The 108460-nt window shown below is 42.7% G+C and overlaps 1 protein-coding gene across 2 annotated transcripts; it reads left to right on the top strand.

Annotated features, from left to right (window-relative positions):
• The first annotated feature begins 1578 nt into the window (after positions 1 to 1578).
• On the top strand, positions 1579 to 98771 carry VOPP1 (VOPP1 WW domain binding protein). Of its 2 annotated transcripts, none has more exons than XM_054019205.1 (6): positions 1579 to 1641; positions 10679 to 10774; positions 68747 to 68805; positions 84715 to 84792; positions 85844 to 85980; positions 93828 to 98771. In XM_054019205.1, the coding sequence occupies exons 2-6, from the start codon at positions 10724 to 10726 to the stop codon at positions 94007 to 94009; spliced, it is 507 nt and encodes a 168-aa protein (XP_053875180.1). In that variant the 5' UTR covers positions 1579 to 1641; positions 10679 to 10723; the 3' UTR covers positions 94010 to 98771. The 2 variants fall into 2 exon arrangements, with proteins under 2 accessions (XP_053875180.1, XP_053875179.1); XM_054019204.1 differs by lacking the exon at positions 1579 to 1641 and adding an exon at positions 10276 to 10482.
• The last annotated feature ends 9689 nt before the right edge of the window (positions 98772 to 108460 follow it).

Below are 108460 nucleotides of genomic sequence, written 5' to 3'. Positions count from 1 at the left end.
TTTTCATATGACTCTGCCAGGCTGCACTTAACCGCAGATGAAACTGATGTGGAGTCTCATTAGTTTTCTGCTTTAGGTTAGACAGAATGGCCCCCTAGCTTGCCCCGGATGCTGATTATGTTCCAATAGGGCTACAGTTTCATTAAAAGTTTTTTCTCCTATCCTATACTCAGGTGGCAAAGTACTCCACAATGCTCGATTCACTGTGAGCAGGGCCGGCTCCAGGCACCAGGCAACCAAGCACATGCTTGGGGCGGCACCTGGTAAGGGGCGGCCAATCTTGGGATGGCGGGGGGCAGCGCGGCGCGGCGTGGCATTCCACGGGGGGAGTGCTCTGGCGGCGCGGCGCTCGGCGGGGGGGGGGCGATGCGGGGCACGGCGCTCGGGGGGGGGGGTTCCGGCGGCGCGGTGCTCGGCGGGGGGGGCGCTCCGGCGGCTCGGCACTCGGCGGGGGGGGGGGGTGCGGGGCGCGGCGCTCGCCGGGGGGGGTTTCAGCGGTGTGGCGCTCGCCGGGGGGGTGGGCTCCGGTGGCACGGTGCTCGGCAGAGGGGGCGGCGCGGGACGGGGCGCTCGGCAGGGGGTTCCGGCGGTGCGGTGCGGCGCTCGGTGGGGCTCGGCGGGTCGGCGCTTTTTTTTGCTGCTTGGGGCAGCAAAAAAGTTAGAGCCGGCCCTGACTGTGAGTTGTAAGATTTTAACCCAATCTTCCCTTGGTAAGCCAAACACTTTTGCTGTCTCTTGCACATGTTGTGCATGTATTGCAACTGAAGAATCATCCATCATTCCTACTTGCTTACCTACTAGGTCTAAGGTTTTAATATCTGTAACAACTGCTACAGGACAATCAGAATTAGAATCTGAAGCTCCTCCTTCTGGATCAGGATCTGGGCTTCCATCTGAGCTTGAATCTATAATTTCTATTTCTCGACTCCTTTTCCCTAAATTCACATTTTCCTCATCTGAACCATCAGAACTTTCCACTGGAGATAATCCTGGATATGTAGGATAACTTTCCATAAAACCTCTATGTCTTACACTCAGGGCGTCTCCACACTGACGCAGGACATCTCTTAGTCCGCTAAGGTCTGGTGTAGTAGGGCATTCTACCAGTACACCAGGTGATACCAGCATATATCAAAGGGGCATAAGGGGTCCACAAAATTCTTGGGGTCTAGGCAATGTTGATTGTCCAAATGCCAATAAATGTCCATCCAAAGGGACTGGATCTTCTACTCTATATGGTGCTAATGTTGGGTGGAGGAGCAGGAATTCTATTCCTTGGTTGTTGTAGCTCTCTCTGTTGTAACTTAGAGATTACTACATCACATGCACTAGCTACTCGTGTCACTTGTGATACTGCATCTTCTAATTCCTGAACAATGACACTCTCTAAAGGCACTGCCTCTTCACTATCAGGGACTGGCACTAACAGAGGAGAGAATTTTTCCTCCCCCTTTGCTTTGCTCATCTCCTCTTTTGCATCACTAGCCGCTTTTTCTATGACACTCATCTCCGCCTCCTGTGGTGCCACCTTAGGACTTCTTTTTTCTATCTGCAGACTGCCGGTAGCTTCTGCACTGCCAACTTTCTCTTCTGACTCTCCTCGTGGCTCTTCAGACTCAATCTCCAACTCCGCTTCTAAAGGTACTGTATCAGCCTGAGCTAATTCTCTTGCCCTACTTCTAGTTGTTGGCCCTGTAGGTTTTTCTACCTTTGTCGGTTCCACCATGCCAATAGGAATGGGAATCAATTTTTTATCCTCCTCTACCATATCTTCTCCCCTTTCAACTTCTTTAATCTTTTCCAACGTTCGACCACAGTCTACTCTATAGGCCACCAGCATTTGCCGAGCTTCCCTGAGTAACTTTATTTTTGTATTCAATTTCTTTCCCAGCGAACTACAAGCCATGAGCAGGCATTCAACAGCTATTCCCTTTACCAATTTAGCCCTTTTCTTTTTCTGCTCTGTTTCTTCATCAAATATCTCACTTACAAAACCCCATGGTTACTATGCTCAGAAATCATCTCGTTATTCCTCAGCTGTTCTAAACCTCCTTCATGTTCTTGAATATATTTCCTGGCAAAGTTTTCTAAAGCCAGAATGCGGGCAACTCCAACAGACTTCTTGCCCTTGCTTCTCTTTTAACACTCTTAATACGAAATAGAGAACTCATTTAAATTCTACAACTTTACTAGCTTATTTAATAAACAAGAATAAATACTCTGTTGCTTTACTCTGAAACTGAAGGCGTCCCTTCACAGAAACAACAGGAAATAACACCCCTAACCGGTTTGTACACTTCGTTCAATAAGTCCCAAGTAAATAAAATAGAGGGATGGGGGTATGTTCCCTCTCTTCCCTCGATGGCTTATAGCAAATCGAGAGATCTCTTCCCTCTGTCGGGACCTGCCAAATACTGGGGAATACTGAGGCAGACGGATCAGAGGTGCAATCCGGGAGAGTTAAGGGGACTGAGATAAGGTATCTTTGAACTGTTCAAGTTCTGACTTATTGCAGCCTTTTTAGCGGCGATTAATACCTTGCTTTGTCAACTCCCCCGCCACCACTAGTGTGGGTCATCGGATCCAACGCTACTGCTAATATCTTATCGATACCATTCGTTATAACTTCAACCTTTACAAAACCCCTTAAACACGCGTATCACTTTAAATAATATTACTTTAGCCAAAAACTCTATTACTTTATCTTGCAGTATTATATTCAAAAACCTTAAAATTAAACTTCTAAGTTAAACCGGAAATACTGGGACTGGTGCCAAGCCACAGTCACAGGAAATTAGGCTTCTGCTTTTTTTTAAGAGAGAGGAAGTTTGTAAATATCTGTAATTTTAACCATTTACTTATGCCTCAGATGAGATTTCTTAAGGGTCTAAGGATGCCTGGAATTCCTAAAAATTCCCGTCACACACTCCTCGAAACTCCTGGCTGTCTCGCCAGCCTGTAGCCTGTTTTGGGGTGTGTTAGTAATGTTGATTTAATTTATACACTTTATTTTATTTTTAATTAATTAATATTCATAGTATTCATAATTATTTTGGATATTAATTAGTATGGGTTTAGGCTCGCCAATTTGTTTGATCCAAAGATAAAGTTTGTCCTGAATCAGGCTTCACGGAGTTTATAAAAGGACCTTCAGGGGTATGACAGGAAGCTTACACTGAGACAGATATAGTCATAAAGACCTTTTATTAAAATCAATGAAATAGTAAGCAAATGGTAAAACAGTTAGAATTACAGAGTTACACTTGTATTACTGTTATTCAAGAGATACGTATGATAATACAATATTATGTGCTGCAAACTTTGGTTAATACTCACACTTTGTTTTAATAACCCGGTGTTGGAAAATAAGGGACAACACCTTTGGCAGTTCCGTTTTCACACCTCTGGCAGAGGAAGCTAAATGCATAGCTGTTAAAGCTGTTTACTCTTTAACTTAACTCAATAAGCCTTAAACTGAAATAAAGCGTAGGGTAACCAAGCTTAGCCTAGTTCCCTTAAAACTTAAAGTTTGAAAAGAAATAATGTACGGCCTATTAATAGTTAATAGCCGTCATAGATGGGTAGCATCGATACGTTGTTGAAGGTGGAGGCAATGAAGAGTAGGTGGGTGGGTAGAATTGCCTCCCAAATGGCGAGATGAATCGTCTTTTTATAGGGCATTGGTCAGAAATCCTTCCTCTTATGCCAAAATTTCATCCTTCCTCTACAGAAATGTTAGGGTACACTTACCCCATAGGCTAGTATGTATGTGCGTATGGATGACAGGAATGTATGCACTTGTGGTGTACTTGTTAATTCTGTGGGTACAACATTGAAAAATCCCCTATGCCATCTTTCATTGTCTATTGGTTTAGGCAAAAGGTCTCTAGACATCTGCGTGAGTGTTTTGTCTATTTTTACTTTTCTGGGTAAGGGTCCCAAAATGTGCTAACTTTGCCTTAGCTTAACATACAAGGTTTTGGCCTGTAGGTCTCTTGCATTACAGCCAAACTTATTTTTAATATAAATCTATAATCCTATTACATCAAATACTCAAATTTATAAGAAAAGATATATTTATACAAACAAGCAGATTAATCCTTAGGGCTACAATGGTTAGTTATTAGCCAGTTATAGTGATCAAGATAAGAAATTAGTCATCATTATTTTGAGCAGTCTGGTGGTAATTTAGGCCCTGATCCTGCAAATGGGACTAGTGTTGTGTGTGAAGCTGTTCATATCTGCATGTGACTGCAGAATCCAGGCTGTAGGTAAAAAGGGAGTGTGCGGGTGGGGAGGGGAAGAGTTCCACAACCTAGGATTGAACAATGGGACTTTTACCATATCTCTTTAGCCTAATACTCTCCCATCCAAGCTATTTCAGCAAGTGTCTTGTATGTGTTTTAAAGATGAGAAGTTATTTATATTTCTTTTGTTAAAATCAACATTACCCAAAGAAGAGTTACATTTACATCTTTCTGAAACAAAAGCTTTAAAAATGTACTTGTATAGGAATGTTACACACCTTTAACAACAAATCACGAACTAATGACTGGTTTTTCTTCGACAAATATAAAGAAGCAGTTTTACATATATAATTAGGACTATCTTTTTTATTCTGTTCACAGCACCTTGCAAAATGGGATTCTGGTCCAAGACACGGACACCAAGGTGCTATTCTAATACAAATAGTTCAAAATATATAATACAGTACAAATAGGGAAATGAAAGATAATATAGTATTAGCTGTTTTCATAGTATAGTGGTTACCATATTTATTTTACACACAGCCCCAGTGAGACCATATATTTCATAATGGCTTTAGAACTAATTTTCAATAAAAACATTTTTGTGATAAGTGTTAACTTTTATTCTGTGGGTTTTCTAAAGTTGTTTTTATGCCCAGATAGTGGCACAGGGGGGCTATTCTTTGAAGTGCTAAACCATTTAAATGTTGTCTTAAGAGACAGGAAAATCAGAATGTGAAATACGGATTAAATTTTATTTAGAGAAATTGCCCAGAAGAAAAGGCTTGTCCAAGTCAGCTGTTCTATTTGATTGGTGCAACATGTGCCTCCTAGATGCATTGCTGATGCATTGTAGTGTGGTAGAAAGAAAGTGTTCATTTATTTGATAGACAAGTTGCAAATGGTTTTTCTGAAACACATGCTTTCACAGACGACAAAAATGCTACATGCTGGGCTAAGTGAATTTCTAGTGTAATTTTATTAAATGTAGAGGATTTACACCAGGGATGAATGTGGCCCCTGGAGTCCAAACAAAGATGACGGAAGAGCACTAATACCACTTGATGGAGCCTAGGCAGGGCTTATATGAAATCTGAAACTTTTTATTCCTGGGCCCTGAGCTACTTTTGTTCTTTCAGTTTAGCATTTGGTTGGGAGAGAATTTTATGGGTTTGGATATCAATATCCTTCTCTACAAAGATAATTTCCATCAAGAGTAATAGATACACTATGAGTGAAGTGAAGTATATCACTAGGCTCTACTATTTCCTTCCTTTCAAGTCCAGAATTTTCTCCCCCTCAGCAATCATATCTCGTGTTGACAAAATATTGTCCGTCCCTTTTCTTTTCATGAGAACATAAGAACAGCCATACTGGTCAGACCAATGGTCCATCTGCCTTAGTATCCTGTCTTCTGACAGTGGTCAATGCCAGGTGCTTCAGAGGGAATGAACAGAACAGGTAATCAACAAGTGATCCATCCCCTGTCGCCCATTCCCAGCTTCTGGCAAACAGAGGCTAGGGTCACTTCAAAATATGGTTTTGCATCCCTACCCATCCTGGCTAAAAGCCATTGACGGACCTATTTTTCATGAACTTATCTAGTTCTTTTTCGAACCCTGTTACAGTCTTGGCCTTCAAAACATTCTCTGGCAAAGAGTTCCACAGGTTGACTGTGCTTTGTGTAAAGAAATACTTCCTTTTGTTTGTTTTTAAACCTGCTGCCTATTAATTTAATTTGGTGACCCCTAGTTCTTGGGATATGAGGAGTAAATAACACTTCCTTATTTACTTTCTTCACACCAATCATGATTTTATAGACCTCTATCATATCCCGCCCCCCTTAGTTGTCTCTTTTCCAAGCTAAAAGTCCCACTCTTATTAATCTCTCTTCATATGGAAGCTTTCCATACCCCTAATAATTTTTGTTGCCCTTTTCTGTACCCTTTCCAGTTCCAATATATCTTTTTTAGATGGAGTGACCAGACCTGCATGCGGTATTCAACCTGTGGGCATACCACTGATTTATATAGAGGCATTATGATATTTTCTGTCTCATTATCTATCCTTTTCTAATGATTCCCAACATTCTTAGGGGTTTTTTTTTGACTGCCACTGCACATTAAGTGGATGTTTTCAAAGAACAATCTCTTTCTTGAGTGGCAACAGCTAATTTAGACCCCATCATTTTATATGTATAGTTGGGATTATGTTTTCCAGTGTGCATTACTTTGCTTTTATCAATATTGAATTTTATCTGCCATTTTGTTGCCCAGTCACCCAGTGAGATCCCTTTAACTCTTCACAGTCTACTTTGGACTTAACTATCTTGAGTAGTTTTGTATCATCTGCAAATTTTGTCACCTCACTGTTTACCCCTTTTCCAGATAATTTATGAATATGTTTAACAGCACTGGTCCCAGTAAGGACCCCTGGGGGACACACTCCATTCTGAAAACTGACCATTTATTCCTACCCTTTGTTTCCTATCCTTTTACCAGTTACTGATCCATGAGAGCACCTTCCCTTACTTTGCTTAACAGCCTTTGGTGAGGGACCTTGTCAAAGGCTTTCTGAAAATCTAAGTACACTATATCCACTGGATCCCCCTTGTCCACATGCTTGTTGACTCCCTCATTTTACCAAGATAAAACTCCTGACACCTGATTGATCCTCACTCTAACTTTGGTGTCAGTAATGTGTATTGGGTTATTTAGAGAATGAAGAATACCTAACAGCTGGCTGTCAGCCACTCAGGGCACTATACATGGCCAGTGGGCTATCAACTGGAAGTACAGACAGAGCTAGCCTCTGAGGCCAGCAAAAAACCTTAGGTCATAGGACCCTAATTTCCTTCTCCAAGCCTTTCCTCATGCGTGCGCTCTCTCTCTCCTCTGACTTTTCCCAGCCCCTTCTCTTCTTCCCAGTTCCTTCCCAATTGCCAATTCTGCCGCCAGAATTCTCCCTTTATCTCTCTGTTACCACAGAGCTCCCATCAATGTATGCAGGAGCACCAGGCTCAGCTGCTAGTCTGGGCTAGGGGAGGGAGAAGACAAGATTTCCTCTTCCCCTGCACGGAGCAGCTGGGGCCAGGGCTCGGTCAGACACCCCCCCGAAAAAACCTCCCCCAGCTGCAGGAAGCTCTGCACATGCCCCCCACATCCTGTTCCCCATCTGCCCAATTCCCTTGCATCTAACCACCCCATACCTTGCTGTTGAGCCTCCCCCCAGAAACCTCCCACCCTGCTGCGCCTCGCCCCCTGCATCCGGAACCCCCCTGCACTCAGACCTCCCTACACACACTTGAACTCCCACCCTGATGAGCCCCACCCCCCCTGCACCTGGACCACCCCCAACCACAAGCCCCAACCAGCTGCAGCTGGACTCCCATCCCACCAAGCCTTACTCCCCTGGCACCTAGACCCCCTTCTGAGTCCCCCATACCCAGACCCCTCCAGCTGAGCCCCAACCACCTTCACTTAGACCTCCCTGCAGAGTCCCATTACCTCTGCATCCAGATCCCCCTCTCACCAAGCCCCCCACTGATTTGCCCACACCCAGATTGCCCCACCCAGAACCCTCTCATCTCACACCTGGATCCCCACACACTAAAACCCCTCCACACTTGGATCCTGCTGGGCTGAGCCTGCCTGCCCATACCTGGCTCACTCATGGGCTGTGTGTGAGTCTTCCATTTGGGGAGGCTTACCCACAATGCTGGAAGCTCCCTGAAAGGGGGGGGGGTCACAGGCATCCAGACCCTAGCCCTGCCCTCACTCCATCTCTTCCCCTGAAGCCCCACCCTCACTCTGCCTCCTCCCCAAGCCCCCCCCCGCTCTCTGCCTCTTCCCCTGAGGCCCTCCCTGCCCACCCGCTGCTTGTTCCTCTTCCCCTAAGACCACCCTCACCCCTCTCTGCCTCTTCTCCAGATGCCTCCCTCCCTGCTTCTCTCCGCTGCTTCCCCTAAGTCCTGGCTGGCTGCTCCTCTCCGTGGTGGGCGGGAGGCGTCTAGGGGGAAGAGGTGGAGAGAGCACAGGTCCCTGGGGGAAGATGCAGAGCGGGGGTGGAGCCTGGGGTGAAGTGTGGTCAGGGCCACAGTCTGGGCACCGGTTGCTCCCAGTTCTAGGGAGCTTTGCTTCTGGCGCTCCAAAGGTGGCAGGCCAGTGCACCTCCAAAAAGAGGTGACTTGCGCAGCATCCGTGGCATTTGCTCTCCTGCATGGCCAGCATTTTTGGGGGGAAGCTTAGCTTCCGCAAACCTCTTATATGTGTGACCCACGGGTGCGTTTGATGCAAAGGGGCAGAGCCCTGGGGTGTTTCTGGGGCAGGCCTGGTCCTTGCACTGTGTCAGTGTCAAGTGCAGCCTCACCACCGAGTCTATGTCTGGGGGGGGGGAGAGGGCGGCTGGACAATCTTCCACCTCGTTGCAGCCAGTGGCCTGTGCTCCCCACTGCCATGCTGGCACCTCCAAATTAATTTATTGACAAATAAAATGTGCAGAATTTTGCAGAGCTTTAAAATATTGTGTGCAGAAACTAACTTTTTTGTGCAGAATGCCCTTAGGAGTAGAGGGAAAGTGAGTTAAATTCTAATGCAAGTTCAGGACAGAACCCTGTAATTGAAGACTATTAAGCCTACATTTGATTTTAGACAGTTATGTATATGCATTGCTTCTCATTTCACATAAGGATTATGGGCCAAATTTTCAAAAGTAGCCACTGAAATAACTTGGATCTGATTTTCCTAGATGGAGTGTGTAACCCACCAGTCAGTGTGTTAGATGTTCTCTTCTATGTCCAAGTCACAGAGGCTGCAAGTCTGTTACAGCTCTTTCCTACCTTTTTAATTTAAACGGCACAGACTCTTGCTTTTAGGTCCGAGACCCCTGGTTCAGTCCTTGATGTTGGCCAAAATGGGGACCTTCACTTTGCAGCTACTATTGCCTTCCGTGGGTGCAGTGGCTGCTTAGGAATATCTGACCAATCCAGGCCAGGATATCTCACGTTGGCCAATGAGTAAAGCTACGTTTTAATCACAGGTATTTTTAGTAAAAGTTATGAACAGGTCACGGGCAATAAAGAACAATTCATGGCCCCTGACCTGTCCATGACTTGTACTATAAATACCCCTGACTAAATCTCAGATGCCCTGGAGGCCGCCAGGGCGCTGCTGCTGCTCTGGGGAGACGGCCCCCAGGGCGCAGCGACTGGTCCGAGACCGCTGCTGCAGGGCAGCGCCCAGGTCCCCTGCTGCTCTGGCGTCCCCCTGGGTCAAGCTGCTTGGGGCTACCCAAGCAGAGGCAGGGGCAGCGGGCCCTGGGGCTCTCCCAGCTGGACAGCCCTAGGGTCAGCCACAGCGCTGCTGCAGACGCCAGGGAAGTCCTGGAAAGTCACGGAAACCACGACCTCCATGACAGACTGGCAGCTGTACCAGTGGGAAATGGAAGATCCAAACTCACTGGTTACTTTTGAAAATTTGTTCCTAAATCCTTCTACAAGGTACCTTCATCCTCTGAGGGGCCCTAGTAACATACAACACCAACGGGGGCCTCAAGTGTCCTCATGAATCCCACCTACCGAACATGGGCCCTGACCAGAGAGGCTGCCTGATGGACACTTTCTGTTATGGCCGTTTATAACCCTCCCCCCCCCCGCAGCCATCCCAGGCCTGGCGTTAGCCGCTGCCGTTTGGCACAAGGAGCGGGCAGGTTTTCAGCCCTGGCCTCGCGCCTATGAAAATCTGGGCGCGCTTTGGACAGCAGGAAGCTGGGCAGCGGGAGGCCAGGCCCGGGGGCTGGGAACTCTCCAGCCCGCAGCGAGGGGGAGGCTGCAGGGCAGCTCAGCGGGCTCAGGTCTCCTTCCCTTCCGGGCTGCTCTGCCATCCAGGTGCCTAGCAGCTCCCTCCCCCTGCGGCCTGGGCGCGGCCCCATCGCCCTTCCCCTCCCGGGCAGCCCCGGCCCAAGCTGGCGGCGGCTCCCCGGCCAGGAAGCGCCGCGGGGCGGTCCCGGGGGCGGGTCCCCGCCGCTCTTCTCTCCCCGCCCCGCGGCGCCGGGCCTCTTTGTGCCGCTTCAGCCGCTCTCGCCGGGATCCGCTCCCTGCTGCCGCTGCTGCTCCCGCGGCCCCGAGCCAGGCTCCCCGCGCCGGACGGTTCCCCGCAGCTGCTGGCCGGGAGGGCGCAAGGCCGCCTGACTGCGGACTGACCAGCCCTGACCTTCTCCCCCTCGCCAGGGGATCGGGGTGGGCGTGGCTCCCCATCTCTCCTTGTCTCCCCCCAGCCAGGGGATCCCTCTGTGTGTGCACTGCTCCTCCTCCCCCCAAACCCACCCTACCGCCCCACCCAATCAAGGCATCGCCCCCGCCATGCTCACCCCTTGATCCTCTTCTTGCCCCCCTTCCCCCCCAGTGACAGTGATGGGGCTTGCTCTGTTGACAGCTTTCGTGCACCTGAGAAAATAAGGATACAGAAAGAAGAGGCGAAATGAACCATTTCCAGCAGTGGGTCATATTCCTGCTCTCCTTGTTTCTGGAGGTAAGATTGAAGATAGAATATATATATATATATATATTAAATTTAATAACTATTCTTCTGTTGTTTGCAAATAGATTTTCTGGTGATATATTAAAAAATCTTATTATTAATCATGGCATTTATGTATTCAGATTGGTCGGATTACTTTTTAAATGATGGCAAATCACTTAGTGCAGAAAGTGGATCTATGTGGTCATGTCTCCCCAAATCTGGCCTTGTTCCCCCCATCCTGGGAGTCCCTCTATGTGTGTCCCTTTTCCCCTCTGAAGATCAAAACTATAATGTATTTTGTGCTATCAGCCTTGGAGACCTTGAATACATTTTCATTTTTGATTCTTAAATGGGTGGTTTGAGATTCCGGATTCATTTTTCTCACTCTGGATCACCCATCCTACATCTTTCTTTCCCTCCTTTCTTGTGCTGTTGTGTATTTTTTTCCCCCAGTAGAGGGGAACACTAACCTTTTGAGAGAGAAATCTGTATGTAGTCAAATATTAATGATGCTCACAAGCTATAACTGTACAGATGGGGGAAGAAAAAGCTTTTAGTCCCCTAGGAGCCATGGAAAACTCCTATGGGCATCTGAAAAACTTAAAAAGCAGCTTTGTAGTGGGGCTGTTGTAAAAATATTTTCTATGCTGAAATTGACTTGATTTTGTAGGACTGAGTTTGCTAGTTCTCAGGGAGGTGCAGCAGGGTGTTGATGGGAAGGAGAGTATACAGGGAATACTGGTATGGTGATAGTTATGGGCAAATGAAACTATTCTTGGCTATACAAAATTGGCAATTTAGAAGCTCTAAGAACTAACATTTTATAATTAGTATTCAGCTGTATGCTGAATTTAATTTGTACATTATTCTTGTGTTGGAACTGATTCAGTAACAGACACGTATTCTGGAACACTAACTGTTGAACGCTACCTTGTCTTGAAGCACTTTGGGTTGGTTAGCGTCTTAGGTAGGTGTTAAATGCTGCACAGATTCACCCTTGTGGGAATGAGCAGATTTCAGCTAGGATTGGACTGGAAGATGTATCCAGTTTTTGGACTGGTGCCCTTTTGTTGATGAAATGTATTATATAAAATGGATGGTTGCCAATATTGGCATCAGAATGAACAGACTCCGGAGAGAGTGAGGAACACTCTATTTTAGACTTCCTGGATGATTTTGGTAGTTTCATATTTAGCTTTAGCAGTTACAACAAAAGGGGGAAAGTGCAGCTTATGTTAATTTAAAAAAGTTATTTTAAGCCTTGTACTTGTATCACAGAGCTGGAAGGGTGACTTTGTAGGGAGTGAGATCCACATGCTTTTAATAAAAAGATCAGCTGTACTCTCATTTCTTGTTTTGACTTTTGGGGTTGAATTCAGTGCACCTAAAAGCATGGCATTACACTGATGTGAACCAGGCTTGATGCAGGCATGTTGCCATGTGTGAGCTCCCCTTTCACAGCTTTGCCAATGCACTTCAGTCTCTTCCTTATCAAATACTTCCCGGTACGGTGTATTTCATTGATTTCCAGAAGACCTAAGTGGTTTACTTTAATGTGCTTTTTGAACACTTGACCCTTTGGATGCCGTCTGGTAGTTTAAAGCTTTGGAAATTATGTAGTTCTCTGTGCTGGATAGTTTAGAGAAGGAATATGGTTGTTGCAAAAAGAGAAAACTGATTGATTGGAAAACGACTAGTATCTACATAATGATGCAGTGTTTCAGGAAATGGATATTTTTAGAATCCGTGTTCTTTCTTTTTAGGTTTATGCCACCCACTTAGATGAACTATTCCTGGTATATTGGCCATTATGCCATCCATAATTGTCACACTTAAGGGGAAAAAACAGGACGGGGATGGACAAAATCACATTGGTATAAGTAGATTTAATTCTATTCAAATGAACTGGGTTGTGCCTTTTTCACCAGCTGTGAATCTGGTCCAGTGCCTTCCATGGACTCTGCTCTTGGACTCTGCAAAAATTCACTATAAAGAACGAGAGGCAAAGTGTGAATAAGAGGAAACAGACTTGAAGAAAAGCAATAAAATAAACCAGAAAGGGAATTGTTCATCAGAAAATGTGGGAGGTTTTGCACATGCAAGATCTATTTGATTAGCTGTCTTTGGTCTATAATACATGTTATGTTGGGATTTGGTGTGGTTGGAAAAGTAATTTGCATAAATCCTCTTTGGGTATACCTCCATGTTGATTTTATTTAAGGTTTTATACTGATTTTAATCTGGTATGTTTGTTTTGCCATCTGGATTTGTTTTGTAAAGCTCAGGATATTTTTATACATTAGGTGCTGCATAAATAAAATGTATTGTAGATTGTTATCAGTAATAGCATGTAGAAAAAGGCTCACGTTTAAGAACTGTTGAGCATAAACCACTGGATCAAAGAAATGTGACGGGTTTTTTTGAGTGAAACTTCTGAAATCTATGGTAAGGTGTACTGACTGCCTTATGACTGGTGCATGAGATTGACTTGCTACATGATTATTTTATCCAGGTTGCAGCTTCTACATGAACTAATTTAATATTTAAAAGTAGTGTTAGCTGTGTCATGCTTTTTTTCATTCAGACTTTTTTGGGATTCCAAGGCCATTACCGCAATAGAAGTAATTGTAATAATAATAAATACTTAGAATTGATTATTGTCAAAGCACTTTACAACCATTAACTTATAAAGTATTTTATTTATTTGCTTAAATAGCACAAAATACACCCTATAAAACATTTCTACATCTAAATAATAAAACAATATTTATATTTAGGCAATCCGAAAAACACAACATGATTACAAACGAATATATATTAAATTCAACCTCAGATACTAGACCCATATCTTCTTAAATATCTCTAGATGTTCTCCAAAGTTAACGTTGGCTAATTCATTAACCTCACAACACTCCAGTCAGACAGATGTTGTTGTTATTTCCATTTTAGAGGGAGAAATTGAGACAGCAATTAAATGACTCGCCCGAGGCTAATGACGGAGGTCAGTGTCAGAGCAGAGATTAGAACACTTTAAATTCCTGGCTCTCTGTGCTGTTTGCAGGACCATGCTGCTCTGTATAGCAGGGCTTGAAATGTATTTATCATGGAAATTTATTGCAAGCAGATATGGTGGGGATGGACAGTTAATTCAGAGGTTTTCCTATTTAACAAAGGGTTCCCACCATAACTAGAGAGACATTTACAACATCAATCACTGACTCTTTTCTTCTGAAAAAAATAAAACAAACAAGCAACTCTGCCCCAAGCAGAGATTTTTAGAACCCCAAATGGAAGAAGAGCCAGAGATTTCAAGGATCCACAAAGGTATTTAGGCTTCTAACTTCCATTGAAATCAGTGGGTCTGGGCTCGATTGACTTCATTATTGTCTGTCGATTTAACGGGAAAGGCTCTCAAATACTACAGTGGTGGACGGAAGTGCAAAACCATAAGGCAGATAGCTGCACAGGTAATTTAGGATCCCTCAAGAAGTAAATGACCATTGCTAAATGTACATTTGTCTTTCTTTTAAAAATGAACCTGGTTAGTCAAAAATCAGTTTTGTGCCACAATAGCAGTGTGTGCTCTGCAGAGGTTCTTGCGTCTCAAAAATCCTATTTTTCCAAAGAGCCCAGATGCACTCTTGAAATCCATGAGCATTTGGGGCATTTATATAGCCAATCATATTATCTCATATTATCTATTGCTACAGCTGTGACTCCTGTAACAGTCCTGTGCTTAATTTGTTTTAGTTTTATGTGGGCCAGCTTTATAGAGGGTTGGAAAGTGGGTCCAATGGGAATATTTGTTTGCCAGTTCTGGAATGTATCGTGTTACCCTGCCTTTATTTCTTTAGACACCCAGTGGCTTTTGGGCATGGGTGCTCTATATATTTAAAATATTATTTTAATAATGAGTCACTGCCTTTAGGACACTGTTGAAAACCCCCTGGATTAAATTAGGCCTTCTGCCAGCCAGAGCAAGGGTACAAGATCTACTTGCGGGTTATTTCTCGGGATGGGTGTTCATGTCAACCTCTGCAGCAGGCCCAGGCCATTGTATTTATGAAGCTTGAAATCACTGATGGGGAAGACTGAATTGAACATTTTAGGATCTACTTTTGCTAAAGGGTATTATGTTAGTTACAACACTATGCAAATGAGATGTTCTATAGGTGGCTCACAGGATCTAGGTATACTATTCCCAATTCTGCAGGTAGTCTGCTGTGTGGTCTGAATTTTTCAAAAGTGTCCTCTAATTTTAGATGCTTCAGTTGGATGGTCAACAGGAGATCCCCTAGAGCCTTATTTTCAGAGCAGCTGAGCACCTGCAGGTCCCACTGTGGACAGCTGAAAGTGTGAGTGGAAAGCAAGTCATAAGTGTCTTAAGTTGGCCATCCAAAAATGGAGGCCATCAGAATGTGTGAGTGCTTCTGAAAATGTAAGCGCTGGCCTCTGTGTACATTAGGTTCTCCCTCTGTAAAATATGTATGATGAATGATGCATGCTATGTCTACTTGATAGATGTATGGTGAGGTTAAATTAATCAATCTTTGTCAAATACGTAGAGATCGTCAGATGAAAGGTAGACTAAAAGAAGAACAAAGTATTATTTTTTGAGTACAAGGCAACAGACATAATTTGCTGATCAAATTGTTTTAACTGTAAATAAATCCAAAATAAAAAAGCAAAAATTGCAAGCTTCTTTCCATTTGTGTAATTGCTGTCTCATTTTTTGCATAGACTTAAATGAGATTCAAGGTATGGGATGTAAGGTAAACTTAATAGTTCAGGCTGTTCATAAAACTTCTTTACCTCCCTTTATGTGAACAAAAATGTTAGCAAAGGCAAACAAACCAGTCTAAAAAGCCCTTTGGTCCATTTAGATACAGGCAGAGTTCTTAAGATTGGGTTTTTTTTAAACCACAAAGTTCTCATTGTTTGTACTCATTAAATGGTGTGTGTGTGATCTCCATGACAAGTGATTGTCAATAAAAGACCACTGATATTAACCATGCGCTATTAAAATCACATGGATAAGAAACTTTACCTGTGGTTGGCAGCATATGGGGGGAGGAGGGGGAATGCTTCACATGCACAACCCACTAAAAAGGACTGCCAAGAGCATTTTTCTGTCCATTTGTCCTGCATAACATAACACCTTTACCATGTGATGGAGAATGTTACTGCAGATGTGTCCGCTGACCCTTTCCCATCTGTTCGTTTCAAGATGCACAGGGGCTCAGCAGCATGAAAATGATTTTCTGTGTCTCCTTTCTCTCTTGCTGTTGGTTGGAAAGTAGCTGTTGCATCACAGAGTGAAGGAAGAGAGCCGCTTAGTATGACTTATTGTTTTGTGATACAACTAGGGCTGGCAGGAGCCAAGTCTCCCCTGTCTCTGGACAGTACTGCAGTGAATTACAGGCAGGCGGCTTCAGGCTGCACACTGAGCCTCTTTATTATTGTCAGTGAGAACATTTCCATGTTAATTGCAATAGTGGTACCTTAGAAACAGCAAGAGAGAGGTTCTTGAGACCCATTTGCCTGCTGTATAGAGAGGTTGGGGAATTAGTCCCAGGTGGATATGCCTGCTGTGAGTTTTCTTTACTGTGTGGGGTTTTTTGTTTTGTTTTGTTATATCACTGAGTTGTTTTTTTATAGAGAGCTCTCACAAATACTTAGCACTTGTCATCATGCTTTCTATAAAAGGAAGTCGCACTTTCTCTCTCTGACCCCCTTTTGCTCTCCTTACTTCCCACTTAGCTGATGGAGTTTCCCATAGTTTGCATGCACTTATCAGTTTAATATTGTGTTTTGTGTCTATGGCAATACAGCCTGTCTCCTCCATTCTTTCAGCATGCAGGAGCCTTTTTGTGAAGTTGTAGTTTGTTATGGTGACTTCAAAGATCTTTAGCAAAGTTTTCAAAACCTCAGGATTTTTTTTATAATTAACGTACCTCTAAGTTTCAAAATTGTCTTTTTGGGGGGCCAAGTTTTTGATTGGTTTTAAAAAATAGTACTCCAAGGCCAGGGTTTTCCAGGCCCTGAACTTTGAAAGGTGTCCTGCCAAAAAGTGGCAAGGGGAGATAATGAAGGTCTGAATAGTGAGGAGTTTAATATTTTTTTCCTGCCTGTGTTATCTTGGGATTATCAGGAATGTCAAGTTTGGGCTTCCCTAGTTTTATTGGATCTAGTTTTGGATGACTTAATACACACAGGTGGCTTTTTCACACCTTAACTGAAGGGGCAGAGATGCTGAATCTTTAACAAAGATGCCCTTACTACCAATTGTGTATTAAGCATTAACGTTAAATAGCTGTTAACAAAATTTTAAACTGTCTGATTAATAATGTCTTCCTCTTAATGGCCATCTTTCAATCTCTTTAGATTTAATAATTTCCCTACTTCCCAAGTCATCTACCTAGTTATAAAACAGACAAGACCTATGATTGTAATAGAAAAAAATCCTACTTTTTTGCAGTAGGTGGGGAGAGGGCAAATGAGAATCATTGAAGCCTTCTTCATATACCATAAATGAGTGAAAAGGAGCACAAATCTTGTTTTCCACTGCAAGTCACCTTTAAATAAGGTTAACTTTTCCAGAGTGGTGTTTATTTTCCCCACATCGCTTACCCCATGTTCCTCAGTACTTAGACTCTCTGGCCCTCATTTCCTGCAAATTGAGAGAGGGGTCCTGACTAGACCCCAGCTAGATAGGAAGGGGCTCTGATCGTGATTGCAGGATGGAAAGGATTTAGAATCACAATTCTAGACTACAACTAGGGTCTGATTCTGGTCCCAGCATTCCTGTGGCATAGTTCTTCATTTGTCCCATGGGCTTCTGACTGAGACTCAAAAAGAACATGAAGTTTGAATGAGGGAAACTTGCATTGATACTTTTTCTTAAGCAACCTTGTAAGCAGGGCCGGCGCAACCCATTAGGCGACCTAGGCGGTCACCTAGGGCGCTACAATTTGGGAGGTGGCAACCGCGGCGGTATTTCGGGGGCGGGACCTTCCGCTGCCTCTTTGGGGGGCCTGCATTCCGGGGCGGGACCTTCCGCCGCCTAGGGCAGCAGAAAAGCTGGCGGCGCTCCTGCTTGTAAGGCTGCATAAGAAACCAAATGCCCAGTGCTAGTGGTGTAGCATTGTGAAGAGGTCAGGATTAGCAGCCTGTGAGGCTTCAGGGCAGCGTGAGGCATAGGTGCTACCACAATACTGACACACATACTACTTCTACTAATACAATAACCTTATGCCTGTGCTGAAGGTGGTCCAGACTCCGGTGTTTGAGATCTGCAAGGTTTCTTTTGATCATTCTTACAATTTTGCTGATTGCTTTGGTTAATAATCAGAACACTTTTCCATCTATAGATCTCAAAGGCAGGGTAAGAGTTATCCTCTCCATTTTACAGAAGAGGAAACCAATGGTTTGCCTACCTTCATGTACTAGTCAGTGACAGAGTCAGGAATAGAACCCAGGGCCCTATCCACTGAGCCACACTACTGTTTTACAGCCAAGGGGACTGATCGTTTCTTCCCTGTAATCAGGCACTCCATTCCAAGGCTTCAGGATAATGAAAGCAGACATTGTTCATCAGTGCTGAAAAGCAGCAACAAAAACGTACATTTACCAATGCTATATTGTAGCTCTCCCTAAGCATCTCTTTTCTCCATTTAGAAAAATAATGGATGTTATGAATCTCTGTAGAAAATATGCTTGCTTAATTTCATAGAATCATAGAATATAGGGTTGGAAGGGACCTCAGGAGGTCTTCTAGTCCAACCGCCTGCTCAGAGCAGGACCAATCCCCAGACAGATTTTTGCCCCAGATCCCTAAATGGCTCCCTCAAGGATTGAACTCACAACCCTGGGTTTAAGCAGGCCAATGTGCAAACCATTGAGCTATCTCTCCCCCCTTTGAAAGATTAAGTGTTCTCTGGAACAATCCCAGTTGATAACATTTCAATTTTTTATTATTTCCAGAAAGGAAAAACATCTCTGAATCCATGGGAGTGAGTTTTCAAAGTGCTGTGAGATGATTTGCCTGCCCTCCTGCTTCTGGTGTTAATGGACATCTTGCAGCTAAATCGCTGCCCACCACTTTGAAAATGGCTCTCTCTCCCTCAAGTTTCACGTAGGAAGAAACAAAGGTAGAAGCACTGGCTCCGATCCTACATTTCTTGCCCACCCCAAACTCCCACTGAAATAGAATGATTTTACCTGCCTTAAAGTAATATATTTTGTGCCAGCGTGGATGTAGTCATTCCCAGCCTATTAAAATCTTGGGATGATGAGCAGAACCCTCTAGAACAGGGACAGGTCTGCTGTCTCAGGGGAGAGCAAAGCTGCAGAACTCAGTATTTAAGTGATTGGGAGACAAAAAATGAACAAACAGGGATGGGTGTGGAGATCATAATGAAAGGTTCGGCTCTGGAGCCTGAAGACTATCCCCAGCAAAAGGATGGCATGGTTATCCGTACCACAAGCTTCTCCATGTTGCCCTGCCAACGTGCTTCCACTCTGACCTACAAGAACCGCCTCTAGGAAGGGAGGGTATTTTAGTATACTTGGCTCTTTTCCTTCTTAGGTTGTCTCTCTGTGGGAATTGCCAATAGGTGTCAGCTGTGTTTGGGGTTTCTGCAAGCTGCACATTGTCTATGGGTGGTTGGACTGAAACTGCCAAACTCATTTCACAGACAGAAAGTAATATAATTGAAAGTCTTTTTCTTGATAAATTTCCTTTCTCTCTCCCCCGTCCCCGAAGCCTTTCTGCAAATGTAGAAAGTCAGTTCAGATTCTTGTTTCATTGCAGTTTCATTGTGCCTGGTGGCTTTAAGAAAGCATTAGCTGTTGATGCAAGATCAGAGCAGGATGACTCAAGCAAGAGTTTTCTTTCATGCCCCTAGGGGAATCTGACTTTCCCATCACTAAAGATAATCAAACCCATCCCAGTGAAATGAGATCCAGAAACTCACTGTTGGCCTTCCTTGAGCTTGAGTTTCCAGCTAGGGGCTGTACTGCACTCAGGACAGCAAGGACCTGAGGACCAAAACATTGAAGGAGATGGAGTATCGGATTTCAGATTCTGCCTGCAGATGCACCTGTATAACCCCATTGACTTTGATTGGGTTGCATGGAAGTTACTGAGAATAGGTTCTGACCATTCGCATGCTACTCTGATATTTTCAGCCAAGTGTCTACCTTATATTTTTATTAGTAAATCTGGGGTTTAAAATCTATTTTTTTAAAAATCCAGCACAACCTCTAGCTATACTGAGTGTTCAATTAACTATCGATCCCCAAAAGGATATCTGTTAGGGATCACAAATTGCAAAAGGTTGGGTGATAACGGTGCAGAGGGTACCTGTTACTGTTAGTCCCAGGCTTTCAATAGTTGCATTATGATTCATACTCACAGGCAGGCAGCGTGAGCCAGTGAATAGGGCACTGAATTCTAGCCTTGGCTCTGCCACTGACCCACTGGGTGCCTTGGGCAAGTCACATCATCATTTGCTTCAGTTTCCCCATCTGTTAACATGGATGAAGTGATATTTTTTTTTTTGTACAGAGATCTGTACATGAAAAGTACTAAGCATTATTATATACCATGATCCCACAGACCTTCAGCACCCAAAGCTCTTATTGACTACAGTCAAGATCCACGGCAGACAGCATCTTTTATGCCAGGATCTCAATGTGTTGGACAAATGTTAATTTATTAAGCCTAGCAATATTCAGTGAGTAGGCAGTTATTATTCTGCAGATTGTTTACAGATGCACATGCATACACTTTTACCAGAAGACTGTGGAGATTTTGAAATCTCAATAAGGGACATATTATAATGTGTACTGTATGAGGCCTATTGTAAAATGCACTGAACTTTCTGACAGGTAAAATTTACTGATCAAATATGATGCATATATTCCCCTCCATTATGAGCTTTTAACTTTTAACAGAGTCTACAGGAGCCCTCAACCTATTACCTTTACAGTTTTATATGGTGATTCCTAAACATAGATTCCACAAAGGTGCCTGCAGTATCAAGGGCATTTGGATTAAGTTTAATTCCTCAGTAATCTTGACCTCCTGATTTTATTGGTGCCCTAATCCTGGGTCTCATCCAAACTCCATTAAAATCAGTGGAGAGACTCCCATTGACTCTGCTGATCTTGGAACAAGCCACCTGAGAGGTTCTGAGCAGCTGCAAAACCTATTGACTTTGCTAAGAATTGTGGGGCTCAGCAGGGCCTCAGCACGTCTCAGGATTTGACCTGTTGCAAAGTGAACTGTGCACTGTGGGTATTGTACAGAGTCATGTCTGTTTTTCTGTGTGCTGGTGTTTGCCCCAAAATCAAACAAACGACATTAGTTTATTTATAGCACCACTGCTAGAACGCCGAGGCATGAGTGAATCAGTTCTTCTTTTCTGCACCTAATGTCGCCTGCCAAATCTGGAGAGCAGTTAAAACAGTTCGCTTGAGTGAGAGAGGGTTATTTTAAATAGTTGTGTGCTCCCCGGTTGTGATTAAGGTTGCATAAGGAGAATTACATTGTAGTGATTATGTAAAAGAGATTATGTAACAAAGCGATGCTGTAAGCAAGTCCCTGGTAAATGCTAAGAATAATTTGTGAATGTGCATTTCTTTCTTTTATATACACAATGCTTAATTTCTGTAAACTTTGGGTGGTAGGCCAAAGCACAGGACAAAATTCATAGTGTCAGATTATTAGGGCATATTTACTCCAGTGCATTGTAGTGTGGGTAGCATTCTACCAGGCCAAGTTTGTTGTTTGGTAGGGTCCTATCTCGCTCAAATCTTATACAATAAAGTTTAAAGTCATATGGCTCATTAGTTTCTACTGTTTTTCTCAATTAACCCTTAGAATCTTGTCATTTCCCAGGCTGCCAACCACATGAAAGTTTAGGAGGATGTGTAGTTTAAATCCCTGGAAGGACAAGAAAACCTGCTTTGCCTAACAGAGAGTTGGGGAGCTTTCCTCTTTCTCTTGCAAATTTGCCTAGGTATCAGTTCTGTTTTACATGTTGTGACACAGGGACTCTTTGGCAAAGAGTTCTTGTTCTGTTCTTGCAAACAACTCTCATTTCAGACTTGACTAGGTCACTACACCAAACAGGACCGTCTCTAGGCACTAGCAAACCAAGCATGTGCTTGGGGTGGCACAATTTCAGGGGCGGCATTCTGGGCGCTCTCGGGTTTTTTGTTTTGTTTTTGTTTTGTTTTGTTTTGTTTGGGGCGGCAAAAAACCTAGAGCTAGCCCTGACACCAAACACATGCCTTGCAGGGTATTTATCCATGAGGGGTAACATGTATAATCATTGCAAGATGTATGTATGGGTAATATTTAAGGATAATGTGACTATATTGAAAGTATGCTTTAGGAGCTTGATATAAAAGTTAGTCACCAGGGGATAATGTGTCTCATGATGGCCCACACATGCAAGAGGGAGTTGTCACCCCTTCCCTGGTGAGCTGGTGAAGTAATGTGAGGCTTAATTGTCTAGTCTTGCTTCATCCTCAGACTATCAGTGGCAAACCATCAGAGACAACTGCAAACAATCAAAACCATTTGGAGTAAAAAAGGAAAATTACAACAGACTGGTTTACCCTGTCTGTGAATAGAGACAAAAGACTATATCAGTATAACAGAGGAGGAGGAAAGACCCCCTGAATCCTTTCACTGAGGAGAATCCTTGGGGAGCAGGGACTTTCTCACGGAAATTTGGATCCTGGTTCCTATGAAGCCAGCTTGTAACATCCTTAACTTTGTGTTTGTGTGTGGTGGTGGGGGAAACCTATTTTATTAGATAAGAAAGGTAACTATTGGTAAGTGCAGCCCCAGGTTCATGTTTTATTATTTTGTTTTGTATTGTAACCATTTGTTTCCACCAATGTCTTGTTTAGAGTAGAATCTCTATTCTCCCTCTGAAATAAATCTGCTTTTGGTTTATTATAAGTATCCACAAGTGCTATGCATTATACAGGAGTTGTGATTTAAGGTCCGACTCGTAAACTGGAGTGCACTATTCCTTTGGGGGGCAGAGGATCTGGGATTTCTGTAAGTGGTCAGGGGCTGGATATCACGGGGGGGGGGCACTCAAGGATTGGGGTGCACCTATTGTTAACCTGCAAGGCAAAGTCAGGGTTGGCATAGCTTGTAGGGGAGTGCTTGAGTGGCTGACAGGCTAGTGGTGTGAGAGAGCTGGCAAACAGACATCACAGGAAAGACTCCCTCTTACTGGAAGCAGGGAATAACAAGGTGACTCACATTCCTGGCTGCCCCGAGCACCGTCACAGTGGCGTAGTTGGCAGGATCTGTTACCTTGTTTGCTAGCTAACCATACACCACGCACTTGTACCCTGGTTAGTGAGAGATCAAAGAGAGGGAAAGTTAGAAACAGGGAAAGAAAGGCTACAGTTTGTTTTATTTTGGGAAAGGAAACAGAGCAGCAGAAAAGGCAGGATGAGCAGATAACTGTATACTAAGCCCATCAAGAAGCAGCTGGAAGAGTTGTGTGCAGAGCGCTGCTTATTTGCCACAGAAGATATATGCAGGGGTTGAAAACCCTCCTCATGGAATCTGACAAGGATCACGAAGGACAGCCAAACTCGCTGAGTGTGCTTAAAGACTCGGGGAATCTGCCTAATACCACCACCAGTGTGACACCCATGGACCTGGACAAGGCCAGGATAGAGCTTCACAAGCTGGAATTAGCAGAAACAGAGAGAGTGTGAGCACCAGTAGAGGATAGCAGAAATTGAAGCCCAAGAAAAAGAGAGGCACCATGCCCCGAGCATACTGGCCTTACAAAAGCCCATGGGTAATATTCCCCAAGAGTCAGCCTGCTGGGACAAACTTTGCCCTGCATACAGTGAGACAGATTGTATTGAGAAGTATCTCATCACTTTTGAAAGAGTATGTGAGCTGCGCAAGGTTCCAGAGGAAAAGAGAGTACCCAAGCCAATCTCCACCTTGTCTGGTAAAGCGCTGCAGGAGTTTAATGAGATGGATGTGGGGGAGACATTGAAATGAGACAAGCTTAAAACAGCTGTGTTGCAAAGATCATCCCCAAAGTGTACCGTTTAAGATTTAGAAACCTCCAAAAAGCACATGAGAAGTTGAGTCATTGAGACTGTGTAGAGAATGTGTGATTTAATGAAAAGGTAGACAAAGGGGAAAGGGGTAGAGGATTCTGACCAGTTGTTTGATCTCTTTGCACAGGAACATTTCCTTACTATATGTACTGAAGAAGTCAGTGGCAGTCAGGGATAAAATCCTTGCCACTGTACAGGAAGCAGCTGATATTGCTGACTCCTATATCCAGACCAGACCATTCAATGAGCACAAACCCCAGAAGCCTGGTGTATCCCTGGGAAAAGGGGAAGGCAGTGTGATTCTAAGCATGCCCCACCGCAGAACCGATCCCTTCCTGGGAAACATCATTACAGGGCCCTAGCGCAGGCATGTACCCAATAAGGAAAGCAGTGGTGAGTTCTTTGTGCAGGAGAATGAGACCAGGCTCATTGGAGAGCTCTACAGGTGGCTTGTGGTGCCCAAAAGGTGCAAAGCTATTAAGTTTGGCACATGATTGTCCATTTGCTGGTCACTGGGGGAAGGAAAGAACTTCTGAGAGACTTAAGAAAAATGTTTGTTGGCCCCATATTCAGGATTTGGTGAAGGACTATCGTAAGGCACGTGGCTTACGTCAGAAGCAGGAGAAACCTACCAGTATCAGCAAGGCTCTGTTGCAGCCTTTATGTGTGAATAAAGAAGCATTCCACAGGGTCGTCATGGATATCATAGGGCCATTTTCTAGGCTGTCCAGAAATGGGAAAAGATACATATTAGTGGTAGTTGATTTGCCACTAGATATCCAGAGGCAGTCGCCAAGTCAAACGTGGAAACTGGAACAGTTGCAGATGCACAGTTCACTACATTAATCAATGTGTATTTTCCAGAAGAAATCCTGTTGGATAGAGGGTCAGATATCACGTCCCTGATATTAAGAGAATTGTGGAAGAAGTGTGGGGTAAAATGGTTAAAATCTGCCCCTTACTACTCAGAGGCAAATGGTCAAGTTCATGCTAAGAATGTATGTGGACAGAAAAGTGGGAGATTGGAATGTATCATTGCTCTATTTATTATTTGCTTGCAAGTGAGTACCCCAAGAGTCCACAGGATTTACCTCGTTTGACCTGCATGGGAGAAAGATCAGAGGGCCCCTATATCTTATTAGGGATTCCTGGGAGGTGGACCCGGAATGAAAGGGAGAGCCCATAACTGAATATTGAACCTGGTTTAGAGAGGATTTAAAATGCAGGATGGATTCAGTGCAACAAAGTCTCTTAAAGCGCCAGGCTATACAAGAAAAGTGGTCCAACAGGAATAACTGTAAAAGGACATTAGGGGAGAACACATTTGTCCTGAGCTCCAAAGGGTGGAGTCTGTTGTTAACTGGCCTGTACCTCAAACCAAGGGCTGGGTCCAGGCCTTCATAGGCTTGGCAGGTTGTTGTCGTACGTTTGAGGAGGGCTTCAGATAATGTTGTACCCAGTGTCACCTCCCACCTGCCTCTCTCCACTGCCAGGTTTATCCATCTCAGTCCTAGGGCTTGTCTACATTTGAAACACTACAGTGGCAGAGCTGTAGTGCTTCAATGTAGACCCCACCTATGCCTACAGGAGGGGTTCTCCTGTTGGTGTAGCTAATCCACCTCCTTGAGAGGCAGTAGCTATTCTTCTGTTAAGCTAGTGCTCTCTACGCTGGGGGTTAGGTCGGCATAGCTACGTCTCTCAGGGGTGGGGATTTTTCACACCCTCTGATAGATGTTGTTATGCCAATGTAAGTTCCCAGTGTAGACCAGTCCTGAGAAGTAGCTGGGGGGAGATGACACATAGGAACAGAAGCTGGGGTCATGGGCTGGGGAGAGCTGGCAGAATTTTTGAGCAAGGAAATCAGGGATTGTAGACGGGTGATGATACTTGAAGTTTTCTTCAGCCCACTGGGATATGAGAGGGAGTTGGGAAAATTAGGGATGTACAAAGGGCTCCAGTAAAGGGAGGAAAGGGAGAGGAAGGCTCCAGCAGGGAGAGGAAGCAAGTGAAAGGAGCTGAGTTTCCTTAGCTCCTGACTCTCATCCTAGAACCTGAGTTCTAAGAGCTGCAATCCTTGTTACAATTCCTACCTTGACTATTGGAATCTGCTCTTTTCTGACCTCTACTCTTCTCATGGTTTTTTTTTTCTTCTTTTTAAACTATCTTAAACACTGCAGCTAACGGTGTAATTTTCTCCATCACTTCAGCCATGTCCCCTGGCTGCCTTTAATCCCTTTATTGGCTCCTCATCTTACTGCCTCAAATTCAAGTTGTTTATCTTCACCTTCAAGCTACAACAGAATCCTACCTCCGCCTACAGCTCTGATCTCATTTCCTTCTACTCCCCCGCTTGCTCCTGATGCTCCTTCCAGTCCTCTTGTCTTACAGCTGCTTTCTTCTCTCTCTGCATTTGTGACTTCACATATTAAATGAACATGGCTTAGAATAATCTCCTGTTTTCTGGCTGTCAGGCCCCCTCTCTCCTACTTCAAATTTCTCTCGAAACATTTTCCGGGCATCTTTTCTTCTGCCTCTCTCCACTGATTCACTTTTGTGTCTTTCCATGCACCCTTCCCCGCCACACACCAAGACCACTAGTGATGCAGACCTTGACACATCCTCTTTTCCCACAGACCCCTTGGTGCTTCACCTTCAACCCCTGCTTCATAGAATGTTCTCTCTCAGCTGATCCCCAAGACCATACTCATTTTGTAGTCAAATCCCTCCTGAAAGCCCACTTGCTACCTTGACACGTGTAATAAACTAGATGACTGATACCAGGGAGGTTGCGAGGTAAATGGAAATAGTCTGTATATGCAACAGAAAAAATATATATAATAAAACCTACATCATCCTATCATTGTATGATCTTGTCCCTCTCCATGTGACGTCTTTACTTCTGTGTTCTATTTCCCCTGTCCTCCTTCTTTGTGTCATCTCTTATGTATTAGGGCAGAGACTGTGCCTTCTTTTATGTTTCAAAGTGCCAACTTACAGGGGTTCTCAAACTTTTTCATAATGTGGATTACATGTTACTAGGGAGAGACTGTCTTGTAGGCCAACACTGTTTCCTTTTGTGATTACCCTTCCTGTTTGTGATAGCAATTGCTACCATTGGAAAGTAATATTAGAAAAGAATTTTAATGTCCATTTAGCTGTTGGTTAATGCAGTTTAGTAGCTGGAAATAAGGAAGAGGAGCTGGCACCATGTGACCAGCTTTCTGTGCACGACTTCCAAGTACACCATGAACCTTCAGCCTCCTGTGTATTATTTGTTACCAGCATTGTGGCTACCACTGGTAACAAATAATACAATTGCATTTTTTTCTATCTACTTATATGGTCTCCATCACCTTAGTATATGAGTCTCTCATAAATATTAGTGGATTTATCTTCATAGTGTCCCTTGTGAGGTAGGGAAGTGTTGCTATTCCCTTTTCACATATGGGGAACTGAGACACAGAGAGAAGTGACTTGTCCAAGGTAAGGCAGGAAATCTGTGGCAGAGGAAGGAACTAAACCTAGATCTCTAGAGTCCCAGTTGAGTATCTTAAGCACAACATCTTCTTACATGACTGCTTTCAGTATGTCAAATTACACAAATCTTGTAGCTATACATCTAAACAAAATTCACCCTTCTCGGAAGCATTTGCTCAGATGAGGTTTAAGATGAGCAAGGGGAATGGGCGGCGGCACTGGTGTAAATGTGAGATCCCTTCTACTCTTCGTGGACACACAAAATTCTTGTTAACATCAATGGGAGTTATGTGCATATATGCAGATGAGAACAGAGGCAAAGAACCAAATTCATCCATGGTGTAAATCCATTAAAACCAATAGATTTATACCAGGCATAGATTTTGTGTTTGATTCCCATTATTGTTAATATGAGTTATGCCTGTGTATTGAGATGAGAATTATATCTCTAAATTACTTTTGTCTTCTTGTGGAACTGTCTAACATCAAAGCAAAAGAGAGAGAAGAATTACTTACTCTTTGTATTATCTGTTTCTCGGTGGTTTCATAAGGGGCCCAAAGCTATATGAATTCACATATTAGTGCAATGTTAAGACTGAAAATTTAATCTCACATCACAAATGTCAGGAAATTCAGGGAAACCTGCCCTGCTTGTACCTACGTAGTACAATACAGACTTTAACTATATCTCACATAGTTCTTGGTGATGGTAAATATAATATGTACAATTTATAATAAATTATAATGGAACTGCACATTTTTCTACAACATTGGATGTACATATGTAACCTTTTATAATGCAAATGCCAAATAATTAGAGTCTTGTATTCAAACATAAGCCCGATCCTGCTACCACTGTAGTCAGTGGCAGCACTCACATGGACTCAGCAGGAGCATAACTAGATCCATATTCTGAAGTTTAACCCAAGTCCTAATCTGTGATTTACTCTATTTCAAGAAAATGGGGCCCCTTGAAGAATATAAAGCTCCTTAAGGAATATAGTTCAGATGAATAGCTCTCTAAAGGTTAACCACAGAGTAGTGGTGTCTGAGCAAGCCCTACATATGAGAAAATTACATGCTTTTACAAAAATCCCACCATCTGGAAGTGCCTTTTGGAGACAAATTAATAATTTGTAAAAAGTTTCCTTTTGAAATTTTCCCACAGTGAGTTTTAAAAATAACATCTTGAAAGGAGTGGGAACAGTGGCCCTTTGTAACAGTGCTTTCCTTCAAGCTCTAATGTTTACATACAATGTGAAACGAGGTATTGAAGATGCAATTAATATTGGGTTTCATAAGGTTGCTTAGTCAATGCTTGCAAGCCTAGTTCATAGCAGTAAGAATGGCAGTTATAATTATGTTGTCAGCATTTGCAATACCTCTAGCAACAGTAATGAAACTGAGACAAAAGAGCTTGAACCCACTGTGTGTGACCCGATGACTGGTGCCCCGATCCTGCCTTGAGAACTGTGTGGATGTAAGGATGTATCCACATAGTCCTTGAGGCAGGAATGGGGCCTAGGTGTATAAAATTCTCCATAAAAATGAATGACTTTTCTAAGTTCTTTGATCTCTTAGGCACATCCCTAGTAACCTGTTCCCGAGTTGCAGAACCACAAAACGTGTCATATTGATTCCAGAGTTAATTTCCAGATGACCCTCGCAAGGCTCTTATATGCTTTTCCTCGGGACCGAGTCTTTTTAAATAATGTTTTAGGCTCAGGTTCCTTCCTTATTCAGGGCTGCCATTTCTCCTCTGAATTGATTTTCTAAAGTATGTGAAACCACCTTGTAGATCTAGTGTATTTCTTCAGAGTGTATTCAAACCTAGCACTGAAGCAAAGAGCTGATCAGGCCGTTAGGCTGTAGAGCTCTGTGACAGCTAACAGAATTTTTAAATTAATAATAATAATTGTACTTCAATAGTATCTTTCATACCAGGATCTCTTGGCACTTTTAAAACATGAATTAAGCCTCATTGCATGCCTGCCACATAAGTGAGCAGAATTATTGTTCTCAGTGGGCAGATGGAGACATTGCATCACTGCAGTGAAGTGACTTGCACGGTATATCAATGGGCAGAACAAGGGATAGGACTCTTGGGATTCTTCACTCTAGTCCTTTGCTCTAATGATTAGGAATGATTCTGTCTTCTAAGGCTCAGTCCTACAAGGTGCATTACTTTACTGGTCTGGGGCCAGTGTTCTCAGCACTCTGCAGGATGGAGCCTGAAGAGAGAGACCTCTCCATGTAATTCTGGAGGTGGATATTGAAAATCCCAAGCCAGAGTTCTCAGAGGCAGGGGGCATCCATCCAAATAACCTTGAATGTGATCCCAAATTTCTCAGCAGGGGGCTCCTTTCTTTGTCTAATTGTCAAAGTGGCACCACCATAGAGTTGCAAAATGTTTATGCAGTGTATTTTGTCAGTGAGGAGTTTGATATCAATAGAGAGAGAGTGATTGTTACACTGTCTACTTACCCAAATCCTTTAGTTTACTAGCCCTTTCAGATACTTACCCCCCTGAATATCACTGTACAGTAACTCCTCACTTAACGTTGTGCTGGTTAACGTTGTTTCGTTGTTGCCTTGCTGATCTATTAGGGAACATGCTCGTTTAAAGTTGCGCAGTGCTCCCTTATAATGTCGTTTGGCAGCCGCCTGCTTTGTCCACTGCTTGCGGGAAGAGCAGCTCCTCCTCGTGGGGATTAGAACCAGGGGGGGTCGGCAGCCCCTCCCCATCAGCTCCCCTAAATTCCCTGTAACGTATGTGGCTCAGCAGCTGCCCAGCAGCAGTTCAGCTGTCTCTCCCTCACTGCCGTGCTGCTCCTGCTCTGCCCTCTGCCTTGGAGCTGCTCCCAGGGGCTTCCTGCTTGCTGGGGGAGCAGGGGAGAGGGGTGCTGATGTCAGGATGTCCCCCTGTTCCTGCCCCCCCCCCCATACCTCCTCTCCACAAAGCGGAGGAGGGGGACCGGGCTCGGGGATAGAATGGAGGGAGCTTGCTGGAAGCTGTGGCTTCCTGTCTGAACTGGCTGATCTGCATAAAAGGGCAACGTACTTGAAGTGGGGTCAGCGTACTTAAAGGGGCAATGCACGTCTCTCTCTCACTCATGCACGCACTCCTGAGCACTTTGGAAAGTCAGTACCTGTGCAGCCGTGCATGTGCTGTCAGGAGGAGGGAGTGGTGCGCACCAGCTGGATAGCATGGGCTCATCATTGTTATACCAATAGAATAAAAACCAGCAGGATCTTATTAAGAGGGATAAGGCAAAGATGCCACATTTATTGTAAATATACTGATAAAGCAAAAGATAAAAATAAACAACGTTGTTTGACTACTTATTTCTTATACATACACACACACATATATATATATAGAGAGAGAGAGAGAGAGATTCATTCACACAATCATTCATTCAAGTTCTGTATAGGTGTTATAGTTACCAGCCTAGAAGTTGCTCATGCCAAGTTACTGGCCAGGTATCTTGGTCATGAGGATGGAGCCGAGTCTGTGTCAGGTGCACCTGATGCTCCTGGAGGCTGGCAGCAGAACCAGAGACTCAAAGTCATCAGTCTTTAGAGTCCATTCTTATAGGAATTAGTTCCTATGTTAGTCTATGGGAGCTGTTTCATCCTGCTGTTGCTGACTCAATCAGCAGATGGCACATTCCTGTCCAAAAACAACAAAGAGTCTGGTGGCACCTTAAAGACTAACAGATTTATTTGGGCATAAGCTTTCGTGAGTAAAAACCTCACTTCTTCGGATGCATCTGTCTGTATCTGTGCAAGTTTTTTGTTGAGGTTGATGGATTTCCACTCCATACGGCTAAATTTAGTGCCTTGCATGTTGTCAAGTATCAGGGGGTAGCCGTGTTAGTCTGTATCTACAGAAACAACAAAGAGTCTGGTGGCACCTTAAAGACTAACAGATTTATTTGGGCATAAGCTTTCGTGAGTAAAAACCTCACTTCTTCGGATGCACGAAAGCTTATGCCCAAATAAATCTGTTAGTCTTTAAGGTGCCACCAGACTCTTTGTTGTTTCTGTAGATACAGACTAACACGGCTACCCCCTGATTCCTGTCCAAAGTGGCACATTCCTGGTGGCTCCACACTGTCCAAAGTTTGCGTTTCTCATCCTTCCAGGTGATGGGGTGGGTCCCAGTTTACCCTCCGGGGGTTTCTGGTCATCCACTTGACACATTCTTCGGCCGATGGATACTCCTCTTCTAGGCTGGCACCTCCCTAACCATCCATGTATATCAAGCATTCATCAGCATACATTCCATCCCTTAACCATATTTTAATTTATGGTCTCCACCACTTTCAGAGTGTGTGCTAATTCATTTGAGACTCCTGGCCCTTTAATCACAGAGGGTGGGGGTCTGTCCTAGGAGCAGTTGAATGAAGTGAAAGACACTTAACAGCTTATAGTGTTTGTTTACATTGTATAACAAAGTCAGTTAACTTGTTTGTAAGTTTTACATAGTAGTCACAGGATAGATATAATCAATGGTTTCTACAGACAGTAGCTTACAAGTTTTAACAGAAGACCCAAGAGATTTTTGTACTTGGTGAAACTGTTGGATTTTAAAGTGTGAGGGCCAAATTATGAGGGGGTCACTGTCACTTGGGGGAATCACTGTTAGTACCTTCTTTAATATCCCTACATCATCATGTTCAGTTTTTGCAGGGAAGTGTTTGCAGCCTCTGCCCTGCATCTATTGTGGTTCCCCCTCCTGCCTCAGTCCATGCTGCGTTGTAGAGTGTGAGGCTACATTAACAACAGCGTATTAACCACCCCCTTACTCCACCACCTCAACCAAGCTTCACAGTCATTCATTGCTGTGTACAATATTAAACTGTTAGTTTAAAATTGTTTAAAACTTATACTGTATATGTATATAATGTCTTTTGTTTGGCGAAAATTTTTTTCCTGGAACCTAACCCCCCCTATTTACATTAATTCCTCTGGGGAAATTGGATTCGCTTAATATGGTTTTGCATAAAGTCGCATTTTTCAGGAACATAACTGCAACGTTAAGTGAGGAGTTACTGTAGTTCCACAGTGACATGTAGGACTATTATTGTTTGTAATCTAGTCTCTGACTATTAGGGATGAAAAAAATGAGTTCAGATAGAATAAAAACTGACTTAAACCTTCACCTCAAACCTACTTTATTGGAGTTCTGAATAAATGCGGTAAAATGTTGCCTCGGCATATCTGGCTTGTATCCAGTGCTGGAAGCAGACGTTGTGAAATACTGCAAGAACAGCTTTTCCTGTGAGACGTCTAGCCCAATGTGTAAGAAACAAGACGTTCGGGTTAGGTTGGGGATGACCTCTTGAACTTTTAAGTGCTTAGCCAAAGTAGTACCATCTGGAAATCACCTGTCATTATTAACTATGTTGTCACTTCATAGACTCACTGAAATACATATTGAATAACGTATAGCTCACAGAAAACATCCGTTTAAAAAACGCCAAACTGACAAGGTTACATAGTATTGAATGCTGCGTAGTGCTGTCCACTCAACTAACCAGGGGGGGTAGCCTGGAGCATCTTATTTCAGTAATTTCTGCTCCTCCTAATTTACCATTGTGACTTTTGTGTGTGTGCATGTGTGCATGCACAATGAAAACTGCAGAGAGCGCTGTGACACTTCCTGGGGGTACCCAGGGTTGTGAGGCACCTCATTACCACTTACCCTTAGTGTGAGTAATTCTAGTCTGTGCCTGCCGTGGGTCAGCTCCACCAGGCACAGGTAACACAAGCACTCGGCTCTGGGCCTGTCCACAGGCCCTGCTGGCACTCTACAGTTTCATGATTGGCATAATCCTTGAGCCCTCCACACATCTCCTTGGAGTGTACAGCCCCTATTCCACTGGACACTCTCAGTATTCATGGGTTCACTGCTTCCAAAGAAACTGAGGTGTTCTGTTTACCAATTTCACCTCAGATCCCCGCTCCACTTAACTCCTAACATTTGGATTTGTTTTTAGTAAAATCAAGAATGAGTTTATTTAACAAAGCATGGAGATTCAAGAAGTAGCAAGTACAAGTACTGGAAACAAATGCTTACATATAAAATAAAATCATAACAGGTATTCTAGAGCCTAGACTTAATCAGCAAGATACCCAAAATCCATGAAGCACTTTACAGCTAGGCTGGTTGTGAGCTTCCTTTCATGATACATGCACACCGTCAGTTTGCTGCTTAGGTGAAGGACTAGATGTGTCCCCTTGCACTCCAAGATATAGCAGAACAAGCCTTTGTCTTTGTTCATAAACAGAACATCCTCTGTTGCTTGTTTCTGCCTGTAGATTTTCTTCCTTGTAGATTTCACAATCTCTTAATTTGCACCTGGCTCTGTATACAACTAGGCATACAATACATAATACACAAACAGCCAGACAGGGAAACAGGTGTCTGTTACTTCCTGGCTGAAAGGCACATCTCTGATATATGTTACCTCCTTAATCTGCCTTAACTCCAAGACCTTCAAAACATAATTTTCAGTATAGATACTTAAATATTATCCGTATGTACATTTTTGCAATGATTATCATGACCAGCGGGCTATCGGTCTCTACAAAGACACCTCACAAGCCACCCTTTGGTGAACTATTACGAAGATATCTCACCCGGGGATCCTTGTACAACATTATGCACCCCCAGTGATTTCTGCCAGTTGGCACCCAGGGGTTCCTGGGTCACAAAGATAATGTCCAGTAGATGTTTCCCTTTCTTTAACAGAACCTAAATCTGTTTTATAGAACAATTTTGTTCACCTTTTTGGTTAGAGACTATCTCTACTAGGTATTCTCCAATTAGTATGTGCCCCAAGCTGCCATCAGTGATGGGAGATACACCCATTTATTAAGAAATAAATAGAGGGCCTGATACTGAACAGTGACTGTAAAATCACCTATAATCTCTAACATATTGAAAAGAACATAGGATGTAATTATCTAGACTTTCTCCCACATATTTAGAGAGTAGTGATCCCATCATGTTTTCAGGAATTCCTTTCCCTGCGAGTCCCATGCTCCCATATATCATGTAATCTAAAGTAATATATTTGTAACTTTTTCCAAATTTCTCCAACTTTGGGGGTTCATATCGAGACTTTTTCTTTTTTGGCTCTTTCTCACGTCTTAACCAAAATCTTCAAGAATCTTTCGACTCTCTAGATTGTGACTTGATGTAGTATGCTTGTTGGTAGAGCCCTGCAAATCCGTGGATATCTGCATCTGTGGATGCAGCTGTATTGTTTACCATCTTTGCGGCTCAGATGTGAATATAATTATTATTCAGATTCAACTAATACCGGTGAAAGTTCACTTTGGTTTTGTCTTGCGTTGTCAGTTTGTCAGTGCAAATTGAAATTGTCCCTGTGTCATCCCTCGGCACTTCCTTGCTGGTTGACTCCAGAAAAGTTTCCAAACTCTGTATTTGAAGAGCCAATGGAGAAAGAAATTCAAAAGAAATTAAGTGCTGGGGCATACAGTCTGAAGGGAAATGAGAGAGGCAAATCGCCAATTTTCAGATTTCTTGTTGATGAAAACGGAGATACTGTGGCTTGATGTGTCACATGCAAAAAAGTCTGCTTTTACTAGTCATAAAACTGGTACATCAAACTTACATAAACGTAAATGTAGACTGGAATCGAGATCCAGTTTGCTGAAGATATTCACCAAGTAATGGGTCACTATCACACAGGACGTGAAGACAGCTGTGATTCAGGGATTATTGAAATTTGTAGCAACAGACATAAGAACTTTCAAGGTAGTCAGCAGCGAGGGATTCCTTGCAAATTTTCAATATTTGATTAACATGGGTGCCAAATATAGTCAAATAGATGCAGGTGTGCTAATACCACATTCCACAACATTAGCCCAGCATGCCACACTTATGGCAGAAGAAAAAAGAAAACAAATCTGCACAGAGCTGAAAAACATTCTTGGCACAGTGGGTGGAGGAGTTACCCTAGATCTGTGGATGAATGATTATAGAAAGGTTGCCTATTTGGGAGTAATTGCTCACTATATAGAGCCCCAACAGTTCGGAATGGTGGAGCGGGTGCTTTGTGTGACTCAGTTTGACAGCGGGAAACCAAAAACTACAGAGAACATTCGTTTGGCTGTTATTCAGGCCCTCAGAAGATTTGATATACACAGCATTACCAACCAGATGGTTTTCGTTACGGACCAAAGAGCAAACATGGTTGCAGCCATCAAATCCTTTGTGCGAATAAGCTGCTCAGCGCACATTATAAATACCGTACTTGAGCACGCTACCAAACCGGAAAGAGGAAGCAGTAGCCGAACTGATTCACTCAAGCTGAAATCTTATTACTTATTTCAGGAGATCTGGATTTCAAAGCAGACTGCAAAAGTCTCTGAAAGGAGATATAGAAACATGATGGAAACAGCAAACGACTCATATTTAGGACAATCGAGGAACAATGGGACAGAATATATGAAATTTTGACGCAAAAGGGGGATACTTGATAGCTTTGTCCACAACACCCTGAGCATCTTAATAGAGTTCGTGCAGACCTTCAAGGAAGCTTCAGATGCACTAGAGCAGTCATCACAGGCCACTTTCCACTTTGTGCCCATTTGGTACAAACGACCGAAAAAGCATCTCCACTGATGTAGATAGTCTAAGTCAACTCAAATCCAAAACCTTGCAATATCTCATCGAAAAGTTTGACATCAAGCCTATGCACAGTCACGGTTTTCCTGCACCTACAAATGAAGGGGTGAAAGTTTTTTCACTGAAGAGGTGAGACAGGAAGTTTATCATGAGAACAAGAAGCTTGTCTCATTGCAGAAAAAAATATACCTGCAATAAATCTTATGCTTCTTTTGTCAGCTACACAGACACCATCACTAAAGAAGACAAAAATGGTCACATACAGAAGCTGAGGATTCGCATACTGAGTGTGGAAGTGAAGATGATGAAGTGTCAAAGGATGTCACCCTGAAGCTGGCAAAGAATGAAGATGTGCAATTGCTGGGGTGGTGGAGACAACACAAGCACAACTTTTCCCTTCTCATTCGAGTTGCTTGGTTTATGCATTCCATCCCTGCATCCAGTGCATCCTCTGTGAGAGCCTTCTCAGTCTCTGGTTACACAGTTAATGAGAATTGTACTTCACTTAAGCCAGAAACTGTGGATGATTTCGTGATTTTACACAGTAATATTTCAAAGAAAATCAGCTGTCCTGAGGAAGACATCTAAGACAAAGTCCCACAGTTCAGGACTGGTAGAAGTCACAAGCTAACTAGGCAGTTGACTTTTTTATTTTATAGTTCAGTTTGTGATTTTGAGCATTATTGACTTGAGACGTTTGTTATTATTTTTATGTAAAAGGCTATTTGTAGCTTGTTGTATAATAAGATTGATGTTTAAAATAATAATAATAACAATAATAATAGTGTGTGCATTTATTAAGCCATATAGCTTTCTTATACAGTACCCATGCATGCACACGCACACAGATGCTCCTCCTGAGAGGCACAGTGGGATAGGGTGTGGATGCAGATACATATAAAGGTGGAATGTGGATTGCAGGTTGGATACAAGTTAATTATCACGGATGCGGATCCAAATTTTTGTATCTGTGCAGGGCTCTACTTGTTGGAATCACAAGGTGCAAAGTTTTGTCAAGGGGGAAAAATGCTGAATTTCTTCTGGAGGTTGTGAATAAACGAAAGTGATGAGTAAATAAGTCTCCCTTGTCTGCTGTTACCGTGCCTCAGTAGGTTACAGTTGAGAATGCCATATATAGGACAAACTGCTGTGAAATAGGGGAGACTCACTCCAAACTGGTGGTTATTCTATCATTAGATACACCAAGTCAGTAACAAAAATAAACTTCTGTCTCACCACATTGGTTAACAAGAAGTTAAAAATGCAGTCTCCTTCCTATCCCAAACAAAGCTCATATCCCAGTCTGTGAAAAGATACTGGCATAAGATGGAGTCCAGGGTCACATGAGCATATCACATATCCTTACATGACTTGCTGACTCACAGGGGGTAGCTGTTGGTTATATCCCTGCTAAGGCATCCACAGGAAGACTTACTGGGTGGGATGAATTTCTTCAATGGCCCATTGTGAGAGGTAAGTGTTTTTAATGGGTCATCAACACATAGTTGTCTGGCTTCAATGTAGATTTTACCTAGTGGGTGTTATCCCAGGAACAAACACATTTGGGATACAGATATATAGCCAATATTCATAACTGCAGATACAGTGATGATACATGCATATACAGGCCAAGACCGCGGTCGTGCTCGGATGCCAGGCGTGGGTGGCAGTTGGGACCCATTGTGGGGCTGGCAGCCGGGACGCCTGGCGCGCCGGGACCCCTGCCGTGGAGCTGGCAGTGGGGATCCTTGGCCGCGGGGCCGGCAGCAAAGCCCCACATAAAATGTGGGGGTGCTGTAGCACCCCCTGCATCCCTAGTTCCCCGGTCAAATGTTTAACCATTTAACCGATAGAATTTTAATAAGTTACACGGTTACTGTTTTTACACGGTTACCGTTTTTACATGTTATTTACATCCCTAGTCTCCATGCCCTTTCAGCGCTCTGCCCCTCTGCTGAGACTGCCAGCAAGGTTGCTAACTAATGCCCGTAGTGCTGATTATTTTTGTGATGGGGATAAGATCCCAGTGTGGGATTATCACAGCCTTTTCTATTTGGATCCCAATTTGTGGGAGATAGAAAATCTATCAGAGGCAATAATGAGCTGATTCATAGGGTTTTAAATGTTGATTTTTAAGGTATTATTTTCCACATGTTCTTCATCTGCTACTTATTGTGTTTGTGAAGCATGTGGCCCAGTGGCTAGGGCACTGGACTGGGACTCAGGAGACTTGGGATCTATTCACGGGCCAGTGGAGTAAAATTGGGCAAGTCTTTGTGCCTCTGTTTCCCCATCTGTAAAATTGGAGTGATACTTATCTCCCTTGTAAATTGCTTTGAGAGTCCTATGTAAGAGCTAGCTAATAGTGTTATTTATTATTAATAGTTTTAAATGAAACTTTCCCATTGATGGACTATGACTAATTTATTACATAGATTTCCGCCATTACCAGAAACCAAACAACATTATTTTACCCCGTCTTGTAGTTAATACTAATGCTCGATAGGGTAACAGTGATGTCGCCCCTGTGCAGTGCTGGTTCTGACTAAGCTGTACTGTTCAAGTTGTTCGGCGGGCGCCTTTCCCTCATGGAGTCTGTTTCAGAAATAGTTTTCTTAATGCATGGAAGGAGCTTTTATATTCAATCAGATTTGTCTATTTAAAACTCTGGGTATAAATTATCATGATTTTTGGTCACCATTTGAGGGGTCGTTATAATCCCTTTTATATCCGCGAGAATCCTTCAGTGTCCCTCTGTTTTAACCTTCTTCACCCCCACTCTCGCAGCCTCAGGTCACAACAACCATCTTCTCAGCCAGAAATGACCCAGTTAGAGATTGGCTTTGATCCTGTCAATTCTGTGCTTTAATGAGTGAGAGGCATCACATCTGAGCAATCTAGAGTAATTTCCCCCCCCCCCCCCATCAGAGCTGAGTATGCTGCCACTCTGTCACTCCTGAGCCTAGAACTTCGGTGCTTCAACTTGCAGAATTTTCGTGGACCTTTTTCCTGTCCAGATTCATGTAGTTTTGCTTCAGGGTTTAGATTCAAGTGAATCCAGAAGTTCAAAGCAAAGTTCAACCTAAATTGCAACTCAAAAATCATGTCGTCCCAGGTGTGATGGTCACTCACCCAAATTTGTCAAAAGATTTGTGAACCAAAGCACACCTGGCCAAAGGTTCTGATTTGTAATGAGTCCTAAAGGCAAATGAGTTTCAACTGGCTTTGGGTTTTACTGTGAAAGTTTCATGAGAAGCATCATCACTGGGCCACCAAACCGGCCCAAATGTAAGTCATTGGCTCATCATCATTGGGAGTCTCTAAATCCAGATCGAATGTCTTTTTAAAAGTTATGCCCTAGTTGATGCACAAGTTATTAGGCTTGATAACATTCACCTATGAAGTAGGGAAGAACAAGTCCATCCATTATAGGAATAACTGGTGAAATTTTATGGCCTGTGTTTTGCAGGAGGTCAGACCAGCCTTAAAATCAGTGACACGATGTGGGATTTTTTTTTTTTTTTTGTACTCTTCTTTCACCAGATCTAGATGGAGAAACCCCGAATATCTAACACTGTAATATACTCTGCATATCTTTTCAATGTAAAGGCTCCACTCAATAAAAAATACATCTCTGCAGGGTCAGAGATTAGACCAATATGGAACACCTTTTGTAACTGATGTATAAAGCATTATTTAATTAATGCTTCATCCCTGCCACTAAGATACATGGTAGGAGTAAAATTTCATTTAAACAATAATTATGCAGTGATTATACTGAATAATGAATATTTCATTTACTCAGTGCAAAATAGGAAATATACGATTTTACTGTCAAATTGGTTGTTTTCAGTTATTTACTTATGGAAAGGTCAGCAGACTGAAAATGAGACCTGTCTTTTTTTTATTTTCCTTAAATCTGTTAGAAAACTGCAATTTTTAAAAAATTGTTTAGAACAGTTGTTTCAGTGCTCTTTTCCTCCCTTAAACCAAGCCAAATTCTCCTTCCCTCATTACAATATTCATGAATGCAACACCTGGTAATCTTACAACAATCCAGCGAGCATGTGCTTGCAAGATCCTATCTGCCAATATTCGAAAGCTATAAATAGGGACCTTTGAGGAGAAAAAATAAGTCTTTTGGGCTAAGAATGCATTAGGAGGGACAGGTTGGACAAATGGGTCAGTATTTTGCTGAAAAATAGGGTTTGTCCCTTCTATATAGGGAGAACTGGACCATATTGCAAGATGGAGGCATAAAATAATCTTTAAAAGAAAACTGATTTACTTTCAAACTCCCAAGTATGTAGCTGTAATAAACAATGATAAGAAAGTAATTGCTTTGGGCAACTTTCTAACAGCCTCACTCATGGCTTGTCTGCTCTGGGAAAAAGTCCAGAGTAGCTAGTGTGGAATAGCTATTGCTACTGGAAGTGAATTAATCTAACCTGCACAAAGGCACTCTTCGTGAAGAATGTGCCCACGTGGGGAGTTAGTTTGGGATAACTCTTTTTTGCTTTAAATTCATATCCTAGCTATTTTGCACTAACTTCCTGTAAATTTCCCATGTACACCAGCCTTTACTCTTAGCAGCCCCTTACTCCATGTGTGATCCCATTGACCTTAGCAGAGATATTCATGGGGTAATGTGTTGTTCAATGGGAGTAAAGGCTGAAGATTATAAAAGCTATCTTGACAAGTGTGCTTATTTACACCTCAGGTAGTTCCACAGATTTCCAAGGGATTGCACAAAATGTAGACAAATGTAGAATTCTTGCTTTTTTAAACTAGTGGGGACAGTGATGAGAGAGAGAGGGCCAATACACCTGAAAAGCCACTTTTCAAGGATTTCCTTGAGTATGCTTGGGGGAGGAAGTAGGTAAATCATTAAACTGAAGGACTCATTCATGTTCAGCTGGCAAATGCTTGTTGCTCTCATATGGTATAATATGAGTACAGTACTGGTACCTTAAGCAGATTGTGACATTAAGTCGTGACAGTAATTTGTCACAAAAATCTCATTGCATGACATGTGGATGTTTTGTTGTGTGACTTTTAGTGACACTGAACTATTGTCTTTGAGCATATTCTGTTCTATATAGCTTCTTATATTGTGCTTATCACTGTAGTATCTGAGTGCATTGAGCAGTGTGCTAATATCCGTCATGCATTGTTTGTTTTCTTATCCTCTCCTCTGGGGAGAGAAGTGTATGCTTTGTTTATGTTAGAGAAGATAAGGTCAAAGATATGTGCCTTGCACTTGGAGTGGAAGGTAGTGAAGTTTGTAATTGGTCTTACTTCCTGGGGGAGTTTATTCCATGGTCGTGAACTGCCTAACAGAGAAGGATCTGTCTTCTTGTTGGTCATATGTCGTGAAGAATAGGTAGAGCTGTGGGTCATCTGCATATTGCTGGCACTAGACGCCTGTTCACCTAGTGGCTGCATATAGGTGCTGAAAATGACCGGAAAGAGAATTGATCCTTATGAGCATAAGACATGCTTTAGTCAAACATAAGATATTGGGCTCAATACGTAACTGGATGAAATTCTATGGCCTGTGTTATACAGAAGGTCATACTAGATGATCATAATGGTCCATATTAGCCTTAAAATCAAATATGCCTAGCATTTAATATTATAAATCAGGGTTCTAACTGCTGGGGCCAAAATGTCAACCACAAAATATCCTATAATGATATGTCTGGGGCCAAATGTGATGCAATAGAAATGCGGGTGATAACAATACGTTTGCCATGTCAACCCTCAGCGAGATCTGTCAGAATCATATGTCCATGTCTTAAAATCCATGGGGTGAAGACTTGGATCCAGGAGTAACTTGGTTACTGAGATGCCTACTTTTCCTGTTCCCTCAAAAGGAATCCAATACATACACTCCGGGTCACCTAGCCCTTTTGGATTTTGATTTACACAGCATTCTGCTGATGAATTCATGACCATGCTCATTGATATGAGAGACACTGTTTGTTTGAGCATCTCTGTTACGTAAGTGACCAAGAAAACCTCTGATGTGTTATGTGGTGCATAAATGAAATCAGGATTGGAGTCTTAGTTTTAGAAGTGAGATAACTGAGAGAGGAGGTGTGGTCTGGAGGCCTGAGCCCAGGAATTTCTGAGTTCTAATCCCAGTGTTAAATTCTTCTGTGGCCTTAGGCCCCAAGCACTTCATCTTTTTGCCTCCGTTTCCCCAACAATATAAGGGGGATAATAATTATTGTACCTGACTCCAAGGAATGGCGTGAGGATTGTTCAATTAATGTTCATACAGTGTTTTGACTAGTAAAGTGCTAAATAAGTGCTAGGTATCACTCTAGAAGCCTCATATCAGTGGAAGGATAAACAAGAGTTTAACTAGGTTTAAAAAAATCAGATTAATTGAGAGCCAAATGAGAAAATAAGCTCTTGTTTGATTACATGTGGCCTGGAAAATCAAGTAGTGAACGTATCAGAGCAGACAGGATGAAAAGCCACCTCTTCTATTACAGGGCGACAAGTGGTAATGCACTCAGGTTTAAATCCCAAATGAAAATATTTGTAGACTTTCTGGACTAACGCACTCCCGGATTGCTGTTCAATGTTTGTTGGCACTCCATTTCAGGGGAAGGTTGCAGAAGCGTAATGCCATGTCATTCTGGGCTGTGTTAACATTATTTTGTTGTAGGTAAGACATGGGAGTTAAGTGTCACGCTCTGCTTGGCAATAGTGAAGCCTCAGCTGGAAAATTGCATCCAATTTTGGGCACCACACTTAAGAAAGATGTGAACAAATTGGAAACAATCCAGAAAAGAGCAACAAAAATGAGCAGAGGTTTAGAAAATGTGATCTCTGAGGAAAGGTTGAAAGAATTGGGCATATTTAGTCTAGAGAAGAGAAGATTGAGGGGAAGCATAACAGTCTTCAAATATGTGAAAGGTTTGTTATAAACAGGATATTGATCAATTGTTGTCCATGTCACCAAGGGTAGGACAAGAAGTATTGGGCTTAGTTTGCAGCTAGGGAAGTTTAGGTTGGATATTAGGAAAGCCTTTCTAACTACAAGGATAGTTAAGCACTGGAACAGTTTACTTAGGGAGGTTGTGGGAACCCCATCATTGGAGGTTATTGGACAGGTTAGAGCAACAGCCATCAGGATTGGCTCAGGTATACTTAATCCTGCTTCAGCAAAGAGGGCTGGACTAGATGACCTCTTGAGCCCTTCCAGCCCCACATTTTTATAGTGAAGGTTCATTTGGATAAAATATTAGAAAAGGAACCAGGAAAAGGTCCTTTTGATGTTAATGATATTCCATCACTGAATCTCTGCTCCCTCAGTTGGAAAGGTAGACAGGGTAGTAAGGAACTAGGAAGGTTTTGGTTAGAGTCTACCCAACTCCCTGATCTCATGTGATCCTAGTTTTTCCCTCCTAAATCCCCAGCAGTCTTTGAATAAACCCTGAAAACTCTTCAGTAATGAGTCCAGTCTGTTGAAGGGAGTAGCAGTGCCTCATCCCCATTTATATACCTCTACCCTGATATAACGCTGTCCTCGGAAGCCAAAAAATCTTACCGCGTTATAGGTGAAACCGCTTTATATCAAACTTGCTTTGATCCTCTGGAGCATGCAACCCCCCCCCCCCCCCCCGGAGCTCTGCTTTACCGTGTTATATCCGAATTCGTGTTATATTGGGTCGCATTATATCAGGGTAGAGGTGTATTTTCTAACAAACTCTACTTCTAATGAATCCACTTCCATTTTATTTCATTCTGTGTGTGCTATACACCACACACAGCTTCCTCCTCCAGCAAAAGCTCAAGAGAACTGATTTCACATCCTCTGAGCTTCCTGCTGTTCATTTTATCTCACATCAGTCTACGTGAATTTCTTCTTATCAGGGACGGGTGCACAGTGTGTCTGTGTTGTTATATAACACACAATTGCTTACTTTCCCCTCTCAACACCTAAGGAAATAACCTAGATGATTATAAAAGCTTTTGTACCAGTTCATTTTATTTTAATTGATCTATAAAAGCAACTGGTGTATAAACTGCTTGCTTCAGTACCCCTGCCTAAGCCACTGGCCAAACAAAATTACTGGCTCCAGACAAAGAGAAACAGTAGTGACAACAAGAAGAATTGGCTCTGCGAAGGAATCAAATGAGTGCCAGCAAATGCTGTGACCCCTAGTGTCTATTTGCTGGCTGTCCTGAACTCTTTGTTTGACATTTAGAAATGTCAGCATTTTTAAAAAAATTGTTTTACAATGTTTGCTGTTACGCTGAAAACACCTTTGCAACATCTTGGGCAACTCTGGAAACTTGCCAAGAGCATCAAGGGCCACCAGACTTTATTTGCATGCCTATTTACATCAGGGTGTTTGTTTTTCAAATTGACAGTATGTCTATTGTAGCCTCTATGCACATGTACAAAAAAAAACCCCATAAAATCACCTACCTACATTTATCATATATGAACTGTCAACAAATTATGTTAAAAATCCTCTTCTGTGTTTATCTACGTAACAATTTTGCCTTTTTCTGTTTAATGCATCTTTAAATTTTTGCTGGCTATAGAGACAGACAGCCGTTATGTGTTCAGTTCAGTGCAGTCTGCCAGAGGAGTCACACAACGTGCTCTCACATTGAAGGTGAAATTCACCCCTGTGCCTACAACAAAGCCTATACAGCACATATGCTCTAATTTGAAGGCATAAGTGGTCTGTAGGCCTTTCTGGGCCCTCTAAGTAGGGGTGAGTTTCACTTGGGGACTTTACTACTGTTCTCTTTTCCTCTGTTGCTCTCTTAATCTCAAATAAAAGTAATTCTTATTGATGTATTTGTTTGCTCTTTGAGTGTAGAGAAACGGATAACACCAACCACAAAATTAAGATATCACAACCTTCCTTAAACCACTTTAAACTTGAGAACATCTGCATGAATTAATAGGTCTTACAACGTGTCCCCAAAATCAATTAATTTATCCATTGGCTCAACACAGACCAAAGTGAATTCTAGCCTCTTGGGTCTTCTGTTGAAAATTCTATACACCCAGCCCCCAGATGTATAATTCTGCCACCAGCTAATTTCAACTGACAAGTTGGAGTGTGAAGAAATAGCCTCTTAAAAACACAGCAACCAAACCATAAAGGGCTTAAATACGGGGGGCAGGGGGGGGGGGACGAATGGGGATACGGGCACATGACCATAAAACTGGCTTATGCGTCTATCTCTCTAGACAGACACACAGATTTTTTTTAACTCATAGTTCACCAGAATGAAAACCCAGCAATTTGACCATCTATTTTTATTCATAGTTACAGGCCCACCCACACTGAATTTGGCCTCGGGGCTGCCTCCTTAGTAACCATGCCTCCTTAGTAACACCAGGCTGGAGCCTAATTTATGGTTCTAGAGAGTCCCCCCTTCCTTTCCATTTTGGAAATAGTAAAATGAAGAAAGTACCAGCTTTTAAATTTTGCATGTGAAACTAAAAGATATTACGATCACGCTCTTCCAGAGAAAGCTTTCAGCCAGTAAAATATTCCTGAAACACTCTCATAGTATGAGCATTCCGACAAATGGCTAGCCAAATGTAGTGATGTAAAAATTCAGTAGTATTCAGAGCAAGATGGATAGTAGGGGAAAGGACGTAAGCGGTCTTTGAAAAAAATCCAGCTCAGAACAGAGCTTACACTCTATCTATTTATTTATTTATTTATTTATTTATTTATTTTTTTTAATCGCTCATAGGCATGATCCATTTTAGTTTAGTTACTTATGTACTTTATTTAAAAGACAAATAGCTTTCCTTTCTCTTATGTCCTGTTATACCCTTTAATAAATTATTAGCAAATAGGTGAAGGGTTTTCAAAATATGGTCCATGGACTATAGATAAGGCTGCATGTCGGTCACAGAAGTCACGGATTCCGTGACTTTCTGTGACTTTTGCAGTAGCCAGTGTGGCTGGTTGAGTGTGGGCTAGCAGCAGTTTGGGTGTGAGATTGGGCTCAAGGCTGGGGCAGGGGGTTGGGATGCAGGATGGCGCTTACCTGGTGGGGGGAGGCTCCCCGGAAGTGGCTGGGCATGACCTTGCAACTCCTGACCTAGGCGGAGGCCCAAGGGGGCTCTGCGCGCTGTCCCTGCTTGCAGACACTGCCCCCGCAGCTCCCATTGGCTGCTGTTCCCGGAACTGTGGAACTGGAGCGTGGTGGGGGCAGTGCGCGGCGCCCCCCGGCCTTCCCTCCCCCTAAGAGCTACAGGGACACACAGAGCTTGGTAGGGAGCCTACCAGCCCCGCCAACATCCCCCCCCCCGCACAAGCGGGGATCCCGGGGCACGTGGTGCCGCCCACCTCGACCCCACCCAGCACCAGTGGGGATCCCGGGCCCCCAACACCCATGGCGCCCTCAGACCGCACCCCTAGAGCACCGGCCCTAATTTTAGTTATGGGTAAATAGTACAAGTCATGGACTATGAATTTTTGTTTACTGCCTGTGACCTGTCCAGGACGTTTTCTAAAAATACCCGGGACTAAAACATAGCCTTAACTATAGGTGTCATGTTGAGTATTCAGTGTTGCCAACTCTCACAATTTGATTGAGAGTCTGGTGATTTTCTTAAAGACCCAGCTCTTTGAGTCATGTGATTGTGGGAGCTTTCCCTTAAAAACAGAGAGTATGCAAGTCTTTGTGGTTGCAGAGAAAAGTTTGACATTTAAATTCTGTTCGGTGGACAGGACTAAAGTCAAAATGAAAATATACTCTCTAACGACTTCCAATTAAGATACAATCAAGCTGTAAAGTGCTTCTAATTCAGTCACTGTTCCTTGGAAGTATGAAATCTTACCTCCTGTGCTGGGTTGCCTTTTTTTAATGAACAGTGTGCTGTCCCAAGTGGAGGCTTCTGGGAGTGGCTGTGATAATTAGCTAGCTGGACACCTGTCCAAAAATATTCTGACTTTGGTTTCTTTTGTGAAGGACCAAATGAAAACTAGTCTGTGAGTACACAGCCCTCCAAGAAATACATTATTAAAATGAAAACGTAACAGACCATTTCCCTGAGACAAATCTTGCCCTGGGACACACTCTCAAGGCAGCTCTTACCATTTTTAAGGTTGCTAGAGAGAGAAAATTAGGTCAGACTTTCCCACAACCACTGTCACCCAACTGCTGCATGACAGTGTCTGGTGGTGGTTCTTACTGCTAGAGGGGGAAAACGGGGTTGGTCCCTGAGTTGCATAGCGTATGTGGAACTACAGGGCTCTTAACTGCACAGAACCTCAAGAAGATGCTTGCTTTGTTTGTCAGCTTCAAGGCTACCTGAAATCTTATTTATGCATAATCTAAAAGAGGTTTCCCCTGCCTTCAGAGCTTCCATTCTTCTTAGTTACAATGGTTTCCCTCATTTTAGTTAAACCTGCAGTTCAATTATCATCTGCAGCACTTGCCTTATGACCGATTGACAGGTATTTAAATAATTAATATTTGAAATATTAAAAAAGAAAGGGTTAGAGGTGCACAGTTGGCAAGAGTGATTGATTGTTGCTTCTTTTAATTTATCATCATGTCACTCTGTCTTCCTGGTAGCAAAAGCATTACCAGTTATGCTCCTTCATTGAGAGGAAAGTGTTAGGGCTGAAACCAAAACCCAGTGAAGTTAGTGGAAAGACTCCAATAGATTTGAGTGGGTTTGGGATCAGGCTGTTTCTGTACTGAAGCAGTGTCCACAATGGTAGTTTGAAAACATTTCTCATTTCTACCCATGTTGCTTTTTCATTTTCTTACACTGCTTTGAAACTTTCCAATTGCATTAGTAAAAATGTACAGAGCCCTACAAATCCGCGGATCATTTTTGAAGATTGCGGATCGAATGCGGATACAAATTTTGTATCCATGCAGGGCTCTAAAAATCTGTCCTGTGTGGAGGTATGAGGAAGATTGTCTCACCTAAAGCCCTGCCCACCATCTAAGATGAAGTCATGTTTGAAATCATTTTCACACATGGTTTCAGCCTGGGGTGGTTGCACCCCCATCTAGTACAGTCACAAATCATGTTACAACCTCGTTCAAAAACCATGTTACAGACTGCCCCAGGGAGAGTACAGTACTGTTTCAGCTAGTTCTGTTGTTTGGGAAAATAAACAAGCACCAAACAGATCCTGTTCATGCTGGACAGGAAAGCTGTGCTAGGAACAATCAGTTTTGTTGAGTCTTTCACAGTTCAAGCTGTAGTTTAAACAGAGCCTAACCTGTGTCAACACAAGATGTGGGGCCGTGTTTGACAACATGCGTTACATATGATTATCCTGCTGAATCACCAATGCCTTCAACTGTAGTTAAATGTAATTTAACTACTGGTATAGGCAGAGCCAAGCCCCATTCAACACTCGACGGAGAATGCTTGATTGCCCCCTCTTGCATTGGGTAATGAATGTGTCTATAAATGGGTGGCCCATTTGCTAGCAGAGACTGGGCCTAGGTCTGAGAGTAATTTAGGGTCTTCTTTGTGCAGCACAATGTACCATGCTGCAGCACTGTGTTCAAACGTGGTAGTGCCCTGTCTGTGCTATAATGCTGTTTTTGTCTTGGCGGTGGGGATGGAATCAAATTGTGGTTAGAAACATAATGTAAATGGCCCCTCAGAAAGAAGAGGATGGAATTTTTGTACTAAATATTACATAAAGTGTAGTTTGGATCCTGCAAACCCATATTCAGGCGAGTAGTCTTTACACATGTGAGTAGTACCATTGAAGTCCTTGCCTTAGTTAGGGTTTGCAGAGTGGGCCCTACAGTTCCTTATTAAAGTTATTTATTTCTTGACTTCTGTTTAATTTCTGCATCATTTAATTTTCCATGCATAAATGAAGCTAAAAATTTTCACTTAGTTGCTGCCTTTGGATGTATACCTGCTCTGTGTGTGTGTGTGTGTGTGTGTGTGTATCTATAAGCATTGGCTGTCCAGTATTAATTCTGCATTGCCCAATCTGTAATCAGTTAAGTATAAGGCAATCCCTGGCGGTTGGTGATGGTGCTGGAAATGTCAGAAGTACAGGCCCCCAACTAAAGTGGGGGGAGGGAGGAATGTGTACACTTTATCAGGGCCTACCTCTTGCCATGTTGTCCAGCCAGAGGACCACAAGCCCATCACCGTGTGAAAAAAATTTCAGGCTAAATTGTGGATGTTTGAGTTTGACTAAATGTTATTTGTATAATCTCGGTGAGTATGTTTATACCTATGCAACTATGCAGTGTCCAGATCTTTCAAGATTTACCTGAGCCAATCAGAAGCAGTTTTAGAACTGAAGCAACATCAAGAATCTCTCTTGATTTTAGAGTCCGCTCTCAGTGCTGATATTATTGAAGAATTAAAGCAACTTTGACATCAGTGGCCCAAGCTTCTATTCACAGTGTGCCTTGTGGCAGAAGGTGTGGGAATTTTGCCACAATTACTGCAGAAGAGGACATAGGAAAGAATTAATGGTGAGAGACTCTAAGGATTCATATTCTGTCACCTCTGAAGATGAAAGAGAGTATTCAGAAGGAATGTGTTCTATGCAAATTTGGACAATGTTATCTAAGAATTGTAGTGTTTATTCAAAGAACCAATGACATTTGTTTTATGTTCCATTTAGTCCTAAAATATGTCACACTTGAGCCTGAGGAACTGAAGGAATTATTCAAATATCTGGTTCTCAAGGATCTTCAGGCGCTTTCAGAAAACTTTCCATGTGAAATGCTGCATCTGAAAAAAATCTTCAAGACTACTTTTGGAAAAGAACTTGAACTGCCACCACTAGTTAATGAGATTTACAACAAAAAATGCAACTAATTTGCAGTGAAGTGTGCATAGCCCTACAAATTTTTTGCACATTGCCAGTGAGTGTGGCAGAAGCTGAAAGAAATTTCAGCAAGCTGGCACTCATCCAAAAACTACAGATGATCTTTTATGGCACAGGAATGCTTAAGTTATCTTGCTGTTTTGTCTATTGAGTGTGAACTCACAAGAAACATTGACTTTAGTGAGATCATGCATGATTTTTCAATGACAAAGGCCAAACGTAAAGTGATAAGGCCTATCTGTGCCATTTCTGAAATAAGATGTTTTCTTTCTTTAAGTAGGTGGGTGGATTGGGATGGGGGCCCATGTTATGGGTTTGTCCTGGGTCCAGCGAAATGTTACTTGGGGCCTGCACAGGTAAGTACTTTTGGTGTCACATCCTTCTTAGCTAATCCTAATGCATTTTGCCTCTTTGGCTATTATTTACAAAGCTTGACTCGGACACTTTTTGTTAATTAGAAATAGCTACTGGAATTTACAATGACCTTGTTCTGTACTCAGCTAGGAGAACAAAATACACACCAATGACGAATTTGAACCTGAGCTTTATTTGGGGGGTGGGGAAATTGTGTTACACATTTCAGCACTTAAAATAGAAAAATCTGCTCTTCAGCAGTAAAAAAGTTTTCCAGTTTGTGAGCTCTCATTAAACACATTTTTTTTCTGCTTTACTTGCTAAGAAGTCTGCGAGCCTGATATAATCAACCGGTGGTTGACTGTTTTTAAATGAGAATGAAAAGGCAGGCAGAAAAGTTTAAGTAGGCGTTCAGTGGTCTTGATCATGCCAATCTGTCCTCTTGTCCTTCTCCTTGAAACTCAGATTCATTGCTTGCCTTTGGCATTCACTCTGACTGAAATATCTGCCTCCTGGAAGTACAATATCTTGCCAAGACTGAAATCGAATCATATTGTTCTGTCATTAAATGGGCAAGGTTGAGTACTTTGGAAATTAACAACAGCTGTAGGTTCTCTAGCTATTTTTATTTGTACTGTAGCTATAATTTTTCTGGTGTGTGTGTACCAAGGTTACAGGAGGAAAAGAAAATAGGTCCCCTGGGGAGATTTTTTCTTTTGGGGGAAAAAAAATCCATCCTCTCCCCCAACAAAAATCCATGAAAGACATAGCATACAGAGCACTGTAGCAATTTGTTTAGCATTACATGTGCCCCTTGAGCTGGTTGTTAAAATGATTTTCTAGAATGTTTGCCATAGAAGTACTCCATTCAGGCCTGGTACCTCATTACCTTGGTATCTGAGCTGTAACATAACTAGCGTAATCCACAGACATTCCTAGTGACACTTGTATCAGTCTTTCGTAAAGTGCCAGATCTAGTGATCCCTAGGTTAGTGGCAGCAGAACAATTTTCTTTTCATTTGGCTGTTTTATTTAGGTTTAACGTTCCCAGCTATGGGCCTGGGCCAAAATTCATAGAAGCCAATGGAAGCCGGTGACTTCAGCAGACTTTGGATCAGGCCCTAAAATCCAGCAAAGAATGCACAAGAAAATTAGAAATCAGATGCCCTTTGAGAGTCCAACCACAGGAATTTTCTCTTAAGAAAGTATAAAAGCAGGATAGTCATTCACCGAGAATGATAATTCAGAGCCAACATTTTAAAGTTAAAGGTCAGCCCAAAGTGTATGAATTAAGTTATTACATTAGCTGAAGTGATTACTTTTTTTCCATATTCACTTCTGTCACCCCACCCAATGATAGACCTGTGTATTCTGGAGGCAGAGCTTCTTGTCTATAGCTGATGAGAGGAGATGTTGCTGAGGGACTGGAACATGGGGATGGTTAGGATTTCCTGGAGTTCAGTGGAAGCACTTATTGGAGGATCATGAAGAATGAAGATGTTGTCCTGAAGTCTGGGGAATAGCAGGAAGCAACAGTTGGAAGGTATAACTGAGAAGAAAACTTTTCTCCAAACTGAAGCTTTATACGGGTACGTCTACATTACCAAAAAAAATAAAATAAAAAAAGCGCCCCATGGCAGTGAGTCTCAGAGCCTGGGTCAACTGACTCAGGCTTGCGGGCTTGAGGCTGAAAATACCAGTGTAGACGTTCCTGCTTGGGCTGGAGCCCTGGTTCTGAAACCCAGTGAGAGGGGAGGGTCTTGGAGCCTAAGCTCCCGCTCGAACGGAAACATCTACACTTCTGTTTTTAGCCCCACGAGCCAAGTCAGTTGACCCAGATTCTGAGACTCACTGCCGTGTTTTTTTGTTTTTGCAGCGTAGATGTTAGTGACTTTCATTTCCTAATGAAACAACTCAGCAAATGCAGACATGGGTGGCCGGAAGTTGATCTGTCGTGTTACAGAAGAGGGAACCCTCGCTGAAGAGGTTGCATTGTAGGTATCTCTCCCTAGGGAGCCATGAAAACATCTATTTGAAGTCAGTTGGAATTTTGCCATTGAGTTCAATTGGAACAATGTAGGGCCTTATGTGTGTACTGTATGCAGGTGTACTGTGTTTAATTAATTGGAAGCAATTTATTTGGGGAGAAATATTACTTTCATTTCATTTATTTTAAGTTGGTTGCTGTGGCGGGGAAATCAGGTCCAATCCTGCAGCCTTTAGAAAAAACACCTAACATCTTGAGTGGATCTTTTGTAAGGAATTTGTGTGAATTATTACAAATTATTTTACGAATCATGGAATGCATTGGATCTGTTTTACTTTTATGGAAGGTGAACAAGGACAGAGAAGGGCATCAGTTGTTTTTACTCAATAACCTAAAACTTCAAGACCAAACCTATTACAGGTTTAAGCGCTGAGTCTGCCAGCATTTATGCACATGCTCAATTGTACTACTTTATGTAGCCCCATTGAGTTCACTGTAATTTTATATATATATAAATTATATAATAAAGAATAGCAAGTTAAGTGACTTTGGGAGTCAGTGAACTGAGAGGTGAGTTCTCTGATGCTATAATTCTGTTCTTTACTACAGTTTCAACCAGTTTGCCTAATACTGAAGTTAAGCTTACTGGCCTGTAATTGCCAGGATCGCCTCTGGACCCATTTTTTAAAAATTGGTGTTCTGTTAGCTATCTGCCAGTCATCTACAGATGCCGATTTAGTTGATCGGTTACCTATGACAGTTAGTAGTTCTGCAATTTCATATCTGAGTTCCTTCAGAAGTCTTGGGTGAATATCATCTGGTCCTGGTGACTTATTACAGTTTAATTGCTCAATTTGTTTCAAAACTTTCTCTACTAACACTTCGATCTAGGACAGTTCCTAGATTTGTCACCTAAAATGACAAATGTTTGGCACAAGTTTGGGAATCTCCCTCCCATCCCCTGCTGTGAAAACTGATGTAAAGAATTAATTTCACTTCTCCACAACACCCTTGTCTTCCTTGAGTGCTCCTTTTGCATCTCGATCCTCCAGTGGCCCCACTGATTATTTGGCAGGCTTCCTGCTTCTGATGTACTTTAAAAAATTGCTGTTATTTTTTGTGTCTTTTTCTAGATACTCTTCAAATTCTTTTTTAGCCTGCCTGATTGCACTTTTACACTTAACTTGCCAGAGTTTATGCTCCTTTCTATTTTCTTCAATAGGATTTGACTTCCCATTTTTAAAGGCTGTCTTTTTGTCTCTAACCATCTCTTTTACTCTGTTGTTTCGCAATGATGTCATTTTTTGGGGGGTGTTCATGTAGCCTCTGTGATGGTGTATTCAAAAAGTTTCCATGCCATTTGCAGGCATTTTACTCTTGAGACTATTCCTTTTAATTTCCGTTTAACTAGCCTCTTCATTTTTGTGTAGTTCCCCTTTTTTAAGTTAAATGCTACGGTGGTGGGTTTCTCTGGTATTTTCCCCCCTACAAGGATATTAAATTTAATTACATTATGGTTGCTATTACCAAGCAGTTCAGCTGTATTCACCTCTTAGGCTGGATCTTGTACACTCTTAAGACTAAATCAGGAATTGCCTCTCTCCTTGTGGATTCCAAGAAGCCGTCATTAATGGTGTCTAGAAATTTTATGTCTGCATCATATCCTGAGTTGACATGTTTCCAGTCCATTATGAACACAGATGACCCAAATTACTCCTATGGAGTTGCCCTCTGCTTACCCCAGGATTGAATTCTATCCAGGGTCCATAAATTCTACCTAGCTGTCATCCTAATTAGAGCCAGGCAAGTGTGTCATTTTTTTTCTGTTTGTGTTTGTTTCTAAACTATCGCTGCTATTTCCATCTGTTAACGTGTACAGGTGAAATCTTTGATACTTTCATTCCAAATGAATAATTGTCTAGCAGTTATAAGGTTTATAAATTAAACATTGCTGGCTTTATTTCATGCTTTTATCCATCCCTAGCAATCCCTCAAGGCAGGGCTCTCAATCTTTCTCAAGGGTGGACCACATATTAATGGAGAGAGTATCTCATGCACACCTCCCCTTCCCTTCACAGTTGCCTAACATCCCTCTGGGAACTACAGCAATTGCTTGCCCTGGAAAGATAATCTTACAGTGGAGAGCTCTTAGCTGTGTTCATTGCAAAGTCTTTATTCTTTCTGAAAAAAAATTAATCCCACCATCCCATCCGTTTTTCCTCACCACTTCATCTCCCAATCCCTTGCATTCTGTTTCTCAGAAATGGAAACAAGAAGGAGATCTAACACCATGTGACCAGCCATATCTCCACCGACCACAAACAAGGGCTCTGTAGACAACTTGGAAATCTGTGTCCTAAGCTTCCAGTGGCATTCCTTGGTAAAGACGCTTTGTAATTCGTAGGTTAGCTGCGGAGTCCTAACCCTCAGCAGGACTGCTTCCAGCATGCCCATAAAATCCATTTATTGTGGGGGTAGGGAGTAGGGAAGGGGCTTAATTTTCTAATGAAGTGATTAGTTCGCATTTGGATTTGGGGCATTACATAAGTGGAACAACATAGGAGATGTGTAAATGGTTATCTCCATTTAGAATGCCATGTTTCATACTGGACTGAATTTAGAAGAACAAAAAGCAGGTTAGATAAAGGCATGACTTCCATACCAACGGCATGAATGCCATGCTATGACTGGTTCTTTAAATCAGATGGATCTGTTTGCAGTGGCTATGACTCCAGCATCTCTATATTAGTTTTTGGAACCTGCGGTAGATGTTTACTCTTCAGATTATGTTATGAGATGATTTCCAAAAGTATTGATAACCCATGAAAAGGAATGTTGAGATTCTTTTGTAATCATTTGACTCTAGTTGCGAGGGCTTTCACCAATTTGCTAGACTTGTGAAAAATGGCAAGAGTTGGCAACACTGGTTAGTGGGTATTTATATTTGTAGATTACATCACAATTAGTGTTTGTATCACCAGATATTTGAGACATTGAAGACATGTATTGTATTCAAACTGTTGAAAGAAAGACAGTTAAAGTTGTGATCTTGCATAGGAGCCTACTTCCTTGTCGTGAAAAATGTCTCACCATTACCAGGCATTACTACCTGTCAGAACTGATTTTTTGCTATTGAATTGCCTGTATTCGTTGCTTTGGATATCCCGCCACTGAAGGGAAATACTCCAAGGAAGGGCCTTTAGGTCATGCTTCCACTATTTTTGCTATGGTGCTGCTGATGATCATCCAAATATGAGTAGGGTCAGGTTCTCATTTTGAACAAATAGTTCAGACATGTAATATTTTTGTTCAACCTTATGTTGGCACACCTGGTCCCATGGCATGTAAATGCCCAAATGCCATCGTCGCTTCACCTGAGAACTTGAACTGACATGTTAACTAAATACAAATCTCATCAGATCAAACTATTTGCTTCTTTTTAATTGCTTGATGAATACAGTAGACTGAGCAGGGTGAATTAATGTAAATCAAATCAATGTAAATCACTGATGTTAATGATGATTTAAATCAGCAGACAGGAAACTTTTATTTATATTGTTGATTTTAATAGCGTTTTGCATTTGTACTTCTTAGTTTTCTAAAAAAAGTTGATTCTGATAATTTGGTAACCATTAAAACATGTTGATTTGCAACTAAATTTAGCCTTTACCCTAAATTTGGTGCTTCTTTTTGCTAACCAGGAGGATCTGCTATATCTATGCATATTTATTTAAGCAATTATATCACTTACATTTATTCAGAATCTTCATTTTTACATTTTTATTATGTTAAAAATGGTGAATGATGCATTCCTTATTTACTAGATGATTAAATTATTACTGGCAATTTGTATCAAGTTCTGTTTGAATGGACATTCAAATTCAGTTAAAAATGCACAAAACCCCAGCATTTTTTATTAAATACAACTACTTTAAATCAGACTAGATGATCCAGTAGTCCCTTCTGGCCTTAAACTCTATGTATAAATGTGCTGGATAAATAAGGAAAAAAAGTTTATCAAAATATGTTTTGCATTTAAAAGTAACTGATTTTATTAAACAAATGAAGTATTATCTGTAGTTTAGTGAAATGAAGTGATTGTTTCTGGTCGCAATGTCCTTCAAGTTTTTAGAACTAACCGATCTCATCTTCTCACCTCATTTTTATTCATAGATTGGTAGAGGAAGACAGGCTTTCCTGCTTTTTCTGTTCCCAGTAGGTTTCTTAACTTTGAATGAATTAGTTATTTAACTGAACTAGTTGAATAAACTGAAATGTAGAAATAGTTGCTCTGCACCTGCTGTCAACAGCTGGTTTAGCACTTTGGCCAATTCTGGGTCCAGATGCTTAGCCAGTGACTTCCACCAGTTCAGTGGTTTGACTTTCTTTAAAACATGGCAGAAAGCATGTACAGTTTAATATTCTTTTTTTTTTTTACATTTAATGTAAATGATTTAACTAAATTATAATAAATTTAGGCCTTACTTAGATTGTCAAATTTAATTTTAAATAGGCACATTGTGGGAACATGGAGCGCACAATACTAATGACAGTTAATGCCATTCTCCCTGCCGGGGACAGATGATAGTGAGAATGTGGCTGGGCTTACTATTCTGTGTAAGGCTGGCAGAATCTGACCATTAAAAAAGCTCCACCCTTGGATACCTTATGTAGGCAGGTAGAATAAATATCAGGCTCATAGTGCTAAAGTATCTAAACTTTCCATGAACTGACTTTCACACCTCAAAATGACTTCCATGCAATCTATTTGACCTCTCTTCTGTGTTCATATGTTTACTTGGTTAATACACATGGGGCCCACGTAATCTGATTTACAGTGAACAGACACTCATAACCATGCATAATGGGATTAAAAAATAAATTCCTTGCAAGTTCAGAAGTGGGCCTAGCACACACACCTCTTAGTGAACCATATTAGGTTATCTGTCTATTCTATCAATATTAATTGACTTAAAATAGTTTGCATGCTCTATTCCTTGTACTGGATGTATGTGATTGATGATACAATCTTTATTTTGTACTGCGAGATTTTGCAACCCATAGGGTTTTGATCCCATAACTGACATTTTGGAATAAATATTTCAGAAACAATAGGAAAAAAGTTTCACTGGGGTAAAAGAAATATTTTAACTTTTGATGATTATTCCTGAAGAAAGACATGGGGAAAGAGTTCATTATCAGATGAAATGTCAGGAATGATAAATAATGTTGGTAGAAAGAGGACAGAGAAGAGCTGTGATTATGTAGCAACACACAATCATGTCAGTGTCCTCTCTTCTGAGCAAATGAGAGAGAAAGCACACATAACATGAATAGAACAAAGCCTCTTAGTTCATGGGACCATCGAAGAAATTCTCCTTCTTTTAGCCTTTGATGGGTTGTCATAGTTTAACTAACTGATGTCTGGCACACTAGCCATTGTCATTGGCTTGCTCTATTCCTCTGTGAGTGCGTGAGATAGAAAATCCGGCTTTGAATCCATCCAGTTATGCTTGACCTTTCCTGAGATTTGGTTTAATTAGTATGGAAGATGGAAAGTAGCTCCTGAAGGCTTAAATGCTTAGTGGAAAAAAAGGGGGCCATTTTAATTCTTGGGGTGGGAAAATGAAGGAGCAAAATCTGCCTAGGAAACATGTAGCCAAACATTCCAGTTTAAACCTTTTTTAACAAAGGAACTGAATGTTGGAGTTCTTCAGACAAGAATGGGAAGAACTTGAATTTAAACTCTGATGTGAATGATGCAACCTTCAATATGTGAGTACCTCACACCTCAGGGTCAGTGCAGGAGGTGGAAGAAGTCTCAGGCAAATACATTCAGTGCAGTTCCTGGAGGACAGCGAGTGAGGTTTGTACTCTCTGTATTTGAAAGTGGCACTGGCCACACTGGACCATGTTTATTATTTTCCTTTTCATCACAGTGGTGATGGCAGTGATGTAGACAATCCTGCCTCACTTCATTACCTGCAGGGAGGTAAAATGAGTTCAGCATCATACAAAGCAAGGAATCTTTGTTCCTGAAAGGGATAATATCCATTTTAAAGACACTCTGGGAGAGATTCATGAATAGCCTAAATTTTGGTATGTTTTTACTTCTCCCTTACATTTATCCTCCCTTTTTATGGGTTGTTTTATAAGGTGGGTCCTGAATTACCCTGCCATTATTCTTCCATGCACATATGAAAGGAAGTGGAATAATCATGGAGGTTACACTCAATATTATTGGGTAAAGCACCTGTTTACACGTCAGCATTCCGCCTTTAGGTCTCTGCACCTTTGTTTTCGGTGGAGGCAACTGGGATCTTGATGTTCTCTGTGTAGCATGTTGCTCCTATAAAAGGAAGCCTCGTGCTTTTCTTATAGCTCTGCCATGTTGGGAGGATGTTGGAAAGAGCACAGAGATGGCTGCTAGGCTGAGTCCAACACTTACCTGAACTGCCAAAGACTCTGTGAAAGATGAGAGTCCCTCCGTACCTTGACCTGCTTACTCTGTGTGTGCGTGCGCGCGCATGTGTGTGTGTGTTTTGCTTACCCCTAACGAGACTGTTAGTAAGCTGTGTCTAATGAATGAAAGCAGTATATGGTGAATCTGCAAACCAACTACCTTTTTGCATTGGTCTAGCAGAGAAATTTCCACTTGTTCATCACAGTCTGTCCAGTTTTTCTCATTTCCTTCTCCCTTAGTACATGCAATGGCCACACACAATGGTTACCTTCCCTCTGGCAAGGATATTTGGCTGTGGCTCTGTTCAGAGACTATCTGTGCTGCTGTGTATTTTAGCCAGAACTAGACTTTGGAGTAACATGATGTGCTCCCTTCTTCTCCAGCAGTTGGGCCCCTGCTAGTCAACGAGACTGAGACCTAAATTGGATCCCCCAATGTGCACAGTGTTGTGTTGTCATTACACCACCTGTGTGGATCTTGTTCAGCTTTACTACACAACAAAGTAAAACATCAGGCAAGAGGGTGGTGCAATTATTTTGTTATCCTTGAAACTCCTTGTTAATATCTTGTTTAATCTTCCACACTTTGGGCATAGAAGCCTGTGTGTAAGCACCATTTGATATGGATTGTGCATTGAGAAACCACTGACAGGATTTACCTCATAAAATGGATTTTTCAAGTGCCTTTTTCAGCTCGCAAGGTTATAAGGTCTTTGTACGCATGGTCAGTCCTACCGAGAAGGTCAGAAAAAAGAGGTGCACTGATATCCACACAAAGTGCTGTCAAGTTCAATGGACCATAGCAAATTATGTCTGATGAATAAGTTGAAAACCAAGGTCCGGGCCACTTCTGTTCACTAAGGATCCTATGGCACTTTCACAACTAGTTGGTTCAATGTCCTCATGTCCTGACCAGAGTCTAAGTAGGCTGACTGTATTTCACATACCTAAACTTTCCCCTGTAGTTTCAATGAGATACAGTATTATCATTCTGGTTTCAAACAGATCAAACATTATTATTCTCTTCCTATCCTAAAATGGTTTGTGGTATTGCTATGTGGTAAACCACTTCCATGTTCTCTCCCAGAGGTGGCTGGCTTTGAGAACAGAATGAAGTAGTTACTATAAATATGTGGTTTATAAAATGCTTTGAGACCCTTCAAAAAGTTGTTTGTAAATATAACTTTCCTGCCTGGATGCAATACTATGCAGTATGCAATACTAAGCCAGTTTCACCAACCTTAGAATGGAGAGAGACAGTTTTCTTTGTCACATTCTAACACATAAATATTATCCACATTTATTTTTCTGCTTTATGTTTTAACCAATGGTTCTGTTGATACTTATAGGATGTTCATACTTCCTGAAGCTTGGCCAAATTCAGATAATACCTGTTTGTTGTTTCTGGGCTGCTGGGTTTCTATAAATACAGAAATTCAGTCATCATCTCTAGGAGTATTGATTTAAAATTCAAGAATAGGTAACAAATAAATGGTCTTTTCCATTCACTGTTGAACCTACAGAATCCTTAATGCATTTCTCCGTCAACCCATTCATAATATCAACCTATTGGCAGAAAAGGCTTTTTGCGTCCTTGTGCCACTGTCCAGGGTCCTGAGAGCACAATTCACCTCTATCTGGAGGGTCTCTTTGTTTCAGTTGAATGAAAGGCACTGCATTTAATTGGGTTGAAACTGAAAATTGTCTAAGATCACATTGCAGCATGTGTCAGGTTCTGCTTTTGACAGATATGAAGGCAACAGCCTGGCACAATGGGGTGCTGCTCATCCCTCTGAGAAATAGCAGAGGGTGTCACTGGTCTCTCTCAAGCCTTCTATCCACTTGCAGGCTAATGGTGGATAGTCTTCCCTGTGACAGACATGTTTGATGTAAACCAAAGCAGCAGTAAGAAAAGCAATCTGAGCCTCTCCAGCACTCCCACTGCCTCTGTTCGTTAGGTTTGGTGATCCCTGTGTGAGACAATTGTACTCTTGTTCATTCAGACATTTTGGAAAATGTGGATATCTTTTTCTGGAACAGTGAAGAAGAGATTATATTCAATTAAAATTATATTGCTCTAGGATTGAAATGCATTCACGATTAGTGCATAATGGCAAAGAAATCAGTGATGTATACTCTTAAAATGAAATTGCATTTAAAGGCTGTTGTATTCTTAAAGGCTAAGCGATTTTAATGTAATGTAATGCTTTCTGATGCTATCTAATGCTAATTCACATTCATTCCAAATACAAATATGATGATTAATGTCAGTACTGTGAGCGCCAAAGGAATTACTAAGTACTAGCTGCTTGTGGCAAAATTGTATTGTTGCCAAACATGGATTAACGAAATTAAGGTAGGGAATCTGCTTCTGTTGTGAATCTTGTGTGAATAATATCCTCGTCTGTCTAAGAGAAGATCCAAAGAGAATGGCAAGAAACAGCAAGGTCTGTAATATAAAGTGTAAAAAGACCTGAGTCATGCAATGTCTAATATTGGGGCTTGGATTCAGCTGTATCTAAGGGACAGTGTCTCTTCATAGAACTATTATTCCTATTAGAATGAGAGGAAGAGACTAATCAGAAGATCAGAGTGTCTGTGACCTGGGATAGAGCTGGTATGCAAAGTTTTTTAGTATCTTCATCCACTTGTTAAAAAGTGAGTATAAAAAACCCCAGAGTGTTTTAGTGTACCCTTACCATTGTGGTACATGAAAGGAACACCTGCTGCAGTCACCAATCACTTGTTTGATGAGCTCAGTAGCTGGGAAGCTTCAAGTTTGATCACCTTTGCCCTCATTTGTCAGAGCCACTAGCTAGGAAATAAGGATGAATTTTGCCAATTCAAACAAAGCTAAATGAAACCACACTTCCTAGCAGGTTGGTTTCACCCCATACTGATACTGAACAGTGCAGCCCTGATATCGGGAAATCCATTAATCTGACAGGGGGGATTCAGCTCCTCTCCTGGTCTGTGGAAGAGCAATAACACCAGGCACATTTTCTAGTCTACATACCTGATTCTTCCAGCATCTGCATGCATAATTCCCACTGATTTCGACAATCCATTTCTAGGAAACAGCTTGTGCTTCGGAATACTTTCAGCTCTTGTTTAGGGTTCTGAGTAAAGGGGGTTCTGGTCACTGATTTGATTTAAAGGTCAGATTCCTGCAGTACAGTGATTCCCAGCCACTGACATGTCTACCAGTATTGGTTCTTTAGCCTGTAGCGGTTGGCTCTCACCATTTGGGCCACATTCTAGAGTTCAGGTCCCCGATGCAGAAGAAATTTTTGCTGCCCTAACAGAGAAAACTGCAGCAAACCTGTGAAAGTGACTTCTGTGAAAGGTCTCCTTATGGAATCACGTATAATGTGGGCGGGAGGAGTTGATCCTTGGATCAAGTATGGAACCACCTGGTTGGTACGCAGCATGTGGAAAAGCAGCACACCTTCTCTGCTGTGCCTTCTGTCTCCACCTCCAGCAAACACGCACACTCAGCAATAGCCAGCCATGGCCTGACTGCCTGGGTGTCCTTGTCCTGAACATATGTTGGATTGAGTATTCCTTCCCTAAGCCACACTGGACATTGCTCAATTATTCAGGCCTTTAATGAGAAGATTCTGTTCTGGGCTTCTGATGTCCTTTTATTGCCCACTTTCCATTCAGCTGTGGAAGCTTTAATCTTCAGCAGAGACTGAGGCTTTGAGAGTGGGCTTTGGAACAGCCCAGATTCTATTGCAGTTTAGTGTATGCCCAGCTGAATGGGAGGTGGTAGGCACTGATTGATACAGTTGCTACAAAATGCTAGGAGCCATTTATGTAATTGTTTATGTGGCACGTCACATGGCTAGATTCCCACTTGCGCTCAGTATTCACCTTTCTAAGTCCTCATGATTATGTGTGTAGAGAAAAATTTTATTGCTGCTGCCTGCACTTTGTCTGACTAAAAAGAAGGAGCCAGATCCTCTGTTGATGAAAATCAATGTAGGTCCACTGACTTAGCAATCAGTAGAGCTTTGCCAGATTACATCAGATGAGGATCTGGATTGGAACAGACTTTACAAACTCAAAGACTTAATGTACCTTCAAATAAAAAACAATCCCTTGCTTCCACCCACAAAAGATTTCTTTGTTCGCCGTTTCCCTCAAAAAGATTAATCGTATCTTTATTTGAAAGTGTTTAGTACCAATGGTCCAGGTTGGATATCAGGAAAAACTATTTCACTAGGAGGGTGATGAAACACTGGAATGCGTTACCTAGGGAGGTGGTGGAGTCTCCTTCCTTGGAGGTTTTTAAGGCCCGGCTTGACAAAGCCCTGGCTGGGATGATTTAACTGGGAATTGGTCCTGCTTTGAGCAGGGGGTTGGACTAGATGACCTCTTGAGGTCCCTTCCAACTCTGATATTCTATGATTCTATGATTAGCAGTCCTCTTCTTTTTCCCTCCAGTCCCAATAAAAGCACTATGAGTGAACGTGTTGCATTATCCTTTGTGCCCAGTCTTGAGCATTGTTCAGACTGACCTGGTATCTTTGAATTCACTGGTGAATCTGAAGATAAAGATGTATGGTGTGGAGGAGGATCGTGCTGTAGTAATTCTGTAAATCTTGCATGCTGTAACTAATGATCCGCAGAATAGCTTCAGATATTTAACAAGCAGACTGCCTGCTCTCTGGTGGCATTAAAAAGAGTTAGTATTTTAGCAACTTCTTTTTTCCCCTATTGTTCTTAGTCGCGGAGTCATTTGAAGAAAACTCCTTCAGTCAGTGATAGAGAGCACATTTCCTTTCTATAGAGGAAACCTAAATGAGTTCAGTGATTGGGAAAGCCCAGCTTGCAGTTCGTGTCATTACCCCCTGTTAAAGAAAACAGTCAGTAGCAATATGTCAGAGAAGCAGATATATGATGTCACATCTATGATTTTTCATTTTTTCTAAATATCAGTGTTGAGAAATGGTTCATGCAATCTGGCTAATATACAGGTCATTAATTCTTTGGAATTGACCTATACTCACCAATTAAGCCTGCATCATTCATTTAAAAAATGCACACACTTCTATATTTATTTACATTTCATGATAGTGTGGCCAAATTGATAAAGGACATAGGATAAACCAGGGGTCGGCAACGTTCAGCACGCGGCTTGCCAGGGTAAGCACCCTAGCGGGCCAGGCTAGTTAGTTACCTGCTGACGCGGCAGGTTCGGCCGATCGCGGCCCCCACTGGCCACGGTTTGCCGTCCCAGGCCAATGGGGGTGGCGGGAAGCCGCGGCCAGCACATCCGTTGGCCCATGCCGCTTCCCCCCGATCCCATTGGCCTGGGACGGCGAACCGCAGCCAGTGGGGGCCGCATTCAGCCGAACCTGCTGCGTCAGCAGGTAAATAAACTGGCCCGGCCCGCACGAGTGATTACCCTGGCAAGCCGCATGCTGAACGTTGCCGACCCCTGGAATAAACTATTTTACAGCCAAAATGGAGAGAAATTTTCCATCATAAAAGTTAAAACACCTGCAGGGTCATAAGCAAGATTAGTTTTACAGCGCAGGTCTCATTGTCTGTCTTGCCATGGGCGAGTAGCTTTTTCAAGAACTAAACACACACAAGTTCTTTTGGACAAGGACTTTGTCAATGCCTAGCACAATGGAGCACCAGTCTTGATGTTGGTATCTCTTGGTACTGTGGTAATATCCGTATTTAATAATAATAATTCAATCACAATGACTTTCCTTGACTGAATTCATCCTGAGGAGAGAGGTGCTGTTATCTACCAGTTGTTGAGGGCTGTTTCATTATTGGTTTATTTGTTATTTTTAATGCCATAGTGCCTAGGGACCAGGATTCCATTGTGCTAGGTGCTGTACAGACACAGGATAAAGAGACAGTTCCTGCTCGTGTGGGCATTCCATACACCATTGTTCTTCCCCTTCTCTCCTGTTGCAGTGCACCCCAGCGGTAGTCGCGACATGCAGCAGGGAGACATTGAATGGCAGTAGTTGTCAAGTTGTTCCCCCCACCCTTTAAATTTCAGAGACGCTTCATGTCCAGCAGGAATAACCTACTTCTCCAGCTCTCTTGAACTACAGGGCTTCCTAGCTGCCAAGTTTTGTGCCATCCAGCTTGTGACATTTTATCTGTTTAACGAAACAATTTGCATAATTGCATATAACAATAAACGTAAGATACGGTCAACAGGCCCTGTCCTGAGCAGTGGTGAGGATCAGGCAGGGCATGGAGCTGAACAGAATTTGACAGCTGTGGCGGGAGTGGATAGGTGTGTGGGTGTTCAGGGGTATCGGAGGCCATAATTGGACACGGTGGAGTGCATGGAAAGCTGGAGGTAGCTGGGTGGAAGGCTGTTGGGATTTTTAGCGCTGAAGGGCACATAGGTGTTGGGGCTCCTGGAGATGATAATGGTTTCACAGGGTTCCTGGAAGTAAGGGGTGCTGGGTTGCAGGGGCCTTCTAAGTGGCAGGGGCTTGGTGTGCTCCAGGGGGCTAGAGGGCTGATGGGAGCAAGGGATTAGGGGTGAGGCTGGTGCTTGTGAAGCCTGGAGCAGGTGGCTGCAGGGGGAAGAGGCATGGGCATTTGAGGCCAGACCGAGGCCCCCTCACCTTTTATTGCTGCCCCTGCCATCTTCTCCTTCCAGCTCCCCATCCCTGGCCCTGATCCAGCAAGGCCAGCAAGGAGAAGAGGTGTTTGGTGCCACAGTGGCCTCAAGTGGCCAGAAAAGGAGAAACTGGAATTAAAGACCTGCTGCCTTCCTGCTGCTGAGCCAGGTGTGTGAGATTCGGGCTGGGCTGCAGGAATGCGTGACGGGGCTGCAGTGTAGCTAGTGCTCACAAACTGATCATGAGTCACAGGGTTTTGGAGCCTGCAGGGAGAGCTCTGGCAATGATACAAGAAGCTCCTTTTTGCAATTTTTTTCAAGGCAGAGCTGTGAGACCCTCGGGGCTAAGGACACGAGACTTGCTCAGCCACTGAGCCCTGCCTGCCTCTATGCATTGGCCTTAGGAGAGGGAAGGTTGGGGTAGTAGGAGGCAGGGGAAGGGGGAAATGGGAAAACGTTGCTGCTGGGCCTGCGTTCAGTTGCTGCCTCCTGTTGTCCCAGAGCTGCTCCTGTGCCTGGTACCAGCAGCAGCATGTCCCCGACGCTGCTGGCAGTGGAGAAGCCCCTGGGCAACAGGCAGGAAGAAAAATTCAAATACAAAATAATTTATTTTGGCTCTTTAATTTGGACAATTAATTATGAGATTTATTTTATTTAAATAATGTCGTGTAATCACTGGATAATTGGTATGGTTATGTCATTATCAAAATGATAGGAAGAAAGGAGAATGATTTAAAATTATTTTTGATTTGCTTTGAATGTGAGTGACTTGATGATTTTTTAAATAACAATATGTAAAGGTTATAAATATCATTGCAACACTGAACTATCGAATGCGCTGCTAGGGCTGGGGGGTTTCAGCAATGAGCAAGGTGGTTGATGCTGCAAAGACAGCCTCGCAGGCCTTTGCAGCTCACATACATTTTTATTGTAAAATAATTGGGGAAACTGGATGCTTAGGGGAGTATTGTGTTTCTTGGACATTCATTGTTCATTTTCCAGCTCCATTTTATAGCCCTCTGGGCAGAGTATTTCAAAATAATGTCACGATCCTTTGTCTGATATATGAAGATGCAGCTGCCTGTGAAGGACGTCAGAGAGAATGCAGGGTGGCTAGGATCAGGGAGGAAGGGAGAGGAGGAGAAGATGGGGAAACTAGGAGAGGAGAGAGTCAAGACAATCATAGGAAATGAATGGCCATTCCCCTCTCTCAAGGATGAGAAAAGGGTCAGTGGAGTCTGATCTGGGAAGGGTTAGTAAGAGGATTTTTTGAGTGCACCCCAAACTTACCTGACTCATTTTACACAAAGTGTATATGTGTGTGTGGGCAGGTGGATCTTTAGCTCGCCTGCTGCAGGAATGGAGGCCAGCTGCATGTTGTTTTCAAACTTAACATCAGTCTGAGGAGGAAAATGGGGTCAGTTTCAGAAGGAAAAGAGGCTTACTTTGTTTTTAAGTTGAAAGCTGTGGTCTTTCCAAGGGCCGGTGCAAGGAAGTTTCGCGTCCTAGGCGAAACTTCCACCTTGCGCCCCGCCCCACCCCACAGCCCTGCGGCAGCTCCCCGCCCTGAGGTGTCCCCGCACCCCCGGGGAGCTGTGCGGCAGCTCCTCACCCCAGCTCACTTCTGTTCCGCCTCCTACCCGAGCACGCCGCCCCCGCTCTAATTCTCCTTCCCTCCCAGCTGATTGGCGCTGCAAGCCTGGGAGCGGGAGAAGTGGAGCGGCGGCCACGCGCTCGGGGAGGGCACGTAGGAACACCGTAAAAAAAAAATCGGGGGCACCACTTTTTGGCGCCCCCAAATCTTGGCGCCCTAGGCAACCGCCTAGTTTGCCTAAATGGTGGCACCGGCCCTGGTCCTTCTTACAGGGCCCAAAGCCTGTCTCTGTTAATAGGTGGCTGGCATGAGCCCTAGCACCTTATCGGTGATCAAGTGAGACAAGGGTCTTTTCTTCCAGTCTTAACTGTTTAGTCTATAGTAAATGGTCTTCTTGGGCAACAATTGCTCTGTGTTTGAATCCACGCATGAGATGCTTAATAAAGGGCTTACAGCCTCTCTCATTCATGAATAGTGAGAGTCAAGAATCTAAAAACACTTTCTCTCTCTTGCCCAGATGTATTCTGTGTTCCTGGAATTCAAAGAGGCTGATAATCTTAGATGAGCTCTTATTTAAAGATGAGCTGCAGAGTTAAAATGAAGGGTGAGTTAAGCCCTCTGGACATGATAAATGCCCTCAAAACTAGGCCATGAGGGCCTTTCCACAGAGAGAGAAGTTTGAACTAACTTTTAAAAAATCCCAACAAAACATTCCCTAGGTAAAATCCTCTTGGTGTGTGGAAGATATCAAAGAATGTATCATTTGTGTGACAACAAAAAAAACATAGTTTGCAATAAAACTTCTGGAAATGTATCTATAATAATTCATTCTGACGTTATGGATGCCAGTGAAGTATATAGAAATATTTTGTGCCTTATATATGCTACCTTGTACTTGACATCTCTGTGTTTCCTTTCCAAACATCATCATCATCATTATTATTATTTAGTTGTTTGTATTCTGGTAATGTCCACAATGATAGGCATTGCCTCACACACAGAAAAAAATTCCTGCCCCCATCCTCTAAGAGGGATATACTAAGTGCACATGAAGAGAATAATGTTACTAGATTGCAGAGAGCGGTCTCCTTTCCTAGATACTTTACCATGCACCTTGAAACATTTACTGATTTTATTTTTGTTGTAGAGAAATAAGAAAATATCCCAACACTGTTTGTTGCCTTTACTCCTTTCCTAGCTCTATTACATCTGCACAGAGATTACATAAAGATTATAGAAGAGGGAAAAAAAAAAGAAAAAAAAATATAGAACTGCAAGGGACCCTGAAAGGTCATCGAGTCCAGCCCTCTGCCTTCACTAGCAGGACCAAGTACTGATTTTGCCCCAGATCCCTAAGTGGCCCCCTCAATGATTGAGCTCACAACCCTGGGTTTAGCAGGCCAATGCTCAAACCACTGAGCTATCCCTCCCCCATTATCACTTCTCTGCTATAAACTAATGACTAATTAAATGTGTGGTCATATTAATGGGGTAGCCAATTTCAATTGAGGATGCTTTCGAATTGTTTCATAAGTGACCTGTGATACTGACTGGCTCTTAACTTCCCTTTATCTTTGGGATTTTTGTGAAGCCCTAAAATTCTGCACAAAGATCAGATCAGACAGATAGAGCCCCGTGTCTGTCTGGAGCTCCACTGACCTCCGTGGGCATCTCCATGCAGAGTCCGGGGCCTAAAGGTACATATTACAGTTCAAGATGTCTGATTTCACAATAGTAGTATTTATTAAGATTGTGAAATCTTTGGGATCAGAGACCTTTTTCTTGTCTGACTATATAATATTTATTTGTTGCCTGTATTTATAATAAATTATGATTGTCCTAAATTAATAATAACACCAAGATGATGATGTTTTTCTTTCTTTCCAGTGTACAGAGGCCAAAAAGCATTGCTGGTACTTTGAAGGGTTGTATCCTACATATTATATGTAAGTAGTCATCATTTTCTTCTATATGTGTTTAGTTGCTCAGATTTCACTCCCTTGATTCTTGTGATGGCATCGTTTCACTAGTTCTCCAGTTATCCTAGAATCTTCCAGAGCAGAGAAGAAGGTTCTCAAGTAAAAAAGCAAAGGGGGGGTGGGGGGGAAAGGGGAATAATTAAAACAAAACAAATCTAAACTTTCACATCTTTTTTTATAGCATAACAGAAGCAAAAAAGTAAAAAGAAGAGCACAAGTACACTTCCCCCACTTTTCAGGCCACCTTTAAGCTGAGAGAAGAATAAAGGAGTTTATAAACAGGTCTGCCATCAGAATGTTACAAGGAAAAGTGGCCAGTGCCTTATGAGGCAATGATCATATCTTTTTGTTTTGAACAAGGAGCAAGTTACTGGGCAGGATACCAAGCAGGCTTTGAAAATAAATTTGTCTCTGTGGTATTACTCTTTGTTTAGTCAAGGGAGCTGAGGTTATTTGTTACCCAGAGTGTAGCTGCGTTGTTAGTGGGTGGCATCCAAGTTTGCATCAAGTTCAGCCATAAACTAGTCCTGAGACGTTCACTGTTTTCTAGATTGGAAAGTGCCTGTGAAGATGGCCACCTGCATTACCAACCAGTTTGTTTCAGGAGAGATTTGTTTTTAGGATTGAATGTTTCATGCCTTCGTATAGGGTTTTTGCTATCCATGTACCAGGTGAAATTATCAGAAAGACGAATGGGTACTTGCATCCTGGATATGGTTATATAATAACATGGGGAGCAAGGATGTAAGTACCCAGATTATTATTATTATTTGTATTACAGTACTGAGTACAGATCCAGCTGAGACCAGGGCCCATTGTATTAGGCACTGTGGAGATACATAGTAAGAGATGGTCCCAACCCTGGATGATGATGGTGATAACACCTAGCTTTTAGCTAGTGCTTTTCATCCAGAGATCTTGAAGCACTTTACACAGGGGGTCCCTATCATTATCCCCATTTTACGTATGAGGAAATTGAAGGAAGTGAAGTGACTTGCCCAAAGTCACACAGCAGCTCAGTGGCAGAGCTGGGAACAGAATCTAGTCTCATGAGTCTTAGGCTTGGTCTACACTACCCCCCCTAATTCGAACTAAGGTACGCAACTTCAGCTACGTGAATAACGTAGCTGAAGTCGAAGTACCTTAGTTCGAACTTACCTTGGTCCACACGCGGCAGGCAGGCTCCCCCGTCGACTCCGCGGTACTCCTCTCGCCGAGCTGGAGTACCGCAGTCGACGGCAAGCACTTCCGGGTTCGACTTATCGCGTCCAGACTAGACGCGATAAGTCGAACCCAGAACTTCGATTTCCAGCCGTCGAACTAGCTGGTAAGTGTAGCCAAGGCCTCAGTCTAGGTTCCTACCCACGGAATCACTCTGCATCTTCAGAACCTTCCTTTTCATAAGTCTAAAATTTGATTGTAACCACTACCAACAACACCATTTTTGCTAACATGGTCTCAGTGCTCAGTTCATATACAGCCTCCATCAACTTTGTTCAGCCTGCTTCCACGCCCAGGTGGTTGGATTGCCTGTTTTGCCCCTGTCGGTCTGTGCCGTTAGGCAGGTGAACACAGGCTGCTAGCAGTAGTGGAGAAGAGGATGAGAGTGCTACAGCAAACTATGGTAGCTCTGAACAGAAAGGGAGCTTAAACACAAGCTTATCGTTAAGTACCATTGAAGTCAATGGGATGTAGGCACATGCTTAAATGCTTTCTTGAATTGCAGCCTATACTTGCAAAACTCAGTTCTTCGACTTAGCACCAAGTGGGTGAGAAGGATGGGTGGGTGCGGAAACATTCCTAAAGATTTGGGGGAAGGAAGATGATCTGCTGGATTCTATCATTTGGATTTTATAACTTTGTTGGGCACTTGCATACTATCGTAATGAATGTGGGATAGATGGATAGGTAGTAGCAATAGGTGAAACATTCCCTAAGCAAACTCGTCCTTGCTTATTATGAGGGACTTGGGATAAAAGCAGTCATTATGCTGCATAAGAACAAGCCTTCTTTCTATTCTCCACCCCCACTTCCTCTGCCCGAAAAGGAAGAAAAACACTACAGACAAGAGCAGCCAGGAAGGCAGGCAAGAAGCAAAGCTCTCTGAAGTAACACGCAATATTTTACATACATGTTAATCATCCGTGATCTAAAATACTAACTGGTATATGATGTGTTTGTCAGGATATGACTGTCTTTTTAGGTGACAAAATGTTGAGAATTACTCATAAGCTGTTGGCCAGAATAGATGGGTTAATTTAAATAATTTAATTTTTTTTTCCATCCTCATAACAACAGGAGTTTAGTTCCACCTACATTTACTTTTTTTGCAGCAATATGGGAAAGAATCTGAGATGCTATGAAAATTCCACTGTACCTTAACATTCAAGAGCACATTATTCACCATCACACCAGGGTTCCACTTACGTTTCTGCTCACACACAATCATAGGAGACTGCTGTTTTCCTTGTTAACATGAGGTTCTATCTGCTCTCATCTTTGGTGTTGGCTCAGTCTGTTTATACTCCAGGTAAATTCAACATGAACTGGTGAAAGCCTCAGTTACATACACAGACCAAACCAGAGACTGACTATTTGCAATAACGAAACTGACAGATCTCCCAAGTACACGGATGCTTCCTAATGATTTTTCTTGAGGTAACCAGCTTACCAGCACTTTGTGTGCTAAGATTGATTGATTGGGGAAACAACGTATTTATTTTCTAATCCATCAGTGACATTAATTGGAGTTGTAGACACCTCACCACCCCCAACATTGAAATGGACACAGCTCATACATTATGCTGAGAATTGTGAGAGAGACTGTTCCATTTGTAGGAGTTTTTTTTTTAATTGTTAACAGACCTACTCAATTGTTGGGATTCTTCACATGTCCCTGTGGTGGGAGACTGCTGGACACTGTGCCATTTAACCAGATGATGATGGATCATGTTGATTATGGTGGTGCCCAAGGACCAGCCAAGAGTGGGACCCTCCTTGTGCAAAGCACTGTACAAACACAGAGTAGTAGACAGTCCCTGCTCTGAAAAATTTATAATCTGAATAGACAAGATAGATGCAGCGTAAGGCAAAGGGATAAAACACACCAGCAGAACAAACAATATGATGGCAGCAAGTATCATCTTAGTTCCACAGTTTTTTGGGGCGGGAGGTGGGGGGGCATGATTCAAGCGGGGGAGGGGGGATTACCTAACTAAACGGAGAGGGAAAAGTGAAAGGAGAGGGAAGGTTGAAGGGAAGTGGGTGATGGGGATGGGGCAGGTATGGAGAGAAGCCGTGATGAGGAAACAGAGAGTTGGAGCAGACAGCCAATCAGCACAGGGCAGACAGCATCTAGTCAAAACTGCAGAAAATTATGTGATATCATTGGGGTCTGAAGGTCACTGCTTTGGCTGCTTCTGTAACTGTTCCTACTGGCTGGGATCCGTGGCTGGCTCCTTGCTGCAGTTTTTCCTCAAGACCACTTGACTAGGGGAGGGGAGGTACCATATAAGTCTTAGTGCCCCCTGAGGGGGGGTTTCCTCTACACAGTTTTAGGTCACAGGACTATGGGCGAAGAGGGAGTGGCCACAGCTGGGCTCTATTTTACTCTTTCGCCCCCAGTGCAGCAGTCCTTAAGAAGAGAACTTGATAGGCAAGCTCAGGTACATAATGAATTTAATTGCATTTTATTCCAAATGATCTAACAGGACTGGCTTTTCCCGCCAACATAACTACCACCTCTAGCGGAGGCAGGAGTTATTAAGCCGACGGGAGAGCTCTCTCCTGTCGGCTTAGAGTGTCCCCACCACAAGTGCTGTAGTGTAGATGAAGCCTTAGGAACTGGAATGAAGTCATCATTTTATTTCAGATGAGTCAGCAAACACTTATGAGACAAGAACAACTTTCAGTCCCCAATGAGCAGTGCGGGATTGGAACTGGTGGCCCAAAGATGAAATGTACTGCATCCTAAGAGTACTGCACATCTGAAGGACATTGCCGTTGGAAAAAATGGCACGGGAGCCAGTAGTTGTTTGGCAAGATAGATACAAGCTTTCTAGTACACCTCTACCCCGATATAACGTTGTCCTCTGGAGCCAAAAAATCTTACCGTGTTATAGGTGAAACCGCGTTATATCGAATTTGCTTTGATCCACTGGAGCACGCAGCCACGCCCCCCCGCCCCCCGGAGTGCTGCTTTACCGCGTTGTATCCGAATTCGTGTTATATCGGGTTGCGTTATATCGGGGTAGAGGTGTGCATATCCATTGTGTGCAGGAAGATTTGTAGATTACACTACAGAAAGGAAGATGCTCAGATTGCCCTGTCCGTACAGGTGTCCTTTGCCATTGCCAGCTGGGATCATAAAGAGGTTTCCTTCCTTAGTGAGAAAGGCCTTCATGTTGTTACAGCTTGCAGAAAAGTTAATGGTAAAGTGCAGCTAACAATACAGCAAGCTTCAACCACTGTAGGGGAATCTGGACTATGTTTTGATTATGGCTATTGAAAGGGAAAACAAGGATCTGGCTTGTGGGGAACTTTCAATAGATTGAGACAGAACAGCTGGTCGTTAAGCAGACATTATTTGCTATAACAGGAGATGCAAAGGAGCAAGTTAACAGTGACCTGCAAAAGAAAAGAATTGGGTTTGTTCCCTGTTTTGTTGCTTTATGATGTCTAGAAATGGCCTCTCTCTGTTAAAATTGTTGAATTATCTGCTGTTTTTTTACATTAGAAATTCATCTTTTGTCTATTGTTTCGAAACTATTGGTGGCTGGAGACCTGGCAGAATGATGACATGGAAGGATGAAAACCTGATTAATTGAGAGAGGAAGTGATTTTTATTCAGATTAAATGTGTTTTATCTATCTCAGATGCCTGAGAAACACTTGGGTGGGGGGAAAGTGTTGTTAAAGATTTCAATTCAGAGATGAGAAGAGTCACCGCCAAACATCCCTGAGACCTCCAACAAGTTGTTCAGCCAAATCAGGGAAGAGCAGATATATTTTTATTGTGAAATAAGCAGGAAACAAAAATACTCCCTCCCCCGCCTCAAAAAGAAATTCCCAATTAAAAAACCCCCAAAGCAATAAATCTTTTCTTTTTAAAAACGCCAATCAAAACTTAAAAAACAAAAAAACAATATTCAGGCCTTCTTTGTACACCATGACGAGGATGGCTGTTCAACTGCTGACCTTAAAAAAAAAAAAAAAAAAAAAAAAAAAAAACACAACATTTTAGCCCTCCCTTCAAACCATTAGCCTCGCTGCTGCTTATCTTCCTGAGTCATATGCCAGGAAGGCTAATCTATTATTTTGCTCCCACTTGAGTAAGGTTTTATGTGGCTCACTGGTAATCAAAAATGCATTGACCTTTGGATTCCAATTCTGCCCCTTTGGAGATATGCATAAGTATCCCCGATGCTGTTTAAGAGCTAGATTGTGACTGTGTCCATAGGAATGCATGGAGAGGGGGAAGGGCGGGGACTGTACAAGGAACCTTAGCCCAGCCTTAACCCAGACATACCTACAGCCTAGACAGAGAGATGAGTTGTTCTGAACATTTCTCTTATCGGAACAGAAAGTGAGATCTGGACACAGAATATATTTATAATACGCCAGTTAATATTTTAGATCACAAAAGACTGACGCACAGGTCAAATGTTCTGTGTCAAATGGTGCTTTTATCTGTACTGTTTTTTCTGCTGTTGCTGACAAATGAAGTGGGGGTGGAGGGTAGGTGGAAGGGTGTTTGCTTTTTACTTACTTGGAATAGTGTGAGGGTGATGATCCCAGGTCTGTCTTTCATTACAAGCAAGAGTATGTTGTAGGTAGGTCAGACATATCTTATCTTTCCCTCTTACAATCACTGCCATCATATCAGCGCATCTTGTAAAATGATATAATCCCAGTCACCAAATCCAGCAGATCCTTTCTGAGCATCTCATTTCTTCTCCAGAGTTGATAGTATGTTCTATAAAGCAGCACAAACATTTTGAGAAGGAAGTGGCATAGGGTGTGATCCTCCACTCGTTGAAGTAAATGAATGGACTGCCACTGATCTCAGTAGCCATTGGATCAGGCCCATGGTTGGGGCAATGTTTGGATGGGAGGGAGGAAAGAAGCAAAGAGCAGTGGGACATCAAATCTATCCTTCTATCCTGCAGTGGGATCCGATAGTGCATATTTCTGTGCCTTTGCAGAATCCCAGTGAGGTAAAAATTACTGCTTTCTTTTAATTTTCTTTTTACCAATGGCTTGCTAAATTTCCCCAGAATTACACAGTAAAACACTGAAGATAGCATATGAAACATAATACTAATCCTACACAGGTTATAAAGAAGTACAGTAACTCCTCGCTTAACATTGTAGTTATGTTCCTGAAAAATGCGACTTTAAGCAAAACGATGTTAAGCAAATCCAATTTCCCCATAAGAATTAATGTAAATGGAGGTTTCAGGTTCCAGGGAAATTTTTTCATCAGACAAAAAACTATAGTATAAGTTTTAAACAAACAATTTAATTCTGTACACAGCAATGATGATTATGAAGCTTGGTTGAGGTGGTGAAGTCAGAGGGTGGAAGAGGGTAGGATATTTCCCAGGGAACGCCTTACTGCTAAATAATGAACTAGCACTCGGCTGAGCCCTCAGGGGCTAACACATTGTTGTTAATGTAGCCTCACACTCTACAAGGCAGCACAAATTGAGGGAGGGGAGACAGCATGGCAGACAGACAGAGAGACACACACCCAGTGTGTGTGTGTGAGAGAGAGAGAGAGATGAGCATTGCCCTTTTAAGCATGCTGACCCCACTCTAAGTACATTGCCTTTAAAAAGATCAGGAAGTTGAGACAGCAGCTGCGGCTCTCTCCGTCCTGAGTCCTGTCCTATCCACACCCTGCTCTATATGGAGAAGGGGTAAGTAGGGGGCAGGAGTAGGGGGAAGGGGGACACCCTGACATTAGTTCCCTTCTTCCCCCCTCCCCTGCACAGCAAGCAGGAGGCTTCCAGGAGCAGCTCCAAGGCAGAGGGCAGGAGCAGCACATGGCAGGGGGGGAAGGGGGGGGACAGCTGAACTGCTGGCAATTGATAGCCTGCTGGGCGGCTGCCACACAGGGAACTTAGGGGAGCAGGGAGCTGATAGGGGGTCTGCCGGTCCACCCAAGCCCCCACCAGCTAGCTGTAACGGGTCGTTCTTCCTGCAAGCAGTGGACAAAGCAGGCGGCTGCCAAACAACGTTATAAGGGAACATTGCACAACTTTAAAGGAGCATGTTCCCTAATTGATCTGCAACGTAACAATGAAACCACGTCAACCGGGACGACTTTAAGTGAGGAGTTACTGTACTACTAGCCCCGATCCTACAATCAGATCTGCTTGTGCTGACCTCTGCTTCCATGTGTAGTCAATGAACTCAGTGGGCCTCTGCCCAGGTACAGGAGTTGTCTAGCCCATCCAAGTGCAGGATTGGGACCAAGGTTTGCTTGTTACAAGCCCATTAATTTTCCCCTTATTGTAATCAATAAATTGCTTATGTAAAAAAGGCAAATCAGGAGGCAAAAGTTGCAAAATCTTCAGTGATTTAAGGTATATTCAGTTTTCTAGCTTTGGTGATATCCAAATTTGCTTAATCAGACACGGTTTCAGATCAGCCTGTTGGGTTACAGCTTACTGAGTTTGAACCAATCAAAAGCTACAAAGGGTGGTAGCATGACAGATGTGTATAAACTTGATTGGTACTAATGTGTTTAGTAGCCAATCTGTTCCTGTGTAAAAGACCCATTGAAAAAAACAGAAAATTGCTTATATAGTGAAATCAAAACTGACTCTTGATGAAGTGTTGTCCAATCTGCAGACTCTTGATGAAGTGTTGTCCAATCTGCAGAGTAAATAAACAAAAATAGAAAAAAGATTTTTTCTTGAATTTCTTTCAGTTGGGGTAATCTTAGGAATGACTTGTATCATTAGTAGATAAAACACTTTCCTACAGAAAGAAGTGTATTTATTTTAGAGTTGGATGTCCCTTTAATATTTGTTTCTCCCACATAGGTTAGTTTAATGCATATGTAAAATAAATTATTGCATATGTACATAGATCATTTTTCAGATTGTAAACGTCAACTTAATTTCCCGCTTTTTACCTGTTTAGAGTCTAAGGATTTGTTTACACTGGCAAATGAAAGACAAAACTTTTGTCATTCAGAGGTGTTAAAAAAACACACACCCTCCCTCGAAAGACAGAAGTTTTGTCCACGACAAGTGCCACTGTGAACAGCACTTTGTCGGCAGGAGCACTCTCCTGCCAGCAACACTAAAGCTGCTCGTTGGTGGTGGAAGATTTTCGTGGCGGGAGAGCTCTCTCCTGCTGACAAACAGCGGCTACACTGCGCACCTTTTAGCAGCACAGCTGTAGCGGCACAGCCGTGTCGCTAAAAGCTGCATAGTGTAGACATAGCCTAAGCATGAGATTCCTTCCAAAAATAAAAAAGCCGTGTTGTGAACAACATGAAAAAATAAGCAAAATTTTGTTCCTGCAATATGTATACAATAATCCATGTACTGAAGTTTTTTTTTTTTTGTTTTGAAGAACATTTTCTACTGGTTGCATTTATTTTTGTGCATATTTAATTGCATAATCATTTCACATTTTTGCACACATTTTCTCCGTTTTTGACCGCAAAGGTGTCTAATTACTGATTACATAGGAATGTAATTTAGTTCTATTACATTGTGCTTGTCATTTGGTTGCCATGTTTGCTTAGCTCTGGAATGTAAGCCTGTAATTAGGTATTCTGCAGGTGGAGTCAATCAAGAAGATATTTATTTCATGCTACCAAGTGCCTGAAAACTAATACCAAAAACAATAGAAAATCAATTATTTTCTATCTCTAATCTCTTGCTGTTATTACTATAGTGCTTCAGAAAGTAGATACATTCTCAGAGATACATACAATAGCACTGTGTCAGACTTAGAGCAAATCACAATGTAAACATCAAGCCTGTTGCATTATGGGAATTACTTAATATGCTCTGCACCTTGTGACTGTTTACAGCTTTTAATTAAGTTGGGTTCTCTGATTTTACACTTAGCTTTCCAATGACAATTACAGCTGCATGAAATGTCAGCAGGTGTGTGTTTAGCGAAGTGATCTAGTTGCAGATTTCTCCTTCATTTGAATTGAAAACAGCATGGGGGGGTAAAGAGACACCGCATAACAGCTAGCATAATTCCAGACATTTTGAATGGCTGGCACAGTACACAAACGTAGACCTGGATTTGGGCCAAAGTCACTGATTTAGTCATAATTGATTACATGAAGGTCTCAGATGCATTTTCAGTTCAATTCAAGAGCATAAGGAGAGAGCTTCATGAAGGAGGAAAGCGAAAGTTATCAGGCAGTCTTTATTTAGAAAAAACCCCAACCTCCTACACTCTTTAACAGTAATGATCTAAGACACTGTAATGATTCTGTTGTAAGATTTAGTGTTCTGAGCCATTAAAGTTGAATATTGTCTTTTTTTAATAAGGGACCAGGTGGCTTGGTGAAGAGTGAATTTCTGTGCATTCATATCTTAAACCAGGGGAGTAGATCGCAATTTGAAATGTGTAAACCCATTGCGCCCCGTACCCCCTTGCACGAAGTATGTTCATAATCTCTGAAGGCAGACATACCATTAGAATCAATATGATTGCTAACCCAGCGGTGCAGTTTAAGAGAGAGAGAGCTAGTGATGTGTTAATGAAAGGCCCGATGACTAACAAAAAGTCCCTATTCCAGTTGTCATTAAAAATTTATATTCCCACCTCTAGGAAATTAAAAACTTGTCATGGTGTAGAGAATGTATGCCTGCCCAAACCCAAGCCTTAAATTAGTTAGCTTCTCTGCTTTGTTCTACTAAATACAGGCCTGCAACCTATGCGAAGAGATGACTGTAAATATTTTTAATGGGCCAAATGCTGCACCTCCCTCCAAGGATGGGCAAGGTCCCAAACACAACAGAGCTTGCTCAGTTCTGTTGCAGTGGGCTACATTCCTTCCTTTTATGTCCTTGTAATTACCCAGTGAAGTACCGGCTGACTTATCAAGTAGGTGGACAAAATGTATCTCCCTTGCTGTCACCTGTACTGCACCATGTATTTTACCTTTGAAGTACTGCTGTTCCACAGAAGTTATGCATATATTCAGCTGTGAAGCAATTATATTCATTATGTTTATTTCAGCAGCTGAGATCATTCAAAGGTATCTGATTTGGGGTGTCTCTATTCTTGAGTACCCAACTTGGACACATAAGGTTTGATTTTCAAAGGGGCTGAGCAACCATTTCTCCCACTGACTCAGTTGGAGTTGTGAATGTTCAGCTCCTCTGAAAACCAGGTCGTGTATACATACACCACCACTGAAATGCAGCCAACAGTAGGGCTGAGAGCAGCAATCAACTGGTGGCCAGCATGCAGCACAACTGTCTAGAGAAGGTACGCTTTCTCCATGGCACCAGGGTCTTAGGGCTACAAAGTGTGCTATGGGGCAGACAGGGCCTTGATGTTAAAGACTCATCCCAAAAGATATAAAACAATTTTAGGCCCAGTCCTGAAGTCCGTTCTCAGGAAAAATTCCCACTGACGACAAGATTGGGTTCCTTGTTTCCATTTTGAGAAGCAGCCCCACAATGTAGCTTTTCAGCAGAGTGCTCTAGCAGAATGGAGTCCTTGGGATAACCTCTCCTCCATGTTTGTACAGCTTTCCCTTCCACTTGACCGGGTTCCTTCCCTATGTCTTTGATACACTGGGACTGTACATTCTTATCCGTTCAGGCAATGCTTTGCTTCAAAGAACACTTTTTACTGTGAGCCCAAAACACAGAATAATATCCAGAGCCACCCGATAGTGGAATAAATTTGGTAAAATACTTATTCCTTTACATATTTCAGCTATTCACCAGTCTGTGAGAAAAAAGATCTTTTATTAACCCCCTGCCCTTCATATCCTTAGGGCCTGATTCTGGTTTGAAGACAGTTTTACATGGGACTTGCTCCTAATTTACAGAAGTCAGATCAGAACCAGGCTGCTAATCTCTGTCTGTTGTCTTTGCTTGTCGGTCACATTTGTTATTTTGCAATCTGTAACATTAATCATTTTCTCATTTCATTGACTCACTTTTGTTTTTTCCACTCACCATGGCTACCGCCTGGCATGGCTGAGTTCTACATAGACTAGATCCTCTCTGGATTTATTTAAGTAAATGCATTTTCTGACTTTTTTTCATTACACAAACATACACGTTTTTGCTACCCGTCTCCATCTCTCAGCGGCAGACCAGAGCCTTCTGTCTGAGCTGCAGTAAGTGTGATCATTGAATCACCCAATGTAGAGATGGACAAGCCCTCGCAGTTCATCCAGTCCATCTTCCTGTGTCTACTAGTGTCTTGGCCAATCTACTTTTAAATTTCCTCTGTGATGGGAATTTCTCTACTTCCCTTGGGAGACTATTCCACAGCCTCATTGACGGCACTTTCCAAAAATCTTTGCCTGACTTCACCCTTTCTTAATTTCATCCCATTAGTCCTAGTTCAATTCCCTTTCCTATCTTAAATAATTTCTCTCCTTCCCTTTATGTTTTTCACCCATCTGTAGCCTATTATCATGATCCCTTATATTAAAAAGAATCCCAGTGAGCTTTACAGACCTTACCCATGATATGCACAGAAATAATTTACATCTACCAGTGGAGTGCAGCATCTCTGGGGTGTACCTTGGTCTTGTCTACTCTAGAAAGGCTTTGCCAGTGTCGTGGAGACACAGTTTTTGCTGGTATAGCTTATACCCGTTCCCTGAATGGAATAAGCAAAATAAACAAAATGACACTTTTTTTGCCAGTATAACTATGTCTACCCTAGGGTTTTTGCTGGCATAGCCATGTCAGTTAGGGGTGGGATTTTTTTCACACTCCTAACCAACATTGCTATGCCGGGCAAACTTTTTAAGTGTAGACTCCTGTGCTTAAGTGTAGACCAGGCCTCGGAAACTGTTTAGCAACACGTTACATAATAACTTAGAGAGAAGTGAAGGAGAATGCTATCCTCATTTGAAATCGGTGTTGAAAGAGGCTCGCAGTGAGAAATTTTGGTGGGGGAGGAGCTCTCTTATAACCTTTCATCTAGTGAATAGGTACTCACTCAGGATGTGAGGCCCTTTGGTCAAGTCCTCCTTTCTCTTGAAGGGGAGAAGGGATTTAAACGAGGACCAGCCACCTCTCAGGTGAGTGCCCTAACTACCAGACTGTGGGATATTCTGATGTGAGTCTCCCTCAGTCTCCTATGGAAGTTATTCCACTTTAATTCAATAATTAAATATTAATTGAGCCAGTGAAAGTGTTAGAATGATTCTATAGTTGCATCCAAACACTAATAGCAAAGGATTAGCTAGCCTTCTGCAGGACCTTAAGAGCAATAGCAGCAAATAAAACATTGATTTTTCAATGTTTTGGCACTGCTGTGAAGTGGTGGAAAATGCGAACAATTGCACGTACACTACCCTGTTGATTTAAGAACATTCTGTATATATTTGTTCATTCTTTTAAAAAAAAATCAATATTAAATGGATCCTCTTTTTTTTATGAGGAAAAAGTGAATGCTCTTGTGGTGCCAGGTGTTTTAGAGATTCTTTCCTAAATCAATATATTAGTTCATTTTCAGAGAACCAAGCAGAAAGTACAATAATTGTCCTCAGAGGAGCTGCCTCAGAAAGCTTAATGGCTATTTTGAAATGGAGATTTGACGTAAAGGGCCTGAGTCACAGAGGGCCGTCAACCTGGCCTCCTTTTGTGCACATGCAACTTTGCGCAATAAGCATGCATGCGTTTTTAAAAAAAAGTTGATAACTACACACACTAACAATTGTGCATGCAGGGGACAGAATGGATCTGTGCAGACCCGTGAAACATTCCATCGAAGGATCTCAACTGCTTTATAAACATTCATAAATTAAGCCTCCCTTCCTCCCTCTTTTTATCCTTGTTTTACCTGTAGGAGAACTGAGGTACAGAGAAGTAAAAGAGACACTGCCAACTTGAAACCCTGTCAGTTTAAAGAGAAAAGAATTAAAAGTTGTTTGGGGCATTACACTTGGCCTAGAGACCCTCTTTCAATTTTTGTGGTTTTAATAACCATAGTTTCCTGTTTTAAAAATGTGTGTCCGTCCCCGTTTGCTGTGTGGAAAAACCCATCCAAACAAAAAGGGAAAATGACTAGCTAATGACAATACACAAAGGGCTATCTAATACTAAAAGTAAGCAAGCTGAAAGAATAAAGAAAAAATACTTTTCTCTATTCTTGATAGGTTCTTTACATTTTAGTGGCAGCACCTAAAGATGCAGATAGGCACCTAGTAGGATTTTTCCAGAACAGCCTAGGAGCCTAACTCTCATTGGACTTGGCATCTTGGGATGTTTGACAGTCCCATTTAAGCACCCAGTTCCAATGGGAGTTTGGCACCTAGGATCTTCTAAAAATCCTACTAGGCACTATCAGCTGGTTGATGTTTCAGACTCCCTGGCTTGCCCGAGAAACTTCGGCAGAGTCTTTGGAAAACTGTTCTACTACATTCCCTTGCATTACAGTTGCTCTTTGTGTATTTTAAATTCTCTGACATCTAATAGCATCCTCCTCTTCTCCTTGGCCGTAGCATGTCATCGACTCAGAAATAATCCCTAAGGACAAGGGAGCCAATTTTCAAACAGCAGAGCCTGAAGCCTATGTGCATTCACCTGCATTTGTGAATGCAGATTTGTTAATTGAGCATGTAAATGGGTAATTGTGCATGCAGTTAACCAATTGTTTTTTTACATGCAAATGTGGGTGCACAAGCACAAACCTACTTCTACTTCTGCTAGCTTTTTGAAAATTTGGCTCAAATTAGATACATATATTGGGCATATTAAAGCAGTTCAATGCAGTTGCTGATTATTCTCCTCTTGTCTTATCTGGCTATGGCAATCTGAATCATATTCCCATCCGAGGGTAAATCTTGTTAGCTAACCCCTTAGGCTGTCCATGTATCAAAGCTTCTATGTTATCTCTGTCCTTTTTCCGTTTTAGCATCTGGCTACTTTCCTTGCTGCTGCTGGAAGTGGCAGCCGCAGCAAAAGCTGTTCGTGAGTTCGCTCGTGAGTTCACCCGTGAACACATGTTCTGGCTTCAGCATTAGTGACATTTTCCTTACCCTTTCAATGGATAGGGCTAAAATATTTTCAAAACTGTTTTTTCCATATAAAATGTTAGATTGACATGTGTTTATGGGAGAAAGTCTGCTAGTTAAATGCATGGCATGGGATTCTTGGCTTTTTGAAATCCACTATTGAAAAATCTTGGCTGGGAGTTCAAGTGTATCACTTTCTTTTTTTCATTTAATAAAACAGTATAAATGAAATGATTATTTTTCCTGAGTCTTTAATGGGTTTTTCTTCCAAGTTTCATTGGAGAAAAAGCTGCATGGAATGAACTCTGTGGGTTTGGGGATTCCCCCCCCCCCTATTTTTCTCCTAACAGCTTTGCACTCTAAGAAGCAAAAATAATGTTACGAGGTTTTTTAATTTGCAGATATGGTAATAATACAAGGAGGTTTAGTCTGCCCGTTTGCAAAGGATCAGTGATCTCACTGCTGTGAACTTGTACTTCTGATCTGTTGCCAGTGAACAAAATCCAAACTGCTTGACATTCAGTGTCTGCATTGTTCCCGTGCTGGAATGAAATGCAGCAATGCTGCTTTCCTCTACAACAGTGGTTTTCAACCTTTTTTCATTTGCTGACCCCTAAAAAATTTCGAATGGAGGTGCTGACCCCTTTGGAAATCTTAGACATAGTCTGCAGACCACAGGTTGAAAACCGCTGTTCTACGGTAATGACAACCTTTCGTGGACCCCTTAGGCATAGTCTGCGGACCCCTAAGGGTCCGAAGACCACAGGTTGAAAACCACTGGTCTTCAACAAGCTCCACTGTATAAAATTAAATGCTCCAACAAGTCATCTTAGGAGACTTAAAAGGGAGGCATAGAAGAAGGCTGTTTGAATAATGTGCAGCAATATTATGAATGGCAAAAAAAACCTGTACAACAGGTCTGAACATATGAACTAGTAACTGAATACTCCAATCCTTAGCAAGTAGTTACTCAAGTCAATTGGACTATTGCCTAGTTATGGCTGTAGGAGTTGGATACAGATTACTATTCACAGAGTGTGTGTGTGTGTGTGTGTGTGTGTGTAACTTTGTATTCAAGTGACACTGATGTCATGGGTCTGATTTTTACACTGGTGTAAGTCAGAGCAACTCCAAGGACATCAGTGGTGTAAGCCCAGTATCAGTTGAGAGGACAATCAGGACCTCTGTTAACTATCTATGGTGATATTAATGCTGGTTCTTTACAGCTCCAAATTAGCAGTGTTTCCACTCTCTAGAGCAGTGGTTCTCAACCCGCGGGCTTCTTGCAGCTGCAGCCAATGTGACATCCTCAGGGCCATACAGGTAGTATATGTGTTGTGCGGATGCAGCCCACAGTGGTAAATAGGTGAAGAACCACTCACTGCTTTGAGAGAACCCCAGCCGTGCTTTGTGCCACCATGGCAACAATGTAACATTTTTCCTTCCAGATTTGTGAGGTCATAAATGATGCCCCTGGCGGTGAATCTAATTACATCTGAGTCATTGACTCCTCTGTCTCTGTGTTTAGATGCTGTACTGTCAGTTTACAATAACTGGATTTGATAGAGATTTTACTGTTGAGTTTATATTCCCCCCTTGGAGCCAGATTTTGATATGATGCATTTTTACTTTAAGTGACAAACACTCCCAAAATGTCCTTTTCTCTTTATTCCTATGCAGATGTCGCTCCTATGAAGATTGCTGTGGGTCAAGATGCTGCGTAAGAGCCCTCTCTATCCAGCGACTCTGGTATTTTTGGTAGGTTAGGACTTCTTTTTTTTCTGAACACGTTTCTGAACAAGTTATACTTGCCTCATTTTAAGAAAGCCCTAGAAACAACCACATTTCCTGCCTGGATATTTTATATAGTTAACATTTAAACTATATATAGGCTGAGATTTTCAAAGCTGCACAGGAGATTTAGATGCACTGTTCGCATTTAAATGAATGTGATGTCTGCATCTGAAGACAGCTTTGCAAATCTCAGCCATTATGTTCGGGATAAACACTTTCAGATAACCGAGCCAAAAGGGAATTTATGAATGTTGGCTTGGTGATGCTGGGACCAAATTCTGCTCTCCTTTACACCAGTTTAGAATTTGGCCCATCGCATCCAGTGGTCTATGCTGCCAGGCAACTTTTGTACCTTCAGCCCTTCTCTCCATCAGCCAGAAGGGAGCCTTGCAGAGCAAACCTACATAGCATCTGGGCTGAGAGAGGAGTATTTGTGTTGTTCAACAGTGACCCCTCTGGTCAGTTTAAGGAATGGCATGGCTATGCTCCAAAGAAATCCCCTCTGGTAAAACCTTGTTCCACAGAAGGGGCACGTGGACCTAAGTCATTTATTTCCATCAATATTATTTGGAATTCTGATCCAAGCAAATCTTAGGTGAGGTAAAGAGGTGGCAGAAGGGGACAGATGAGCCCATAACCCCAGATTTAGGGGAAGAAGACAGTATTCTCCCAGCTCTGCTGGCATAATCACTATTGTTCCTGTAAGCTAATAAGAGAAAATACAGTGGAAAACTACTATATGAACAAAAACACTCCTAAGAACAAAATCTTCTCAGTCACTATAGAAATATCAACTACATGCTGCCATACACAGGTATCTCAGCTTGTGCAGTCCTGCTTTCAAGGAATAATATTTTCAGAAAATCCTGATAACAGCATATGGGAACTGATGGTTAAAGGGTAATGATCTTGGTTTCTCTTATCTATGAATTTTTGAATAACCCCAGCTCCCTGGGGCCCTGCATTTAGATGGATGCCATCTCCAAGTTTGACTTTTCCTCCTTCTTTTGCTCAGGTTCCTTCTGATGATGGGCGTTCTGTTCTGCTGCGGAGCTGGTTTCTTCATCAGAAGGCGGATGTACCCTCCACCGCTCGTAGAAGAACCTACTTTTAATGTATCCTACACCAGACAACCAGCCAACACTGCAGCAGGTCAGAGACTACTTATATGCTAGCCTAATTTCTTCTGTGTGCACAGGAAATATTTAAAAATGGTGTGATTTTTAGCTAGGAGTAGTTTACTTCACCACAGGTGACGTGGGTTCAAATTCTGCTTTGAGTATGTTGCACCATTTATGAATGTACACCCAGTACTACTGAGATCCAGTAGGCTATAAGAATGGGTCAGACCAATGGTCCATCTAGCCCAGTATCTTGTCTTCCGACAGTGGCCAGGTGCTTCAGAGGAATGAACAGAAAGGCAATCACAGTGCTCACAATTCTCTCTCAAAAGAATTTTTGCATTTCTTTTACTAATCCCTTCTAGAGAGTTCTTCCTCCACTGGTTTTATAACTTATCTCCATGAATGCAAACAAGATAGGAAAACAGTTAATCACATTGCAACATACGCAGAGCAATAGGCAATGCCACATTAGCAATGATGTTCCTCTTTTATATGAATAATAAGGAACAGTTTCCCAGAGTTGGTAAAATTTACTAGAAAATACCTTTGCCAGAATGAGACAACCAAACATTTTCCTTCTGTGATACTACCTAACTGGGGCCTTTCCATTTTTGCTGTGCCCTCCGTGTTATGGAATACTGCTTTAGAAGTGGGAAAACGCTACTTCTTCCTTATCAGTCTGAGCATTCTTCAACTGTCAAACAATGATTTTGTGGAAGTCTGAAGGATCCGTACAGTAGTGGATCAGCTGGTCCCTCCATTCTCCCCAGCCTACCACTACCCTGTCCCACCAAGAGAGCCCTTCAGAGGGCATGTGTGCTCTGTGAGACTTCTTGCATCCTGTCCCCTCCCGTTATGAGACCCTCTCTAGCTGCAGATGATGTGTCTGCATCTGTACCTAAATGCACACCCACACGTAGCTGTCACACACTGGCAGCCACAATGGAGATACTTCTATGTACACCCTGCTCACTGCACACACCACTCCATATCCATGAGCACCAACATACCCGGTGAAGAGATTTTGACTCCTCTCCCCCTCCCTAAGGGTACATCTACACTACAGGTACGGGTGTGAATGGCTGTTCATGAAGACATACCCATGCTAGCCGTACTCTAGCTAGCTCAAAATAGCAGTGAGGATGTGCTGGTGTGGGCTTTGCATCACCTGCACAAGCGAGTCTGTACCCAGGAAGGTCAGACAGACTTGTGCACCCCATGCTGAAGCCCAGACCGGTACATCCTCACTGCTATTTTTAGCAAGCTAGCTAGAGTACAGCTAGCACAGGTACGTGAATGCGAGCTGCAAATCACCCCCCCAGCTGCAGTGTAGACAAACACTAAGACATCCCTATGCTCCCAACTTGGAGTACATTGCCTCACTTATAGAGCTGGCTGCAGGATGATTATTCCATTTCTTGACAGCTTTCCAGGTTTTGACATTTGTTTTCGTTCTGCATTGGAATGAAACCAAAATGTTTCCAACATTTTCACAAAACAGATATTGTATCAAAACATTTGTCTTCGGATTGGAAAGGTCAGGGTTTCATTTCTCTGAAAGTGACTGGAGAGTCCACCCTGAACCTCAGAAACTTTCCTGATGAAAACTTGGTCAGAATTTATACGTCTTTGTAAAACATTTCCGCTTCAACAAAGCAGCATATTTCAGTGGAAAAAGGTTAGTTGAAAATGTTCCAACCAGGCACGTAATCACAAACAGCAGGTCACACAGAGAGCTTAAGTTCAGACTTCCCAATCTCTCCCATATCCTATTGCACACAGATACACTGCGTAAGTTCTGGAAATACCCCTGCTCAGCGTTATCCGCATCCTTATGCATATGCGTACATATTCTCTTTCAGTCAGAGATCTAACTGCATCATATAAAAGGATACCCTCACTCTCAGACTCCCAGGCACTCCCTTTTATTTTTATTTTTCTCTTTAAGGTATTTCTTTCTTTCATTTGTTACACATGTTAAATGCATAGGACATTTCATTCAACGTGAAAATCACACACACTTATTTTTTGATTACCAATCACACATTTCCCTAGTGAGATAGTTTAGGTAGTTCTTGCCTGAGATGGTAAGAAAAAATAAAAATAAAAATTATTATAAGTCTTGGAAATAACTCAGAAGTTATATATAAATAGGGAGCATCACATGGCTGGATTGGCAAATATATTAAATGGTTCTTAATGAGCCACACATGGCAGAAGTCATGTGGAAATAGAAAATAGCTATCTAGTTAAGTCTTTTAATGTCCTAGTTATGCCACATGATTTTAATTTTTTTTAAAAGTCTTAAGGTCTGATCCAAAGCCCATTAAAGTCAACGGGAGTCTTTCCCATTGGCTTTGTTGAGCTTTAGATTAGGCACTTAATTTGTAAGTGCTTTCTCAGTCTCTCTCATATGAGTCTCAGTCCCAGCGACTCTGAATTCTTCTGCATTTCTGGCCAGGTCTGTCCTTTAAAATAAAGCATACTTTGAGCCTGTGAGGTGTTGAGCATCTATGACTCATATTGGGAGGGAAATAGCTCAGTGGTTTGAGCATTGGTCTGCTAAACCCTGGGTTGTGAGTTCAGTCCTTAAAGGGGCCATTTAGGGATCTGGGGCAAAAACCTGTCTGGGGATTGGTCCTGCTTTGAGCAGGGGGTTGGACTAGATGACCTCCTGAGGTCCCTTCCAACCCTGATATTCTATGATTCAATGGATTTGTGGCTTCCTAGCACCCCATTTTTGAAGGTCTAATGGGCTTGAATAGTTCTGATATACTAAACAATAAAAGTAAACACCTGGGATTTGATCCTGCAAGAAGGTCAGGATCCAGCCCTTATTTTGCTATTGGGTTTATTGAAAGTATCAGTATCACTGGTCTGAATACCAGTGTGGAAATAAATTGGTTACCATGATGTAGTTGTGCAAGGCATTTAAACAATAATATTTGCAAAATGCAAGGAGTTCCCCCACTCCTCGTCCGAATTCCCTTTGTGGAAGGAAAAGTGAGGAAAAATGCTGAAATGTGCAAGCACCATCTTCGTGGCAAAATGCTTAAGAAAAATAACACTGCTGTAATTGTAGACACAGGCCCAAACACCCCTGCACTTTAGGGAAGCTTGGGTTTGGATCCAGTTCCCAATCCAATCTCCATAGCTCGACTCCATTTCTATAATGGGACCAGTGGTTACATTGGATGGAAACAGAGGCAGGAGCTCTCTCATTGCCCAGCAAAGGAAGAGGGGAAGCTGTGAAGTGCTACTTATCCAAGGCAGGGTGGAAAAGAAGTGCTCCTATCTGTTTGCAGGGAAGGAGGAGTTGTGCTCCTGACTTGCTTCTCCTAACCTTAACCCCTGAATGGGCCAAACCAAACACAAGATCCAGACACCCCAAGCTCCATGGATGTTTGGATTGGCACCTTATGGCTTAGGCCCATCTCTCTTTGATACTAAGGGAATAAAAACTCAGTCTGAAAAAGCATTACGTAGTGTGTAACACTTCAAGGTGTCTCTGGGTTCCATCCTGTTGTCATACTGAATCCCCAGCCCACTGAGGCATGGAAATGGGTGATCAGATGTAAAATCCATGAGGGCTGCTTTCCTTACAGACAAAGCAGGAAGCAAGGAACCGAGGAGAAATTGCTGCTCCTTGACCACTTTGTTCTGTTAATGCAGCTTTGCCATGGAAAAAGGGGAGAGAGGAGGAAAGAGCTTGATGTATTCCCACAGACAAACCTTGCAAAGCTCCTAGAGGGCATAACTTTTTAATTGCTGAAACCATATTCAATAGATTTTTATTGATCAGAAATTTTGGAGTCCTCATGGATCGTTCCCTGAAAACATCTGCTCAATATGCTGCAGCAGTCAAAAAAGGTAATTAGGAAAGGGATAGCTAATAAAACAAAAAATATCATAATGCTACTGTATAAATCCATGGTAGGCCCACACCATGAATGCTGCATGCAGTTTTGGTCGCCCCAGCTCAAAACCAAAAAATATTGGAATTGGAAAAGGTGCAGAGAATGGCAACAAAAATGACTAGGGGTATGGAACAGCTTCCATATGAGGAGCGATTAAAAAGTCTGGGACTGTTCAGCTTAGAAAAGAGACAATTAAAGGGGTTTATGATAGAGGTCTATAAAATCATGACTGGTGTGGAGAAAGTGAATAGGGAAGTGTTGTTTACTCCTTTTTATAACACAAGAATCAGGGGCCACCCAATGAAATTAATAGGCAGCTAGTTTAAAACAAATATAAGGAAGTACTTCTTCACACAATGGACAGTCAACCTGTGGAACTCATTGCAGGGAATTTTGTGAAGGCTAAAAGTATAACTTGGTTAAAAAAAAGAATTAGATAAGTTTGTGGAGGATAGCACCATCAATGGTAACTAGCCAACGGTCAGGGATGTAATTGCATGCTCCACATGTCCCTAAAACTCCAACTGTCAGAAGCTGGGACTGGACAACAGGGGATGGATCATCTGAAATAGTTTTGTTCCTTCGCTCTGAAACTTCTGGCATTTGTCACTATCAGAGACAGGATACTGGGCTAGAGGGACCATTGGTCTGACCCAGTATAGCCATTCTTATCCTCTTATGATTGTTCTGATATCTAGAGTTTGACGTCTATCTCCCATACTTCTTAATGGGAGTATAATGTCTCTGATTCTCTGGGTACCACATAGTTTTTCATTTGATCATATGTTTCCTGTTGTTCTGGACCCAGATTTCATTACTGGCATGTGATGAATACAGTACCTTGAGAATTTGACATTTCTTAATCTTACTCTGTGCTAAGAAATCCTGTCCCATAATATTAACTAGACTTGTATTGACTTCAGCTGGAGCTGGATTGGGTCTCACACTTGTCTGTCTTAAAGTGGGGTTGTGAGCTTGAGATGCAATCCAAGAGGCAATACCATTCAGTACATTGTAAAATCTGAGGTGCATTTTACTGTATCTTGGAAGGTTTTAGACAAAGATCTTGGTTAAAAATAAAGTAATAAGAACAGCAAACCCCCAAGCTATTTATTGGTAATTGTAGCATACCTGACAGGGGCAAAAAATCAATGTCGGCAAATAAGTACCAAAACCCCAGGGCGCGAAGAGCAATTTATAAAACACAAAATGGGAGTTGGTTCAGGCCCTGAGAGGAGATAGTTAACAGCAGCAGGTATGGGCTGTTCAGCTTTTCTGGGTGTAATGGCTTAGTTCTCTGGGGGCCATCTGCCCAAGGAAGACTCACAGATGCACCTGGAACAATGTGTGTATTCACCCTGGCATGCACAAATGCCAATTGACATGTGTTCATACAGCATTTGGCAGGCTCAGCTGATAGGTAGGTACATCCAGTGGTCCCTTCTTTGAAAATGTGGCCCTTGCTGTTTTTGTCATGCTGCACGGATCCAGACAGAAGGAAGTTTGATTATTATAGCTGTAAATGCCTGTGATCCATTGCAGTGTGAATTCTTGCACCACTGTAAGGAGGCGCCATCTTAAAGAGGTTTTCTTACTCAGATTTGGCTGTAATATCACCTTTGGTTAAACTTGCTAATTTTCAGACAGCTATCACCAGGAGTCTAGCTTATTCTCTTAAGAATTAAGAACAGGAGTACTTGTGGCACCTTAGAGACTAACAAATTTATTAGAGCATAAGCTTTCGTGGGATGCATCCGAAGAAGTGGGTTGTAGCCCACGAAAGCTTATGCTCTAATAAATTTGTTAGTCTCTAAGGTGCCACAAGTACTCCTGTTCTTTTTGAGGATACAGACTAACACGGCTGAAACCTGTCATTAAGATTTAAGGTTTGCTAGAGGGCATTGTGCCAGGGGAGGGGAGGAAGGGCTTGTGGCAGTGAAGTAAATGGAAAGTCGGAGCTAGCCTTAGTACTGATTCTAGGCAAGGATTCTATCTAATCCCATCTTTCCATTTGCCACCCAGAAAACTCACAACCCCCAGCTCTCCACCCTGTGTATTGTTGTTTGTTACTGTAGTGCCAAGGAGCTCCAGTATCCCATTGTACTAGGCACTGTACAAACATAACAAAAAGACAGTCCCTGCCCTAACATGTTTACAATCTAAGTATGCGACAAGAGACAACAGATGGATATAGACAGATCAATGGGGGAATACAAAGAACAAGGAGACAAAGGTACATGTACATGGATACACGTCTGTCTGGCAGACTGCCTGGGAGCCACAGACCCTGGAAGCCCTGGGGTCCCACAGCTGTGAGGCATGTGGACTGCTGCAGCACCAGGTGGACACACCGGTAGGTATCCAAATAGGTTTCCAACAGGACTTTGATGAAATCAAACCAGCTCTGCAAAGCGATTTGATTTTACTGAATCTGCAAATTTCAATGGAAAAAAATGTGTCACTGGAATTTTTCTGATCAGTTCTAATTACTGCAGTGGAGAGGCGTTGTGGGTGGGGCACTGGACTGGGACGTGGAAGCCCCTGTTCCTACCTCTGCAACTGGCTTGCTGAGTGAGCTCAGACAGATCCCTTCCCATCTCTGTGCTTCTGCCTTCCACCTCCAAGCCATCATCTGTTTAGATTTAAACACTTTGAGGCACGGACTGTGCAGGGGTGCTGGAGCAATGTGTACAGTGGGGGGTGCTGAGAACCATTGAACCAAACTGTAAACCCTGCATATAATGGAAACCACTTGGAGCACCTCCCAAACCCTTGGTTCCAGCACCTATGGGACTGTATGTTACCCAGTCTTTTTTACAGCACCTAACATCTCAGCTGAGACCTCTAGACACTACTGTAATATAATACTGATATAATACTAATCATCATATTTCCCAGGCGGTAGCTTGGTGTTTGACTAATGATTCTTTTTCATCATATTCAAAACGCTGCTTTTAGTGACTTACTCTCCTTTGTCATTAGATGTAGTGATTTATTAATATGTTCTTTGATATGACTTTGGTTCTGTGTTTACTTTTTTTCCCTTTGAGCTAGTTGAAGGTTTGTGCCTAAATGAACTGACAGAATGTCAATGGCATCAAAGTTTCCCTGGTGCTTAGAGCAACCATGTTTGTTCTCTGTTCTCTCTGGCCTACGCTAATTGCTAATGTCAAAGATGTTGCCATTAGGTTAGTGAAGAACCACAGAACAGCCTTATTGGCAAGCATGTTGGAATTAACTGGGCCCTTAATGTTTCCTGATCTGAATGCTGTTTCTTGGCTGACACAGCTAAGTACATTGATGTGTGTTCTAGGGTTTCCATCTCATTTTCCTTGGGGATCTTGGGGATTTATCCCTGGGGATATGTCCTTACTGTATTCAAACAGTATCTGCAGGCAACTGAATATAGAGTACATGCATGTCGGTTAAAGGCTATGAGTGTAGGTTGAGATCCTATGGTGTATTTTCTCTACAAAGTGAATTTAGTGCTCCTAACTGGTGCAGGTTCAACAGCCCTGGAAACTGAACTCTTCTATCCACAGAAGAAGCAGTGAGGGGGCAAGCATCCCCAGTGCTCGTGATCTGGAGAAAGCACCTTTAGGGGGGTGAAAGGTAGTTCGATCTCTGGGTCCATTCAGTCCTTCAGTTGTCTTCTGAGACTCCCAGCCAGGGTGCTAGTAAGTGTGATGGTGATTTGTTATGGTGTCAACAGCTGTCCACTGGACTGAGATCACCAACCTCATGTGACTGGGCAGCCATGAGATGGAAACAACCTTTGTGCATTGTCTTGGCCATGTGTCACATACTCCAATTAAAACCTACTATGTATTATTTGCCTTTAGAGAAGAGCATATTTGTGCTTTCCTCAGCACTGGAGCAGCATGATACTAGCCTATCTGTTTGTTATAAATTTACCGTTGCATTGTAAATTAATGTATGTTCTCTCCATTTCTTTTAGGATCACAGCAACCAGGGATGCCATTCTACACGGATCCAGGAGGACCTGTGATGAACCCCATGGCTATGGCTTTCCATGTCCAGCCCAACTCCCCGCAAGGGAATCCAGTGTACCCACCTCCGCCCTCTTACTGCAACGCACCACCACCCCCATATGAGCAGGTGGTGAAATCCTCCACGTAACAACTCTGCAGCTCTTTTACCTGACTCTGTGAGAAGCAGGTGCCATTGCAAAGTGACTGGGGTAGAGGGTCTCTGCCCTTCTGAACACTTGCTAGTTCTCTAACTCTCCCTACACACACTCCCCTTTAACATTACTTGCAAGGGATGATTTTTTTTGTAGTAGGGGGTGAATTTTCATTTTGATGTATTCAAAACTAAAGCAAGGTCTTTTAAATGCTTTTAATGGAAACCTATATTTAAATCCAGTACGTTTTCCCTTTATTTATTGTTTCAAAGGTGCATATTAACGCATTGTGGCAAAATACGGTAGCAGCTTTATGCAACCACAAAGTGATGCACGCTCTCCTAAAACCCGGTAGACGAATGTGGTTTTCTACTAGAGTAGAAAGGAGAGAAGGAGTGAGTTGGAGGAAAGAGTCAGGGCAAGATATTTATGAGAAGTGTGACCACCAACATCATGGCCTGTGATTTTCTAGGAAAGCTCTGTTCTAAGACAAAGAAGGGGGACAGGATGTTATGGAAGCCATCGAGTGAGTGAGGAAGTCGAGTCATGGCAGTGGGTTCTGTTTGGAACAAGTCCCACTTGAGAACTTCACTTCTGTAATAGGTTTGGGTCCAAGAAATCGTGAATGGGCAGGTCTGCAATGTCTCCACATGCATCTGGACTCTGAACTTGCCACCTTAAGCCTGGCTCCTCTTCCCCTTCTGACACTTTCTGGAGGGCTTTTGTTGTTGTTGTTGCCAAGGATAAGATTGTAAAATATAGTTGATGATCTAAATGTTAGACTGACCTGTATGTGGCGGGGAAAATGTTATCAGCTAACAACTACACATCTACACTTGTAGAGAAACTACTTAGAAATATTTCAATACACAGAAGAGTTTTCTGCCCTAAAGTTAAAATGGAAAAAATGGGAACTTAGGCCCAGAACCTCAAGATATTTGGGCACTGAACTTCCATCTGGGCCTTGGGTCCCAATCTTGCTCCCTTTGAAGTCACTGGGAGTTTTGTCATTGACTTCACTGGGTGATGACTGGGTCCTTGTTGCATTCAGCACGTTAGCTCACTGGGTTTGGTTACTGTCTTATAGCCACAGAGAGAGTACAAAAGGGTGTTGTCTTCTCCAAGCAAGAGATTTGAAAATCTTCTCTTAATGATGCTTTAAGCGCAATAACTTACTAGGATATATGTTTAAGGGTTGCTTCTGAGCCTAATGCATGGACACTTTAGCCATGCAATAGCACTTGCAGACAAGTCCCTGTGCATCATGCTGAAAATGTCCCCCATTTGTTTTTGGCTCATACTCCTGGGACATTCTTTGAGTGGCAGTGTCCACTACCCAACATCTTCAAACAAACAAAACCTTTTTTCCTGAGGTATTTATGAATGGTTGTTTTTGCAGACATTTTCCCACTTATTTTGATTGTTTCCAATTAAAGTGGTGTTTTTTATTGCTGTTTGAACTGAAGAACCACCTCAACTATGAGCTTCTGGCAGAAGACCTATAGAAATGTTTAATAACTTCCAATTAGTTACACCGGTGCCATCCCACTGGATGCCTGAGGGTGCCCATGTGTAACTGAGCACATACTCCCAAGAATCTGCATTGCGCCGATGTAGTTGAGGGCCTATTTAGCCTGCAGAGCCTTTATCACTGGTGATGATTTGTGAGAATTTGGTTTTCAGAGCCCAGGTTGAGTTTGCAGGGCTAACAATCAGAGACCAACATCTTTTTGCTTGTAAACTAAACAACTTCAGTACAGAAAATACTGAGCGCCAATAAACCCGGGAACGCCCCGTCCTCTTTTTAGTCTCTTTTCCGAGTGGAACTACCCTTCAAAGGATCAAATCCAGCAGTCATAACTCAGGTGGAATTCCTATTGAGAATAGCCACTTGTGTGACGTCTAGGAGAAAATACTTTCTGGGCCCACTCCAGTACAACCCTGACACACTCTGGGAGGAATTGGCCTGCTATAAATACACTGAAAGTGCATTCATTTGAATTGTGTTACATTTACCAGAGCCCAGTCTGGGACTTGAGCTAGAATCCTTAAAGTCACAGAAACACATTTCATAGACTCCAGTGGATCATTTCCAAGTGGATCAAGATTTGGCCCAAAGGAAAGGATTAAACTTGTTTAGCAAATAAAATATAAGCAGAGGATTCTTGACAGGAGCAGTGGTAGCATTTCTGTTAACCTTTGCACTCGATTTCATCTTGGGATATAACTATTAGTCTTGCTTTCAAGAAGAAATAAATGAAGGGATAAAGATGACATCAGGTTAAAAATACTAACCTGTAAGGCTGGGTTGATTTTGCATTTTCTAAATACAGTCTTTAAAGGGCTTGTCTACACGAACATTTAGTTTGTGGTAAGCTGAAGCGTGAATCTATCTCGTGTTAGCCTGTCCACATGGACCCTGCTGATGTGCAGTAACAGTTCCTTAGTACACTTTGATCTACCTGGCTTTGGAACAGGAGTAGGTCAAAGGGCATTAAGGAGTTGTTAGTGTGCATCAGTGTGGGGTAGATTCCCACCCCCAGTTTGCTGTGAATTAAATGATCAAATAGACAAACCCAAAGAGTATGTTTCTAAGCCTACTTACACTGGTGTAAACCAAGAGGAACTCCAGTAAAGTCAATTCAGTTCCACTGGTATGAGATTAGAACCAGGCCCTGTGCTTCTACTTGCACTTATAGTAATGTCCTAGGAAGTTAAATCAGATCATATCCGACCATATTGTGTTTTAGAAGTGTGGAATGTGACATTCATCTCCATTTATCTTTTTAGGGTAAAAAGAGACACTCGTACTTACTGAGAGTGTAAGATTTCACAATACATGACAAACCTCATTCCTTTCTGTAGTGCTGTGTTTAGTGCTATATTCTAACATGAAGTTTGACCTGATCTCTTGCTTATCCCTACAGCCTACTTTGCAGATTAAAAACCAGTCAAAGTCTAATATTTTCTGTTGTTCTCTTTCGCAAACTTAAAAGGGAGTTGGCTTTAAATAACAAACTAAACTTCGTTAAACCTTCTGTGTGATATTTTTGAGTGTCCTAGTATGTCCTAGACACGAAAGGCAAAATTCCTCTTAGCTCCACCCAACTGATCTTGACTAAGATAACCTACCTGAACCTAAATCTACTGTAATCTCTTTATCATTGCACGTCTCTTGCTAGCACCCGAGGTGCCAGATCCTGCAAACACATATGTGCTTAACTTTAAGCAAGGAGGCTTCAGCATGAGTACCCGGGGGCTGAAAATTAAGATTGCACATAAATGTTTGCAGGATTGAGGCCTAACCACCGACTGCTGAGATCTCCTAGTTGCCCATATCGTTTTTCCACACAGATTTACGTGCCTGCACAGAATATTGGAGGGGAAACATGCAGTGGAGACCTGAGAGGAGACTCTTGCACTTAGCGAACTCTCCTATTGCAGTGTTACACATGGGCTTAATAGATCTAAAGCCAGAAGGGCTCATTAGATAAACTAGTCTGACCAGTACAACACAGGCCAGAGGCTTTCATCCAATTCCCCTGCATTGATACCAACATTAAGAAACACTGAAGAAAAAAATACTTTTCAAAAATATTGCAGCAATAGTATCGTTTTCTGAGGATATTACTGTTAAAATATTCTTCCTGGCCGGGGCCTGTGGTAAGGATACAGCAGCTACTTGTGGGTTTGCGATGCAGGCCCCATGAACATTTCAGATATATGTATTACATGATTGGTCCAATTACCTGCATAGCACAATTGTACGTATTTTCTAAACTAGTGTGCACACTAACTAACGCTGCCTACAATCACATAATATGGCTCTGTATACACTGTATTTTTTTTTTTAACTTAATCAAGGGATTTTTTTTCCTTTAACAGACTAGGCCTTATGATGTGAGCAAATAGGTGTCGTTAGACCCTTTTATATTATTAAATGTGTCCAAGAGAACTGATGTTTTCCTGATAACATTGGGTAGAACCCTTTTCCAGTGGACTCTTATGCTGTATATTGAAATTCAACTTCTGGTGAAGTTTTTCTGTGATCCAATTGTTTCCTTTATTAATGTTGGTGGATTATAACCACCTCTTACAATGAAGTCAAACTCCTGGTCTAGTGAAGTCGTTTGGTACTTAATTGAAAACACAGCAGCACTGTGGGTAAATCTAGGAATTATTTGCAGATTGCTTGCATGCTTTTCCTCTGATATGCCTCTTCTTTTGGTTTCTAGGTTTTTGTTTTGTTTCCCTTTATTTTAGTTTTTTTTAAAAGGTGGGGGTGGGGGGGAAGAAACCCTGTAACTTTTGATAGGGTCATGTTTCATATGTATTCCAAATAAAACTGATCTGGGTGTGTTTATTGCTTCTTTTGCCCAATGTGGTTTGGGAATTGTGGCGGGGAGGGTGGGGGAGAAGTTAGTCCTTCTACTGCCTGTGGCTTCTGCTGTTATCTTAGAATGGGTCCACTAGGAAGTTCAATTTAAGTTGCATTCTATTAAAGCAAAATGCAGAAAAGGGCAATAAAAGTGATTAGGTAGCAAGAGGGAGGGATGCACGTAAAGGCTTTATTTATTGCTAACAGAGAGCTGAACATGTGCTCAGTTCTATACAAAACAAGAACATAGAGGCCCAGATGTGCCAAGCTACTTAGGCAGGTTTGTGATCCTATCTCCAACCTCTTCCCTCTGCTTAAGACTCTGCATATTGGTTAAATGAAAATAAAGGGCTGTGAGCCTCGTTCTCCTTTGCCTTGAATGGTCTGCAGTTGTTTATCTCACAGTAAAGGGAGAGAGCATTTTACTTCCATTTTGCATTGACATAGATGACAGTGAAAAGTAGTGAGTAATCAGGGTCTCCAGGGAGTTACATGATAAAAGCCAAAGGGCCTGAGTGGCTGCTCTACTACATGAATTCTATGCTTCTGTAATTCCACTGCAGTCAACTAAGTGTGGTCCAGCAGGCCCTATAGCTGTGTGAAAGGGTGTAAAGACGTGACCAAGGTTGCTCCAAGGAGGTATAATAAGGATTGCAGGGATGAAATTAAAGTAAATAATGAGGTAATGCTGAATAGGGAATGCTCCCTAAGAGTGAGCGGCTGTAGACTAGTTTCCTATGCGAAGAGGTGAATACTCGAGCTGGGCATAGAAACTTTAACGGACGACTGGAGAAATCACTGGCTAGTGCTGTCTGAGAAATGATCCTACATTTGCCTGGAAGACCTTTTCCATGTCTGACTCCTGTGATTCACGGAAATGATCACAGTTCAATGCAGGTGTGACAGCAAATGCTTAGTGCTGACCAATGATGTGTATGCTCTGGTTTTAGGCCTCTAGCTGAAAAATGAGCAGGAGTGGGGCTGTGCATTGATGCTGTGAGCAGCAGCTCCTCCTGCATGACAGGAAAAGAAATGTTATGAATAGACACTTAGGGCTAGATTCACAAGGAGGATTTGGGTACAGCACTGCACAACTTAGGCGTGAGGTGTGGGCTCGTGTCTGGTCTTAGGCAGCTTGGTTCATGCCCACGAAGCGAAATGGAGGAGCCATAGGGTATGTACAGGTACAGTGGAGGCAGCAGCTGAAGTGAAGAGGAGGGCTGAGGATCTAAATTTGGGACCTCTGTTCCTGAAATGGCAGTTAGGCACTGAAATTCCATCGTAACTGTAGCCTGTAGTGGGATTTACAAAAATTGCTTAATGAGGTCATTGAAATCAATGGGAATTAAGCAGCTAACTGGATTAGCAGTTCTGAAAGTCCCACCAGAGTGTTTGCCTCTTTAGGAGCCTAAGTACCTTTGAAAAATGTGCCCCACCCGTGTAGCTTGGGAAAGCTGTGACCACACACAGGAAAAGGGTAAGGGGGCCCAAACGTGCTTATAGTCTAACAAGCAGCTGAAGTGTGTAAACAGCAATAACAAAGTGGAATCAATCAGGGAATAACTAGAGATAGCAGGATGAAATTAAACTTTAGCTTGAAAAGAAGAGGGAGCTTTCCTTCCATAAGGAAAGCAAGGATTCCAAGGTCTGAGCAATGAGGCAAACCTGTGGCACACCTTCCCCACCCAGCTAAACACATTTGTCAAACTTACATTTTTCTACCAAGCATTTTGCAGGACTCAAGCAAGGCCTCTCTGCCTTCAGCCATCCAACCAATGGTGCATCTACACCAGAGCTGGGAGGAGTGGAAATTGGGGTGGGCCCCGACTTTCGGGTGGGAGGGCAATGACCGACCATGGTAGCTCAGCACTTGAGTGGAGGGGGGGGGGGGCAGAGGCCAAGGGCTGGCACTGGGGGTAAGGGGCAGGACCAAAGGAAGCGCAGGACATGGGTGAGGCAACAGAACTGGGGCGTATAGCAGAGCCTGAAGCTGGGGTTCAGGGTGGGACTGGGGCATGGCACCGACTCTTCCCACTCAGCAGGCACCAGAAGACAAGACTGCTGGGGCCCACAGGCTGCCCCTGTGGGGAGGGGGGTGGAACCCTGCTGGGGCTCATGCTCTGCCCATCCCGCCCAACCACGTCTTGGTGTCCATCTGCCCAGCGCTCCATGTCCCTTTGGCCTGCCTGTGCCACGGTGTCCGTCCTGCACCCCGCACTGTTGTCCACGTCTTGCGCAGGGAACAGGTCTGGGCGGGGTGAGCATGGGGCCGGAGCAGGGCCAGGTGCCTAGGCACATTACTAGGTATGGGCAACACTACCCCCTGCTCCTCCCCACTCAGAGTTGGGTGGGTCTAGATGCTATGCCCTTGGTGCTGCCCAGCTTGGGGAGACATACGTGAGCTAGCATGTAAAAATAGCAGTGTGAACATGAAGGCACAGCTAGCAGCCAGAGCACACCATCCAAGCGAGGCGAATGGGCCTGTAGTCCAGCATAGCCTGTGCTATCACAGCCACACTAGTTTTAGGCAGTAGGTGCACAGCCATAGCCCCTGTAGGGCTACCCAAGCTGAGAGGCCCACCAGCTGTGCAGCACTACCCCACAATCCAGCTCAGCTGATGCACCAAGCTTGCTCCAAGTGACGCACTAGTGGCTCAGGTCCCAAGCGTGTATCATGTTCGGCCACCGCTGATGGCGTAAGGCAGATTCCTTCAGCATGGCATGAATGGCAGGCCTGGGGTTGACAAGGCCCAAACTGGGCTATGGGAGTGGGTGAGCACACAGCCAAGGTGTACCTGCCTCATGTAGGAGAGAGACTGGCCCTCAGTCCTGGGTTTGAAGCATTCATCGGGGGGGGGGGGAGAGTCAGTGCCAGGAAGGAGAGGGCTTTAGGATGGCAAAGATGAAGATGGAAATTTGAGGTTTGGGTGTGACGCCAATTTGGCTAGGAGGCAGACAGGTGGCGAGGGGCAGAATTTGACAAGCAGGTTTGGGGGCAATTAGAACTTTCTTTTTTGGGATAGGGGGTGAGTAATAATGGGTGTGACAGAGGCAGAGCTGAAGCCTGAAGAGGTGGGGAACAGCGTCACCCCTTTTTTGTTGGTTATGCACAACCCAGCCTAAAATACCTCCCCCCACCGCCCCTTTTTTTTAAAATGCTAGAGCCTTACCTGATCTCATAGCTATTGGCTGGTCGGGCACAAAGGCATCTCTAAGAATGTTGGTGTTAGTGTGATCACGTTTGGCTCCAGTACAGGTGATGGAGAGGGCATGTGTGAGGGTGTATATTTTATATATATATATATATATATATATAAAAGCACGTGTGAGTGTAAATGAAAGGGGTGGAGGTGGGGGGAAAACAACAACAGGAGCAAGTTCTTTATAGCTCTTCCCTATCCCCTGCTCGCCAGTGGTTGGAGCATTGTCAGGGCTTCTTTAGCCAAAGGACACCTAGGGCGTCCCTGCCCTTTGTAAAACATGCTTATTTAGTAGATTACAATGTCTTCATTGTTGGGCTCAAGGCAGTTGCTGCTCAGAATACAAATCCCCAGGGGCACACAGGGCAGTTACCCCACTCAGGTGGAAATATCCCCATCTGGCTTTAAAGGCTTCAACCACACAGCCTTTTTTTTTAGACCTGGGACCTTTCCTGCCACGACCACACATAACTGAGCTATAATAGGCCTTCATGTTCCAGCGAGCGCAGAACTATCCTGCTGCAGCTACAAACCTGGGAAGCAAATGACATGTAGGAATCTTCAGGGAACCAGTAATAAGCAGCTTGTCAAAGGCACTGTACGCTCTGAACTACATAAAAACTCATGCTCCTGTTTTGTACAGAACCTCCCTTTCAGCCCCTTAGCCATCTCCCACATTCCATGATTGGAAGGGAAGAGGTTTTGGGCCCATTGTAGATGAAGCACAAAAGCAATCACCATAAGGCATGTTCATTGTTAATGGTCCTGACTTCTCATTATGAACAGGAACATCTGATTCATTGGCTTTGTTTCATCTCTTGGGGTTTCACAATTTGGCAGGGGAATGCGGGGGGGGAGGTGACCTAACTGCAGTTCACCTATATGAATGACCTTGATTCTAGCACCAAAGGAATAAAATATAAAAATAAAAATAAAATAGGCTTCCTCTTTCTTTTAACTTCTGCTCATCCGACTGAACTTTCTCTCAATGCTAATCCTTAAGCGACCGCCCTCCCAGAGCCACCATAGAAACAATTGCTATTTGAAATAATTCTGCAGTGTACATAAATTATATGCACTCTTCCAGCTCTAAAATAAAAATGGTGCTTCTATCATACCTTCTATCCAATGTTCTCAAAGCACCTTGCATGTTAATTAGGGAAGGGCTATAGAAAAGGCAAGCAAGTTCATCAGAGGCAGGAGCGTCATAACGTTTTGCTTTGTTTTCTGCTTGTGCCAACCACCATCTTCACCCTTGAAGGAGCAGTTAACATACTTTTGCCAAGGAAGAGAAGCGGAAAGTCCCTTCAGGGCCCTGATGCTAATGGAATTGTGAGCACCAACTCACAGGAATGCTCCTCTGACTACTAATGAGATGTGCCTGAGCTCAGCCTTCCCTCTCTCACTCATTTGCCTTCCTCTGAACTATAATCACCAACTTTCAGGATTGATTTCAATTGAATTATTGCTAATTTACATCAGTGCAAATGAAAGAAAAATCAGAACAGGTGTTAATCTAGTCACTGCTTAGGATGAGGTGTCAGGAGCTCCATAACGTAAGTTCTTGCCTAGGTCATAGGAAAAGAACCCTGTGCTCAATTGCTTTGTAAAGTCCGTTTACCATCTACCCCAGGGACATATTACATACACCCTCCATTCAACTGACCTGCACAGTACCCTGAGCCCTTGAAGACACCATCTTCTTACGTGGCAGGATGATACTGATTTTACACACACTTGCCGTTTCACTCTCCCAGCTGCTCTACCCCAAAGTCTAGAACAGTCATGACCAAATTTAACCGTGGTGTAACTCCACTGACTTCAGTCATCTTTTATTTGGGCTCCATTTGTCCCATTAAGTAGTAGATCTAATTTAATGTAATTAGTTATTCTTCAAATTAAGATTCCTATTTAAGTTCATGTCGGGGAAAAGACAGCAATAGCCGTGCCTGTTGTCTTTGGAATTCCACCAGTAGCGTCTAACCAACTCTACCATTTCATTAACCCGTTGACGAACAGACAGTGAAGTGACAGGTGAATTTTTAAGCCCCACTACTTGTAATGCTATTGTGGAAAACAAACTTGGGAGGTGGAGCCATATAGTGTTCAGGAAGCAAGTAAAAAGATATGAAACACAGAAGACTGGGTGGTGCTGTTTTAACTAGAACCTCCTTTACAGGGCATGGACTGCTGCAGTGAGGACTGGCAAAAAGATCTTTAAAAGTGTTTGTTAATCTTGTTCTTGCAAACAAACAGTCTATAAACTAAGGGCTGGTCTTCACTGCAAACTTACACTGGCATAGCTACTGCTCTCAAGGATGTGAAGAATCCATATCCCAAAAGACACAGCTATGCTGATGTAATTGCTGGTATAAACTGTGCTGACCTACGTCCTACCTCTCAGGGAGGTTGATTTCTTACATTGACAGGAGAGCCCCTCCTGCTGTAGCATTTCAAGTGCAGACGAGCCCAAATGGGTACATTTTCAAAACACTAGATATGGATTTAACTGTGAGATTCCAATTATAAACAGTGGAATTTGTGCAGCTGAAACTCCACATAATACATTGAAAAACCATCAATAGGCCTAGTGGTTATTTCTAGTCAGGGCTTCAGCTACAGTGGAAAAAAGACAACGCATAGTCAACCTGCGGCTCTTCACCCAACACAGCCAACCTGTGGCACTCTTTGTTGTGAAGGCCAAGACTACAACAGGGTTCAAAAAAGAACGAGATAAATTCATGGAGGATAGGTCCATCAATGGCTATTAGCCAGGAGCGGCAGGGATAGTGTCCCTAGTCTCTATTTGCCAGAGGCTGGGAGTGAGCGAGAGGGAATGGATCGCTTGATGATTTCCTGTTCTGTTCATTCCCTCTGAAGCACCTGGTATTGGCCACTGTCAGAAGACAGGATACTGGACTAGATGGACCTTTGGTCTGATTCAGTATGGCCATTCTTATTTTGCGAGGCTTACATTAGATTATTTGCATACTGGCAAGGGACATATGCTGCCCTTGATCCAAGCATGCAACTCTTATTGATGCCAACAAGAGTTTTTCACACCACCTGAAGGCAGTATATGGAATATAATAAAACCTGGCTCTTATATAGATAGCACTTTTCATCAGTAAGCCTCACAGCATTTTCTAAAGGAAATCAGTATCATCAGGGCCCTTGAGAACAATTATGGCAATTACTCCACGCACAGAAGCATGATTTTATACACTATTCTCAGATCAGGCTAGGGTGAAAAGCATTTTGGATCAGAGAGTTTTGTTAAAAAACAACAACATGATTTTACGAATCTTTCCTTGAAGAATCTATCGACTTAATATATAGAACAAGGGGAGATGGAAAGTAGGTTAAGGCAAAACTGCTCTGGGATGATTTACAGTAGATAGTTTTATACTGCTTAGGACTCTAAACAGGCTCAGCAATGCTGAGACCTCCAATGTCATTATGGGGCAGCTTATGAAAGTCAGTCACAGCCTTGTTATCACACTTGGGGATTTCTTATTTCATTCAATACAATTACAAAGCCCTGGAGCAGTTCATCTAACTGATTAGCTGGTATGGATAGTAAATCATTCCCATATACTGAACAGAGTGTGCATGCAAGAGAGAGGTTTTTACAAGTTACCACCAGACAAATGGGCTTTTACTAACACCACCAATGAACAAAACCACCAGCACTTTTTTTCCCCCTCTCTACACAATGACCTTCTCTGATTTCAACATCACTGCTGTTCCTTTGCCACAAATGGATCATTAAACATGGACAAAGCAAACTAAAAAAATGTAAAGACATTTTAAAGTTTTAGCTCCATGTGATTTCTGGAAACTCAAGTCTAGAATTTGCTGTTTTTAAAAAAAAAAAAAAAACAAGCACACCTATGCACTATATGCCCATTCCTATTGGCCCACTGCATTCCATGGAGCTTGCATGAATGATGACAAGGGTCCATGATAAAAGATATGGGGGAGAAGAGGCAAGCCCAACATTCAGTAGTGCGTTTCCTACTTTACCCAGCATGCTGCCAGTTTAGCTAGTGTGTGAGAAGATGAGGCCGCACAACATGCTGTCAACTTCACTCAGCAGCAGCAGGCCAACCAAACCACAGGCTGGCTGCTCTCGTTTGTTTTTTGACTAGTGAATTGGAGGTTCGGCAATCAGCGGTTATTAAACAGCTCTAATGTGTATTTTTTAAACAATCTAGTGACTAATTTTGTTATAATGCACATTAGGCTCCATCCAGCCAAAGTTACCTCCCAGAACTGCCAGACAGAACGTAGTAGCCAACGAGGCTTACAATCACGGGAGTGAAAATCCCTTATGGAACACCCCATTTTCTGTTCCACCCTCTTCTGAGGATGACGTTTGCTCCGCCGTCATAACAGGCGTGAGATGAAAGAACTAAGCAGCGTGACCCACAAGAGGTGCAGGACTCATCAGGCAGCTTTGCATCCTGCATCCGCAGACCTGTTTGCTATTATTATTCTGATGGGCTTCCACAGCAGGCTCATTTCCTCACTGGACATGGCTTCCATTGGAACATTTTGCAGACACTGTATCCCTTCCTCTGCTCTCCGATCTCCTCACTGCCCCCACTTCCCCTTCTCTGCTCTACGCTCACTCTCATGCCCTTCTGCCTCTTCCCTTCCATTCTTTCCTCACTCTGCAGCTTGCCTGGATCCCTCTTGTGCCCAAAACCTTTCCTCACGTTCCTCTCTACCCATACAGCCAGCCAGCCACATGAGCCTCCTGACACTTACAAAAGAACTGAATCAGGGGCATAATCCCTCCAGTCATTTGGCAACAGATGGCATAATGGGCCATACTGGTCACTGTTCTGACATTTGCACAGGATGGAAAGCCAGTGTTTTTTAACTGTGAAGATAGTCCTAGGATCTTATTGTAGGGTGCACAGATCGTTCGTATTTATGTCAACATATGCCCGGAAGGTCTGTTGAGTCTCAACAAGATCACAGTCACACCACACTGATATTAAATGTGAACTAAATTATGGTTACCGGGAAAGGTGGAGGTTGTTGAGAGGCTGGAGGAGAGAGAAAAAATATGATGACACATCTGCAGCACCTTCTCTTTTGAAGGATTTCAATGCTCTCTATAAACTAGGGGCCCAATTTTTTCCTCGGTGCTATGAGTTACCCCTGGGCTCACAAAGCCAGACCTGGGCTACATGTTAGCCCTACAGTGGGTTGCACACATTGCATAACAACACTGCACAATAGCTTAGGGAAAGAAGTAGAGAATAAACCTTGTATCCAAATGAAACTGTGGGGGTGTGGGGAGGTACTGTTTAAAGCAGGCAAACTGGGGTTATACAAGTTGGGATTTGGCTGATATACTTTAACTGCAGAAAGCTTAATAAAACATAAAGGAGCTTTCACTTCCAATAAGGCCCTTTTTGCAGATGAAGGCACTTACATAATAAACATTTTAAAACACCAGAGTGTAGAACATCAGGTTTAGTTCTATTCCCCGGGAATCCTGATGCAATACCACTTCCCTCTGACTGAAACAGAAAATTAATATTAGGTAACAGATCCTCAACAGTACATGCAGCTGCACTGTCTTCAGTGAGGCTATGCTGATTTATACCTGCTGAAGAGCTGGTCCTATAAAGCCGTTTGTCCTTTTATTGAAGCTACTGGAGAGGGAGGTTGCTCAACACAAATCTGCATTTTATTTTATTTTTTGCTTGTATTTTATTTTTTGCATAACAAGTTTCAACTGCAGGTCACTGTGATAGTTTAAGTTTTGTTTATTAATGCTTTTGTACCTCCCCAACTGGCTAACATTTACAGCTCCTATCATACCGGATGGGCTATTAGGCTCGTTGAAATTCAGAACAAAGAGGAAATGAGTTGCTCTCCACTCATTTCAGAAGTGGTGCGCCTTCCTGAATTACCAATAACTAGATGCTCCTATTCTTCCAGCCCTGGTCTCCCCACATGTTCACTTGTACGTTGTAAACTGTATGCTGTACAGATTCCTTCAGAGGATGTGCTTGTTATAACCAAAGAGCACTACCAGGAAAAGTGTAACTGCTGTCACAGTTTCACACTTGCTATTGCATGAAACTTTGAGAAATAGTGGTATGAGTAACAGACTCATGGCATCTTCTGGTATGTGTTTAAGGAACTAAGAAATACTTTGCTTTTGTTACTGCTCTAGGAAGGGGACTCCAAGCAGCTCTGTAGGGCAGGAAGACCTATAGTCTCAAAAATTATTAATGATTTTGAATGCCTCCATTTTCAGGGCCCAACTGAAGACATCCTAAAGGGGCTTCTCTTTCTGAAAGTGCTGAGCCCCTATGTCTGACAAATCAGGTCCCTTTAAGCCTTCTCAAACTGAAAACTGAGCAACAAAAATCACTTCTTAAAATTCAGGCCAGTTTCTTTAAACATAACTTCTAGAGCAGTGGTGGGCAACCTGTGACCCATCAGGGTAATCTGATTGTGGGCCGCGACACATTTTGCAGATGTTGACTGTCCGCAGGCACGGCCCCTAACAGCTCCCAGGGGCCGCGGTTCGCCATTCCCGGTCAATGGGACATTCCCACAGCTCCCATTGGCCGGGAACAGAGAACCACGGCCATTGGGAGCTCTGGGGGCCCGTGCCTGTGGACGGTCAATGTCAGCAAAATGTCCCGTGGCCCGCAATCAGATTACCCTGATGGGCCGCAGGTTGCCCACCCCTGTTCTAGAGGATGGGGAGAAAAATGTTTCTTATGAAGAAACAGAAGTACAGCACAGAAAAGCTTTATGTTTTGTTTGAAAATTATCAGCTCATTTAAGATATAACTATGTATTAACCAGGTCACTACACTACACTGGACTCTCTC

Source organism: Malaclemys terrapin, chromosome 2 (assembly GCF_027887155.1).
Source record: "Malaclemys terrapin pileata isolate rMalTer1 chromosome 2, rMalTer1.hap1, whole genome shotgun sequence".
NCBI classification, from domain to species: Eukaryota; Metazoa; Chordata; order Testudines; family Emydidae; genus Malaclemys; species Malaclemys terrapin.
Note: the sequence above shows the minus strand (reverse complement) of the source record. Positions and strands in the feature narration are given on the sequence as shown.

Excerpts from the sequence above, each read along its gene's own strand:
- VOPP1 (XM_054019205.1), top strand. The coding sequence starts at position 10,724 with ATGAACCATTTCCAGCAGTGGGTCATATTCCTGCTCTCCTTGTTTCTG. Across the intron at positions 10,775-68,746 it reads TGCTCTCCTTGTTTCTGGAG|TGTACAGAGGCCAAAAAGCA; the intron begins GTAAGATTGAAG and ends CTTTCTTTCCAG. Across the intron at positions 84,793-85,843 it reads CAGCGACTCTGGTATTTTTG|GTTCCTTCTGATGATGGGCG; the intron begins GTAGGTTAGGAC and ends TCTTTTGCTCAG.